General features: G+C 39.7%; 1 non-coding gene across 1 annotated transcript; it reads right to left on the bottom strand.

Moving 5' to 3' along the window:
• Positions 1–6332: 6332 nt before the first annotated feature.
• Positions 6333–6439, bottom strand: LOC133793306 (small nucleolar RNA R71). Its single transcript, XR_009874756.1, has one exon. It is a non-coding gene; the product is annotated as a small nucleolar RNA R71 (small nucleolar RNA).
• Between the last annotated feature and the right edge of the window lie 137740 nt (positions 6440–144179).

Here is a 144179-nt window from a genome sequence, read left to right as displayed (position 1 = left end):
GCCTGTACCTTGCAATCTTCTCATTATCGCAGGATGTCTCAAGGTCCACCTCAATATGCTAGATCTTCTAGCGGGCTTGCTCCAATTCCCTAAAGGTGGCATCCATGATCTACTAGCTCTAGTCCTTGATCTCTTCCAACTCCTTCATAGATCGCTCTGCATCAGCAAGAGCAGAGCAGATCCTATCTCCAGCTCAGATCTGAGAAAATTATGATTGCCATAAAACAAAACCAAAGGATTAGATCATGGAAAATATGGAATAGACCTCAAGAAAATAGAATAAATAAACTTATAGTCAGCAGCATCCCAAGGGCATAATTCATCACGACCTCAGTGATCTCTCACTCAATCTTCTCCATCTCCCTAACAGAGAGCTGATTAAGATGCCCAACTACATGGCTAGTCAGTGTTTGGAAAAGAGCTTGGAGGTGGTCAGAAAATCTGTCCACCTCGACATAAGGAGTTGGGACAGTGACAGGAGGAGTTGGTTATGTGGTCTGAGAAGCTGTTTAATCAGTCATCCAAGGAGCTGGGGGAGGAGCTTCTTTGGTCAACACTATAGTAGCTCGTGGATGGGAAGAAGTGATCTTCTTGGCCTTAGTCTAAGTTCTTGTGGAAGCTCCTGATCTGGAAGCACCCTTCTCCACAACTCGTTGTCTATTGACAGTTGGACCATAACCTGATAGGGCATTGGTGAGGATTCTGCAAAATGTTCAAGAGAGGACTAGAAATATTCCAATTACACTTAAAAAAACAACAAGTAAAAGAAAAAAAATCCTACCCTCCGAGCTCGAGGATGACACTACAATAATTAGTTCCAGATTGGGGATCAGGCTAGCTACTTAGGGAACCTCTAACTCTTGAATGAAAAGAGGTGGGGGAGACTCTAACAAAATAATGCGAGACACTCTTTGAGATTCGAGCTCTTCATCCGAGCTCAGAACATACTCCGGCTGCCTAGTGACTTCAAAAAAGGTGCCTAAACTAGAGGATACCCAGGTCTGATGTTCATCCTATATTGTTCAAAAAATGTATGCCTAATTTGCAAAGTTTAATCTATAACTATGGTCATTTTGGGAATGCTAAAATCGTGGAGAGGGACTAGGAGGTCGATACATTGTTGAAGTGCGATGTCCTTATTTGGGTCCTCATGATTTCTAGTCACATCCTTCCTTGGATCGTGGAGAACTAACATATAGCTGGCAGCACCTAGTTTAATATCATTGTCATTGTTACCTTGGCCAGAGGTGCCAGTTGTTGCCCCCGACTCTGCTCGACCTGGGTCACTATTTAGACAACTCTGAGAAGGGCATTTGCGCACCAATTGTGCTACCTCATCTTCTTCCTCGACCTCTTCAATGATGGCCAGTGTCCTATTCCTATGAGGACCTGGAGCTCATAGTGTCAAAGATTGTCCTTCCTTTATCAACATGCATGCCAACATATTGGCATCGGTTATTACTACTCGCCACTCTTTTTCTACAGCGGGAATGGAAGCGAGGGCCAACTATTAGTTCTGGCGAGCGATGGAGGTCGCGGACCTCTTATAAATCCTTGCACAAAAAAAGTAATGTGATCAGAATAAGCAAATACTATAAAGTAGATAAACTTTAAAAAAAGCTAAGAAAAAAGACACTTATGAGGTTGTTTGAAATAACGTACTTGTAGATCCTGAATATGTTTGACCTAAAGAATTGATCCTTATAGTCATTTGGATGGTTGGGGAGATCAATGATGCTGGCGGTATTTGAGAATCTGGTGAGGTAGCAGAAACCATCACCTCCGATTTCGGCATCCAGATTGGCCTTTAGGCAAAAGAAGTACAGGATGTCTTCAGGAGTGGGGTCTTCCTACTCATTCTTAAAGAACAAATATTTAAGAACTGCAAGGAGGAAATAGGTATTGGGGGGAAGTTGAAACAAGATGACTTCCCAAAATTAAGGAAGTCAGTAAAATACGAACTCAACGGGAGAAAAGCGCCTACCTTCAAGTGCTTGTCGCTCTATGACCCAAAGTCATCCTCCAGTGGAGTGCAGCTCCGCTCGCCATCAAGCACAGGTCGCACATAGAATTTTGAGTCTGTCTGGATCCCATGGCCCCTTATTATCTTATTTACTTGAGGCATCGACGTTATTTGAGAGAGTATTCTCTTGGCCTCATGAAAACTAATTGCGTTAGCCTCGAGCTCCCTCTCCACCACTAGTCCAAAGTAGGGGAGTGAGGTTTCCGCGATCTAGTGGCTCTGAAAAGAAGAGCCTACTATGTTCTTGTTTTTTTGGTTGCTCTTTTTTTTAATTAATTAAGTTCGCTTGGGTACAAAACAGGGCTAACTGTTAGAAGCGACCTAAGGATGTAACCTATGGACAAGGATCATATAAGTCAGGGGAGCTGGTTATTGATAACTCCATTTTAGTGTCATTTTAGAATGTGTTTGTGGTAATCTTGAGTCTTTATGTTTGTTTTGTGCAAGATTACGCTTGTGTTTGTCTTTGTTGTAGGTCGGTACTTTGGATCTTGAGCTAAAAGTGAAAAGAAAAAATGGTGGAAAATGGAACTTTTGGAAGTTGTTCAACACAAATTGGTGCTAAGAATGAATTATAATAATTTTTTGATGAAGGAAGGATATCAAAAGGTTAAAATCTAGAAAAAAAATAGAATTAGAGTCGCGACATGGGCTTAAGGGCCGCGACTCTAGAAAAGTCAAAGGCTGAAGGTTTGCTGGAAGGAATTAGAGTCGCGACTTGGTCAATAGAGTCGTGGCGCTAGAAGAAGTCAGAGGCGAATCTAGGAGGTCCATGGAGAGGCGGCCATGACCTGGGTTTCTTATTTCTATTTCTTCTTCAAGTCTTTGAATTTTATGTTTCTAAATAATTATTTTGTTGTTTTAGTCATGTCTGATATGACCTAAACACATCTATCTAGGGGTTAATGTAGTCGCTTGGATTTCTATTTAATGTTATTATGATGTTCTGGTGATTCTTCTTCTTTATTCTAATCTATATAATGTTTCCTTAATGCTAGTAAATATCTGATCAATATTTGATTGATTTATGATTTTGATTCAAAATTCGAAATATGAGAATTGAATATGCTATCGTTATATAGACATAGGTTACATATTAGATGAAAGTACCTGTATGGCTTGTGTAGTAATTACGTTTCTATGCTTAATGTCTACTATATGTTTAAGTTTATCACAGAGATGTAGAAAACTTGCATATAGGTTGAGATCTTATATCATGAAAAAAAATTGGAATCGATTTATGTTAACCTGCTATTAGAATAAGAAGAAAGATATTTAGAACTAATTAATAAAATTAATATAATGAAAAGTTGATGAAGTTAATACCCTAGGTATTTTTATTATTTATTTTTATCCTTTGATTAATTGTTTAGTTTTTAGTTATTGAAATTGAGCTTATAGTTGGATCTATTCATCTTGATTTTACTTGCCAAATACAAAGTAAAGAACAATTATTGGTAATTGGTCAATAGTCTCTGTGGGACGATATCCACACTTCCAGAATTTATTACTTGACACGACCACATACACTTGCGTGCATATTTTACCGTTCAAATTTTTTGGCACCGTTGTCGGGGACTTAATATTCAATATCAAAATTAATTGTTTTTTTTTCTAATTTGGTTTTCATATTTTATACTCATTTGGATCAAGGTTGTATTGCGTTTTCAGGAATTATTGGTATATGTGGGGAAGTAGACAAAAGGAGTTCATACCGGTAGATCTTGAAATTGAATGAACGTGCAGACAGAATCGAAAGATAAAGAAAATGCTGGATTTTGCCATGGCTGAGAATCAAGGAATGCAGCAAACAATGGTGCTAATGTTAACAATATATTAAATATTGCAGAAGTCTCAGTGGAGCGAGGAGCAAGGACGCTTAGAGACTATTACTTCCTACTATCACAAGAGTGCATTCATGCATTAGACACCCCACTATTGCTGCAAATAAGTTCGAGATTAAGCCAATGTAGTGTCCCAGAATATTGACTTAGCTAGCTAGATAGTAGTATTAGTTAGTATTAGTTTATAGTATGTTAGATTTTCGTGGATTTTGGTTCAAGTCGGGACTTAGTTGGACACTCATAACTATAGTTATGGATTTTATAAGTTTAACCTATAGTATAAGAATATTAATTATAACATGAGGTTTGATTAATATCGTTGCTTCTAGAAATATATTTATTATAACCTAAGGTTTAGATAGAACCATTAAGAGCATGCCACTTGTCATAATCATGTTTATTAAGGATTTAAGTATTTTTGATGAATAGTTTAATTAAAAGAAAGATCTAGAAGCTCTAGAACCTTCCAAAAACTATTAGGATCGTATTATGACTCAGTCAAAGTTGTTTACTCAATTCAAAATATGCTGAAAAAGTGCAAATACATGTTTGATATATCAATGTATGCTGATATATCGCAGCTATAGGAGCCGATATATCGCTTACGGAAGATACGGAAAACACGTCGACTTTGCACGAACGTTCGAACAGGGCTCGGGAAAATGGACCAGCCAATATATCGCCCAAGGTAGGTGATATATCGCCCCTGGTGCTTTAATTTTTGAAAGTTTGGATTTAAATATTTTAAAAATAGTCTTAACCACTTGGACTTGCCTTTGAACGATTTTGACTGAGTTTTGGGCGTCTGTTGAACGAAAATTCAAATTTTTTTCATTTTCTATTCATTTATTTATTCAAATTAAAAAGGGGTTAGTTTCACTCCTTGAACTCTATAAATAGGACCTAGTACTCAGCCATTTTCTTCATTCTTCAAGCAATAGATTAGAGCCTCCAAGTTGCTAGTGCTACTATAGAGAGAAACACTTGGGTTTGGGGATAAAAGCTTCATCATTCTAAGCTTTTCTAAACACTTGGGAAGTGAGATATAGTGAGATTTCGATATCGAGGTTTAGATTAATTCATAAGATCATTCAAGGTATTCTTATCCTTAAGTTCAGTTCTTTATGGTTCTTTAGTTTTCTTTATTGTCTTTCTTTCAGATCCTAACTCTTGTTGTGATTCTTGGTTAGGTGTTTAAGTTTCTTGAAACTTAAGGTTCTTCTTGGTAAGTTTGTTCTTGACGATTTAGTTCTCTTTTCATCTTTATTCTTTAGAGATACTCACCATTCTTACTGTTGGTTTTTAGGGGTGTTCTAATCTCGTTCTTGTCCTCAAATATCCCGATTTTCAGTAAGGAAAATAGGATAGATTATATGTGCTTATATGTTTATGTTATGATATGTTTTATGCTATGATATGTATATGTATAATTATGTTTTGTAGTCCTTGGGCATATGACTTGCTTAGATAGCAAGCCCAAGAATATGTTTTATAGTTGCTTGGGCATATGACTTGCTTAGATAGCAAGCCCCGATAATTTTTATCATTTTCATGGTTTAGAGTTATGGTTTACCCTACCTCGATTAGTAGACAGAGGAACTAGATGGGTTATCATATACTACCATGTGATCTAACCTACCTCGATTAGTAGACAGAGGACCTAGATGGATTATCACATGCCATTAATATTGTAGTCCTATATGTTTTTATAGTCATATGTTTTATAGTATATGTATATGATATAGTCTTATGTTTATGATTTATGTTGTTAATAGATTTTCCTTGCTGGGCATTAGGCTCATTCCTTTATTTTTAGCTTGATACAGAGAAATGATTATGGAAGGAGGAAAGATTCATGGTAGCTTGGCTTGTGTGTTAAGGATGAATGGATTGAATGGACTACATGACAATCAAAATCAAGGATGACGTTGTTTTTAAGTCTTTTTATTTATGTCTTTATGTATTTCCGCATTTAGTATTTAAGCAATTAAAGTTTATGTTTTATGTTTTATAAACAATGGGATCCCATACCATATCACATTTTATTTTATATTTTTACCTTATTTTGTATTGGTACAATATTTTGGGTTTTAAATAAAGTTATGTTATTTATGATGTATGTTTCCCAAAATAGTAGTTATGTCTATTAGTTGTAATGGTCCAAGGTCTTAGAAATAGTTGGGTCATTACAGCCAACAATATTACAAATGGTGCGGTCAATTGTTTAGTTTGGGGGGTTTCCCACGGAAGATCCTAACTTGCACATAGCCAATTTCCTTGATCTATGTGCAACATTTATGATGAATAGGGTGAGTGACAATGCAATTAGACTTAGATTATTCCTATTTTCTCTACGAGACCGGGCAAAGAGTTGGCTAATTTCACTGCAAGATAATTCTATCACAACATGGGAGGAGTTAGCCCAGAAGTTCTTAGCAAAAATTTTCCCTCCAGCAAAAGCTGCAAAGTTGAGAGGGGAAATCAATAATATCTACCAGACAGAAGGGGAATCGTTGTGTGATGCATGGGAAAGATTTAAAGAATTTTTAAGGAAGTGCCCACATCATGGTATAGAGAAGTGGTTCTTGGTCCATAATTTTTATAATGGGTTGAATGGTACTACTCCTACCATAATAGATGCTGTGGCAGGAGGTGCGTTCATGAGCAAGAGTGCTAATGAGGCATATGAATTGCTAGAGAAGATGTCAATGAATAAATACCAGTGACCAACTGGAAGGGGACAAACCAAAAATGTGGCTTGTATGATTGAATTAGATGCCATTACAATGCTTACAACGCAAGTGGCAGCTTTAACGAAGCAGTTACAACAGAGCAACCTGTCATCCCAAACCATGCAAGTTCATAGTTTATGTGGGGCATGTGGGAGTGCTCATCCATTAAACCACTGTCATGCCATTGATATGAATAATATACCTATAGAACAAGTCCAAGCTATAGGAAATGTTCAAAGACCAACCAACAACCCCTTTCCGGTGTCATATAACCAAGGGTGGAGGAATCATCCTAACTTTTCTTGGACAAATAATCAAGCTACACAATAGCCTTTCCCTCAAAGTCAGTAACAATTCCCACCTCCACAGCCACAACCACATCAGCCAACACATATGAAACAACCTGAAGTACAGCCCGATGTACTGAACCAGTTCATCACAGAAACTAGGGCATCTATTAGGAGTTTGGAGACTCAAATGGGACAGTTGACTACTTTGATGACAAACCGTGCTCAAGGAAATTTACCAAGCACTACTAAGGTAAACCCAAAATAACAGTGCAATGCAATATCCTTGAAGAGTGACAAGAAGTTAAAAGAGCCAAAAGTAGCTGATAAGGAGAAGGAAGTGAGTGGGTCTAATGTTGCTGAGAATTTAGAGAAGCAGCTAGAAATAAGTATAGATCACCATATAAAGATCCCATATCCTCCGAGGCTTCAAAAGAATAAGCTTGATAAGCAACTTTCTAAATTTTTGGATATCTTTTGAAAGCTACAAATTAATATCCTGTTTGCTTAGGTGCTGGAACAAATGCCAAGTTATGTGAAGTTTATGAAAGAAATTTTGTCAAAGAAAAGGAAACTAGAGGATTATGAGACAGTGGCACTTACTGAGGAGTGTAGTGCGATACTTCAAAAGAAGCTACCTCCCAAGCTTAAAGATCCTGGCAATTTCAATATTCCATGCTCTATAGGGGGTTCAATAAAAACAAAGGCTTTATGTGATTTAGGGGCCAGTGTGAATTTAATGCCTCTATCAATCTTTTGAAAGTTGAATTTGGGAGAAGCTCGACCTACTACTGTGTCTTTGCATATGGCATATCGATCAGTCAAACATCCTCGTGCAGTGATTGTGGATGTATTGGTGAAAGTGGATAAATTCATCTTTCATGCGAACTTTATTATTCTAGATATGGAGGAAGGTGACAATATTCTAATAATACTTGGAAGACCATTCTTGGCTATTGGTAGGGCTTTAATCGATGTACAAAAGGGTGAGTTAAAGCTACAAGTGCAAAAAGAGGAGGTAATATTTAATGTTTTTGCAGCAACGGAAAGTCCAACTTGTTGTAAAGTTTAAGCGGTAAAAGAAGGAGAGAACAAGTTGGAAATCTCTAAGGAAAGATCCATGGTTTAATTTGGTGTTCGAACAGTTCGTCATCGTGGGAAAGCTCAAATGTTACATGAGCGGTGGAAAGTTCCAGCAATCTATAATAACAAGAAATGAGGGCTAACTCATGACATTATGGCTCTTAAGGATGTGAGGGTAGGACTTGATCCAAGTTGAAAATGAAAAAAAAAAAACAAGCATCTGGCTAAATGACGTTAACGACAGCGCATTTGGAGGCATTCCAATCTTTTATTTGCATTTGTTTTTATTAGTTTTATTTAAGTTTTGGAATATTAACATTTTAATTTTAGTATTTTGTTTATTTATTTTTATTTTATTTTAACTTCTCTTAAATATGAGAATACTTTGAGTTGCAACACTACTTTGGGCTCCAGCATAATGAATTATGGGCTAACCAAAAACTTTTCTTTCCTCATTTTCGATCCATATCATTTTAAGCAGTCTGAGGTGTCAAGAAAGTTTCTTTTTCCTTAGCTTTTTTTTATACATTGGGGACAATTTTTAGGTTAAGTTTGGGGGGAGGGATTTATTGTTCTGTGTATATTTTATTAATCGTGTTGTGTAGTGTTTGTTATGTTTTGTCTAGGTTGATTAGAGTGTTAGTTGAATCAAGTTGACAATGATTAGCTAATGATGATATGATTGAATGATGTGCTGTATAAATTGAATGGGAATGAAGCTATAAAAATCTGCGTCCTTGGTTGAATAGTTATTTCCATTTTTACTTTGTCTACTTAAATAATTGAGAGCTTAATCATGATTTTTAATAAATGTTGTGCAATTGAATATTATTTACGCTTGCTGAATTTTGAAAATTAAAATAAATTATGAAAATGTTGTTATTCTAAAACTTGTTTTATTGCTATTTGAGACGAGATCCTAGATGATGCGTGCTTGGGAAGATGATTTAGGCAATTCTTTGAATCGATTGAGCCTTTCAAGCTAACCTTGATTTATTAAATCCCTCGTTACCAAATTTTGAGCCTAATTTGATTCTTTTTGTTTGACACTTATTTTGAGCTCATTTGAAACATTGTTATTTTTTCTTCCCTTTGATATACAATGAGCATATGAAAAGTGAGTGGGGGATGGTTTGTAATGGGGTTTATATTTAGAAATTTTGTCAATAGAAGAAAAAAAATTGAGAGAGAAAAAAAGTATATTGAAAATAAACTACACTCCAATTGAAAATACAAAGAAATAGGTTTGGAGGAGTGTAGTATCATTCAAATAAATGAAATGAAAGAAAAATTAGTTTATGAATTCTCTCTGAAAATAAGAAATATTGGGAAATTTGGGATTGGATTTTGGGTTTTTGAGTGGATAAAGGTTGAATTCTTTAGTTGAGTGCTTATGGTATATTTGAGCCTAAATGATTTTTTTAATCTACCTTTACCTAAGTCATTCAATTATAAGTTGTGAAAGTCCTATTGATTTCTGAGCATGGGTTTTCTACATTAGTGGAGATTAGTAAGTATAGCAAACATATGGGATAATGATATTATTTGATTGTAATGAAAAAAAATTGGTGAGCATGAATTGATTCGAATACATGTGTATTTATTAATCATGATTTTTAGAGCTTTTATTTTTGTTTGGACTTGAGTGAATTGGAAGAATGTTTTGACTGAAATTCTGGATTGTAAGTTGATTTTCCTGAAGATTATATAAGTGTGTTAGTAATCATAGCTTGGGGCATGAATTGTTGTTGTCAGCTTGATTCGAGTGTATTTGTTGTTTAGGTTTTCAGCCGAGTCTGTTTATTATTATGTTCTTTACTCGAGGGAGAGTAAAGAGTAAGTTTGGGGGAGTTTGAAGGTTTGCAGAAAGGAATTAGAGCCGCGACTTGGTCAATAGAGACGCGATGCTAGAAGAAGTCAGAGGCGAATCCAGGAGGTTTGCAGAAAGGGAGAGAGAGAGAGAGAGAGGGAGAGCAAGACACTCCTACTCTCTCTGCTGAAGGACGCGGGCCACGGCATGATCCCTTAGGGCCGCGACACCTGGGCAAACCAGAGACCTCTCAGCCTCTTCAAACATGGGAGCCGCGGCACCTGAAGAACAGGGTTGCGGCTTGGGCCTCCGAAACTCAATAATCCACCCTTTCTCTGTGTTTTTCCACGAGCCCAAACCATTAAATCACACCCCAAACAACCACCAAACCTAGAATCAAGTATAGAATCCCCATCCACACAACCTAAGTACCACAACAACTCCATAAATTACTCTACAAGCTCATCAAAACTCAAAACCAAATCTCAGAATTTCAACCCTCATGCAAGCTTATGGATTACAGTAGAATTCAACAAAACAACAACTTTAAACCATTACCTTACTTATAATTTCGACTTTGGCTAATTCCATTCTGTTCAAACTTTAGATTTCCCTAAGATTTAGCCTCAATTCAGAGCTTCTCCACAAGAATTTCCAAAAATTTCCCCAAGTCTCCAAAGAAGAAGACGAAGAAGAAGAAGAAGAAGAGAGAGAGAGAGAGAGAGAGAGAGAGGGAGAGCAAGAGATGGTTGAGTTATGGTTTGTTTCTTCTGATTTTCTGGTTTATTCTACAGGGTCCCCATGGCCTGAGCTTAGTCTATCCTAAAGTATCAAAAGGCAAGAATACCCCCAAGTCTGTCCTAAATACTTTAATGCCACTAAGGGTAATCCCATCATTTGCCACATCCCGCTAATTCCTCAAGTGTTCCTACAAATCCCCATTTAATCCTAACATACCCAAATAATTACTAATAATTACTCGTTACTCGGTAAACCCCAAGCACATGCCAAGTTCTCAAAATACCCCTAGGCTCACCTCGAGCTGGGCATTTGACCCTGTGGTGACTATTCCTCTAATTCGCTTCCTGGATCGTCTCGGACCACACATCTCAAATATATCCCCATAACACTGGGGTCTCACTTATAACACATGCCTAATTACATTTATGCTTTCAACTGACCAAAATTACAAACACGCCCCTATTCATAGAAATGGGCCCACATGCATATTTAATACACACAAACATTCATGTCTAATCACATTACCACATAATTCATTTATAACACATCATCATGCATATGAATCGAATTAGGCCATCCAGGCACAGTAATCAAGGCACTTAGCCTTAATATCAAATTCAGGACGTTACAAAAATCGGGTAGCTTAATGGTCACGCTTCTTCAGCAGTGTTGCCAACCAGATTTCTGATGCATAATTTCCGAGGTGACAGTACTTTTCAATATTAGAGCGCGGGACTTAGGGGCACTCGTGGATCCACATATGTGGATACTGAATCCGATTTTTCCTGTGGAACCTAGCCTTTTAAGTTTCAGGTCGAGTTTTCCCTGGATCTTCCTATGGTTACTAACCATAACTGATCAGTAAAATATGCACGCAAGTGTACGTGGTCGTGTCAAGTAATAAATTTTGGAAGCACAAATATCGTCCCACAAAGACTATTGACTAATTACCAATAATCGTTCTTTAATTTCTATTTGGCAAGTAAAATCAAGATGAATAGATCTAACTATAAACACAATTTCAATAACTAAAAACAAAACAATTAATCAAAGGATAAAAATAAATAAGAAAAAGACCAAGGGTATTAACTTCATCAACTTTTGATTCTATTAATTTAATTAATAAGTTCTAAATTTCTTTCTTCCTATTCTAATAGCAGGTTAACATAAATCGATTCTTATTCTCTTTCAATATATGAGATCTCAACGTATATGCAGGTTTTCTACATCTCTGTGATAAACTTAAACATATAGCAGACTTTAAGCATAGAAACCTAATTACTACACAAGTTATACAGGTACTTTCATCTAATATGTAACCTATGTCTATGTAAGGATAACATATTTAATTCTAATCTTTCCAATTTTGAATCAAAATCATAAATCAAGAAAATATTGATCAGATATTTACTAGAATTAAGCAAACATTATATAGATTAGAATAAAGAAGAAGAATCAATAGAATATCATAATAACATTAAATAGAAATCCAAACGACTACATTAACCCATAGATAGAGGTGTTTAGTTCATATCAAACATGACTAAAACAACAAAATAATTATTCAGAAACATAAAATTCAAAGACTTGAAGAAGAAATAGAAATATGAAAGTGCATAAAAAATTGTCTCACAATCAAATTTACTCTCTAAATTCGTAATTAAAAACTGACCTAACCCTAATTAAACCCTAAAGTCTGAATTTATACTAACAAAACACGAATTCCTCTTTTTCTTTTATAGGCGGGCCACGACTTGGCCTTTCCTAGGTCGTGACCCGTGTCTTTTTAAAGCTCTTCAAAATATGGTTATCCCTCCAGGCATCGTGGCCCTCTAAACCCAGGTTGCAGCCCGCCTCTCCATGGACCTCCTGGATTCGCCTCTGACTTCTTCTAGCATCGCGACTCTATTGACCAAGTCGCGGCTCTAATTCCTTTCTGCAAACCTTCAAACACTCCTAAATAGTTTAACACTATTTAAAATGCACAACGTAATGGTCTTTGGGTAGTAGGGCATTACACAAACTGTAGCCCTCTGGCCTAACCCTATTAGGATCTCATAAACATATGTCAACTCTAGAGTCAAACTCCTTTTTCCTTCCCGAACCATCATATCATTGTTAGTTCATAATACTTGGAGAATACAAGGTCCTCAATCCTGGAAATCCACGTTACCATATATAGACTTGCAAATTCTCATGTCTTTGTAATAACGTAGACACTCCTACCCTCAACGTTTTTAATAATTTGCAGAAAGGAATTAAATGTTATTTATTATACGTTGTGACTAGGTCACAACTACTACCCGGTTTAGTAGAATTCGAGGTCCCGGAGGCTAGTATGTTATTTCAAAGACTTTTAATTGATTTAGATCATGATGGTTATTTATTATACGTTGTGACTAGGTCTTATTGCTCAGGCTCGGGATTAGGAGTCGTGCTCGGGATCGCTTTGGATTGTCAACTCGGAACACCAAGTAAGAGAATTGTTTGTACCCATAGAGCTATGTGATGTATAGCATTGCATTCATTGTTTATAGTTGTTATGACATACATGTGATTATGATTGATCGGCAAGAGCCGGATGCGGCAGGAGCCAGAAGTGGCAGAAGCCGGAAACAGCAAGGGACTGAGATCGGTGTTAAGCATGCTGAATGTAGGGCGCCAGGGTGAGACCCTCAAGGGTGCTATACACACCCATTCGGCTGGGACCGCAAACTTGGTTCCTAGTAACGCACCCCGATCGGCGAAGGCCGCTGTTGTGGTATTGAGCTGTCGTGATATTGTGTTGTCGTGTTGTTCTACTGCTGTGTTATTGTATTACTGTACTATTAGGCTGTTATGCCATTGTGCTATTGAGCTATTCTACTTGGTTATGTTAGAAGCACAACGTGAATAGTAACTTCATTAATAGTACCAAGGCTAGGGAAGCAGGATTACAAGGTAAGATTCCAAGAGGAACAAGTTCTGATTTCTCCAAAGGACATTCAAGGTCATACTATGGGAGATAATGGAATCATGTATGAGGTAATCAAGACAGAAATCGTAAGGAATTTTCCAAAGGAACGCCTTAGGGGCGAGAAGCACAGTGAAACTAGTGGGACACATCGGTTACTACTTGAGGCATCTTCGAGGAAATCCATACTTTGATTGAAGTAACATGAGAACATAAAGTTTGTCTGAATGGATGGTTGCATACCGGATCTTCAGAAGTTATAATGAAGATTGATTCACATGTCATGGTATTAGAATTTGTATGGGTCTGGTACAAGAGAATGATGCGAGAGACATCGTCCTTGCTTGGAATGTGGAATTACAGCGCAATATGTTATAAATTAGGGTGCGCCCGTGTGTATATTGGAAACAGAAGTTATTCATGCTTCATGATGGAAAGAGGAATAAGAACATAGGTGCTCGGCATAGAAATCAGATGTTCTACATTGGATGTTGAGTTGATAGTAATGCCAGTTAGCCACGACTAGAATGAAGTAATGACCGGGATTGGTTTGGAACCCGTGATTGATAATTAGCGGATATATTCCTATGAATGAACTGTGAAACACAAGAAGAAGATCTTGTAGGAAAGGTTAAGAATCCTACCACCCTAGAATATATGGGTTAAGATATGTAGATCGGATGGGTGTTCTGAAGGTACTGGCATTGAGGGGTAGATGCGGGATGAACCTTAAATCACCTTTTACGGTTATTGCATCCAGGAAGTTTGAATGGATTATGAGACTACAATTTGTATATTGGAATGCGCACGGCCTAACCGTTTAGTAAACAAGAGATGATAATCGGAGGCCAGAAGGGCTATTATGACTCTAGTGTGTCTTGGAGTTAGTAAAAAGTAATATGAGATGAACCCTAGGGGTGGACCACCTTGGGTTACAGATGAGGTGAGTGAATGCAAAATTTGTGATTTAACCTATTGGATTGGCACACCATGGTTAGTGTGAGTGAGGTATCAAAAGAGGGAGTGGGTACAAAAGGAGACCATACATCTCCATTGGACACCGAGGTTGATAGTGTCATATTGGGACCCATGGACTCTCAGGTTCTGGAAAAAGGGGTCGTAGAGTGACTTTGAGTAGAATAATATGAAACAAGGAATGAGAAGTACTTACTCCAGAAAGTGAACCTAGGGAAGGGAAGTACCCTGATTCAGAAATGGCTCAAAGGGCTGGTGAAATTATTAAAAACGTTGAGGGTAGGAGTGTCTACGTTATTACAAAGACATGAGAATTTGCAAGTCTATATATGGTAACGTGGATTTCCAGGATTGAGGACCTTGTATTCTCCAAGTATTATGAACTAACAATGATATGATGGTTCGGGAAGGAAAAAGGAGTTTGACTCTCGAGTTGACATATGTTTATGAGATCCTAATAGGGTTAGGCCAGAGGGCTACAGTTTGTGTAATGCCCTACTACCCAAAGACCATTATGTTGTGCATTTTAAATAGTGTTAAACTCGCTAACCGAGTCATTTCGCCTTAATCGTGTAACTAAATGTGATTAACGGTTTAGGGTTGAAATTTTTGGTTAAAGATACAACGTTTCACTAAAACGTTTACTGTATACATTGGGATCCCAAAAATATATTTTAAAGGTTAATTGCAATAGCCGACCTAAGTGGCAAAATAGGGTTTAACCCAAGCTCCTCTTTAAACCATCGGTCGTGGTGGTCGAGCAGTCGCATATGTACACATCGTCACCTAAGCTCTCAACCTCAAGGATGGTCTAGCTTTCTTTTGCCTTTACCTGCACCACATAGCCAAGACTTAGCAAGAAAACTAAATATTCTCATGAACAAGTAATAACATGTCACTCAATCATAATAGCATGCCTAGCAGTAATAACCCTATTCATGCATGCAAGCAAGTCCAAGTACTTGATACAAGATAAGTGACTAATGAGTCACAAACTTTGGTTTCACCCTAACCAGATGAGTGACTAGTGAGTCACGAACTTGGGTTCCATACCCTAACCAGATAAGTGACTAATGAGTCACGAACTTGAACTAGATAAGTGACTAATGAGTCACGAACTTGAACCAGATAAGTAACTAATGAGTCACGAACTTGAATCAGATAAGTGACTAATGAGTCATGAACTTGATAGGTGACTAATGAGTCTTACACTTGGGCTCTGCACCCTAATCAGATAAGTGACTAATGAGTCACGAACTTTGGCTACGCACCCTATGCCATGTGACATTACACTCACCTGAGCCTTTTGGCCCTGGCTCTGTGTAACTAGCCTTTAGACTAGACAAGCACTTTAATTTTCATCGAACTAGAGGTCGGTCAAGCATTTAATGCTTATGTATATTAGATTTAATCATTTCGGCTCTGTGTTCAATATGCTTATGCCGCTCTTGACTCATAGGTCAATTCCATACAACTCGTGCCATTTCTGACTAATGAGTCAGTACCACTCACAAATAAGCAATGCACCCAGGCATATATCATATGTCAAATATCTAAATATAAGGCATTCAGCAAGCTTAGTCAACATTCACTAGCATAATTATGATCATGCACATTTACAAAGACTCAAGCTCTGATCAATCTCATATTCAACAATCATGCCATGCCCTAATCACATGTTTCTTATGCATCACATGCACCACATACTGGGTGCAGTTTTCTTACCTTCGGTCCAAGCACGGGTTATCAATGAACAGCCCTCGAGAATGATCCTATCCCGAGCCCAAACGGTAACCTAGTCATAACCATAAAATAATAACCTCATAAGATTTAATCCTTAAAAACAAACTCTGAGACCATTCACGTGCCCTTGGGACTTCCAATCCACCCAACGGGGTGGTGGAACCATCCCTTGAGCCCCCAAAGTCCTCCCAACCCCTAAAAATAGGTCTTCTTGAAACAGACGTAGCACTGGGGCACTGCCCCAAGTCAGAGAGCACCCATGCTCTCCCTTGCCTAGCGCTAGGGCGCCAATTCGACAGACCAGAAATTTCTGGTTTTCTCCCCTGTGTTTTCCCCTTAATTCCAAACTTCAAAACCAACCTAAACACCATCCAAACTTATAATATAACCCCAAAACCTCATCAATACCTCAACCCCAAACCCAGTCCAAACACAATCAAAACACCATTAAAACTCAAAATCACTACTTGAGTTTTGAAACTCAAGAACATCCCAATAACACCACCAGAAAATAATGAATCAAAGTGGGGTTAAAGCTTACCTCAGTGATGGATAACTTCCTTCTACTGAATTCATAGCTTGAACCTTCAATTCCCTAGCTTCAATTCTCCCAACAATCCAAGCTTTTAATCAAAGTCTTCAAGAGATAGAGAGAGAGTATAAACCGAGAGAGAGAAAAAGAATACTCTATTTTACCCTGTAATTCCACAACCTTCCCTTGGCAAAAGCATATCCCATGGTCAAAAGACCAAAATTCCCCTAGGGCCTTAACACTCTCCCAAACCCCTGCAAGGGTAGTTTCGTCATTTGCCACTTACCCCGTTAATCATAATTAACGTCTTACAATTCCTGCTAATTCCAATATCCTCAACTAATTACCAAATAATTTCCCCCATTACCCGATCCCGGTAATGTACTAAATTACCAAATTACCCCTAGGCTCGCCCCGAGCCCGGTATTTGATCCTGTTATGACCAAACCGCTAACTTGCTTCCTAGGATCGTCTCGTACTGAGTAACCCATGCATAACCAAATAATAATGAAGCACCACACACATACCACATTTATGCCAAAAACGGGCCAAATTATGAAAATTACCCAATTAAACAGAAATGGGTCCACATGCATATTTAATACACCTAAACATGCATATCAATTCATATTATGATATAACTCACATAATCACATAATGATACACATAAATATCACATAATCATATAATTCCAAAATTCTCCATCCTGGCCCCCTAATCAAGGCCCTAAGACTTATTAGGATATTTGGATCGTTACAACTATCCCCTCCTTATAGAAATTTCGTCCTCGAAATTTATCTGAACAGCCCAGAATATCAATCCTGCATATCTGATTCCATTTCCCAGGTCACTCCCTCGACCTCACTGCTTTTGTCTAATACCTTAATCAAAGGTACAACTTTGTTCCTTAGAACCTTGTTCTTTCTGTCTCATATCTGAGCTGGCTATTCCTCACAAGATAACTTAGCCTCTAATTTCAGATCCTCATAACTCAACACATGAGTCGCATCCAACACATGTTTCCTCAACATGGAAATATCAAATGCACTGTATACGGCCGGCAGTGCCGAAGATAAGGTCAATCCTAGACAACATGACCAATCCTATCTAGGATTTCAAATAGTCCTTACTAATCTAGGGCTCAACCTGACCTTATTTCCTCACCCCTTTCCATGGTGACTTTCTAAGGAAGATACAGTCCTCCATTTGGAATTCCATGTTCTTGCATTTTTTATCGACATAACTTTTTCATTTACTCTGAGAAGCGAGCATCTGAGCTCTAACCTTTTCAATAGCATCAATGATCTATAAAATCCCTCAAGATCCAAACATAACCTCTTACTCATCTCATTCCAATGAATGGGTGATATACATTCCCTGCCATACAACATGTCATAAGGTACCTCTCCAATAATTGGATAACTCTCTCTCTGATTTACCATCAGTCTGAGGATAATAAACTGTACCAAACTCCAACTGTATACTCATCGCCTTCTGCAACCTTCCCCAAGAATTGGAAGTAAAAATAGAGTCCTCATTTGATAAGATAGACCTCGAATTCCATGAAGACGTACTATCTCTTTCACATAGAGATGTGCATACTGATCACCTGTGTTACTTGTCCTTACTGATATAAGTGAGCTGACTTTGTATGCTAGTCCATAATGACCCGAGCCAAATCATGCTGAACCACTATCCTGGGCAGCCACACCGCGAAACCTATCGTGATGTATTACTGTACTATTAGGTTGTTATGCCATTGTGCTATTGAGCTATTCTACTTCGACTATGTTGTGCATTCCAATGGAAATGTGTAATTACTTGCTGTCTATTATTAAGTATGTATTTGTTGAAGTACATGATGGTATGATGTGCTTGAAGTTCTCTTGATGGGCCTTGGCTCACGGGTGCTATGTGGTGCAGGTAACCATGAGTTGGAGGGCGTGGAGCAATGTGTACATGTTTCGTCTACCTGGCCACCACAGCTCGGGTTGTTTTAAGGAACATGTTGTGAATGTTCGCTTCTGTTGCCTAGGTCGAATGTACCAACTCTTTGGATTGTAAATTTATTTAAAAACAGTATTTTGGGATCCTACTGTAACATTTTTATGAATTTTAATGAATGACCAACTCTTTTTACTTAATATTTTTAAATGAGTTTTAATTTTGATTTAATCATACCCTTTTAACCAAAAAATCTCGATTAGCGAGCTAATGGCACATTTATAAATCACATGGTAACGACTCTAAGGAAGTAGGGCGTTACAGTTTTAAGGTTAGAAACATGTAATTATGGCCTAAATTGCACTTCATACAAACCTCAAAACCTAGAAAATGCCCTAAAATCTGCTTATTTTTTGCAATTCTCTCACACACTTTCGCCCAAATAAAAGTATACTACCCATTCTTCCTTCACGAAACGAGGGTGTACAGACTCAACCAAAGCCATTTACAGGGCCACAATGGAAAATGACATAAAAAAATTCACAAGCGTAAAAAAACGTGTAAAATAAGTTTGAGAAAAATTACTTACAGTTATGGTCGAAGAAGGCTTGAAGAATAGAGAGGATTTAGGAACATCAAGGAGATGATTCAGGAAGAAATCCCCAGAAACCTTGAAGGTTTCGGAGAAGAACAAAAAAATGGAAACTTTCATAATGCAAAGGTGGTGAGGATCAAATTCCATGACCCTATATAAAGACCAGATCTGAGAAAGAATTAGAGTCGTACGATCATGGTAGTTTGAGATCGAAGGGTTAGAAAAGAATAGACAAAAAGACGACCAAAAAATTGACAAGAACTCGAAACCCGAACAGACACCTGTAAAAATCAAACATGTGGCATGTACTCGATTGGGTAGGTGGGCACGTTCACCATGGCAGAAGTAGAAAATCCCCTACTGTGTGTGTCAGGTATAGGATGTTGGTAACTGGTTTACCATATGCGCAGCAGAAAGCATGGGGTGATGGGCCTTGAGATTTCAATAAAAAAATTATTTAAATAATCTTTAAATAACTGATCCATTAATATGCAAAACATTAATTAAATAGAAAGAAAAAGAAAAAAATAAGGATTTACCAGTTGTAGAACAATCAAGAATCATTGTTAGTTTTTAGCAACTCCAACGAACATCCAATCCAAAGCAGTCTTGTGCGTACTCAGACCAAGATCTTCCAAGATGTATCGCTACACCTCAATATGTGCGTGGGCATGTAGAGTAAACGTGGGAATATTTATGATTCACAAGATCTACTCAACTCATGAGATTTTGAAATATTAGGTCTGAGACAGTTTTCAAGGATAATGAAAAATAATACTGTATATTTTTCTTTATGTGATAAGCTTAGAATTTTTTTTCTCTAGAATATTCTCTCTATTAAGTGTATTATAAAACTATTTCCATCTGATATATTTATAAAAGAATTATTTAAATTTTAAAATTATAAATTCAAATTATAAATTAATTATTAAATAAATAAATAAAAGAAATATCGAAGACTCATTCTTGGACCTTGTTACACGCCAACTACAGTCATGCACTGTAGTTGGCGTGTAACACATCCCTAATTTCAGGGATGTGTTCCAACCACTTGCTTTTAATTATTATTTAATAATTATTTATTCAAAAATATCTAAACCTGATAACTTATCTTATGAGATTATTTAAAGAAAAATTATCATTTCAAATTCAAATCCAATTTGAATTATCAAAAATATCTTTCCACATTCATTTAAATAAATAAAATCAATTAATTCAAAATTAATTATCCTAATTATTTAAATGTCATTTTCGAAATTGCCATTTTATTTAAAAAAATTCCTTTAATTAAAATACCAATTTCTAAAGTTGCTATATTAATTAAATAATTTGTGTCAGTTACATTTTTTGACCCTGAAGAACAAATTTCTTCCAAATATGTCTTTTTCTTGATTTTTCCCAATTTCCACTATTACCTTGAATCGTGTTGATAGAACCATCTCGGTGACATATGGGCCTATAATTTCAAGCTCTAATAAATTTAGATTATTAATTAAAACTCTTTAATATAATAACCTTAATTTATAAATCCCAATATTATTCCACTAAAAATATGAGATTGCATTCTTGTTGTTGACGCAATTTTTCATCAACTTAAAATGTAGAGAAATTAAACAATAAGAACTATGGCCCACACGAATAATATGGTAGAACAACAAGAATTTTACGTGGTTCAGCAATTAACTCTGCCTAGTCCACGAGTCTATTTTATTAAGACTTGGAGTTTTCTGGAAATCCTTCAGGGATGAATTCTCCAGAATTTCTCTCAGTATATCAAAAGATCCCTCCTCTACAAATGTTCATGAACTCTCTATTTAATGAGAGTTTTCAGAGTTCATTCCCACATATTTCGGGAAGATACTTCTGCTTATTAATAAAAATAATGATTTAAATACTGTAACTCCTATAAACAAGGAAACGTCCCCTGAGGACCAGGGGAAAATAACAGACTTGTTAATATCCCTTTAATGTTGGGATGTTACAACAATAAATATCTTTAAATGCATGGAACGCGTTACATCAGACGACCCATTAAATCTTTCGAGGTCGGCAATTAGCATCATGTCGGTCCAGGTCTATAGATAAGTTACGAACTAGCCGCCTTACTCCAAGACCAGCTTGGAGCAGGTAGATACCAGTGAGGCTGTTACATTCCGAGCTTGTACTCCTGCTAAGCTCGATCTACTTGATCCGAAGACACCCGACAATGGATATACCCCGAGCTAAATTCTTTCGAGATCATAAAGAACTTCGAGGTTAAATGTATTCGAGGTTGTCGTCTTGATCCGAGGGTTTGACATCTGGGCCATGATCATGCGTTTCAGATATCTCGAGCTCACATTTGACGAGTCCAGCTTTCGAGGTCACAATCTCGGGTCTCAAAATCTGGGTGAAACATTTTGCCCCCTCAAAAGTATCAGTTCGAATCCTATGAGAAGAAAACTTTTGAACTACTTTCTTCGGGAACCGTTCCGTCACACACTCGAGTATGGACACGCGTCAGTTGGGTATTTCTCACTCTAGGTACTTGAGTGCCTTGAAACTCTGCCCATGTCTATCCGCCTGCCCTCCTTTTGGGTACTATCATTTCACTAGCCCCTGGCCGTTAGATCTGATACGAAATCTGGCCAATGGCCAAGATTGGTTCAACTTTTAACATGCCCGTGGGCCTATAAATAAGTTTTCGGTTGTTTTCTCCATTTTTCCTTCACATTCTTCCAGAAAGAAAAAAATAGAGCCTTTCTTGTCCAGTTCTTGCATGTTCTCCAAGCCGAGAAGACAATTTGACTCAGTGAGATCGCACTTGCAACCGCTCATTCAATCAACCATTTCTTTGTTTCCACCAATCACATTGTGTAAGATTTCGGTTCATGGCTTCTTTGTGTTATATATACATTTTTTTAGTTACTTTTTCTCGTCCTTGGGTAGCTCCCCAAGGTTATGAGGTTGAAACTATTGTGTTGGAAGATACTCCAGCCTAGATCTCAACTTAACACAAAGTGGGTTATGCTCCAACTTACTGTCGAGTAATTTTAGCTGGTTTGTTCCAAACCTATTAAGGTCGCGTTAGGTTTGTAATCCATACACTTATATTCTTTTCTCTTGATAATTTGATTATGTTCAAACTTTCTCATCTTGCACATTTGGTTATGTCCAAACACTTGTATGTGTTATGATAGTTTGGTTATATCCAAACTACCTTAGCTCACGCATTTGGTTATATCCAAAAACTTGTATGTTTTTGATAGTTTGGTTATATCCAAACTATCTTAGCTCGCGCATTTGGTTATATCCAAACGCTTGTACGTTTTTCGTATATGATTTTTATTTTTTCAAGCTGATGGTATATGTACCACTAATGCCCCCTTAATATCCTATGAATGCGACCATAGGTTATTAAATTAAGAGAGATTGCAAAAAATACAGCATATTAAAATGAAATCAAATTTTATTTGATAAATCCAAAAATATAAAAACAGTACAGATAAACAAGCATGGTTATAGGCAACATCCTTCCTATACTATTGATAGTAAGGTCGTAGGTGCTCGCCATTCCATGCTCGTGGTACCAGACTTCCATCCAATCTTGCCAACTTGTACATGCCGGGTCGGATGACTGATTCTATCTGATAGGGTCCCTCCCAATTTGGCCCGAGTATGCCAGCTGCTGGATCCCGCGTTGCCAAGAATACACGCCTCAGCACCAAATCTCCTACGCCGAATTTTCTATCTCGAACTATTTTGTTGAAGTACCGGGTAGCTCCCTGTTGGTATGCAACATTTTTTAATTGAGCATCGTTCCTTCTTTCTTCGATCAAGTCCAGAGATTCTTTTAGCTGAGAGTGGTTCGAGGTTTGATCATAAGCGAGGGCTCGAATTGTCGGAATATCGACCTTGATTGGCAACATAGCTTCGCATCCATACGCCAAAGAGAATGGTGGTGGGCTAGTTAGCTAATATTACCCTGCAGTCGACCCTACTAAAGAGGATTAAGGAGGGACAATTGGTGGATGCGTAGTTGCAGGAAATTAGACAGCATGTTTTAGCGGGGACAGCTAAGGATTATTTCATCTCTGAGACTGGTATGCTTCGATATCAGGGGCAGATTTGTGTTCCAGTAGATGAGGGGATCAGATGAGAGATAATGGATGAGTCTCACACTATGCCATACTCGCTTCATCCGGGTACCATGAAGATGTATCAGGACCTGCGGGCCTTATACTGGTGGCCCGGGATGAAGAAGGGTGTGGTAGAGTATGTGTCTAGATGTTTGACATGTCAGCAGGTAAAAGCTGAGCATCAGCGACCAGTGGGATTACTTCAGCCTTTGGGTATCCCAGAATGGAAGTGGGAGGACATCACGATAGATTTTGTGGGAGGTTTACCCAAGACAGTGGGACTTTGTGACTCGGTATGGGTGATAGTAGACAGATACACCAAGTCAGCTCATTTTCTACCAGTGAAGTCGACCTATACAGTGGAACAGTATGCAAACTTGTATGTGAGGGAGATAGTTTGTCTCCATGGGGTTTCAAAGTCTATTGTGTCTGATCGAGATCCTATCTTCACCTCTAAGTTTTGGGGAGCTCTGCAGAGAGCTATGGGGACCCAGCTGAAGTTTAGCACATCTTTTCATCCTCAGACTGATGGACAGTCTGAGAGGACGATTCAGGTGTTAGAGGACATGCTTAGGGCATGTGTAATTGATTTCGAGGGATCTTGGGGTAAGTACCTACCATTGATTGAGTTCTTGTATAACAACAGTTATCAATCCACGACTGGAGTGGCTCCTTATGAAATGCTAAATGGGAGGAAATGTAGATCACCCATTCATTGGGATGATATGGGTGAGAAAAAGTACTTAGGGCCAGATATAGTTCAGAAGGCTAATGAGGCTATTGAGAAGATTCGAGTCAGAATGCTTGCTTCACAGAGTAGACACAAAAGCTACATTGATCCCAAGCGTAGGAATGTGGAGTTTCAGGTTGGAGACCACGTGTTTTTGCAAGTGTCACCATTGAGAGGAGTAAGAAGATTTGGAGTAAAGGGCAAGCTGAGCCCTCGGTTTGTTGGACCTTTCGAGACTTTAGAAAGGATTAGACAGGTGGCTTATAGATTGGCGTTGCCACCGTCATTGTCAGGGGTTCACGATGTATTCCATGTCTCCATGTTGTGGAAGTATGTTTCAGATACAACGCATGTGCTGAAGTATGAGGACTTAGAGTTACAGAGAGATTTGTCCTATGAGGAGCGACCAGTTCAGATTCTGTATCGGAAGGACAAAGTTTTACGAAATAAGACAATTCTGTTAGTTAAGGTGTTGTCGAGAAATAGAAAGTTCGAGGAAGTGACCTGGGAGTTAGAGTCAACGATGTGGGATCAATATCCTAAGCTATTCAGGTAAATTTCGAGGACGAAATTCTCAGTAGGAGGGGATAGTTGACCCAAAAGCACTAATGCAGCTTAAGGGCCCTGATTAGTGTGCCGGGAAGGCATAATTGACTTATGAGTGAATTTATTGATTTAATGCATGCTTGTATGAATATTTGAATGTAAATGCGGTTAAATGTTATATCTGTGAGAACCACATTATTATGTGGATAGATTAGCAGTGAGCAACTTAAGGCGATCCTAGGGAGCCAGATAGCGGGAAAAGTCGCAACGAGGCTTAATAATATTTGCCTTTGGTTAAGTCAGGGGTATTTTAGGTATCGGGTAGTTATTTAGACTATTGGGTTATGGAAATAAATATATGGAGATATATTTGAGGTTAGAAAGCTTAGGCAGGAATATTGGGGAAATTTACCATTTTGCCCTCGGGGACGTTTCTGGTACCCCGAGCCTCGGGATTGATTTAATTGGCTAAGATTAAACTAAGCTGATGGAAAGTAGTAGAACAATAATATAAACCGACCTCAGCTTTTCTTCTCTCTTCTCTTCTCTTTCTTCTCTCTTCTCTCTCAAGGAAAACAAAGAAAATTCAAGGGAAGTCAGCTAGGAATCTTGTGATTTGTGCTGGAACTTGTAGGTTAAATCTAGTGCTCAGCTAAGGGAACTTAACCAAGATTGAGGTAAGGGCTGAATCATGTCTCTGAGCATTTGAATTTTTAGGTTTGACTGGGTATTAAGGAAGTTTATGGTTTTGATTTTTAAGGGTTGAATTAAGTTGAGAAGTTTGGATTTAAGCTTAGGAATTCGTCAAGAAGGTGTTTCAGCAAAAGAGATAAGCTTCAATTCGTAATTCATAGGTTAAAATTTGAGTTTTGCATGTCTGCTTTTGGTGTTTAGAGTTGTTGGGTTTCAGAGAATCAAAATGGAGTTCTAGTAGGTTTTTAGGCTGAACTCCTGTTGGATTATGTTGTTAGAGTCGTGATAAAAGTTTTGTGATTAATGGATTTTGAGTTAGGGTGCTTTGGAATGGTTTTGGATGGGGTTAGGATGCTAGAAATGGTGGTTTTTTTGGGCACGAAGGGAAAGGCCACAACTCTGTTCTAGAGCGCTGCGGCCCTACGAAGCAAGAGAGCCAGGGAGGCTCGGCCAGGGGAGAGAGTCGCGGTGCGTGTCTGCTTGCTGGGGACCTTGGGCTCTGTTTTGGATGCGGGTCGCGGCTAGGCTTCAAGGGCCGCAGCCCGTAGGTGCATCATTGAACATTTGGGGATTTTAGGCGCGGGAGTCTAGCCTAGGGTGCTCGGGATCGATTTCCCCACCGTGCTTGGTGGAATTCAATGTCCTGGAAGCTAGTATTGTATTCGGAAACGCTTATTTGAATTTTAATGGAATCCAATACCTTGGTTGTGACTAGGTGCTAAGGCTAGGGCTCGGGAACGAATCGTGTTCGAGGAGCGTCACTCGTAATCAGTGAACGCAGAAACTAAAGGTAAGAAAACTGCACCTAGTTGTATATCTGTAATGGGACTAAGGGTTCCCTAACGTGTATGCTTGAAAGGATGGTAATATGCCATGTAAATAGTGAACCAACGGCCTAAGAGTGCCAAGGGTTACACCAGCGCACAGGGCGCGGCTTGGCCACTGGTAGCCGAGGACAGCTTATTATGCACTGAGCTGGGTTTAAGCGGGCCGGAGTCAGTGAGGCAAACAGAGGGTGCGGCCTAAGTTGTCAGCCCTGACTAATATGTGACCTGATTATTATGAGACCTGAATGTTATTTGTTATTAGTTGCATCTTTGATTCTGAGTATGTGCTGAATGGATAATGTGGAATATTTAATAATTGATCATGCTTAAAGAATTAACTTTCTGTTATTGTTGTTTGTGTTGCACATTATGTTTTCTTGCTGGGCCTCGGCTCACGGGTGCTTCGTGGTGCAGGTAAAGGTAAGGGCAAGCTTGATCAGCCCTGACTAGAAAAGCTCTGCGAGCTGAATGTACATGACCAGCTGCTTAGCCGCCACGGTTGGGGTTTAGGCAGGGACGCGAGAACCAGAAATGTTTATTTTGCCTTAGTACGGCTGATAGTTGTCTGTATTTTGGAGATTCTGTAAATCAACTTTTAAACCCTACTTCTTTTTGGGATCCCATGTATAAAACTGTTTAATTACTTGAAGTAAAAAAATTTAGACCAAAACCCTTTTAACCCTAGCTCTTACATGTTTAGTGACACGTTTTTAAATTAATGACTTGATTAGCAAGTCCTGCACCTTTATAAGTACACAGTGTAGCGGTCTTGGCTATCCAGGGCATTACAACTTGGTATCAGAACGTCCTAGGTTTATGGGTTCCTGAAGACCGGCTGGACATGTACATTCGCTGCTAGAGACAAGCTCAATTTAGGATTTGGTAACGTGTATATGTGCTTATACGTTCATATGCCTGAAATGAGTTATGAATGTTGTTATTTATTGGATTAATAGGAAGCATGAGACACTGATAGGGCCTGGCCCTTGACAGTTGTGTGAAAATATTAAGGCATGCTTATCAGCATCGCAGTGCATGTAAATGAATATTTGAATGATTAACTATATAGTGTGTATTGGTGAATGCTCTTATCTTAGTTGTGGTGTGGTAATGTTGGGGCATGCTTATTAGCAGCCGGTGCATGTGGGTGGATGCCTATATTTTGAATGTTTGCGATTGGTTATGTTCCTTTGATGGGTTTTGGAGAAGTTTTTACCCTGTCATCATGGTCTGACTGCCGAGTCGTTGATTGCAGATTGACTTGGATAGCTATGCGTCTAAGAAAATCTATGCGACTAGCCGGCACTAGGTCTGGGACCGGGGGCGATGACCAGGGCCAGATTCCCCCGCCAGTCCCTGAGAACTGGCAGCAACTCATGGCTGATATGCAGGCTCGATTACAGAGCCAGGATGAGCAGATTCGCCTATTGCGATAGCAGGCTCCATCAGGGAGCGCTGCCCCTATTGTACCACCTGCAGTGGTACCAGCTGTATAGTCTGGGAGGTTGGGAATAGGTGGGAGCCGTTATATGAGCGGTTCAGGAAGCATCAGACTCCAATCTTTGAAGGGGGACCTGATCCACTAAAGGCCGAGCAATGGCTGACTATGATTACTACTATCCTGGATTTCATGAGGATAAAGGGGCATGACAGAGTGGCTTGTACCACATATATGTTGAGGGAGGATGCCCGCATCTGGTGGGAAATGGCATCGTAGACCAGGGATGTTACCGCTTTGAGTTGGGAAGGCTTCAGAGACTTGTTCAGTCAAAAATACTACAATGTTGCTGTCAGGGCAGCAAAAGTTAATGAGTTTGTGCGTTTGGTGCAGGGCAATATGACTGTTACAGAGTATGCCCTAAAATTTGATAGGCTTGCGAAGTTTGCACTAGATCTTATGCCTACTGATGCTGCTAGGCAAGATAGATTCATCAAGGGGCTTAATTCTATGATAGCCCAAGATGTCAGGATTACGACGGTACCTGGAGGAACAACTTATGCTCAGGCTGTTGAGAAGGCTCTTACCGCTGAGGAAGCGGAGAACAAGATTTGGAGGGAAAGTGCGATGAGGTGCAAGGGCCGTAGAGTGGTTCCTCCTTATTCAGGGAAAGGTAGGGGTGGAAGCCCCAGTGACTTCAAGAGAAAGACTCTTGACACTTCGACCGCTATTGGTCCTGATTGGAGGGGTCGGGGTGGACAGGGTGGCCATCAGGGTGGCAGTGAGGCATGGCGGACCTATCTAGAGTGCCCGAGGTGTTGAAGGTGTCACCTGGGTAAATTTTGGGCCAAAGCTTGTTTTGTGTGCGAAACAGTGGGGCATCTCAGGAAAGACTACCCAACAGTGAAGAAAGGTGAAGCTGGGAAAGTGGATAGCTTGACTCCAGCTCAAGTGTTCACTTTGACGCAGGCGGAGGCCGAGGCTAGTCCCTTGGTAGTGACAGGTCAGCTTTCTAGCGCTAGCTCTCCTTTTACTGTATTGATTGATTCTGGTGCTACACACCTTTGTTTCTAGTAAAGTGATTGAAAGATTGTGTAGTCCTAGTGAATAGCAGACCGTGGGGTTTGGGACTTTGTTGCCTACAGGGAAACTGGTAATCTCTAGGAGATGGATTAGGGCACCCCCAGTGATGGTTGATAGTAGGGAACTTTTGGTGGACTTGATCGAGTTAGACATGGAGGATTTTGATATGATTCTGGGGATGGACTGGTTGGTCAGATATGGGGCTACTGTTGACTACAGGAAGAAGATGGTGACTTTTGAGCCTGAGGGTGAGGATCCTTTTATTTTTGTGGGTGCGGTATGTGGACCCCGCGTACCCATGATTTCAGAGTTGAAAGCCAGAGACTTGCTGTAGGGAGGATGCATAGGTTTTCTGGCCAATTTTGTGGATACTACTAGGGTTATGCCGGCAGGGCCGGGAGAGACCAGATTGGTATGTGAGTTTTTGGACGTATTTCCTGAGGATCTACCAGGGTTACTGTCGCGCAGGGAGATTTAGTTTGAGATTGAGTTAGCACCGGGGACAGAACCAATATCACGGGCACCATATAGGATGGCACCAACTGAGTTGTAGGAATTAAAGATACAGCTGCAGGAGCTTCTGGATCTGGGTTTCATCAGACCTAGTTACGCACCATGCGGTGCTCCAGTGTTATTTGTTAAGAAGAAGGACGGGACGTTGAGGATGTGTATAGACTATAGAGAGTTGAACAAGTTGACTATCAAGAATAAGTACCCTCTACCAAGAATTGATGACTTGTTTGATCAGCTGCAGGGAAAGATGGTGTTCTCAAAGATTGATCTGCAATCTGGTTATCACCAGTTGAGGATCAAAGATGAGGATATACCGAAGATGGCCTTCCGGACGTGGTATGGGCACTATGAGTTCTTGGTCATGTCTTTTGGTTTGACCAATGCCCCCACAGCTTTTATGGATTTAATGAACAGGGTGTTCAAGGACTTCTTGGATCAGTTCGCCATTGTCTTCATCGACGACATCTTGCACCTTTATAAGTACATAATGTAGCGATCTTGGCTATCTAGGGTGTTACAGAACTTCTCTCGTAACGGGTTTTGACAAGACGGAGGGTTCTGCGAGGTGCTTCTTGAGCTCTTGAAAGGCCAACTCGCACTCCTCCGTCCATTCAAATTTCTTGCCTCCCCTCAAAAGGTTGAAAAATGGAAGACATCGATCTGTAGATTTTGAGATAAACCTACTTAATGTCACCATCCTGCCAGTCAAACTTTGGACATCCATATGTTTTTGAGGTGAAGGCATGTCGATCAGAGCCTGGATTTTTTCTGGATTATCTTCTATTCCTCGAGCGTTTACAATGAAACCCAGGAACCTGAAGATACTCTGAAAGAGTACTTCTGAGGGTTAAGTTTCATGTTATATCTCTGTAACATGGCAAAACATTCTTCGAGGTCATCCACATGGTTATTGTTAAGTTGAGATTTAACTAACATATCGTCAACATAAACTTCCATGTTATTCCCTATTTGTTTGGAGAAGATCATGTTCACGAGCCACTGGTAAGTGGCTCCAGCATTCTTGAGCCCGAATGGCATGACGTTATAACAATACAACCCTTTGTCAGTTATGAAGCTCGTATGCTCTTAGTCGGGGGCATGCATGGCTATCTGGTTATATCTAGAATAGGCATCCATGAATGACATGAGTCCATGCCCTGCCGTGGAATCCACGAGCTGACCGATCCGTGGTAAAGGGAAGCAGTCCTTAGGACAGGCCTTATTGAAGTCCGAGTAGTCAATGCAGGTTCGCCACATCCCGTTAGGCTTCGGGACCAGCATCGGGTTGGCTACCCAATCGGGGTAAAAAGAATCCCTAATGAATAGGCTTGCTTTTAACCTATCGACTTCCTCTTTAAGGGCCTTCTTCCTATCGTCATCCAGTAGTCTTCATTTTTGCTGCTTTGGCGGGAAGCTTTTGTCAATATTTAACGCATGGCTCACTACATTTGGACTTATCCCTATCATGTCCGAATGTGACCATGCGAAGACATCCTGGTTCTTCTTCAAAAAGAAAATTAATTGCTATTTGGTTTTTTCGTGGAGGTTTTTCCTGACCTTTACCGTTTTCGGGGGGTCTGCTTCTTCGAGCCTGATTTCTTCGAGCTCTTCCAATAGTTTGAGATCAACTCTTTCCTCCACTCTTGGATCGATCTCTTCTTCTATCTCCAAGACTATCCCGTCCTTAGTTTGAACAACGATGAGCACTTGTGCGCTCGCCTACTTCTTTCCTCTTATGGAAATGCTATAGCATTCCCTTCTGGCTAACTGGTCTCCCTTCAGCGTCCTGATGCCACTAGAAGTTAGGAACTTGATGGCCAAATGACTTACAGATGAGACTTCCCCCAGCCCTACTAGGGTGGGTCTCCCGAGCAGCACGTTGTAGGCCGATGGCAGGTCCACTACTACAAACTCCATCATCTTGGTTGCTGAGACTGGGTAGTCTCCCAAGGTCACAGGGAGTTCAATGGATCCCATACATGCAATCCCTTCTTCTGAAAAACCGTACAGCGTCGTTGCATAAGCTTTTAGGTCACGAAGTGTGAGTCCCATCTTTTCTAAGGTGGCCTTATAGAGAATGTTCACTGAGCTCCCATTATCAATGAGAACTCGGTGAACTCTCTTGTTTGCGAGCTGGAGAGTGATGACCAATGGGTCATTGTGAGGAAACTGAACATGGGACGCATCATCCTCAGTAAAGGTTATAGAATGAGATTCAACCTTTTGGTACTTTGGAGCTCTAGGTTCGGGTTCATAAGGGGACATGTCCCCATTTTTCAGCTCGTTCACGTATCGCTTCTAGGCGTTATTTCCCGATCCTGCGAGGTGAGGCCCGCCTGAGATGGTTACCACATCTTCTCCATCAATCGAAGGGGGTCTCTCTTCTTCCCTAGCTCGGGAATTGTTGTTTTGAGTAGGAAGCGGGGCAGCTATCCTCTGGCTGGTAGAAGCCTAATTATTGTTCTGGTTCCTGACATACTGCCTGACGTATCCTCTCGAGACCAGTCCTTTGATCTCGTCCTTCAGTTGCCTGCATTTATCAGTAGTGTGCCCAGTATCTCTGTGCAATCGACAGTATTTACTAGAGTCTCTCTTGGACTTTTGATTTCTCATGGGGTCTGGACGCCTAAAAGGGACCTGGTTTTCATTAGCCAGGTAAATATTCTCCCAAGACTCGTTGAGCTCGGTGTACACCTTGTACACGGAGAAGTATCTTTCCCCCTTCTTCCTTGGGGTTACTTCCTTCATTTTTCTTTCTTTTGGAAGGATTTTCGGCAGAGGGTTTCGAGGCTGACGGATCTGCCGAGGTCGAGGCAGAGTTTACATTTATCGTTGTAGTTATGGGCTGAGAGGTTATATTCAGTGTTGACCTTGCCTCTTCTACATTGACAGACCTCTGAGCTCGTCGATTAAACTCAGTTAAGGACCTCACAGGCTTCCTTTGCATTTCTCTATCCAGTGGGGACTTCCCGGCATTACCCCAACTTGGACGGAAATTAAATGACCGCTGTCGCCTACATCCCGAGCTCGGGCGACTTCCAAATTGAATCTTGTAAGGTAGCTCTTCAACGTTTCATTTGGTTGTTGCTAGACGTTGGTCAGGGTCGATGCCTCGGGTCTTACCCTGATCATGGCTCTAAACTGCTTCTTGAAATCTTTTGACAACTGATCCCAAGAAGTGATTGAATGTCTCTTATATTTTTCGAACTAGTTTTTTGCTAGTCCTGTAAGTGATGCTGGAAATAACATGCATCTGAGCTCGTATCCCACATTACTTGATCTCATTATAGTGTTAAATGTACTCAAATGACTATACGGGTCGGATTTCCTTCAAAAGGTGGGACATGAGGAATCCGGAACCCTTGAGGAAACGGAGTGTTGGAAATGTGGGGAGCGAATGGTTCAAGCTCCTCATCAAAATCTCCGTCCCGATTCCGACCTTGCTCATTCTATAAGAGCCTAAATGCTCTTTCCAGTTGATCAATTCTATCCTGAACTGGGTCCACAGGGGGTCTCGCCTGAAATCGGTTATCATTGACCACAATTCCAGGCTCGCGCCTTCGCAGGGATCCTTGCACCCATTTAGGCGATCTCTCATATCTGGGTTCGAGGGATTACCACTACCCCGATTATGATTAAGGTGTTCCCGCAAGTTAGGGTGGTTCCTTTGGCTCCCTGCGTTTCTGCATCCTTGATCATACATACTGATTGATCTGGTGTCCCCTGAGTCGCCACTGGCGAGGCTCGTCACATGATTCTTTCGAGATGGGTTCCTTTCAGGCTACCTCGTCTCTGCAATGTGAGACAGAGACCTTTGGCTTCTCGTGGGTTGGGCGCCTCTCCGTTCTCTAGATGCTTCTCCATTCCCTTGCTTCCATCAAACCCGCCTTTCCCTATCACCCTGGGTCGGTTGTGTGTTCCTCTGAGGTGGTGAGGGATATCTTATTAGTGATAGAGGGAACCGTATGGGTGACAGTGGCTGCCACCCATTTCGGGGTCTAGATGGTCCCGAGTTTGCCTGTGCCGGCTCGATATCATTCTGCCTGTTACCAGGATTCTGAGTTCGAGCCTCTGCAGGGGCTCAGTTATTCCCAGTTTCAGCTGGTAACTCAGCAGTTGAGTTAACCAGAGCTCTAGCCCAGGTGTTTCTTCGGGGCCTCGAGGGAGCAGGTTGCTCTGCCAATGGCAGAGGTTGCTTCGTTCTTCTTGTGGCAGCATTTCCGTGAGGTCACCCACGAGGCCAGCGGGGAGGAACATGAACGTCCCGCAGAGGTGGGGCTTGGTTCTCAGGCGGAGGTTGAGGCTGAGCAGCCTGCACCTCCGCAGCTAACCTGGCCAGCTCCTCGTTCCGCTTTTTGGCCTCAGCCAACTGTTTTCTTAACTATCGATTCTCGAGTTCCACAATGGGGACATACCGCTCGGGATTATAATGCATGTCCTCATTGTCCCCGGGAGCCAGAGGTGCCCGAGAATCGGAGGACTCACTTCTTTCTTCTGGTTCTGGATTCATCATTGGCTGCTTCCCAGAGCATTGTGGATAGTTTTCTTCAGGAATAATCTGATCATTTGCAACCATAGCTAATCGGGGATTGTCTACTTAAGGCTCTCAATGAAAGCACCAAACTGTTGACACCGTTTTTTGTCAACTTAAAATGTAGAGCAATTAAACAATAAGAACTATGGCACAGACGAATAATATGGTAGAACAACAAGAATTTTACGTGGTTCAGCAGTTAACTCTGCCTAGTCCACGAGTCTATTTTATTAAGATGTGGAGTTTTCTGGAAATCCTTCAGGGATGAATTCTCCAGAATTTCTCTCAGTATATCAAAAGATCCCTCCTCTACAAATGTTCACGAACTCTCTATTTATAGAGAGTTTTCAGAGTTCATTCCCACATATTTCGAAAAGATACTTCTGCTTATTAATTAAATTAATGATTTAAATATTGTAACTTCTATATACAAGGAAACGTCCCCTAAAGACCAAGGGCGAATAACAGACTTGTTAATATCCCTTTAATGTTGGGATGTTACAACAATAAATATCTTTAAATGCATGGAACGCGTTACATCAGACGACCCATTAAATCTTTTGAGGTCGGCAATCAGCATCATGTCGGTCCAAGTCTATAGATAAGTTACGAACTAGCCGCCTTACTCCAAGACCAGCTCGGAGCGGGTAGATACCAGCGAGGCTATTACATTCCGAGCTTGTACTTCTTCTAAGCTCGGTCTACTTGATCCGAAGACACCCGATAACGGATATACCCCAAGCTAAATTCTTTCAAGCTCATAAAGAAGTTCGAGGTTAAATGTATTTGAGGTTTCCATCTTGATCCAAGGGTTTGACATCTGGGCCATGATCATGCGTTTTAGATATCTTGAGCTCACATTTGACGAGTCCAGCTTTCGAGGTCACAATCTCGGGTCTCGAAATCTGGGTGTAACACTTGTAATTATAGACATTTATTTATTGAGTACTTTTATGTATATAAAAGTGTTAATCGATTTAATCACTACATACAATTAAATCCTCTATTAATGGTTCATAATTAAAGTAGGAATTAATTAATGTTTAGCCTCTTTAATTATATCTTGTTTCCTTAAGTATCATTAACTGTACTAGTGAAGGTTAATTCATAAACAGATTTATGAATTTGAGCTCAATAACATTTCAATTCAAAAGTCAACCCTTAAGAGAACCATTGTTCAATTCCTCTAAAAAAATGTATAGATTTCATATCTGTATATTATGTTCACAACTGTTTACATCAATGTGTTCCCAAAACAAAAGTTTTCAGCCTGATCATTATGACAAACCATAATGAGTGAATCAAAGAACTCATATGACATAAACACGAGTTCATAATAACTTCAAGATTAAGATCAATTTGTATATGATAATCTTATTGATATGTTAAATTAATACTTATAGAGTAAACGATATTATTAAGTATTAATAACATATCGAGTCCTGTTCATGTATAACCACTTTATACAAAGTACCTCCACTAAGATGTCCTACTACATCATTAATCCGAATCTAGATTACATGTATTCATAATACTAATGAACCGTACTTACAGTATTTTATCCAAAGATTCCATACAACTTTGTACTACTGTGCACTATTTAAATTTGTTCCCTACAATCTTAATTCTCTCGTACCAATACAAGATTGTAGTCACAAAAACGAATTTGAGAATTTTATGATATTAATATAATATTATTCTAATAATAATAATAAACAATAAATATATGCACAAAATCATTCAAATTATTTATTTCATAAAACATTGTTCAATGCATATGCTTTAAAGGACACTAATCCTAACATAGGAATGACATCATACCTGAGTAGAAACATGGAGGACAAATGTTGTACCTAAAAAATACGAGCTGACAAGCACTTAATAAGGTTATCCATATTTCGAGAACGCGGTACAAGTTCTAAAATGGGTAGCCCGAGTCAACCGTAGGTTGACAAGATATCAAGGAGATCGTCTAGCCATATCTTCAGGTACTACAAGCATAGCTCGAGCGTTTCAACTCTTAGATTGATTTAGCTCAGAAACCTCTATCTTGCATGTTGTTCATTCAGCTCGATGCTGACGCATGGAATATACTGGCTTGAATTCATGAAGACTCGGAGACTTTATATGCGTATTTAATATATTGTAAGCCTTGCTGATAAATGTGTAATATCAGGCAATCAATGTATTTATTTGTACGTTTGGGAATTACACATTCTTGTAAGTTACCCAATATTGAATGTCACCCGAATATGTCCAATGAACCCCTATAAATAGAGAGGGAATAGACTGATAAAGGGACCAAATTTGGTATGCAATAACTCTGCCAAAATTGTCTTAAATACTTTTTCCAGAGATCCTAAATAGAATAACATAGAATCATGGATTAGGTGAATTTTAATCACTGATCCACATAAAAGTTCTTGTGTGACATTTACTTACGGTTTCATGAAAAGCCTAATTAAATATTTCAGACTTCTTAGTCTACAGTTGTCGAAAAACCGCATCAACAACACCAAATCTAATCTATAATATGTACAAAAGTAAAAAAAAAAAATTAATGCACACATTTAAATAAAATTATTATTTCAATAAAAAAGAAATAATTATGTCGAACTCATATGCCTCAAACTATCAATTTATTCTCTTAAATGTAAGTTGTGCTTGACGATCTATCACAAATACAAACTCGTCTATAATTGATTTACTACTAAATTTTGCAACTCAAACAACTCTAAGATTTAAAAAAGTGTTAAGAACAAACAACTCTATTGAATGTTTATTAAATCTACAATTTAATTCTTGCAATTGATAATCAAGTGTAGTAATAAAGAAATCAACTCAATAATAATGTTCCACGCTAATATTATCTTCTTATTGTCAAAATTTTCCACACCTTGCAACATATTGAGCATCAATATCAAAGATAACAATTTTATGTTGCTCATAAAATATTTTTACCTTCATAAAGAATCCATTCTATCCCGAATCTAAAAAATTCTTAAGTAGCATTTTTGTGCTGGTAACAAGAAATATAGCATTCAAAACATCTTGTGATTGTCATTGTAAGGCTACACAACGAGTAGGATTTGCAATATGACCCATGGTACGGGTACCCATGGTTATTCGATCCGAATGGGGCGAGGAAAAATCGTTCAATCGGGGAAAATGACCGAGATATGGAATAATCGCCCCACATATATACGAGCACAGTCTTAGCATAATTTGTCTCATACCTGTCGGGATTACTCAAAATGTATATACTATGCTAACAAAATTATATACTACCATTAAATTGTATATACCATATATAAAATTATATACTACCATTATGTATAATAAGATAGAAACTAAATATCATAAAAAAAATTGATATATCATACCATAAAAAACATATACACTAGTTGGAAAATAATGTACCAACAACTCTTAAAAAACTTTAAAAATCAATATTCTTGACCATGATTTTGGTCAACGACACGGAGTCTAGGAAACGACAAGGAAATGATATAGGGCTTGAAAATAATCTAATGGAAAGATAAAGAACACAGGGATTTATAGTGGTTCGGCCCCAGTGATTGGTAATGACCTACGTCCACTTGATACTATTATTAATATTGAACTCCCAAGGTGTGATCAAAGAACAAGGGTTCCTGAGTTTCACGGACCTTAGAAGCAGAAAACAATACAACGATGGATAATAGTAATATAATTCTCTTAAGCAAAAAAGATCGATCCCTTTCCTTGAGCTATCTCTTGTATATTTATAGGCTCAGGAAGAGTTACATGAATTAAGAAATAATATCTATCCTTAATGATCGGATCTGCAGGTCATAATGAAGAGATATTCTCGGATATCATCACAATTCTACAGATATTTACATAAATGAGCGAATATACGACCAGGCTGGTCGTATATAGGACTTGATCTCTTCGTGCAGAAATAATGCTGGTCGATAGGCGAGCCGTATCTCTGCTACGTGTCCGCCACATGTCAAAAATCCTTGCCACGTCATCAGCAACTGATTTATGGATAAACATTTGCCCCCCAAGTTTATTTATTGCGACCAACAATAAGTAAACTTAGGAAAATAACTTTTCGTATGCCCCACGAAATCTGTCAAAACTCTCGTGCGTTCTTGAAAATAGTGACCTAATCACGTCCAATCATGCCTTTTCAGTTTTGAAGAAATCATTCCGACGGCTATTACACTCCCCCATGCCTTGAAAAAGGTAACCCATGATTACCCCTTTTCGGCACACCTCAGTTCTATAAATAATCCCCACATTCTCCTTTTAACTCTTTACACGCCATCCTTTTCCCAAGAACTCTCAAGAAATATATTCCAGAGCCCGGGACTTCAAAATTTTCAGACGCTTCGTCGAGGATCTCTCGCTTGCCAACTCAAGGTCCCTCCTTTTCAAGATCTCCAATCTTCACTCAGGTAAACTTTCTTCGACGTTTAACCCTTTGAGATGCCATGCATGCTACTTCTGTGCTTTGAAACTTTTTGTGTTCTTGGGTAGAAATTTGTGAAGATTTTGCATATACCGTTTGATGCTTGATTGGGTAGTGTACTTTTGCTCTATATAAGTTAGGAATCAGTTTGATAGTCAAGATCACGGGTTTAGGGCGTAAAATTGAAGTAAAAATTCGATTTTTAGGCTAGCTGAAAAACTAGGTTTTTCCCGCCCCTTTGGAGTTGAAAAAGCTTTTTTCAGAAAAAACTTTTTACTTTCACTTTTTGGTCCGTTTTCAAACTGCTCGCATAAAACTTAGTGTTTCGGTTAGAATGTTGCTGGTCGATAGACGCGAGCAACGTTATTCCAATTTTCAACATAAGCTCCCAGGTTGTGCGTCTTATCTCCCCCTTTGTCTGTTTGCAGTTTATATGCAAGACTCGTGGGGAGGAGAAAGACCCATTAACGACGATCTGTTGGCTCAACTGCTCGAGGACGAAGAACAACCCTCGATATTGATACCCGATATTCCTTTTTCTCGTATTAATCCAAACACTTCCCCAGTCCTAACCCGAAACATGGCTCGCACCAAAACTAAGGCCCAGAAAAGAAAAACCTCCAACACTTCTCATCAGCCTCCAACCCCAAAATTCCGACACAAATGACCTTTCAAAAGATGATGCTCAAATCCTTCCTTCCATCCCAAAAGCTCCTTTTCCAAAAAGATTAAGTCCACTCAAGAAAGGCAACCAATATAGTGACATATTAGAAGTTTTCAAACAAGTAAGCATCAACATTCCTTTCTTAGATGCCATTAAACAAATTCCTGCCTATTCTAAATTCTTAAAAGACCTTTGCACTGTTAAAAGAAACACAAATGTTCCAAAAAAGGCGTTTTTAACTGAACAAGTTAGCTCCATAATTGAATATAAAAGCCTTGTGAAATATAAAGATCCCGGTTGTCCAACAATTTCATACATCATTGGCGATCATTTTATTAACAAAGCCTTACTTGATTTAGGAGCTAGTGTGAATTTACTGCCTTATTCTGTGTATAAGCAACTTGGTCTAGGAGAATTAAAATCAACTTCTATAACACTTCAATTAGCCGATCTTTCAGTGAAAATCCCTAGAGGTATTGTAGAAGATGTTTTAATTAAAGTTGATAAATTCTATTTCCCTGTGGACTTTATTGTTCTTGACACTCAACCTGTTGAAAATGCTCATGCTCAAATACCCATCATTCTGGGTAGACCATTTTTAGCTACATCTAATGCAATTATCAACTGTCGTAATGGTGTATTGAAATTATCTTTTGGAAACATGACTGTTGAATTAAATGTTTTTAATGTTGCTAAATCTGTTGAGTGTGAGGAAGTGCATGGAGTTAACATGATAGAGAGTATGTGTGAAGATGATGGAAATGACTTACTTGATTTTTGTGAAAAATACTTTGGTATGAACTTGCATATTGATGATTTTAATGATGATGTGAATTCTTTGTTAGAGTCTATACCCTTAAATGAAACCAAAGTTGAACCCTTTTCACCCTTAGATCATGTTCAATCAATTTCCGAGTCTCCAAAGTTAGACCTTAAACCTTTGCCAGAAATTTAAAATATGCTTTTCTAGGACAGTCTGAAACCTTGCCTGTTATCATAGCATCTGCTTTAGATAAAGAACAAGAAGATAAATTGTTAAATGTCCTTAGAAAACATAAGGAAGCCATAGGTTGGACTATTGGAGACATCAAGGGAATTAGCCCATCCATATGCATGCATAGAATCCATCTAGAAGAAAATGCTAAAACCTCTCGGGAATGTCAAAGAAAGTTAAATCCAAATATGAAAGAGGTCGTTAGGGAAGAAGTACTTAAACTGTTACATGTAGGTATCATTTACCCTATTTCTGATAGTCAATGGGTTAGTCCAGTCCAAGTAGTGCCTAAAAAGTCTAGGATCACAGTTATTGAAAATGAGAAAAATGAATTAATCCCTACTCGAGTACAAACGGGGTGGAGAGTGTGTATAGACTATAGAAAGCTAAATAATGTTACTAGAAAAGACCACTTTCATTTACCCTTTATTGATCAAATGCTTGAACGTTTAGCTGGCCATGCATATTATTGTTTTCTCTATGGCTATTCGGGATATAACCAAATCCCCATCGCCCCTGAAGATCAAGAAAAGACTACCTTCACTTGCCCTTTTGGAACCTTTGCATATCGTCGCATGCCTTTTGGTCTTTGTAATGCTCCTACAACTTTTCAAAGATGTATGACTGCAATATTTTCTGATATGGTTGAAAGAAATCTTGAAGTGTTTATGGATGATTTTGATGTGTTTGGAAATTCTTTTGATGACTGTTTGCACCATCTTTCTCTTATTTTAATTCGTTGCAAAGAAAAGAATTTAGTTCTTAATTGGGAAAAATGTCATTTTATGGTTAAAAAAAGGAATTTTTTTAGGTCATGTAATCTCATCTGAGGGAATAGAAGTTGATAAAGCAAAAGTTGACCTTATTTCAAAACTTCCCCCACCTAAAACAATAAAAGAAATTAGATCATTCTTAGGCCATGCCGGTTTTTATAGAAGATTCATAAAAGACTTTAGCAAAATTTCACGCCCATTATGTCATTTGATGGGAAAAGAAAATGCTTTTGTCTTTGATAATGATTGCCATGTTGCCTTTGAAAGATTGAAATCCCTTTTGACTAGTGCACGTATTATTCGCCCTCCTGATTGGAATATTCCTTTTGAAATAATGTGTGATGCTTCTAATTATGCTATTGGTGCTATTCTAGGACAAAGAATTAACAAGTTACCTCATGTAATCTACTATGCTAGCAAAACTTTGAATGATGCTCAATTAAATTATTCTACAACTGAAAAAGAATTGCTTGTTGTTGTGTTTGCATTGGAGAAATTTAGGTCTTATTTGTTAGGATCTAAAATAATTGTCTTTTCTGATCATGCTGCATTGAAATATCTCTTGTCGAAAAAAAGATGCTAAATCTCGCTTAATTCGTTGGATCTTGCTTTTACAAGAATTTGATTTAGAGACACGAGATAAAAAAAGGTTCTGAAAATGTTGTTGCTGATCATTTGTCTAGAATTGTTGTTGAGGCTAATAATGACTCCACCACTATAACTGAAACTTTTCCTGATGAACAACTCATGCATATATCTTCTTTGCCTTGGTATGCTGACATTGTAAATTATTTGGTCACTGGTGAATTTCCTTCTCATTGGTCTAAGCATGACAAATCTAAATTTTATTCTGAAGTGAAAAATTTCATGTGGGATGATCCTTATTTGTTTAAATATTGCCCTGATCAAATAATAAGGAGATGCATTCCAAATTGTGATCAAACTAAAATCATATCTTTTTGTCATGATCATGCATGTGGTGGACATTTTAGTGGTAAGAGAACTGCTTTGAAAATTTTACAATGTGGATTTTATTGGCCTACTATTTTTCATGACACTTATGTTTATTGCAAATCTTGCGAACGTTGTCAAAAGTTAGGAAGTGTAACCAGAAGAAACATGATGCCTTTTAATCCTATCCTTATTGTTGAAATATTTGGTGTTTGGGGCATTGATTTTATGGGTCCATTTCCTAACTCTTTTGGTAACTTGTACATTCTTGTTGGTGTTGATTATGTGTCTAAATGGGTTGAAGTTGTTGCATGCCACACAAATGACCATAAAGTTGTGCTTAAGTTTTTGAAAGAAAATATTTTCTCCCCTTTTGGCTCACCACGTGCTATCATTAGTGATAACGGTACACACTTTTGTAATAGATCTTTTGAGCATTTAATGAAACAATATGGTATTACACATAAAGTCACTACACCTTATCACCCACAAACTAGTGGTCAAGTTGAAATATCAAATAGGGAAATTAAGCACATCTTAGAGAAAACTGTCAATCCAACTAGGAAAGATTGGTCCTTAAGACTCATTGATGCACTATGGTAATATCGAACTGCATACAAAACACCCATTGGAATGTCTCCCTATAGACTTGGGTATGGAAAGGCATGTCACTTACCCGTTGAGCTAGAACATAGAGCTTATTGGGCAATTAAGCAATTGAATTTTTCCTTAGACAAAGCGGGTGAGAGAAGAAAGCTTCAATTAAATGAGTTAGAAGAGCTTAGGCATGATGCATATGACTATTCCAAAAAATATAAGGATCGAATGAAGATTTACCATGACAAAACATTTTGCGAAAAGATTTCTCTCCCGGTCAAAAAGTCCTTTTATACAATTCTCGTTTGCATCTCTTCCCGGGGAAGTTACGCTCTAGGTGGGTAGGTCCATCCATTGTTCGCACTATTTTTCCACATGGAACCATTGAAATTGAAAATCCTAATAATGGTAATGTATTCAAAGTGAATGTACAAAAATTGAAAACTGCTAAAGTGGATGAAATCCTTCTTGAGGATCCTATTTACCATGGTCCTTGATCGTTCTCATCAATTATTGGTAAATGTGTGTTTTATTTATGTTTTAGGTTAACTTCTTGTTTTGATTTTTGTTTCCTTTTTGTTGCACTCTTGACAATGTTCCATGATGAGGTACGACCATTCTAAACTCTAAACTCTTTTACGCTTCAATTTATATTTGTATTTTGCTACATTGAGGACAATGCATAAATTAAGTTTGGGGGTAGTGGGTTTATATGGTTACTTCTTTAATGTGTTTGAAAATGGTAGAATTTTTTTTTTTTTTTTTAAAACAGAAAAATTGATTGGTAGAGTATCTATTTTATATTTTAATTATAAAAAAAATTAAAAAAAGAAAAAAGAAAAAACCCCTTTGGTGATATCTGTTTTTCCTATGATAATACCCTTGATTGAGTTTGATTTTACTTTTAAAAAATATATGAATCTTTCTTAAGCTTTGTGTTTAATTCTTGGGTCAATTTTGCTTAAAAAAATGAATTTTTGAAAAAAAAAATTATTCATCATAATATGTGAAATAAATAGTTTATTACAAAAAAATTTCCAGAATTCACATAATAACTTGATAAATAGTTTTGGACTTCTAATTTAAAATATATTTTCAAAGCAAGATTGACTATAGAATTAATTACATAAGGTTAATTTTGATTCATATTTTTTATAAATTATTTTCAATGTGCAATCTTTGAGGACATTTTTGATATCACCAAATAAAAAAATATGTGTTTTTTATTTTTCTTTTGCTCAAGGACTAGCAAAATATTAAGTTTGGGGTGTGATAACTCTACAAAATAGAGTTATTTTATCACTTTTTATGTGCTAATTGTTGCTTAATTCTTGAGTTTTTAATTGATTTATTAAGTTTTTAAGTAATTTTGCATTTATTAGTCTCATTGTAATTTTCTAGATTTTTATATGTTTTTTTTATATTTTATTGTTTTATGTTGTAATTTAATTAGTTGAAATTAGTGTTGTTAGTTGGATGCTAAAAATGTGTTGTATTATTGAAATTAAATGTTAAATATAAATTAAGTTATAATTAATATTTTCAAAAAATTTAAATTGATGTATTTTATAGTTGAAAATATTTTATTATGATTTAGTTTATGTTTATTTTGTAGGGAAGTTATTGCAATTTTTGGCTTTGAAAAGTAAGGAAAAGAAAGAAGAAAATTGGTATTTTTGAAATTAAATTCAGCAGGCCCAAAGCCCTCCTGCCCAGGCCCAAATTGGGCCCATCTCCTCCCAGGCGTTACCTTCAGCTTCCTGCCTTGCCTCCTCCGCCAGCTGTCAACCGCTGATGCATCCCAGCTGCATCAATCATGCTTCCAGCCTTCATTCAGCCGAGTGATCCCTGCCCAGCCGAGCATCACATATGCACATCAACAAACCAGCCGTGCCTCCCCAGCCTGCTCCATCCTGGGCCCACCCAAACTCAGCCAGGCCCAACACCAACTCAGCCAACCACAACGCCCAGCTGACCATTTCCTTCTCCCCAGTCGTGGCCCAATTCATCCCTCCAAGCCCAATCGAAAGGCTAGCCAACTGCCTCCTCTTGCCCAGCCCGAAGCATCTCATCACACAGCCACCAAAAGGCCAAAACTCACATTTTTATTTCCAATGTTTTTCACTCAAATATCAATTCACTCTTCCCTATTTTTCTTACCTCAATAAATATTCCTAATTCATTTTTTCACTCTAGTTTTTCACTAATCTTCCATCCAACCAAACATTTCATCTTTCCAATACCCTTACACTTACTCTTTTTATCCTACCACTTCCCAACACAATTAAATTAATCAATTTATTTATTTTAATTTGATTAATTTAATCTCCATATTTTGCCTATAAATAGAGTCTTGTAAGACCATTTGGGGAGCTCTTCTTCATCTTTTCAACCTCTTCTACACTTCATACTTTTCTCTCTTCTTTTCACTATTTTCTCTCTACCATTTTCATCTTTTGAAGAGCATGTCAAGTATGTTATTTTGTAATTTTTATTTCAATCTAGTTATGAGCTTCTAATCTTTTTCAAGATTATTAAGATGATGATGAAGCAAAATGTAACTAGATAGTATATTTTATTGTATGTTGATTTCTCATTTGTGCAACATTGTTTATGGATTTTTCTATCAAAGATATGCCTTTTTCATCTATTATTGATTTTTAAAGCATATTATACTTAGTTCTTCATTATGCAAAAATATGATATTCTTTTATTAAATGTTTTTCATTAAATTGTTCACATCTAATTCTTAGAACATAAGTATCATATTTTTCCTAAACATAATCTCTTTAATTTTTTGTAGTTTCATTAGGTTGTAACACAACTAATGCTTAGAAATTATATCTTATATAAGTGAAGAAAAATTCTACCTTTTTGAAAGGAACTTGTGCTTGAATAGAAAATGTATTTTGAAAAAAATATAGTGTGATTTATTTCAACTATATCTAAACTTGGGAATCAATATACTTATAAATATTATTGAACTTGCATTTTGTGGATTCTAATGTCTTAATAATCTTATTTTACATATCTCATTTGAAAACCATTTTTCTATTTAATCATTAATCTTTTTATTAGTTGTCTTTTATTTTTCTAAAACAAAATCTCATCAAATATTTGGAACTAGGTTAGAATCTTCTTGCTTTGTTTGAAATAGTTTCTTTTGATGTTAGTCAACTTTCATGGGTTCGACCTCGTACTTACATGAACATTATATTCCGAAACGATTCATGCACTTGCGAGTATAATTATTAAAACACCCTCTTTTGGGCTCAACAGCCTGGTCGCGATTTCATGTTGAGGCAGGGGCCACCTTGCCTCTTCATCCATTCTTTCAGGGGGTGGCCAACTATTTTGGAGTTGCCCCCTTCCAAATTACCCCAAACGGATATAGGATGCTTGTTGCACTCTATATCTTGTACAGCCAGAAAAAATGGCCCGTGCCATCGCCACATGATGTCAACTATCTGTTCGACCTCAAATCTAACCCCAACCATGAAGGCACGGGGTTCTTCCATCTTTGCCATCAGGAAAATGGACGCACTTTCCTGACTAACATGACCCACATCTCAAACGTGGGGAGCTACTACCAAGAGTACTTCCTTACGCCTGACCTGGTCGCGGACAACCTGGCTTTCGCACGAGGAGGTAAAACTTTCGTATCACTGGCTGACTTCTTCACTTAGTGTTTTCCTCCACAATGTCTTAAACTTTTGATGTCTTCCAGGCCCGTGGCTGCAACCAAACCCAACTCCGAGAATTGAGTCAAGATCGCCACTCTTAGCCAGCATGCCAGATGTTGAGAAGAGTGTCAAGAATCTGGTTACATAGGCTAACCTTAGGTTGGCTGGACTCTGGGCCCCTTAATCAAATACGAGGGGGCCTTCGGCAGGGAGTGTTCGCGCCGAAGAGGAACCCGAGCAGCAACCTCAAGCGTCTCCTCCGCGGAGGAGACTGACTGGGGTCACGATTAGGGAACCTGCTAGCACTCCTCGAGCAGAGAGGGCCTCGGCCCCCTTGGGGAAAGGAAAGCAGAAGGCCATCGAGCCTGTCGAACTCTCTGACGACTCATCAGATGACAACGGTATAGTAATTTTGCTTTTAAACAATTTGCCAATTCCCTGTCATCTATTTGACGGGGATGGCAATTTTAAATATGATCCACACATAGGGCCAGACTTCTTCGTGTCAAAGAATGAGTGTAAGACTAGTAGAGTCTGTAGTGTAGTGACCAGTAATAATAGCTCGAGTATTGGACTTTGCAATCCTTTTTTGTTTCTTTTTCTGATGTGATGTGTTTGGCTATTCATGCTATCTCATGGTTCGACTTTGTTCTTGCTTTTTAGGTATGGACTCCACCAATGCATTCAACCTTTATAGCACCCCAAAGGCTGCTGCTGCCCTTCCAAGCAAGAAGAAAGCTAGTAAGAGACATACTGGGGAGAGCAGCAACGCGCCTCAGGCGAAGAAGGCCCAGAATGAAGGCCCTTCAGAGGACAGGCCCTCTGCCACCGCGACTCCGCCTTCCCCTCGCGAACAGCAAACTCCATCTGCTACGGCCGAGTCAACCCCTTCTCCTGCCGCCTCATCTGACCAAACCCAGCAGGAAATTCCTGCTTCAACCGGGAACCTGATGGTTTGTCGTTCCTTTAGATTGATCAAGGAGAGGCCTACCAAAATTTCCAAGCACGATCGTTGCTGAGCGGCAATGGCGGCTACGAAGACGATGGGTGTTGACCCAATTCTAAACCGAGCCCTGAATGAGTTCACCAGTGTAAGTTGTCTCCTTTGTGAAATCAGGTCTTCGGTAATTTACTATTTGTTTAATATTTGTTCTGAATGCAGGCCTTGCTAACCCTTACTGCCGGCCGCATCCACCTAGGTGTTGTAACCGAGGAGGCCAGGACCTCGGATCAATGGCACGAGGACGAACTCAAAGTTGCTGAGGCCAGACATGCTGATCAGCTGGCGGTGGTGACTGTGGAAAAGGCCCAACTGGCTAAGGAGTTGGAGGAGAAGCAGAATTCTCTGGAAAAAGTCCACGAGCAAAGGGACCAATACAAGGAGTCCAACCGCTCTAACTTCAAAGTGGCTAAGCAGCTTGAGCTAGACTTGATCGAGAGTAGGCAAGAAACCAGAGATTTGGAGGATCGGGATGAGGAATTGGAGAAGACCAATGCCGCCAACTTGGAGAGGTACAAAAATGCCACCTTGAGGTGCTTCTACGATTTCTGGAAGCACAATGAGGGTGCCAATTTTGATTATCTTCCTGAGAACGCAAGGGAAGCTGAGCTGGCTCGTTGCGCGGCTCAACTGGCTGAAGAAGAGGGATCGAGGGTCCCTGCTTCCCCCGAAATCTCGCTGGCCGCCGGGATGGAGGGTGCAGATACTAAAGCTGTCGACCAGAACCCTCCCCAGGATCCTCCATCTCCTCAAACTCCTTAATTTTTTCCTTTTATATTTCTTTTTTAATTACACGACCTACGGGTCGTGATGTAAAGACAGTATAATTTTTTGGTTTGCTGCGCGGGCAGCTTTTACTTTTATTTTAAACAATTACATCCAAGCAGTTACTGCTTGTGGTATAAAAGGATCGCTTTGATATTACAATATATTTGCATATTATTATAACATATAATTGTTCGCATGACCAAACTTAGCATAGCACTTTGGTTTTATTTAACAAAATATCAAAATTTTGAAAAATACTCTAAGTGCCCTAGCATGCTTTCACTTATTTTGCTCATGTGTTTGCATACCTTTTAACGATATTCTTTGCTTACTTGTACCTTGTATGCCCCCCAAGTGATCGGGGAGCTTTAGGTCCATGGTCTTGCCTTAACTAGAACCTGCCCGAACGTTACTGCTCGTAGCTATGCGATTAGAATTATAATACAGCAAAACAACACACGTAATGAGAAAATACTTGTAATAAATACAATAGTTGGCAAGAAATGACTGGCTGAGCACAGTCCCTTTTATTCTCGTAGTAAATGGACTGAACATGTCTTTACGAGTGATCAATAAGATCTTACACAAAACTTGTAAAAAGTAAAATTTATACAAGCCAATTCTTTAAGAAGAATTGTTCATTGATAATACTCGCGCAGGTGTTCTCCATTCCAATATCGAGGAACGAGATCTCCATTTAAGCGGGAAAATTTATAAGTGTCTGGGTGAAGGACTTCATCAATCTGGTAAGGCCTTTCCCAATTTGGCCCAAGTACTCCAGCAGCTTGGTCGCGGGTGTTAAGAAAAACTTTTCAGAGCATAAGGTCTCCGACATTGAACTTTCTTTCTCGAACTTTGGAGTTGAAATACTGGGCGACCTTCTGCTAGTATGCAGCTACTCGGAGCTGGGCTTGTTCTCGCCTTTCATCAATCGAGTCCAAGGATTCCATGAGTAACTGGTTGTTAGAATCTAAGTCGTATGTTAAATCTGTAGTGAGAGGGCGGATCCAACTCAACAGGCAACATGGCCTCATACCCGTATGCCAAGGAAAATGGGGTATGACCTGTTGCTGTTCAGTGGGACGTTCTGTACGACCAGAGGACTTCAGGTAACTGTTCTGGCCATGCTACCTTAGTTTCTTCAAGTCTTTTCTTCAGTGTATCCTTCAGCATTTTGTTGACTGCCTCGACATGTCCATTTGCCTGGGGATGAGCAACTGAAGAAAAGCTTATAATAATGTCGTGGTGTTTGCAGAAGTCTGTGAATATATCACTGTCGAACTGGGTGCCATTATCTGAGACTATCTTTTTTGGCAATCCATAGCGACAGATGATGTTTTTGACCACGAACTCAAGCACTTTCTTCGTCGTTATGGTCGCGAGTGGCTCAGCTTCGGCCCATTTGGTGAAGTAGTCGATGGCAACCACTGCGTACTTTACACCACCTTTCCCGGTAGGCAAATATCTGATTAGATCTATTCCCCAAACCACAAAGGGCCATGGACTCTGCATCTGCTTTAACTCATTAGGAGCTGCTCGCGGGATCTTGGAAAACCTTTGACACTTTTCACAATTTCGTACGAACTCTATGTAGTCTTCATTCATTATTGGCCAAAAATATCCTTGCCTTAGGATCTTTTTCGACAGGCTTTGCCCCACAGAATGGTCCCCGCAAAAACCTTCGTGTACCTCCTTCATCAACTATTTGGCTTTCTCCTTCGTAATACACCTGAGAAGTGGCAGTGAGTATCCCATTCGGTACAGAATTCCATCGACCAGGATATACCTAGCAGCCTGTTGCTGAAGGGTCCTAGCTTTGTTTCTGTTATCCAGATTTCCGGATAGCGTTTAGATGGATATCCTCGGGGAAGCAGAATTATCAACGTCTTTCACGGTAGGTGACCAGAGCTCGTGGATGGACAGAAAGGCTTCGCCTCTCCCGTTTAGTTTCTGGATTACTCTTTCAAGCAAACGCGACACGGAAGCTCGTCAACTCTCCCGGAGCTCCCGAAGGGGTATCCTTCGGGGAAGCTCCTTCCAGGAGAAGCTCTTCAAGTGGTCTTCGCGGAAACAGTTCCGTGCCTCGCACGGAACAAGACCAGGCGGTCGAGTCGTGGAGGAGGCATATTTGGAATGATATCCACCTGACACAGGATCCCGCCTGACACGCCCGACAAGTCAAAGCCGCACACATCCCAGCACGCCTAAGGGTACCTTTTCGCCTACTGTTCTGCTGACAACTTGGAAAAGACGGCTGACTTTGTGTATTCCCCATACTTTCACGTAAATATACCCCTCTTGTAGCCATGCTACTACAGTAATTGTATCCCCTATTTATGGCTGGTGTAATTAAGACTCATGGACGTAGAGAAAAACCCTAATCCAAGACCCTAGCTATAAAGACCCCCTCATTTTACAATAGGAGGGACGGCCAACAAATCACATAGCAAGAACTCTACTAAAATCTCTCTAGCTTCATCTTCTTCAAGAGAACCCTAGAGAAACACTGTGAGTGTGTGAAGTTCTTGTACACCAGCCATTTTACTGTAATTCTTTACAAGGATAATTACATCGACTCATGGACTAGGGCTTGTTAACGCCTGAACCACGTAAAAATACTGTTTGTTTAGTTACATTTCTGCACTTCTACAGTTCTTATCTTTTTATTATTCTGTTTGTATTCGTTTCCGAAAAACTCGGTAAACATTTTGGTGCTTTCATTGAGAGCTGTAGGAAGTTGTTAGTCAGCTCTTTTTCTGTGTACATTTTTTGTATTCACTTCGTGCTAAAGAGATGGTGACTACGAGAAAATCTGCGGTTGACAAAAATGCTAGGGTCAACCCCGATACTGTGATGGAAGATGCGGTGCAAAATGAACCCTTGGACTACCAAGGTGAAGACCCGGCATCCCGCCAGGATCGGGTCAGTACCGAAGATACGACATACTTAGAAGACGAAGAAGAGTATGTCCAAGACGGTTATTACAAGGACGGCTGCTACTATGAGAAGGACCCAGAACTGGTCCAAGTAGCCGAAGAACTGGAGGTCACCAAAGCCAAGCTTGCTGAGCAGGAGCGCCTCTCCGAAAAAATGCAACGCATGATGGAGCGCCTCCAAAGCAAGTTCGGAGACCTAGGCGACTCAGACGAGGACGCCTCTGTTTTAGGTGGTGCTGATGCCGCTATGCCGGATCCAGCCGCTGCTGGACCATCCAAAGCCGCCCCTAACAAGGGAAAAGAAAAAGTTGGAGAGCCTGTACGCGCTGACGCCCCTGCACCTCCTAAAGGCGTGAATCACCAGGCCAACTGCCCCCCCCCCCCCCCCCGCGCAGAAGGTCTCTGGCGCTCCTAAGCCCAGACATCCTTCAGCCCCAAGGGGGCACTCCGTGCCTAAAGGGCCCGGTGCTAAGGCACCCAGGCCTAGGGGAAGGAACAACCGCCCCAGTGATTTCGTCAACCAGGACGGTCGGGCTGCGAACTCGCACTCCGAAGATAGCTGGTCCACGGTGGACCTAAGAAGAAGGTTGGAGGCCAAGTATGAAAAGTACAAAGGAGAAAAGGCCCGGCCTCGCGGAGATGACCTCCGAAATCATATTAATGACAAGCTCCGGGGACGTGACCTCCCGGAGAGTGATACGAAGAGGCTCGAGGAACAGATTGCTGCCTTGACCAAGCTGGTCCGGAAGCAAAGTGGGGCCCTGTCAGACTCTGAGGAGGAAGACCCGGAACCATGTATTCGGAGGATCGCGGAAACGTCCCTCCCGGATAACTTCAAAATGCCTCACATAGAATTATATGATGGGAGGACAGACCCGCGTACCCACCTAGCTAAATACAACAAAATGATGCAAGTGGCGCGTGTCAGTGAGGACGCCAAATGCATGTGCTTCTCACTCACCCTTACCAAGTTCGCGGAGGACTAGTGGAAAAGATTAGCTCCCGGATCAATCCACAGTTGGAAGGAGCTACAGTCCCCATTCAGGAGGCAGTTCATTGCTGCCCGCGACCACGACATGGAGGTGGGTTCCTTAACCAACATCAAGCAGCAACCCAATGAGAACCTCAAAGCTTTCATTCAGAGAATGATGGAAGCTGCTGCAAAGACCAAGGTCAGCGATGACATGAAGCTGATCGCCCTTCAATCGGGCCTTACTGTCGGCTCCCTGCTATGGGGAGAAATGCAAAGGAGACGGGCAGAAACGCTGTCCGAATTCATGTCAAAATCTCAGGGAATCATCAACCTTGAGGATGCCTACCAGCAGGCCTTTGGAGTTCCCCCAGCTCCAACGTCTTCCGTGACTGCGCCGAGCTTTGCTTCGCAAGCTCCCGCACCAGCTCTCAAGCTTCCAGGAGCCCAATTCACTCCAAGTGTGTATGGGCCTTCCGCGTCTGCTCAGACGCCGAGTCAAACCCATTTCTCTGGGTACGGAGCTGTACAAACCGGATGTAGTATCGCTCCTGGCATGCCGCAGCCGCAAGCGGAAGCCCCAGAATGAAATTTGAGCCAATCGCGGAGCAAACGAAGCGGAAGAAACTCCAACCGGGGAGACCATTCAAAGAAACCCCGGAAGGACTATGAGCCCAAGTTCACGGAGTATACCAGTTTGATAGACTCGTGAGAGAATGTCTATCGGGCGACCTGTAATATGGTCAACTACAGGAAGCCCCCGAAAGTGTCTCACGGAGGGAGGCGTCCGCGAGACTCCAATAAGAGGTGTGAGTTCCACGGAGACGTGGGGCACACCACGAACGAGTGCCTTCAGCTGAAGGATGAGATCGAGTCCCTGGCAAAAGCGGGACACCTCGGTCAGTTGGTGAGGATACCCATTATCTATCCCGGACAGGGAGTAGTTCACGGAGCTGCATATTCCCCGGGACAGAGGGGGACCGCTAGCGCTCCTGGAGCCGGTCACCCCCAAGCTCCCGGGTCTCAGTTCTCAGCGCTTCCTGCTCCAACCGCTCCGGCACCCATTGCCTTGTTGGCTCCAGGACCTGGCAACCCATATCCGCCCGGCCTTGCTCCGCCACCCGTTGACGGACACGTAGCCACCATTTCCGGAGGACCGCACCTTGCCGGAAGCTCCCGCAACTCCCAGAAGAGGTACTTGAGGGAGTTAGAACACACCGAGGAGATGTGCGCCTTGGTTCAATCACCTGCTCAACGTCCTCGAATGATGGATCTTCCCATCACCTTCACGGAGGACGATGCTCGACATGTGCACTTCCCCCACAACGATCCCCTCGTGGTAGAAGCCCAGATTGCCAATAAGAAGGTCTCACGGATCTTGGTCGATAACGGAAGCTCCGTAAACATCCTCTTCAAAGCGGCCTTCCACACAATCGGATTAACCGAGACAGACCTGACCCCATGCCCCATCCAGCTTCAAGGGTTCAATGGGGATGCACTCATGCCGTTAGGCAAAATTCAACTTCCAGTCACCCTCAGAGGAGAAAGCGACGCTTGTGCCTTCAAGCACAGCACATTCGTGGTGGTCGACTGCCCCACGGCGTATAATGCCATCCTAGGCCGACCGGTCCTAATAGATTGTGGGGCCATAACCTCGATACGCCACTTATGCTTGAAGTTTCCATGCGACGATGGGCGTATCGGCACCCTCCGAGGAGACCAACGAAGTGCACGAAGCTGTTATAACGTCTCCGTCCGATCCGTCTACACGGTCCAGGAGACGGTTGCTGCCATCCCTTTGGCGGAAGAATTACCAGAAACTGGGGGTGCTCAAGAGGCATACTTTGACGAACTCGACCCAAGAGTGGGAATCGAGAAAGCAATAGAGCCGATGGAGGAAGTCGAAGAGGTGATCCTCAACCCGGGAGATCCCACCAAAGTCATTCAGGTGGGGAAAAACCTGCCGTCGGCCATTCGAGATAAGATCGTGGCCACTGTGAAGAATAATCAGGATATCCTGGCATGGTGCCACGCGGATATGATGGGGATTAATCCTAATGTTGCGTGCCACGCACTCAACATAGACCCATCTGCAACTCCAGTTCGCCAAAAGAGGAGGCCGTTAGACCCAGTGAGGGCCGAAGCCGTCAAAGCTGAAGTGGACAAGCTGATGTCCATAGGCTTTCTCCAGGAGTCACACTATCCCGTGTGGTTGGCCAACCCAGTTCTGGTCCCGAAACCCGATGGGTCCTGGAGAATGTGCATTGACTTCACGGACCTAAACAAAGCCTGCCCGAAAGATTGTTTCCCTCTTCCGCGAATCGATCAGATGGTAGACGCTACTTCCGGGTACGAACTCTTATCCTTCATGGATGCGTACTCCGGATACAACCAGATCAAGATGCATGTCGTGGACCAGGAACACACCAGCTTCCTCACGGACAAGGGTGTCTACTGTTACGTGGTCATGCCTTTCGGTTTGAAGAATGCTGGGGCGACGTACCAGCGTCTAGTAAACAGGATGTTCAAGGACCAACTGGGGAGGAACATGGAGGTGTACGTGGACGACATGTTGGTAAAATCCAAGACCTCCTGGGACCACAGTGACGACCTTGAGGAAGCTTTCGCCGTGATCCGAAAGTATGGAATGAAACTGAATCCAAAGAAATGTACTTTCGGGGTCTCGTCTGGGAAGTTCCTCGGTTTCATTGTCAGCTCCTGCGGAGTGGAAGCCAACCCTAAGAAAATTAAGGCGTTCATGGATATGCCTTCCCCCCGGAAGCATAAAGATGTCCAGAGCGTTACCGGAAGGATAGCTGCTCTCAGCCGCTTCGTATCCAAGGCCACTGACAAGTGTATCCCCTTCTTCAATGTGTTGCGAGGAAACAAGAAGTTCGAGTGGACCCCCGAATGCGAAGCAGCCTTCCAACACCTCAAGGAACATTTAACCCGGGCTCCCATTCTGTCCAAACCTGTCGAAGGAGAGGCGTTGTTCTTATACTTAGCTGTGACAGAGCACGCAGTGAGTGCCGCTCTCGTCCGGGAAGACGGCCGTATCCAGCTCCCTGTGTATTACGTAAGCAAGAGGTTACTGGACGCCGAGTCCAGATATTCAATGATCGAAAAACTCTCCCTCTGCTTGCTAATTGCTTCGCGGAAGCTAAGGCCATATTTCCAGGCGCACACCATCAAAGTACTCACCAACCACCCTCTCCGACAAGTCTTGCAGAAACCAGAGTCTTCTGGCAGATTGCTTAAGTGGGCCATGGAACTGAGCCAGTTCGACATCCACTACCAACCACGTGTTTCCATAAAAGGACAAGCTCTCGCGGACTTTATTGTGGAATGCTCGGGAATGAATGACCTCCCGGAAGATCCTGTCCCGGAACTTCCCACATGGAAGGTCTATGTAGACGGAGCCTCAAACGAAAAAGGAGCTGGAGCAGGGGTCATCCTAATATCTCCCCAAGGGCATCAGCTCCAGAGCGCCATCCGTTTCGCGTTCCCAGCATCCAACAACGAGTCAGAGCACGAAGCCATGTTAGCTGGATTACGACTGGCCAGAGAGGTCGGAGCCCAAAAAATCGAAGTATACAGCGACTCCCTACTTGTGGTAAACCAAATATCCGGGGAATACCAGACGAAAGGCGAAAAAATGGCTGCCTACGTGTCTCTCTCCCGCGGCCTACTGCAGCATTTCAAAGGCTACCAAATCCGCCAGGTCCCCCGGGACCAGAACTCACTCGCGGACACGCTGGCCAAGCTTGCAACAGACCCGGAGATTGAACAATATGGCCTGGTGCCCATCGGGCACTTAGAAGCACCCACTACCGAGACACAGAGGGTAAATGCCATCATCGACCATTCCCATTCCTGGATAGGACCCATCCTCAGATTTCTCACCACCGGAGAGCTCCCCACTGATAAAGCTGACGCAAGAAAGCTCCAGTATCAAGCTCCCCGATACGTGGTTATGGATGGAAAGCTTTACCGTAGGGGGTTGTCCATACCCTTCCTTAGGTGTGTTACCGGAACCGAAGTCAGCGCCATCATCCATGAGGTTCACGGAGGCTTCTGTGGCGACCATACCTCCGGGCCGAGCCTCTCCAAAAAGATCCTTCGACAAGGATACTTCTTGCCCACCATGAAGAAGGATTGTGTAGATTATGTCAGAAGGTGTGAGCAGTGCCAGAGGTACGCCAAGGTTCTGCGAGCGCCGCCTACAGAAATTACCTTAATGACCAGCCCCTGGCCGTTCGCCGTTTGGGGCATTGACCTAGTAGGTTCCCTCCCAACTGGAAAGGGTGGAGTGAAGTATGCCATAGTCGCGGTAGACTACTTCACCAAATGGGCTGAGGCTGAACCTATGAACACGGTCACATCTAAAAAAGCACTGGACTTTGTCATCAGGAATATAGTGTGTCGTTTTGGGCTTCCACGAAAAATTGTGTCCGACAACGGGAAGCAATTTGACAGTGAACACTTCACGAACTTCTGTGCTTCGCATGGAATTATCAAAAGCTTTTCCGCAGTCGCCAGACCCCAGGCTAATGGGCAAGTGGAGGCTGTAAACAAAATATTAAAGACCACGTTGAAGAAAAAACTCCAAGCCTGCAAGGCTCACTGGCCGGAAGAACTTCCGCGAGTACTTTGGGCCTATCGCACAACAGAGAGAACTTCGACGGGGCACACGCCTTATTCCATGACCTTCGGTTGCGAGGCCGTCATCCCAGTAGAAACTATGATCCCCTCTCACAGGCAGGATACCTACGACCCTACCCGGAACCACGCCCTTCTCCAGGAGTCCCTGGACATGATCGAAGAGCTCCGGGAGCAGTCGCAGGTCCAACTAAAAATGTACCAAGGCAAGATAGCCCGACACTTTAACACGAGAGTCAAGAGCCGTACATTCGAAGTTGGGGATCTTGTCCTACGGAGAGTATTTCCTGCTACGCAGGATCCGGGAGTGGGAGTCCTCGGACCCAACTGGGAAGGCCCCTACGAAGTCCAAGAAAAAGTGGGCCATGGGACGTATCACTTAAAGAGACTCGACGGATCTAAAGTCCCACGCGCCTGGAACGCGGAGCACCTCTGCCGTTACTACCAGTAAGCCCCGGACGATCTAGTCGGAAGTCCTTGGTGAAATTAGCAAAAGTGAAAAATGTGGAAATAATCCTCCCTGTTGTAAAACACGTGCCTAGCAGGCTAATTTAATGAAACACGGAGGGATTCACTCCACTTTTACTGCACTTTTTATCCCTGTGTTCAAAGCTGCGTTTTAACAAGTGACCACGCGGTCCGGAGACGTCCGGACCCCACGCTCACTTGGGGGGGTATACATGGCTAAGGCATAGCCATACGCCCCTTGAACAAAACATACATAGAACATAACTTATGTGCTAGCATTGTGTTTGAAATTTTTAAATTGTTAAGCTTAGGTTAATTTGTTGCCATGAACATGTTTGCATTACGTGAATTATGTGTTTATGTGAAAATTTCCATTGAAATGCCTGCCATTATGCATCATGAAAATTATCTCCTGTGTAGCACAGCGATGAACAGGACTGGGGGGTGGGGCACATTCAGAGAGCTACGCCGAAACACCCCCAACTCCCTGACAAGTCCTTTGCAGACATATTCCGCGATCGCTGTAGAGCTTTGCTTCGCAAGCTCCAGCTCCGGGTCCCGTAAGGCGAAAGATGGCGAGATCCGCGACCGTTGTAAGCCGTGCTTCGCAGGCTTCAGCTCCGGATCTCAAAAAATAATGCATGGCGAGCTCCTCGACCACTGCAAGTTTCTGCTCCAGGAGCAAACATGGTCGATCCCCCACTCACAGCAGGCCTTGCTTCGCAAAGCCCCTGCTCCGGGATCGCACCTGGTAGGCGTGGCAATTTCCCCGACAGCAACGAGCCTTGCTTCGCAGGGCTCCGTGCCAGGTCCCTGAAGCCAGCCACCATGAGGTTCGCAACGACAGTTAGTTTTGCTTCGCAAAGATCTAACCTTAAGTCTAGCGACGCTCACCAAAAGAACTCCCGTTCCGAACCATGGAACGGCTCACCTTAGCAATCCCAGCGAACAGTATAACTATAAGTCCCGGGCTTGGCTATTTGCCTTAGGAAAGCTAAAATACGGTGAAAGGAGTCTGGCCATTGGAACCAGGAAACCTTCGTAACCTAGAAACTACGTGGGAAAAGACATCAGCCGTTAGAGCCTCAAGTGGGAAGTGCATAGGCTCTGGCCGTTGGAACCAAAACCTCATGCGCCCCTACAACAGTTTCTACCGTATAAAAGTCTACCCTAAACGCAAAGTTAAATAAAGAACTCGGCAAAAAAGAAAGGAGAATGCTATAATTATGGCAAATATGTCTGCAATGAAAAACTCAAATGAAAAGCAATTAAAGATAAAACCCCTTCAAGTATTGGGGGTGGCTGCAGCTTCCACGACCGCGGCCTCGGGGACATCGGCTTCAACTGAGGCTGGCGGAGTCGGCTCATTGGAAGGCGGAACTTTGTCACGGGAAGGTTCAGAGGTCCCCGCCTCTCCGGGATCTCCCGCCTCAGGGGCTCCAGCACGTTCGTCAATGTTGTAAGTTTGGACGTACGCCTCTGGGCCTTGATCCCACACGAGTAGCTTCTCCCTCATGGCATCGGCATCCTCTCCCAGATAGCCTAGTACCTCCGGGTTCACTTTCCAGAGTTGATGCATGAGGACCACATGCGATATATTAATCGTCCTGTTCAGTATCACCTCAGCATCCTCCTTCTCCTTCAAGCGCTCTGCCTCGGAGGTTGCCAGCTGTGCCTCCGCGACAGCTAATTGAGCCCTTAGTTTGTCCATCTCGGCCTTGGAGGCATCCCGCTCTCCCTTAAGAGAATCAATCTCCCTGCGCTGCTCCCTATTTTGGTTCAGCACGGATTGCTTCTCGGTCACATGCCCCCTGGCAGTGATATGCAAGGCTCCGATCTCTTTATCCTTCTCGGCGAGCCCCAACTGCAGCATAGACACAAGATCCATGCTCCTCTTATGGAGTTGCTCCTCCTCGTGCAGCTTACTCTGAAGAGTGGAATATTCCTCTTGCTGCTTAAGGAGGAGATCATTTTTTGATTGCAAGCGGGCTTCCAAGGTATCCTTCTCCACCCTGGCTTAGGACAGCTCTTCCCGGAGCTTGGAGTTTTCGGCCTTCATCTCATTCGACCGCTGTCTGAACTCATTCTCTGCGTTGGCCCGGTACTCTTGATATTTGGCAAGATATTTCTTGTCCGCCTCTTCCTCAGCCGTGCGCCGGGCCTGTTCAATCTTCTCCGAAGCCCCCAAGGCCTGTTGGGTAAGTTTCTGCTTCTCCACCTCCAAGGCCTGGCGAGCCACCTGGCTCTCCTCCAGCTGAACCAGAACTGCACCCACCTCCCGGAACGAACGTTCCGCGATCAGAGAGGCCTGCATGGAAAGACAACGCAATGAGTTAAGCAGAACCAAATGTGCTAAGACAGATGATCCCAAAGCTTAACTGACGGCTTACCCCGGACAATTGTTGCTTCACGGCATGTGTTAGCAGCAGCGGATCCTTACTGCTACTGATGGCCCATTTCTCAGAATTGAGCTCGCACAAGCTCAGGGCCATGTCCTCCATCATCTCCGCTCCGAACGGCGCCAATGCACGTCCAAGCCTAGGCACCAGCCTCTTCTCCAAGGCTGGGCCATCCAAAACCGCACCAGCCGGGTGAAGAGACCTCACCCCCTCGGCCAACTCAGCTCTCTTCACGGCAGACAAGTTGTCTGCCCTTCCCTGAGTAATGGCCTTCTCAGCCTCCAACCGCCTCTTCAAAAAATTATCGGCCCGTCTTACACCCTCCAGGAGGGCAGCGGGGAAACGGGTTGGTTTCTGCGGGAAGTGGAACTTCAGGCCAGGCAGAGGAAGGTTTGTTTGTTGAGAAGAAGGAGACCCCGAAAGGGTGGACTCCCTTTGGGCTGGAGGAGGAGGCAGACGGGGTACTAAGGCCCCGGTCTGTTGTTTTTGCTGCTGCGGTGGCGGAGGTGACTGCCTTTGTTGTTGTTGTTGCCTTTGCTGCTGCGGCAGCGGAAGTAATTACCTTTGTTGCTGCTGCTGGTTTGGATGTTGTTGCTGCTGTCGCTGTGGCGTTGGTGATTGTCTCTGTTGTTCTTGTTGCTGCTGTTATTGTAGTTGTGGTTGTTGTCGTTGCTGTTGTTGTTGCCTTCGACCAGGAGAAGAGTGTCTAAGTTGTTTCTTCTCGGCGCCCTCAGCATCCCCTCCGGGATGCTTGCTCACCCCAGTCGTCTTCACGGGGAACACAAGCCCTTCCCCGTCGCTGCTGCTACTCGAGACCATCATAGTCTCGGAAGGCCCGTCGGCAGGAGACTTCTCTACCCCCGGAGACGCTTGCGCCTCGCCACTTGTCCTCTTGGGGGTGGCAGCTTTACCTCCCCTACCAGCCTGGGCCTTCCGTCCTTTCCCCTTGGACGGGTCTTGGCTGGTGGAAGCCTTCTTAATGAGCAAGGTGACTCTCCCCAACATCTTGGCTTCTGGGTACTCTGCAAGAAACATACGGATCAAGGTTAACGAACTAACAAGCAGTGAAAAAGAAGATAAGTAGAAGACAAGACAATCAACAACATAAAAGCACAAGCGAGTCCGCCAGCAGGGAACAAGAAACAAGAAAAAGAAAAGTTTGAAAGGGACGACCATGCACGAAAAACGTGGATGGCCTTCCCCGAGCAAAACAAAACACTGCTTCCTGCTCCAGGAAGCTCCCGTACTCCTTGAAGTCCGGGAATGACATGCTGAGGGAAGAAGGGTCAACCATGATGACACCTTCTGGCAGACTACCGTCACTCAGACACCCGAGGAGCTCATCTACCCTATCGCAATATCTGTCAAAGGGTATCCTACGCGGATCTAGCCTAAGGAAGCGAGGATCGAACCCCATCTGAGAGGTCCGGGAAACCTCAGACAGGCTGGGGGTGTGGATCAATCGAAAACTAGTCTTACCTCTCCCGGAGGTACCAGCCCCCGGAGTCCCTTCGTTAGGGTAAGCCGCGGCGTGGCGAGCCTCGATCTCCTCTTCCTCCGGCTGAGGGTCGGGGAACCTCTCCGCCCAACTAGGGGATAAAGTATTCTCGTCCCGGGCTGCTTGGTTGATCACCTTGGACAGCTCCAGGGCAATCTGCTCCCGGATGTCAGCTGACACCTGACTTTGCCCCCTGCCACTCACTGGCTCAATGTTTTGGAAAGAGGCGAGTAGCCCATACTCCCTCAAAGATTCGGAGGTCACAAGCCCCTCTACTTTCAACTCTTCCTCCGAGAGCCCTTCGTAGAACTTGGACCTCCTTATCATCTCCGCACAGTGAGGTGTCCGCGGAACGACTTCTGCAAAATTCAAATACAAGCATTAGAGATCCTCCCGAAAGGCAAAGCAAAAGCAGAGAAACAAAGTTGAAAAGGAGAGGAAGGAGCACTTACCAGGGATTTTGAAGTCCAAAGATAGGGCTGGCACCCTCTTCAGTGGGAAGCCAGTCGTCAGGAACCAGTACTCCCGGAGGTCTGGAACCCTCACGGTATGACAGGTGGGACACATCACATCCGGGTGCCTCTCCAGCCTGTAAAATCCCACCTTTTCTGAATGACCCCTCATGGGCTGAGACTTCAACCCGTAGAAGTACAGCACCTCCTCCGGGGTAGGAGCTTCCAGTTTCCGGGACTTGCAAAAGATGAACCACCCCGCTAGGAGCTTGTAGCTGGGGGGAATCAACTGGAAGGGGGCAATCCCCGCCTTCACACAGGAATTGGCAAAGTAACTTCTTAGGGGCAAGTGCGCCCCACACACTATGTGCGCCCAGCTCCAGGCACCAAAACCCTCGTGGCTCTGACTAGCCGACTCGCCCAGCACCGACAGACGGTGCCACATCAGGCCTGGGATGTTCTTCAGGCCTGCCTCTGAGGAGTACAGCTCCAGCATGCCGTAGTTCCTGAACAGGTTCGGCTTCTGGTCCATCTCCCAGATTGAACTATTGGTAGTTGGTGGGCTAGCCACGACCACTTTTGTCTTTCCTTTCCCCTTTGCGCCGGCGACAGGGGAACCCTTCTCCTGGGCAGAATCAGCCTCCGCCACAACGAGGAGTTGTTCCTTTGAGATGTTCGTCACTGAACAAAAGAAACAAAGAAGAAAACACTCTAAGCAGTCAGCACCCTTGTCATACCCTAGTGGTATCAAAGGCGTCGGGGAGACCCTCCCCGAAAACTGCTTGGAGAGGCTCCCACCGAGCTTGCCGAAGGGTTGGCACCATGCCACCCGAAGGACAGCAAGGAGCCAAACTCAGACTCCGAGCCTAAGCCCGCCGAGAGAAGTGTTTCTCCAGAGAAAGACACCCTAAAGGCGTTCATGCTTATGCCCTAAAACAGCAAACCAGAACAACGCAAGCAAGACAAGAAACGACTTTCCAAACGCAAATCATCAAAGCATGCAAAAGAGACTACTTATCGACTCACATCAATCGCATGCCTATCGAAGCCCTATTCACGCATGCACATAGGCGATAATGGCAGAAACCTCAACTCTAACAACTACCAACAACCTATGGTTTGGGAGGAAAGAGCAAAGTAGAAATACTTACTGGTATTCGGGTAGTTGAAGGTTGAAGGAGTAACCAGATCACTGCACAGCACGACGCGAGAAGTAAAACCTGCAAAGACAAACGGCGATTCAAACCCTGAACTTCGGCAAATAAACCCACTGCCAAATCAAAAGAAAAGTTTCTAGATCCCTTACCAAAAGAAGTGGCAAGTTCGAAGGAATGGAAGCTTGGAAGCCTGAGAGTTCGAAGGTTTGGGAATCTGAAAATCCGAAAGATAGAGAATTTGAAAGCGTAAAGAGGAAGAAAGGTCCGTTCCCTCGTTTTTATAGCAGGGAAGAAGTCGTTTCGAATTCTTCAAATGAACGGTCCCAATCTTCCCATTCCGTGTGCATCAGATCCAACGGCTGGAGATGAAGCGACGATCCTATTTATGACTCCTCGGATGGGAATAAAGTATTTATTTCCCATCATTATACCACCTCGGGCCCGGAGTACCATTAAAAACCGTCAAATCATTACTCAGATGCCTGACGCACGCATACTCAGCCAGTCACCTCACGCACACGTCTTGGTCGCAGAACCATTCCTGGCATGACGCGTGGCCCTTGCCGCACTTGAGTACTTGAGTTCAAACAGAAAAAATTCCCTTCCTTTTTCATACTAACACTCAGGCGGGAAAAAGGAACACTTCCGGGAACACAGAAGGTGGCCCCTCGCCTAATCTAAGAAACCGGAATACCCGGAGGACTGTACAAGCTCCCGGATCTCTCAAAGCTCCGTGACCTTGGGGGGTAAATGTTATCCAGATTTCCGGATAGCGTTTAGATGGATATCCTCGGGGAAGCAGAATTATCAACGTCTTTCACGGTAGGTGACCAGAGCTCGCGGATGGACAGAAAGGCTTCGCCTCTCCCGTTTAGTGTCCGGATTACTCTTTCAAGCAAACACGACACGGAAGCTCGTCAACTCTCCCGGAGCTCCCGAAGGGGTATCCTTCGGGGAAGCTCCTTCCAGGAGAAGCTCTTCAAGTGGTCTTCGCGGAAACAGTTCCGTGCCTCGCACGGAACAAGACCAGGCGGTCGAGTCGTGGAGGAGGCATATTTGGAATGATATCCACCTGGACAGGATCCCGCCTGACACGCCCGACAGGTCAAAGCCGCACACATCCCAGCACGCCTAAGGGTACCTTTTCGCCTACTGTTCCGCTGACAACTTGGAAAAGATGGCTGACTTTGTGTATTCCCCATACTTTCACGTAAATATACCCCTCTTGTAGCCATGCTACTACAGTAATTGTATCCCCTATTTATGGCTGGTGTAATTAAGACTCATGGACGTAGAGAAAAACCCTAATCCAAGACCCTAGCTATAAAGACCCCCTCATTTTACAATAGGAGGGACGGCCAACAAATCACATAGCAAGAACTCTACTAAAATCTCTCTAGCTTCATCTTCTTCAAGAGAACCCGAGAGAAACACTGTGAGTGTGTGAAGTTCTTGTACACCAGCCATTTTACTGTAATTCTTTACAAGGATAATTACATCGACTCGTGGACTAGGGCTTGTTAACGCCTGAACCACGTAAAAATATTGTTTGTTTAGTTACATTTCTGCACTTCTACAGTTCTTATCTTTTTATTATTCTGTTTGTATTCGTTTCCGAAAAACTCGGTAAACAGTTTCTGTCCACTAGTAGCACACTGCTTGATAGATACTCTACATATGGCGCCATCCATGTATCTGCCATTTCGATGACTAGAGAGGTTTCTGTTGCTTGGATGCTGGGTGCGGGCAGTCACTAGACTGGCACTATGTTCAGAGTATCAGCATCTTTTTCACTTGCCAACTTTGCCAAAGCATCTGCATTGTAATTCTGATCACGAGGCACTTGCTGTAGAGTGTATCTGCCGAACAGGGCTAACAGATCATTTGCTTTGTTCAGATAAGCGACCATTTTTAATCTTCGCACTTGATACTCTCCCAAGATCTGATTCACAACTAGCTGAGAATCACTATAAATGTCAAGCGCTTTTATGTTCATGTCCTTGGCTAACCATAGTCAGCGAGCAGTGCTTCATATTCAGCCTCATTGTTAGAGGCAATGAAGTCAAATCTTATTGTACAGTGAAATCGATGCCCTTCCGGCGTTATCAATATCACTCATACTCCTGCGTGGGATTCGTTAGATGATCCGTCGGTGAATAATTTCCACGAGGGTGCTTGTGTTTGACATTCAGGATCGCTAGGCTCCTCGATCTGCTCACCACCCGCGGGCTCTGTAAACTCGGCAATGAAGTCAGCTAAGGCTTGTCCCTTTATTGCTGCTCGTGGCAGGTAAGATATGTCGAACTGCCCGAGTTCGACTGCCCACTTTAGTAATCTTCCGGCAGCCTCTGGCTTTTGCAGAACTTGCTGATGAGGTTGGTCGGTCAATACCGTAATCGAATGGGCTTGGAAATAAGGCTGCAGCTTCTTAGAGGCCAATACTAAGCAGTAGGCTAACCTTTCAATGGGGGGATATCTTAATTCTGCTCCGATCAGCCTTTTGCTTATGTAATAGACAACCTTCTGCACACCTTCTTCTTCTCTCACCAGAACAGCACTAGCAGAGTAATATGTGATTGCCAGGTAGATGAACAAAGTCTCTTTATCTACTGGCTTCGACAGGATGGGCGGCTGTGCCATATGCGCCTTCAGTGCTTGAAAGGCCTGTTCGCACTCATCTGTCCATTCAGATTTCTTGCTACCTCTGAGTAGATTGAAAAATGGGACACACTTGTCCATTGATTTTGAAATAAATCTACTAAGGGCGGCAATTCTCCCAGTCAGACTTTGGACATCCTTAATCTTCACTGGTGACTTCATCTCAATCAGGGCTTTTATCTTCTCGGGATTAGCTTTAATTCCTCTTGAGTTAACTATGAATCCCAAGAACTTCCCTGATCCAACTCCGAAGGAACATTTGAGGGGATTCAGCTTCATCCTATATTTATTAAGGAAGTTGAAGCATTCCTGCAAATTCCTTACATGTCCTTCTGCCTTCTTCGACTTAACCAGCATGTCGTCGACGTAAACCTCCATGTTTGCCCTGATCAGCTCCTTAAACATGTGGTTGACGAGTCTCTGGTAAGTCGCACCAGCGTTTTTCAAACCAAAGGGCATCACCTTGTAACAGTAGAGCCCTGTATCAGTTCGAAAGCTAGTGTGATCCTCATCAGGGGGATGCATACTAATCTGGTTATGCCCAGAGTATGCATCCATAAATGAGAGGATCTCGTGTCCTGCAGTGGCATCGACCAGCCGGTCGATCCTCGGGAGTGGGAAACAATCTTTAGGGCAAGCTTTATTAAGGTCTGTAAAATCCACGCACGTACGCCACTTGCCATTCGGCTGGGGCACGAGTACGGGTTTGGAGACCCATGATCGATAAAATACCACCCTGATGAACCCATTCTCCTTCAGCTTCTCGACTTCTTCCTTCAAAGATTTCGATCAGTCTTTGTCGAGCAGCCTCCTTTTCTGCTGCACAAGTGGGAAGTTTTTGTCAATGTTCAGGACATGACTGATGATTGCAGGATCTATCCCAACCATGTCTTTATGCGACCAGGCAAAGACGTCCTGGTTCCTTTTTAAGAATTCCACCAGTGCTTGTTTTGTTGTTGTTCTAAGTTTTTACCGACTTTCACAACTCTGGTCGGGTTTCCCTCATCGAGTTAGACTTCTTTAAGGTCCTCGACGGGGCCTACTTCTTCTTCGAAATCCCCAAAGCGAGGATCTAAGTCTTTATCCTCACTTTGGGCAACACCCTATTTGGTGAGATTATGACCTGAGTGGGCTTGAACATCAGATGCCATTTGCAACTCTTTTCCGGCGGCATCCCTCGATACACCCTTTTTTGCCTTGGTGATCGAGGCGTTGTAGCACTCTCTTGCTTCTCACTGGTTTCCCAGTACGCATCCTACTCTTGCGTCTATAGGGAATTTCATGGCGAGGTGCCATACAGAAGTGACGGCTCGAAGGTCAACCAGAATAGGTCTCCCTATCACGGCATTATATGTGAAAGGACAATCAACCACTATAAAAGTGGTGAGTAATGTCCTGTTAGCAGGCGCGGTACCTGCTGTGACTGGGAGTCTAATTGACCGTACTGAGGCGAGCCCTTCTCCGGAAAAACCATAAATGGTTTGGTTGTATGGCTCTAGGTCCTTGATGGACAGTTTCATCCTTTCCAGCGAGGACTTATATAGGATGTTGACCGAACTTCCTGTATCGACCAACACCCTTTTCACCATCATATTTGCGATTTAGACATCCATGACCAGCGGATCGGAGTGTGGGAATCGCACATGTTGGGCGTTGTCATCAGAGAAGGTGATCGGTTCCTCCTCTGTTCGAGCCTTTTTGGCTGCACAATCCTCAACACTCATCATCTCGATGTCCTGGTCGTGGCGTAGGGTTCGAGCGTATCGTTCCCTCGCTTTTCCACTATCTCCTGCGAGATGTGGGCCTCCGCAGATGGTGGGTAGGGTACCTGCCACGGGAGCTGGCTGTAAAGGTGGCGAACGCAGGCGCCGACTCGTTGCCACCTTGAGCCTCTCGGTGTTAACCTCCCGCAGCTCGTACATATCTTCTTAAGTGTCCCTGTCTTATCAGGAACTCAATCTCGTCCTTCAATTGGTTACACTCATTGGTGTCGTGCCCGTAGTCGTTATGATAACGACAGAACTTTGTCGAATCTCTCTTGGAGATATCCTTTCTTATAGGCGCGGGTCGTCTGTAGGGCATGCTCGAGCTAGTCGCTTGGAACACCTCGGATCGGCTTTCGACAAGGGCGGTGTAATTGGTGAATTTCGGTTCATACCGATTATTTTTGGGGCGTTTACTCTCAGAGGTCGAGGGTTCGCCATTCGCCCACTTTCCACCATTTTTACCGTTGCCATTCCCATTGCATTTGCCGTTGCCATTGGGCTTAGACCCGTTTGCGGATTTGGCGGGTTCTTCCTTGGGCCCCCTTGTCCTTTGCTGGCGATTTGCCTTCGTTGGCAATCGCGTCCTCGAGCTTGATGTACCGATCAGCTCGATCTAAAAACTCCTGGGTAGTGTTAACCCCATGCTTCCTAAGGCTACTCCAGAGAGGAGAATGGCGCCTAACCCCAGCGGTTAGGGCCATAATCTTGCCTTCATCGCCCACAATCTTGGCTCCTACTGCGGCTCGCATGAAGCGCTGAACATACTCTTTCAAAGGCTCCCCTTTTTTCTGGCGTATCTCGACCAGTTGGTTTGCCTTAGTGGGGTGCACACGACCTGCATATAATTGTCCATAAAACTCATTTACGAACATTTCCCAGGATATTATACTTGCAGGAGGGAACTTAAAGAACCACTCCTGAGCGGCATCAGAAAGGGTCGCTGGGAAGATCCTGCAGCGAGCGTCTTCAAAGACTTTCTGAATGTCCATTTGTATCTCAAATTTGTTTACATGAGATACCGGATCTCCGTACCCGTCAAAGTTTGGCAGAGTCGGTATCTTGAACTTATTGGGGGTTTCTGCCACAGCAATCCTTTGTATGAAAGGGGTACCTCTCCTCCGATAGTACTCGATATGCGATGTCCGCCCCCCGACTAGCTGTTGCACAGCCTGGTTCAGGGCAACAATTTGAGCTTGAACGGCTTCAGGAATTGCTGGGGCCTCTAGTGCCGGGGGAATGTACTCGTCGTGCCTTTCTCGCGCGGTCGTTGAGTACATCCCTCAAGTCATCGTCTCTTCGTCGTTGCTCCCTAGCTCCGAGCCAGCTAAAGACGTTGTTTTGTCTGGGCTGCCCCCCAGCATTATGTCCTGCTTGTCGGTCTTCTCTAGGTGGTGGGCTTCTGCCTCCACCTCTCTCCTCGTTTCTCTGACCAGCATTCCCTCTACCTGAGTCGGCCTCATTGTAGCCTTGGCCATCTCTGAACCTTGAATGGCTATGGTGGGACCGAATGTTTCCTCTGTTGCCTCCTTGGGCCAGAATTTTCCGAGCGTTAAGGGGAGGCCTGCGCTGGTCAGTGGGTCCTCGTGCATTGTCATGCCGTGGAGGGCCCCTGACCACAGAGCCTGTCTCTGAATTCCTTCTGTTGGCAGAAGGACGTTGCCCCCTACTCGGTGGGTGCGGCTCTTCACCCCCTGGGCGTCTAGGGCTTCGGGGCTGTTGCCCGACCCTATTCTACCTGGGACGAGGGGGATTACCTCGACCAGCCTGGGATGGAGGCTGCGTCTCAGGGTCCCTAGGTGGGACATCATCCTGAGGCATTGGTGGCTGCTCCGGCCTTTGAGGGCTTGTCGGCTGGAAGGGCTAGGATTGGAACCTCTCTGAGGTGGTCCACTCGGGGGTTGATCAAGCTGCGAGGCAGGTGCAGCCTGATTCCTAGCCAATTGGAGGGCTTCTTTGAGGGCTTCCATGGCATCCCTATGACGACGGTCCATCTCCGCCTGTCTCTCGCTCAGCTCTTGGCGCTGGCACTCTATCTCCCTCTGCTGTGATGCCATTATCTCGGCGGCACTCTCTTGATTGGCCCTCAGAGCGGCCAGTTCATCTTGCAACACCCCCAGTGTTGTCTTCAGGGCCTCAGAATCTACTTCCTCCTCATCGAACTCCAAATGAGGTTCGTCTTCAGCTATTTTTGGTGGAGGAGGCTGGGATGGAGCGGCAGCAGCCTGTCCAGTTTTCTTGGTAGTCTTTGCCATTAGTTTTTCTCGGATTCAAGTCTCTCAATGAAAGCACCAGAATGTTGACCCTGATTTCGGTCAACGACACAGAGTCTAGGAAACGACAAGGAAATTATATAGAGCTTGAAAATAATCTAATGGAAAGATAAAGAACACAGGGATTTATAGTGGTTCGGCCCCAGTGATTGGTAATGACCTACGTCCACTTGATACTATTATTAATATTGAACTCCCAAGGTGTGATCAAAGAACAAGGGTTCCTGAGTTTCACGGACCTTAGAAGCAGAAAACAATACAACGATGGATAATAGTAATATAATTCTCTTAAGCAAAAAAGATCGATCCCTTTCCTTGAGCAATCTCTTGTATATTTATAGGCTCAGGAAGAGTTACATGAATTAGGAAATAATATATATCCTTAATGATCGGATCTGCAGGTCATAATGAAGAGATATTCTCGGATATCATCACAACTTTACAGTTTTTTACATAAATGAGCGAATATACGACCAGGCTAGTCGTATATAGGACTTGATCTCTTCGTGCAGAAATAATGCTGGTCGATAAGCGAGCCGTATCTCTGCTATATGTCCGCCACGTGTCAAAAATCATTGCCATGTCATCAGCAACTGATTTATGGATAAACAAATTTAACTTTAAAATAAAAGCTAATATACATATATCACTATATTAAAGTTATACGCTCCTTAATAAATAAAAAATATATAAAAAATGACAATTTAGATAATCAATAATGTAAAATTTTATTTTTTTATAATTTTAATAATAAAGACATTAGCTTCTCGATGCTATTGTAACGAGTAATTTACTATATTTTCTGGTAAATAAATCATGTGTTACCACTTCAAAAAAAAAAACCACAATTAATATAAAAATATATATTATCACCATGACATGGCATAGAAAACCGTGTGGGGTCTATGGTATATCCATTTTATAATATTATTATTTGTAATGTAATTAAAGGTATGATGGGCATCCCAAAGCCCACAACCACAATCAATCATAACCCTGAAAACCGACTGGACCCTTCAAATTTATATCTATGATAATCTCTGTTTTGGACCAAATTGATCACAGAATCATATTTCACCTGCAATTACTTTTTTGTAAAAAATTTTAATTACTAGAAAACAATAATAAAAAAGTACTTATAAAAAGGGTAAAGGTAGGATGGGCTTGCTAGTCCCGTGAGCGGGGTGGGGATCATACATGATGGGATCCACAAATCCCAAAACACAAAACTGAGATCTTTTCTCATCAGAACAAAGTGATAGCATTGGTCCACGTGGCACATGTTTAACGAAGCATACGAGTGTGAAGTGAGGCTCACATGCAAGGGTTGGGCATAACGACAAATAGGCCGTCATTTTGTTAGATAGATTTCGAGACCTTAAAACCGCGTGAGATCACGGACGGACTTTTTTTTAGATTTTTGTTGGATTTCTTGTTTTTTTTTATTTTTTTATTGATCATTCATTTTCTTATTAAAAAATTTGCGATATTAATCATACTAAAAAGAAAATCCACAATGATAATGAATTATTGTATATTCTATGTTGGACTAGTATCGTACACATAATTACTTTGAAAAAAAAAAAGTCGGAATATAAAATTACTGTTAATTTTATTCTTTTGATGAGGGTGACATTAAAACGCGTAAAACTCTTTTCAATATTTAGTCTATCAGGTTAGAGAAAAACAAAATACCATAAGCTGTCGATAATATTACTGTCATATTAAAACTATAGTTTAACATGAAATAAGTAACACCAACACAATTAAAACGATCAAGTTCTTGATTGTGTAAAAATTTATATATCCTTGTTAATATCGAGTTTATCTATGTATTATGACAAATTTCATAATTATCCAATATGTTTAGCCAAATGAACATATATACTTTAAGAATTCTTGATTTGCTAAAACTCAGGGCATTTTTTTTTCGTGTTTCCATGGAATAATTATATAAATTATAGTATGCCAAGTGTAAATATACGAGTATGATAGGATGAAATTGGCACCGAATATTATAAATAGATTTATATAAATATAAGAACTTTAACTTTTATGGTATAACGACCGCTTGGGATTCCAAAGATCTCCAAAATAAACATGATATGATTAGTGGAATTGACGACCCACCTAAAGATAAAAAAGAAGGTATCTATTGACCCAATTTTTCTTATTAATTAATCTTTTTAAGTATTAATTGAAAGAAAGAAAAAATGTATTATTTAAGAATATATATATATTTATAGGGAAGATGGATGAATTAATGGAGCCCACGCGGTTAAACAAAAGTTGGCATCCATGATGGTATGATTTTGGAGGTAGCTAGGGTTTCACCCGACAGGTATTAGCCGTTAGGACCCCACTCATGGCGACTTAGAGCCTACTACTACAACTACGCCTAGTAGAACTATCTCCACCTGGATTATGAATCAATGACTTTGTCTTCTTTATATATACTATCACTCATATCCAATTCAAACTGAATCCTCCTTCGTATATTCCTATAACTCTCTCTTTTAACCCAATTATTTCTCAAATATAATCTGCTTATTATTATTATTATTATCCTCTTTTTTCCTTTTACTATATATATATATCCAATGCAGGTTTATTACCACCAATGAATATATTTTTATATATATATTAAACAAAACCCATATATTAACTATATGCATGAATAATGATACATATAATAATAAGTGAAGTGACATTTCAGTGCGCATAAAATAATGGAAATTTAGAAGTTTAGCTCCAGAAAAACTTCCTTTGAAAACATTCTATACTATACTACCGTCATTTATAATAAATTATAGAATTTGGCTGCAACTTAAGAAAGTAGTGAGGTCCCAAGAGATAAGTAAGCACTTGCATGCATAACCTCGATCCTGTTAATGTTGTATGGATATGTATAATTTTAATTTCAATCATTTGATCAATTTTAAATAATGATATATAATTTATCATAATGTAAAAAGCTAGTGTGTTTTACTTTTATCGATAAAACATTAATCCCCCCAAAAATATTAAATATAATTTTACTTACAAAAAAATTTCCCCCGATAGAAAAAAAATAAGAATTTATTATTATTATTATTATTATTATTATTATTATTATTATTATTATTATTATTATTATTATTATTATTATTATTATTATTTTGTAGCAATGAATATTTCATTAAAATTAATCAAAATGTAATACATCCAAAAGAAAATAAGAAACATTCTCTAACCATACATGTGTTTCATCCATTATATAAGAGCATGCATTGTTAATATATGAGTAGAAAAATTCATATTAAATTAGCTATCTACTTACTTTTATACTCAAATATATATAAATAAAAATTAAATTTATTGAGTAAGAACTTATTTGATCAAATCGTACACATGTGCCTTGATGGTTTCTAATGCTAGCCCTTGTGACTTTAATTGTATTATTTCCTTTGTTTTTTGTTTGATTAGCTGCCTCTGAACTTGTAGCTTTTTTTTTGTAATTTTTTTATTTTCATTTTTGCATCATGTCATTTCTCCTAATTCTTATTTCTTTCAAAAAAAAAAAAAAACAAGAAAGAACATCTTCATAGCAATAAAGCCTTATTACTTATACTTGTGCTCATGAAGAAAACTTATAGAAAAAGAAATTATCCAAAGTCCAAAATAAAAAAAACGTTAACTTCCGTGTGATGCAAGGATTAAGCAGCTTTGCCTTTCTTATCAAAAAAAGAGGGTAAAAAATGGTTCTGTCTTAATTACAAGAGTCTTTTGGTAGCCTTTGGTTTGCCTTTTGATACACATATATAGGTTCCTTAACTGTCCCAAAAGAAATTCGTTACTTCTTTTCAGTAACCTCAATGCTTCTTTACTAATTTTTTTACTTATACTTTAGAATCACTTTGATTCAATATGCATGTACTATAATGATGCTTTAAATTATAAATAAATAAACTAGTTTTCTTTAATTATTCATTTAGTATTTTTTTTTAAATACTAGAACCTCCGATATTCGATTACTGAATATATAAGAATACACACTAGCTACTTTTTAAAGCAATAAGCTAAAAATGCTGGGCAATAGGGGGAAAAGGCCGGATAATAAAAACCTATATTTGAACCAATATGTCATTTCACGTGTTCAAGTTCTTGAAGTGCTACAAAAATTAAAAGGAAAAAACAAAACCAAAAATTGAAGCTAATATATATATATATATGGTACTACTAGCTTCTCTTGAAGTGGAACTTCTTGTTTATACCAAAAAGTAATATATGGAACCTTGTAATAATTAATAATTTCCAAGTGGGGAATCTTTCAAATTTGGTTTTTTGGTTCCAAAATTGAAAGCACATTGCATGCCCATGTAGGCTTAATATGGTATCAAATTCATTAGTAGCCACTGGAAGCCATACAATGGTGATCTCCATAATGCCAACCGGATCATAAATAAAAACCTTTTTCTTGTGACTTAAAATATGCATGTTTGAAGAATAGATAGGATAATGTGGGCCCCACTTCTAATATTTGGAATAATAAGGGTCCCACTCAAACAATTTCGTATGTTCTATTTGTTAGTCACTGCTCATACATACATACCAATCTTTAAGAAGATTTTTATGTGTATATATATATATATATATATATATATATAGTAATTTCGGCTTCACTTTAAGTCCTATCGATAGGGCTCTCAGTATTTATAACTTGTGAACAGTTTTTGTGTGACTTTTTTTATGACAGTGTGTATTGTAGCTATTTAGAGCCTTCTGCAAATTTTCAGAAAATTCCGAATAGTATTTAGTACCGAAAACTAGGTTCAAACATATTGTTGCACGCGTGACTAATTTTTTTATGCGCGTGAAAAATAACATGTTTGAACCTAGTTTTCGATACTGTAAACTATTCGGAATTTTATGAAAATTTGCAGGATGCTCTAAATAGCTACAATATACACGGTCATAAAAAAGTCGCGCCGAAAACTATTTACAGGTCAAAAAACACTGAAAGTTCTACCAATAGGACTTTAAGTGAAGTCACTATAAAAAAATTATCTTATGTATTAAAAATATATAAAATAATATTCATTTGCTATAGTAGTATAAATGCATGGTTATATACTTATATATATGTTGGTAAAAGTGATATCGTAATGATACATCTTGTCTCTTCTTTTTGTCTGTGAGGAACAATTTGCTGAAGATTTTCTACATTTTTGCAGGTGGTGCAAAAAGGATTCATTGATAATATTCTATTGTATCGGTGATAATATATTATAATATTATATATCAATTAGTTATAGAATAATAATTATGTTGATTATTAGAATGATTATGGATGGTTTAGTCTTATCATTATCATTATTATTTCACAACATGCCTGAGGGACAGAAAAGCAACACCGGGATAGGTTGTGTTGAGGCTTTTTTTTTTTTTTTTTTTACCTTATTAGTTAAGAAAATTAATGTTAAGCTGAAGATGACCATTTCATTGCTATTTAAATCATTGTAACCATCAACTCTATAATTTGGCTTTCTTTAAATGAATATATTATATGCATCACAACTTTGAAAGACTTATTAGAATATTATTATAATTTATTGCCCTTATATTCTTGTTCAAGCTAGCCAATGCACGATAGGAGGAAGTTAAAAGAAAGTTACCCCTTATAATCCACCTCCAAAATCATAGCTGCTTTAATAAATATATAAATATATGCGAGCTTAGAGATTAATCATAACTGTATTCTTTGTTAATGAATATATTAATGAATCAAACTTATAACAGTCACTAACGGTCTACTTTACTTGCTTAGATATTAATCCAAAAGACTAAAAGTACATATGAGCATATTATATATATATACATGCAATTATATCGTTCTCTCTCGAGGTGATCTTTTTTTTTAAATATTTAAGGGTTTATACTTTTTTAGACTCTGTGTTTTTTTTTTCATTATTTGTTTGGATCCTGTGTTTTGACAAATTATTTTTTGGACCGTATGTTTTGTAAAATGGTTAAAATAGAACCCTAAATCCGATTTTTATCAATGTTTTCTCAACTAAAATCACAAAGGGAAATCTACAAAAATGCACTAAAAGTTAAAAAAAATCTGAAAAATACGGTACATTACAAAAATACGGAATTTTTGGATAAAAACACGGAATGGCAAAATTGTAAATACGGAGTGACAAAATCATATATAAAAGCTGTAAAATACAATTTCTTGTGATCAACGTTTACAAACTAGTAAATATATGTTACGAACTTGTAAATATCTGTTACGTGTTTGTAAATAATATTTACAAAATCAGTTATAGAATTGTAGATTTTTTTTTTTTTTTTAGATAAAACTTACAAACAAATTTGTAACTAAAATTTTTATTTTTGTAACAATAGTTTACAAGTCTAGTTTTACAACTAAGAAAGATATTTTTGTAACTAATATTTACGAAAATATTTTATAGTTAAGAAATCATAAACAAAATATACATAAAATTATTATACTTTTTCATATTGTTACAATATTGTACCAAAAAATTACATGAACCATCATATTTATGCTATACAACTTAAAAATATAAATTTAAGATATTCATTATTTATAAAACACTTTATTGAATATAGTTGTGAAATACAATATTTTTTTAAAAACAAGTTTTACATTTTTGTAACAACAATTTACAAAACTAATTTCACAACTAAAAAATTTATTTTTGCAACTCACATTTACATAAATATTTATAAATTTATTTAACATGATTATTACAAAGATTTACAAAACTAATTTTTTAACTTTAAATATATTTTTGTAACAAAACTTGAAACTTGGATTAGATTATGATTTTGGTTTAACATTGAGTGTTGAGACTTGACTAGTTATGATTTAAAATATATATATAATATTTTTATAAAGAATAATAATATTGTGATTATCTTTAACTATATATTATAACATATAGTTATTAATATTAGTTTTAATTAACAGCATATTGTAATTTGTATAAATATTTATTTATTTTTTGAGTAATTGTATAAATATTAACTTTAATATTAATAAATATATTTATTTTAAATAAAAATAAATTAATCTACTTTATTTTATTGAAGGTAGTAATTATAATTATTATTACTTTTATTATTATATTAATTGATATGCTTAAATTCTTATTAAAAATTAAGACAAAAAAAATAAAACAAAGGTAAATATATATATATACACAGTGGGTGGGGAGAGCCGTATATTTGGAATTTATGGATGGGAAAGCCGTATTTTTGTAATTTATTAAAACTACCGTATAAAACAAATTTTTTTTTAAATTACCGTACGAGATGTAATTATCCCAATCACAAATAATTTACCAAACTAACAATTCAGAACAAAAATAAAATTATTCTGCTTAAAAATTGTGTTATTATATTCAATTTTTTCTTCAACAAAATTGAGTTTAGGATTCTATTTTAACAATTTTACAAAACATAGGGTCCAAAAAGTAATTTGTCAAAACACAGGATCCAAACAGGTAATGGAAAAAAATACAAAGTCTAAAAAAGTATAAACCCAATATTTAATAACATCTGCTCTCGAAAAGGTCAAAAATTAATAATAATAATAATAATAATAATAATAATAATAATAATAATATTCTTATTATTATTAAAAAAAAAGATTTATATTAGCGGCATTCTTTTTTTTTATCAAAATTATAATTAAATTCATTATATTTTTCATATAATAAAAATGAATTCCGCTACATATATGGTGCCGCCATAGATTTACGACTGTAATTATTAATACTGCCTCCTGTGCTGATCGCTTTCTAATTAATTTCATTGATTATAAAAAATAATAAAATCTAATTTTGCAAATAAGGTAAGCAATGAAATTAATCTTAAAATGATAAAAATTGTGGCAAAATATTTTTGAATAAATTCAAGCAAATTTAAATGAAAGACTCATATTTGGTTAACTTCATATAACAAGGTAAAAGAAATTCAAATATATTACGTGCTTCATCAAAATAGATAGATCAAGAACCTTGTTTTATTTTCTTTAAAAGTTGAAAACATCACATATATATAAAGGGGGCTTCTTAAGTAGGGTGTGACTTTTGCTTCTACTAGTAGGGATGGTTTCTGTTTTTAGCACGTGGAGAAATTATAACTCAAATGTTTTTTTTATATGAAAATGTAAATTATAGTTATAACAGACATCTCACTAATTTACAAAGAAATTTTGAATAATTTACCATGTTGAAAACAGAGTTCAAACTGTCAGTTGCACGCATGCCACCAACAATTGAAAATTTCAAATTACACATAATGGTCTGAAGCCCAACGGGTGGAGTCGAGACTCGGCAACGGGCCTAGTACACTGCCTACCCTTGTGTCGTGGGCCCATCCCGACTTAAGTGATGTGGTACTTGCCTTTGATTTCCCAGCTTATGCAGTTATATTAAAGTGTAGAACACTCTGAAAACTTAATATGGCATGAGACTCGGCGAGTGAAAGACGGAAAACTTCGACATCCTACTTATTCACAAGCCTGGAAAAAAGTAAATTACTAGAATCCAGAATTTAAAACTGAACAAAGACATCTTCTTCAAGGTTTATCTACCGATGGAGTAAACATACATAGATCTCTGAGCAGTTAGCATAGTTCGTGGCCTATCTTCCTTGTTATGTACAATCTTCCTCTATGGTTAGTCATGAAAAGAAAGTTTATGATGCTTTCGTTAATGATTTCAGGTCCAAAACAACCAGGACACGATATTGATGTTTATTTGGCACCATTAATTGATGATTTGAAAGAGTTGTATGAAAATGGTGTTGAGGCATGTGATTGATTTTAAAAAATAATTCTTTAATTTGAAAGTCATTGTAATGCCCCAAAATCCCTAATAAGGTTTAGGACCTTTATTAGGAGGCCAGGATGACCATAATTGATTTATTATGTTATTAAATGATTATATGCATGTTTATGTGAATTATATTATAATATGATGATAAATGCATGCATATGGGTTCATTTTTAATTATAAGGGCATTTTGGTAATTTGGCCCGTTGAGGACGTAATTGTGTATTTTTATGCATGTGGGTGAATTATAAATAATACCACATTATATGTGGATTGATTCGAGCCATTCGGCATGAGATGATCATGGAATGCAAGTTTTCGGTCTGGTCATAATAGGATTAATTTCGGGGCTCGAGGTGAGTCTCGGGGTGATTTAAGGATTAGAACATTACCGGGAATTAAAGGGTAATTGGATATGGTTTATTAATATTTGAGAATATTGGAAGTATCGGGAATTGGAGGGTGTTAATTATAAATAACGAGATAGGCGGGAAAGGACGGTTTTTCCCTTGGTGGCTATTTAGAGTTTTAGTTAAGCTTGGGGGCATTTTTGTCTTTTGACCCTAAAGGATTTATATCAACCATTAAGGCTGTAGAAGCTTATCAAAAACAGAGCACAATTTCCTTTTCTCCCATACATCGTTTCTCTCCCTTTCTCTTTGGATTTTCGAGCTTCTTTTGAGGAACCAAGCCAGGGAACCAAGTCTTGCTAATCTAGGGTTGTGTTCTACCATAGAAGAGGGTGTGTTGTTGAGATTGAGGTGAGTTTTTAACCATAAATTCTCTTGTTCTTTCTCTGTTTTCAATTGAAGTTTCAGTTTGGTTTTTGAGTTGGAAAGTTGGGAATTTGATGGAAGTTTTGGCTAAGGTTACTTGGGTTGTGATGCCTAGGATATGTGTAGATGATATTTGGGTTCATTTGGGGGTTTAAATTGTGTTTGGGAGCTTGATTTTCAGGGTTAAAATGGTGGAGTCGAAGGGAAAAGGTTTAGGGGCATTTTCTGTCTGGGGGTAGCGCTACTCAGGTGGAGTTTTGCTGACTTGACCACTGGGGCACTAGTGGGGTAGCGTTAGGGCACTACCCTATTCCATCAGATTCCCATTTTTGGCATTTTTAAGGGTTTTTGACTCAGGGTTTCAATCATTAAGGCTCGGGATCGAATCTACTCACCGTTTGGGTACAATTCGAGGTCCCGAGAGTGAGGTTTAGGTCAAGACCCTATTATTGTTGATTTCATTAATTGGAGGTTGTATTTGGTTATGACTAGGTGATCGCTAAGGGATTAAAGAATTGATCGTTCTCAAGGGTCGTTCAATTGTCATTTCTCGCTCGAACCAGAGGTAAGAAAACTGCACCCGGTATGATATGCATGTGATGCACGAGAAACATGTGGTTAGGACATGCCATGAATGTTGAATATGAGATTGTTTAGAGCTTGAGTCTCTGTGTTTGTGCATGATCCTAATTATTCTAGCAATTGTTAAGTAAGCATGATGAATGCCCTACTCTTGGATGTTTGACATATGATATATGCCTAGTAGCATTGCTTACTTGTGCATGGCACTGACTTACTAGTCAGAATCGGCAATGGTGTCAGATCCGTCTGTTAAGTTGTGACTTACTAGTCAAGTTCAACAACGGTATTGAGCACTGGTCGTGTGTTACTGACCTAAGAGTCAGGAGCGGCATAAGCGCCATGAACGCAGAGCCGATAAAAGATTAGATCTAATCGACATCTGGATTGAATGAGTCTTTATGAGCATTAATGCCGGACCGACCCTAAGTTCGATGAAAACTAAAAGCGCTTGCCTAGTTCTATGACTAGTTACTTAGAGCCAGGGCTAGAAGGTTCAGGTGACCCTATCGTCACATGGCTAAGGGAACAGAACCCACAGTTGTGACTCTATAGTCACTCCCTTGGTTTACATTAGTGATTTGCCTATCAGTCACTTATCCTGTATAAGCTAGTGACTTGATCACGTATTTGTTAAGGGAACGGAACCCACCTTAGTGACTTTTACAATTGTCACTATTCTATTTAGGGCTAAAAGTCCTGGATGATCATTATGATCATTGTTTGATATTATATTCTGGCTATATTGAGTTTTCTTGCTGGGTTTTGGCTCACGAGTGCTATGTGGTCCAAGTAAAGGAAAAAAAAAACTGGACCATCCTTGAGTTGGAGAGCTTAGGTAACGATGTGTACATATGCGGCTGCTCGACCGCCACGGCCGAGTGTTGAAAGAGGAACTAGGGTGGAACCCTATTTTGCCGCTTAGATCGGCTGGTTGTAAATATTTTCTTGTAGTTAACCCTTAAATTTTATTTTTGGGATCCCAATGTATACAGTAAACGTTTTAGTGAAACACTATATCTTAACCAAAAATTTTAATCCTTAAATCGCTAATCATACTTAGTTACACGATTATGGCCAAATGACTCGATTAGCGAGTTTAGCAATGTTTAAAAGGCACACCGTAACGGTCCCTGGAGATTAGGGCCTTACAGCCATGTTGTTGTGGACTGTTAGTGATTTCCCAACATTATGGTAATTTATCAAGGTTGAGCACACAAGGTTACAAAGGTTTTCCAATGTGCTGCACCAACACATGGGCTCATCGCCTACCAAATGGACACAAAATGTGTTATATGGGTCATAGACAATACTTGCCTCTAAGTCATCTTGATAGAAATAAAAAAGAAAGCATTTGATAGTACTAAAGAACGAGATGTTGCTTCTTTACCACTATTAGGGGAACAAATTCTTGATCAAGTAAAAAAAATAGACTTTAAGTATGGAAAGACGCAAAAAAAATAAGAAAGTTAATGGATGATTTCAAAGAAAATCAATTTTTTTTCGTCTTCCATACTGGAAAGATTTATTGGTTCGACACTGCTTGGATGTCATGCGCATAGAAAAAAAAAAATATGTGTGAAAGTATTATCGATACCTTACTTGATATCCCTAACAAAATTATGGATGGTTTGGCTAGTCTTTAGATCTTGTTGAGATGGGCATAAGACATCGTTTGGCACCTGAAGAGAAAGGGAAACCCACATATTTACCTCTGGCTTGTTTTACGTTGTCTAGAGAAGAGAATGAAATCTCACGATTTCCATATGTTGATGCAACAATTACTTATGATTTCTATTCAATTAGTCTTACCAAAAAGAATTCGGGATTGTATGACAAATGTTTGCATCTTTTTTAATCAATTATGCAGAAAAGAATTAGAAATGAAGAATTTTGATACATTGCATGATGAGATAGTCGTTACTTTATGCAACCTTGAAAGATATTTCCTGGCATCTTATTTGACATCATGATACATTTTATGGTTCATCTAGTGAGAGACGTGAAATTGTGTGGGCCAGTTTGGGCGAGATTTGATGTATCCATTTGAAAGGAATATGAAGGTGCTGAAAGGTTATGTGCGTAATCACCATCGTCCAAAAGCTAGTATGGTTGAGTGTTATATTTCAAAAGAGGTAGTCAAATTTTATTCAAAGTACATAGTTGGAGTCGAGGAAATTGGAATCAGCAAACCACGAAATAACACAGAGATTGATAAAGGATTACAAGGGAAAGGAACAGTGGTGACCGCATCTTAGACAGAATTAATCAAGCTCAATTAGTTGTACTAGACAACAATCCAGAGGTTCAACCATTTACAGCCTAAGTCATATATTTCAATGGCTTCTTCAATCTCATTTTTATGTATTGTTTAAATTTTAAACCATTAATGTTTATTTGTAGTGAGCACGCTGAGTTATTACAATTAGTGGTTCCAAACAAGGATAAAAAATAAACAGAAATGAGTTATAGATGAACATCGTAAAACATTTATTAGGTTGTTGAAGAATACCATTCTAACGAAGTTGGGAGAACAAAATCATGGAGTGTCCGATGCATTGAATCACATATCTTTTGGAGTAAGCATTGAAGTAATAAAGCATCATGCTTAAATTGTTGGGGAAAAACGATTTCATACAAAGTCAATAGATGATGCTCTAACTGTTCAAAATAGTGGAGTAAGTATTTTCGCAGAAGCAATGCATTTTGCAAGTGCAAAAGACAATAACTCAGTTTCAGGTATCATGACATTATGAGGTTGTTGAAGAATATGGGAACTTGATTATTCATTGTTTTGAATTCCCCTTCTTAAATGTTCTTGGGTAGACAACAATGTTGGAATTAGAACAGATGAGCTTTGTTGACGTGGCTTTTCATCAATAGTGTATTACATGATTAGCTATGATAGATTAGTGCTTCATGATAAACCGTAATAAGGAAAATGACACTTAGAAATGCCAGGAAAGATATGTCAAGAACATTCGTTCCTTTTTTACGTGGTTTGGAGGCTAAAATCCCCCTAGTCCACGAGTCCGTATTATTATTATATCTCTCTATATTTTGACAGAGTATTTGCATTACAGAGAAAAGACCCAACCCCTTTCCATATCCAAGGTCATGGTATTTATAGAAGAACCATCCCAGGATGGGTGTTGGGGTTATCACGTGAATACAAATCCTTCCTGTGGCCTATCTTGCACAAATGATGAATATTACAATTTACATTCAGGTATGGTCTAATCATTAGGTAAAAATGATCATGGGTCGGCTAGCATAATCAGACATGTGATGTCTGATCATGCACGTTTATGTTATGTATCTAGGTTTATAAAGGTCCCTGGAAATGGAAGATCTTTAGTGTACCTCGACCTGAATATAACGCCAGTTCGTGTCTCGGATGTTGTGCTTCATATGCGTCTCCAGCTCGTGTCTTATTGCTTCGTATTCATCAGCTCGTGTTATTTACTTGGGGAGTCACACTGCCTTCGCAGAGGAAATATGAACTCATGGACCATCTAGTATTGTTCTTGGCTAGCCAGCTGTACTCGAGCTGCCTAAAAGACCTGGGCTAAAATATTAGGATATACAAGCTTGGATTCACTTTGGTTGATTTAAGTAAGAAAGAAAGTAAGAACGATCCTTTATCACGACTACACATGCAAAACTTGTGTTTTATATAACTGATCCAATTGATGCTAAATGGTATGTTATTTTAACAGTCCCAGAGAGGAAGTTTTCAGAGAATGAAGATGATGAGCAAAATGATGATTTATGTCATGATTGTTCCATTGTTGGACAACCGACACATGAACAAGTTTAGGAAATTCATGATTGTTCAGAAGACGATGATGGTGAATGCATTAGAAATGACTTGAAAAAGGAATATGGGTCGATTGTCAATCGTCCAAAAAGAAAAGAAAATGTGTTTAGTGAATAATATGTGTTTATTTATGTCTTAATTATGTGTATGTTTTTTGTAATATCCGCTTCCATTAGTAAGGGGTATTTTGATAATCTGGCTTGGGTCAAGGTATTATGGTAATTTGTATATTTTTTATGTGCTAAATGATATGAGCTATCTTATGCATAATTGTTATGCATGTTTTGTTTTATGAATATGTCAGTCGTGCACACATGTGTTTCTTCAAGTATTATGGGCCAAAAAGTGATTGTAGAAGAGTTATGGGGGTCAAATAAGAAATATGAGTTTTATGGTAGAAAGTATAATTAAGTAAAGTCAAAACTATTAGCTTAAGTAAAAAGTACAAAAATGGGCTTAAGTAACCACATGAGAAAATTAAAGATTGGGGATATTATTGTAATTATGCTTTCCACGATTAATTTTCAAAAAATAAAAATTGGAATTAGGTTTAGACTTCGTGCGATTGTCAGACTTCCTATTTATGATACATGATAGAGTAACAGATGAAGAATACTTCTTTCATTCTTGATTTGGATATTTTAGGCTTAGGAATTTGAAGGAGGACGTGGAGATAGAAGTTTTACGGACTAAGGATCACACAAAGGAGCAAGGATTGGGAGATTTGTGGTTGAGATATTGATTGGTAAGTTCTTAAAATTTTACTTTTTAGGTCTGTGTTAACGCGGTTCTTCAGCAACAGATAATTAATAGAATAAAGAGCGGGATTAGTGCTAAATAATGAACCGTAATAGATGAATGATCTCAAAATAAAATAATAACACGAATAATTTTTTAGGTGGTTCAAAGGTTAAAATCTTTCTAGTCCACCATCCAATATTATTGATATCTTTTTGATATTCTTTACAAGGTATTTCTTTGCAGATTAGAATCCAACCCTTTGCAACTCCCAGGGTCTCCATATTTATAGGGAGAGGGCACGTGGGGGTTGGCAAGGGAGGTCATCCCGTGACCTTCTTACCCATCATGTCACTTCTGTGACATTCATGATTAATTCCTAAAACCTGACAATGAAGTGTGGTCTAATCAATAGGTAAGGGGGATAATGGGCTGCACGGCCCAACCCAGTCGTGGGTGCCTGAACACGCACGTTTATGCTGCGTGTCCGAGAATTCAGGGATGGATCAGACACGTGATGTCTGATATATGCACGTTTACATTGCGTGGTTGACTTTATAAGGGGTCAGAGGTGCCAACTCAAGCTCGCACCTCGAGCTTGATGTACTCTCAGCTCGTGGTGTCCATACTTCTAACCCGACTCCTTAGTAATCTCATTAAGCCTTTGGTTACCTCGAGCTAAAGAGGTAAGGCCTGGTAACAGCAGCTCCGGGTACGTGGCATCCACATGGTTGATATAATTATGCCCTGTCTCAGCTTGCTAATAGCCCGTGCATATTTAGGGCGTAAATTTTCCCCCCAAGCCCCTGCTCGTGGCACACGACGTCACCTGGGGTCACAATGGGGGCTTTTAGGCTTCTTTGTGCACTCTTCACATTCTGCCCATTACGCTGGTATCGAATACGTGGAGCATCATGGTTGGTGACGGTCCGTCTTCCGAGAACCGCATTAAATGGCCTAGCCTATATTCGGCCGTCGTTTTTCCTTTCGAGTAATGATCCTCGTATCCTACATCAAGGCGATCCAACGGTCCTCCTCCTTTGGCCTTTTATGTATATAAAAGGGCTAGCCACCTTTCGCATGAACTACCCGTTCATTTGAAAATTTTCTCATTTTCTCTTCTTCTTCTTTCTTCTTAGTCTCAAAATCCTTCCTTTCTTCCAGCCACTGTTCCCAACGTTCCAGAAATTCAGACACGAGAGCTCCTTCGAGACTCCGGTACCAGCGATCCCAACAAGATTCCAACCCAGACGACCCTTTTAGTCTCACCACAGCAAATCATTTCTGTAAGTCCTCCGTTTATGCATGTTTTAAATGTTTTCCTTCGCTGTTGCTTATGTAAACTTTCTCTTTAATCGCATGCAGTAGGTTGCTTGTTTTTTGCTGGTATTTTATGCGTAGGTTTTTATCCTAGGGGCATCGACCATAGGAAAAACCATTTAGGCGCATGACTCATAGGGTACACTTTCTAGGGTGATTTTCTGGGTAAAATTTTTCTATGCCTGTTTGGAATAGCCAGTTCTTAGGGTGCAAAAACCGGGTAGCTTAGGGGACACGCTTCACAGGCGGTTTTGCCTACTGTTGCCTACTGAAACTTTCCTTCCAAGGCAAACTTTTACTCTGACCCTCCTGACACACAGATTCCAAGTAATCGGGGACCCGTTGGGAGCACATGCGCGTGTTCATAGAACCGCGTGGTCTCACTCGCCACGGGCTGAGATTACCTCAGCCCATGTAAAGGAAACACTTCGCACTAGATTCTTTCTTATACTTAGGTCGCCTTTTCTAAATTTTCTTCTTTGTTCGTTAGGCGATCATATGGGACCTAAGAAGAGCGCACCCAAGAAGAGTGTGGGCAGCTTGTCTTCCCAGCAATCCAACAAAGGAAAGGAGGTGGTCACGGACTCCCCGATCCCTAACTTCGGTCCAACCGTGGAGAAGGAGGTCGAGGTGGGGCTCGACGCCTTTTTCGAGGCCGAGAGGATCGCCTCAAAGGTCACCACCCAAGGGAAAGTCAACAAAATCTTGCTTTCCCATAATATTGAGATAGGGAGGGGGGCCCTGGATGCCCGACCTCCCCTTGAATGCGAGCGGAGCTGCGCCGCTTGATGAGGAGTACGTCGCCTGGAGCGACGAGCATCTTAAGGCTGGGGCCTTCCTCCCACTGGACCAGTACTTCGCGGATTTTTTAAATTACGTGAAGCTGGCTCCCTTCCAGCTCCCCCCTAACTCATATCATTTGTTAGCAGGGTTGAAGTATCTATTCCTGAAGCAGGAATGGGAGGTCCCCACGCCGACGGACATCCTCTACTTCTTCTGCCTCAAAGCCAGCCCGAAGCAGCGGGGGCGAGGCGACGGGTTCTACTACCTGATCCGTTTTCCAAATTCGGCTGCGGTCATCGAGCTGCCCAGCCACCCCAACAAATTTAAGGACCAGTTCTTTATGTCAAAGGGGTTCACAACTGCGAGCACCATTATTTCAACCGTCCTCGTAAGTACCTTCTACCCTCAGCTCGTAAGTTGATTGCTGACTAGTCTCTTTTTATTCGTTCCTGACTTAGAAACTATCATGCAGCTATTTTTGCAAGGACGGCCAAGTCAGTGACCCTTGGGGGTCAATATGAGACCTTGGCGGGGCTCCCCCCAAGTGAAAAGGATTATCGCCAGCTCGTGTCCGACGAGACGATGCTGGCGTGCAAGTTAATCTCTCCGGGCCAGACTTTGGCCTTGAGGAGACCGCGGGCAAGGATGAGGACGAGGAGAACGAGGTGCCCCTCGTGCGGCGGAAGCGGGCTTTGGAGGTTGCCCAAGAAGTAAACATGCAGAGGGCCCAATCAGGGGCAGCAGCCGGCCCCTCCGGCCAAGGTAATCCTTATCTGTTTAGGGATTTAGATAGGGCCACTGCCGACCTACGACTTGCTAGGTTTAACCCCAGCCAACCCGTTCATCACCACCAAAATGACCCAGACCACGACATCACCCTACTCCAATGCGTCGACCAGCTCGTGCTATGTTATGACATGAGCCGCCCTAGGGGTACTATAGTTGTAGATAATACCTTAGCTTTTAGGTCAGCATTTTTCGAGGACTACGGGACCAATCTTAGGTCGTGGCCCTCCCTCTTGGAAGGTGTAGTAGCTCCGGGTCTTAGGCAGTACGTAGAAGAGTACAGTCCCGAGGCAAATTCGGACCCAGAGCCTTTTCTAGCCCGTGAAGTCGTTATCTTAGAATCCCCCGCTGAAGCTCTGGGGCCGGAGGTCGTGACCATATATTCCTCCTCTAGCTCGGAGGGTAGGACCCCGCTCAATACATACTTAAGATATGCTTTCTTTTCTTTTGTTGTTTTGCACAAATATTTTTACATGTATATTAATGCTTTGCTGTCTGTTTCAACAGAAGAGATGTCGTTGCCCGGGAATAATGATTTGCGAGCTATGTTCCCTGGGGGAAACCCTTCCTCCGGGGCTTCCAGGCATATGGTGAAGAGGCTTCAGATGGCGAAGAAAGCCATCGGGACTACCTCCAAGTCTCCTGTGAAGAGGAAAAACCAAGCCCCGGATGCTTAGGAGAAAGTGCCTCCGCCCCCTCCTGCAATGGAGAAGATGCCCCCGCCTCCTCCGCGAGCTCCCGTCTCTATTCAGGAACCGGAGGTGCCCACTAGGACCTTATCAACTACGACCCCCGAGGTGCGCGTCCTGGTCAACCCCCGGGCCTTGGAGAAAATCCCCGATGTCTTCAGGGGGACGGTCTACGAGACCGCAACCTACATGGTGGACCATTGTTACAATGCCAACTCGAGGGATCTATGGGAGATCGAGACAAAGATTCCCAAGAATGTGATGGAGTCTTCATTGGGGATGACCCTCATGGTAAGTTGGCCTTGCCAATGGTACTCCCTGTTTGTTTGTATTATTACTTTTCCTAAGGCACTTGCCTTATTATCTTTTGGTCTTGCAGGGGGCTCTGGCTCTCCACCGGAGCGTATCGCGGTCCTGGGCCAGGATCGAGGAGATCAGGGGCGAGCGCCAGGCTGCTCAGGTCGCTCTCGCGACGGCTCAACAACAGGAAAGGGACGCCAAGGCGGCCCTGGCAACTGCTCGAGAAAACGAGAGGGTCGCCCAGGCCGAGCTGGAGGTAGCCCGGACCAAGCTACAAGAGGTCGATGCCACCAAGGCTGCCCTAGCCACTGCGAAGATCAAGCTCGAGGAGGCCAAGGCAGCCTGGGCTGCACTGGACGCCACGAAGGTTGAGGCCGAAGAGGCTAAGGCTGCCCTAGCAACGGAGAGGGCAGCTTCTAGCTCCTCCATGGAAGCTATGCTGTACCACTGCTGGGTCTTCAACCCGGAAGGTGACTTCTCCTTTCTGGGGCCGGACGCGTGGGAGTCCTTCTCGGAGAAGTTCAAGGCTTGTCTTCAACAAGAGGCGCCCTCCGAGACCAGGGAGACTTCCACTGCCACCGAGCAGGATGGCGAGGGGGCGACTTCATCAGAGCGGTCTGGCGGGGCATAGGACTTTTCTTTTTCTTTTTATCCTTTACACATTTTTTTTTTGTAGCTTTATATTATGAGGTTTTCTAACCTCGAGACAATTGATTTCTTCAACTTTTATTTTAATTGATTTACATATTTTTGCCTATATCTTGTTTCTCTTCTATGAATTTGGTAATAATCTTAGTTTTTGTTGGTGTTGTGATTGGCATCTTATGCTTTTCTAGGAAAAAACATGCTAATCAATCTTGAACCAACTTCTAAGACAAGTCCTGGTTGTATCCAGGACATTAATTTAAAAACTTAGTTCGCGTTAATTTTTTATCGATATCTCGTGCTTTTTAAGATAAACATCAATCAATCAACTTGAGCTAACTTCTAAGTTTTAGGACCTGGTTGAATCCAGGACATTAATTTTGAAAACTTAGTTCGGGAAAATCCTTTATTGATATCTTGTGCTCTTTAGGAAAAACATCGATCAATAAATTTGAACTAACTTCTAAGTTTTAGGACCTGGTTGAATCCAGGACATTAATTTTGAAAACTTAGTTCGCTTTAATTCTTTATTGATATCTCGTGCTCTTTAAGAAAAACATCGATCAATCAATTTGAACTAACTTCTAAGTTTTTAGGACAACCTGATTATATCCAGGATATAACTTAGTTCGCGTTAATCCTTTATCGATATCTCAAGCTTTTTAAGAAAAACACCGATCAATCAATTTGAATTAACTTTTAAGTCTTAAAGATCACCTGGTTATATCCAGGACATATGCCCCCCAAGTAATTAGGAAAGGGTCTTTCATGGTTACTTGACATTACATCCACAAATATACACAATAATGATAAAAGATTTAATTCTCATTACTTAATAAACAAAAGATGGCCTTTCTGATTAAGCCTTGCAAAGGTATCATTGATAATATTTCTTCAAATGGATAGCGTTCCAAGTTCGTGGGACTGCTTCTCCATTAAGCCGAGCTAACATGTAGGTTCCTTCTTTTATGAACTCGGTTATTTGGTAGGGCCCTTCCCAGTTCGGCCCCAATGCTCCGTCTTTGGGATCCTTACTGGCTAAGAAGACTCTTCTAAGGACCAGGTCGCCAATGCCAAAGGCGCGTTTTCTGACCTTTGAGTTGAAATAACAAGTGATCTTTTGCTGATAATGCGCGAGCTATAGCTATGAATCTTCTCGTCTTTCATCAATCAGGTCGAGGGACGCGCAGAGCAATTCATGATTGCGGTCCTGGTCAAATGCCTGGACTCTATGCGAGGCTACCTTTACTTCGACAGGAAGGACTGCCTCACTCTCGAAAGCCAGGGAGAAAGGAGTATAACCCATCGGCGTTCGATGTGAGGTCCGGTATGCCCACAGTACCTGGGGGAGCTACTCTGGGCAGACTCCCTTGGCTTCATCAAGTCTTTTCTTAAGGCTTGCCTTTAGCGTCTTATTAACGGCCTCGACCTGCCCATTCGCCTGGGGATAGGCCACGGAGGAGAAGATTTTTACAATGCCATGCCTCTCACAGAACTCGGTGAAGAGGTCATTGTCGAACTGCGTTCCATTATCTGATACGATCTTCTTTGGCAGCCCAAATCGGCAGATAATTCTTTTGACCACGAAGTCGAGGATTCTTTTTGAAGTGATGGTTGCCAGGGGTTCTGCTTCTGCCTACTTGGTGAAGTAGTCAATAGCCACCACCGCATAACAGACTCCTCCCTTTCCAGTAAGGAGGGCACCAACCAAGTCAATTCCCCAGACCGTGAATGGCCACGGGGACGAAATCATCTTCAGCTCGACCGAGGGAGCTCGGGAAACTGTGGTGAATCGCTGGCATTTGTCACATTTTTTGATGTAGGAGATCGAGTCCTTTGACAGAGTGGGCCAGTAATATCCTTGCCTTAATATCTTCAGGTGTGATCTCCGCTTTGCCCCCCGGTGTGATCTCCGCAAAAACCCTCGTGCACTTCCTGCAAAATGGTCTTTGCTTCGCCTGGCAAAACACATCGTAGGAGAGGTAGAGAGTGTCCACGCCGGTATAATATCCCATCTACCACTGTATACCTTGGAGCCTGGTAAAGTACCCGCCTTGCGTCATTACGCTCTTCAGGTAACTTTCCTACTATGAGATATTTGAGGATGGGGGTCATCCAGGTCGATCTGGCGTCGATCATCTCGACCTCCGCCCCGAATTCCTCTATGCTTGGTTTCTCCAAGAACTCTACCAGCACTAACCCCAGAGTCTCCGCCTCCCTGAAGGTAGCGAGCTTTGCGAGTGCATCCGCGCTGGCATTCTGCTCCCGAGGTATCTGTTCGATTGAGCCACGCTCGAATGCAGACAGCTCGCTCTTTACCTTGGCCAGGTAAGCGGCCATCTTGGTTCCCCGTGCTTGGTATTCACCTAGCACTTGGTTTACCACGAGCTGGGAATCACTGTAACATTGGACGGAGCTGGCCTTCAACTCTTGGGCCACCCTTAGCTCGGCCAGTAAAGCTTCGTATTCAGCCTCGTTGTTGGACGCTTTGAATCTGAATCTCAACGGCGAGTGGAATTGATGTCCTTCTGAGGATATCAAAATGATCCCAACCCCGGAGCCATTCTCATTAGATGAGCCATCTACGAAGAACTTCCATGAGGCCTGGACTAAGGAGGCCTGGGTTGAATCCTCCACAGGATCTTCTCGAAATCCTGTGCATTCTGCCACAAAATCAGCCAGGGCCTGGCTTTTTACTGCAGTTCGCAGTGTGTACAAAATCTCGAACTGGCTGAGCTCAATAGCCCACTTCAACAGACGTCCCGATGCTTCAGGTTTTTGCAAAACCTGCCTTAAAGGTTGATCGGTTATGACATGTATTGAGTGGGACTGGAAATACAGCCTGAGCTTTCGGGAGGCCGTAATGAGACAGAAAGCCATCTTTTCCATCAACGGATACCAGGACTCCACTCCGAGAAGCCTCTTGCTGATGTAATAGACTGGCTTCTGAGACCGGTCTTCTTCTCGGACTAATACGGCACTAGTTGCATCTTCTGTGATAGCTAGCTAAAGGAAAAGAGGCTCTCCTGCCGTTGGTTTGGACAATACGGGTGGCTCGGGTAAATGTTCTTTCAGGTCGAGGAAGGCACACTCGCACTCCTCAGTCCATTCGAACTTCTTATTCCCCCAGAGCAGATTGTAGAGTGGCAAACACTTGTCACTAGATTTAGAGATAAATCGATTAAGGGCTGCCACCCTTCTTGTTAGGCCTTGAACGTCCTTTCGCGACCGAGGTGAGGGCAACTCGAGCAATGACCTGATCTCATCGGGGTTTTCTTCAATTCCTCTTGTATTGAAAATGAAACCCAGGAATTTCCCTGATGCGACCCCGAAAGTGCACTTCTGCGGGTTAAGCCTCATGCCGTATTCTCTCAGTATCTTAAAGCATTCCTCCAGGTCGGAAACATGGTTATCGGCAGTTTTTGACTTGACCAGCATGTCGTCAACGTACACTTCCATGTTCTTCCCGATCTGGTTGGCAAACATCCTGTTTACCAACCTCTGGTATGTAGCTCCGGCGTTCTTCAGCCCAAATGGCATGACCTTGTAACAATAAACATTAGTTGGGGCCATGAAGCTAGTGTGCTCCTGGACCGCTGGATTCATGGCGATCTGATTATATCCCGAATATGCATCCATAAAGGACATGAGCTCGTGCCCCGCCATGGCGTCTACCAATTGGTCGATCCTTGGCAAGGGGAAACAGTCTTTGGGGCAAGCTTTGTTCAGATCAAAAAATTCAATGCAGGTCTGCCATTTCATGTTGGGCTTCGAGACCAACACAGGATTTGCGACCCAGACCGGGAACTTAGCCTCACGGATAAAGCCGCACTTTAATAGCCGGACTACTTCCTCTTCTAGGGCTTCAGCTCGGGTTGTTCCTAGGCGCCTTTGTTTCTGGGATTTCGCAAGCACGCTCTTATCCAAGTGGAGGGTGTGCATGATGATGCTCGGACTGATCCCCACCATGTCCTCATGAGACCATGCGAACACGTCCAGGTTCTCCTGCAGGAACTTAATTAGCTCCGCCTTCCTTTCGTCACATAGATTTTTCCCGAGCTTTACCATCCGTGAGGGATTCTGTGGATTGATATTTACCTTCTCGAGCTCTTCAATAGCTTGGAGCTTGGATTTATCCTCGCCTATTCTGGGGTCGATATCATCACCTAAGATGATATTTTCCCCTTCGGCATTCTGAGGTTTTTCAATCTCAGGACTAGGCACGAGTTCCTGAGATTCCTCATTTCCACCTTGGACGGTCATCGTTAACTGTCCGGGTTTTAGTTTTCCCTTCATAGAAATGTTGTAGCATTCCCTGGCAGCAAGTTGATCGCCACGGACTGTGCATATCCCCGTGGAAGAGGGGAATTTTAGTGTGAGGTGGCGGATGGAGGTAACGTCTTCAAACGCTATTAGTGTAGGTCGACCCAAAATGGCATTGTACGCGGCGCGACAATCGATGACCACAAACTCGAGGAGTTTCGATACTGTCCTAGGTCCCTCTCCCAAGGTGATCACCAGCTCGACCATTCCTATTGTCGCTGATCCTTCTCCAGAGAATCTGTAAAGCATCATGGAGGTGGCTTTCAACTCGGTGACAGACAAACCCATCTTTTCCAACGTGGACCGGAACAGTAGGTTTACCGAGCTCCCATTATCGACCAGAACTCTCCTAACCCTCCGATTAGTGAGCTACACGGCTACAACCAGAGGGTCGTTATGAGGGAACTGGACGTGGCTGGCATCTTCTTCAGTAAATATGATTGGTTGCCTCTCCAATCGTTGCTGCTTCGGTAGATGCTGCTCAGGGACGAACTCCACTCCATTGTGAGCCTTAAGTTCGTTGACATATATTTTTTGGGCACCTCCAGAGATCGTGGAGATCTCTCCTCCTATCACGAGAGGAGGGACTTCCTGATCTACTCGAGATCCGGGCTGACTTATCGGGACTTCCGAAGCAAGATGATCGGTGGGAACTCTATTTCGCGCATACTGAGCCAAGGGTCCGGCTCTGATGGGAGTCTCGATCTCATCCTTCAGGTGCCTACAATCATCGGTATTGTGGCCAATGTCGTTGTGGAACCGAAAAAACTTGGAAGGGTTTCGCTTACCCTTCTGGTGCTTTAACGGTTCCGGCTTCTTCCAAGGGAGGCAAGCAGAATTTGCTAGGAAGATGTTCTCTCTAGAGTGGGTGAGCTCGGTATAAGTCGCGTAGACCGACTTGAATTTTTCTACGGACTTGTTCTTCTTTGGGCCGTACTGATTGCCCTCGCTGCTCCCCTTTCTCTTGCCTCCACCAAACTGGTTATTCTGTGTAACGGTTTGGGTCGCTGTCACGACCTCCGTTCCCACTCCAGCGGGCTGTTCAGGGGCCTGGCTAGTTCCCGCAGCTGATGCTCGCGCCTCCTCTAGGTTTATCCATCCCTGGGCCCTATTTAGGAATTCATTTACGGTGCTGACTCCCTTCCTTTGTATCTCTTCCCAGAGTCCTCCTCCGACGAGGATCCCAGTCCTCAAAGCCATGAGCTTGGAGCTGTCATCTACATCTCTGGCCCGAGCAGCAACGTTCATGAATCTTCTCAGGTAAACCTTCAGAGGCTCATCGGGTTGCTACCTTACATTTGCCAGGGTATCGGCCTTGACGCAGGTAGCATGGGAAGCTCGGAATGCTTTCTTGAAGTCAGCAGAGAAAGCTTTCCACGAGCTGATTGACTGCTTCTTACTCTGTTTGAACCATTGTCTGGCCGGCACAGTCAAGGTGGAAGGAAATATTAGACACCTCAGCTCGGGACCAATGTTGTGGGCCATCATCAAGGTATTGAACATACCCAGATGATCTGACGAATCCCCGTCTCCATTGAATTTGGACAAGTGCGGCATACGGAAACCAGGTGGATATGTCGTTGCTGCTATGCTGGGGGCGAAGAGCTCAAGTTCGTCCCCTAAATCATATTCATTTTTTTCTTTTTCTGATAGGAGCTTCCTCATCAGCTCCTCCATCTGAGCTAGACGCTCAAGGGTTTTGTCCTGACTTCCTTGGTTGTTCCGGGGCTGTTCAACAACTCCAGATCCATTGTGCGCATTTGGCGGATTATTGTCCCTCCTATCTTGAGATAGGTTATATGGGGTGTTCCCGCTGTCACGTAATTCAGACAGGTTTTCCCTTTGGCGAGCGCGGCTGCCGTTTCCAACTAGGTCTCCTCTTCGAGAGTTTAGGCGATCTCGGAGGTCGTCTCTAGGGGAGGCCTGAGGACTTTGCGCCGAGCTCAAGCGCTGGCGCAGGTCTCCACCGGATAGATCACTTCGACGGATTCTGGTCCAATAGCTTCCATTTGAGAAGCTCGGGGCCTGCCGCTGAGGACAAGGATCCAGGACTTCTCTAGGTGCCCGGCTACGATGGGAAGGCCCGGCAGAAGGAGGACTTCTCTTGCTGCTCCCATGAGCCGGAATGTCTCGGACTGGCCTGGGAGGAGACGGGTATCTTATTGGTGAAGGAGGATGCCTGACCGGGGATGCGATCCTAGTCCCATCAGGGCGAATCAAGTTAGGTTGCGGCCGCTCTACTCTACCATCCTCCGCGTCCTGTGCTCGGCAGTCTGAGCGGGGCGCAAGATGGCTGTTCGGGGCGGGCTGTCGCTGTGAGCCCTCTGCGGATCTCCTTCACGAGCTCCCTCGAGCCCTCCTGGGCGCGCTCGAGGGCGGAAGTAAGCTGGGAGTTGAGGTCCGGACCGATCGGCTGTACTGTTGCTCGGCCCTAGGTAGTTCCTCAAAAGTGGTTTCCCAGTGGTGCGATGTGGGAGTGGAATTTGATGTTGGGGGTCTGACCGACCGACTAGGCCTGGACCGATTACCCCGGCGGGACTTATGAGTCTCTCCTTGCCTCTTTTCGACGTTGGCGTCGATTGTAAGAGGGGGTATTCTGGCCAAAACCTCTTGAATCTGTTGGTTAGCTTTCGCTAGCTGACTTCTCAGCTGTGCATTTTCCATTTCCACCACCGTGTAAAAATCTGGGTTCGAATTGGGCGGCTGGGGAGTCGAACTTCCAGTGTCATCTTGGCCTATTGGTTGCTTGCCCGACCGTTGCTGAACCTTAGGGTTTTGATCATCGGACATGGCGGCATGATGGGCCTCCTGCCCATCATGTTGGTCATCCTCGTTACCATGTCTTGAGCGAGTGACTACCATGGTTGGGTATTTGCGATAGCACTAATCTAGCCTCTCAATGAAAGCACCAAACTATTGACGCGGTTCTTCGGCAACAGATAATTAATAGAATAAAGAGTGGGATTAGTGCTAAATAATGAACCGTAATAGATGAATGATCTCAAAATAAAATGATAACACGAATACTTTTTTAGGTGGTTCAAAGGTTAAAATCCTTCTAGTCCACCATCCAATATTATTGATATCTTTTTGATATTCTTTACAGGGTATTTCTTTGCAGATTAGAATCCAACCCTTTGCAACTCCCAGGGTCTCCATATTTATAGGGAGAGGGCACCTGGGGGTTGGCAAGGGAGGTCATCCCGTGACCTTCTTACCCATCATGTCACTTCTATGACATTCATGATTAATTCCTAAAACCTGTCAATGAAGTGTGGTATAATCAATAGGTAAGGGGGATAATGGGCCGCACGGCCCAACCCAGTCGTGGGTGCCTGAACACGCACGTTTATGCTGCGTGTCTGAGAATTCAGGGATGGATCAGACACGTGATGTCTGATATATGCACGTTTACATTGCGTGGTTGACTTTATAAGGGGTCAGAGGTGCCAACTCAAGCTCGCACCTCGAGCTTGATGTACTCTCAGCTCGTGGTGTCCATACTTCTGACCCGACTCCTTAGTAATCTCATTAAGCCTTTGGTTACCTCGAGCTAAAGAGGTAGGACCTGGTAACAGTAGCTCCGGGTACATGGCATCCATGTGGCTGATATAATTATGCCTTTTCTCAGCTCGCTAATAGCCCGTGGATATTTAGAGCGTATAGTCTGATATTAGATTTAGGGTTTGATGATGTTATTGGTTAATTAATTGTGTTAAATACCGAGGGTACCGAGGGCTTTGTTCTGATTTCTTAGGTCGCCCTCAGACCTACCACTATGATGGCTTTCGGTCCAATAACTTCCATTTGCGAAGCTTATAGCTCGCGGTTGGGGCCGAGGATCTGGATTTTCAACACGTGTCCGTGGGATGTAAGTATTAGCTGATGAGGGAGGATTTCTCCAACTGTCTCCATAAGCTGGAATGTCCCGTGTAGGACAAGGTCGCATCGGATGTCTTATAGGTGACAGGCGATGCCTTATTGGTGAGGCAATCCTTGTTCCATCAGGGCAGACTAAATTAGCCCGCCTATGTTCTACTCCATTGTCTCTAGCTCTTTGCACCTAACGATCCAATTGCAACATAGGAGGGTTTGTTGGAACATTTTTTCTTTGTGAGCCTGTCCTAGGCCCTCCTAGTGGATTTCCATAGGCATTTATAGGGACCTGTGAAGGAGGCACCGAACTTGGGGTTACGGTTCAAACCGACCGACTGACATGCTGATGACCCCTATGAGGGCCACTAGGTTGAGCATTCTGACGATCTCGCTCTGTAGGTACAGAACTTCAGGTGGCAATTCTGACTGATCAACTTGATTTGGATTGATTACTTCTGTGGGACTTGTGAGACCCAATTTGCCTCTTTCCGACATTAACGCCGGTTGCAAGAGGGTGTAACCGAGCCAAAACCTCCTCAATCCGCATGTTTGCCTTAGCGAGATGGCTTCTCAATTGCATGTTTTCCAATTCGACTACAGTTAGGTAGTCTCGATTTGGATTCGGTGGCAATGATGCCGAACTCCCAATGTTTCCATGACCCGCCGATTGTTTTCCCGAACACTGTTGAATCTCAGGGCGATGTTCATTCGAAACAGCGGTATGATAGGCCTCCTGCCCACCACGCTATTCTATCTCATTATCGTGCACTGAACGAGTGAGCACCATGATGAGAATCAACTGAGATTTTGATGAAGCACTAATTTTCTCTCAATGAAAGCACCAAACTGTTGACGCGATTTTTCACCAACGTTGTATTAAGAAATAATAAGGCAGATTAGTGCTTAATAGTAAACTGTAATGAATAATAATATGAATTCACTCAAGAACACAGAACTTTTACGTGGTTCATTGGTTAAAGTTCACCTAGTCCATTAGTCAATATTATTGTTGTTTCTCTCTTTATTTTGACAGAGTTTTGGTATTACAGAATCATGGTCCCTTTTCCTGTCCAATATTCCCAATATTTATAAGGGAATTCCATGGGCAGGTTTGGGTAACCGCGGGAGTAATTCATGCATTTACATAATAATTACATTTAATACAAATAATTCCCATTTATCTTGGGATATGATTTGATAATAGAATAAACAGGTTCCCGCTATCTCGAATAATTAATATGACGGTCTGGTCATAAATAAATGTATAAAGGGATCCTTAAGTCTCTGGCGATCCACGGGTATGCAATATACTAGAATTACCACGAGCTGGATATCTCCTCCAAGCTCATGCTTCGACAGCTATTCAAATTATGAGCTCGCACTTCCCAGCCATTGCATCCTTAGTTCGGGATAAACTCAGGACGTTACACCACGTATGACCACTATGAATCTCAAGTTGTCCACGTGGATAAAGGTAGATTTCATTATCGGCTATTTCTCTGTATATTTATTTGCCAGCTGTACCCGAGCTGAGTTCATGGACTTGTGCTAAAATCATGGTACAATAGCAGGTTATTACAAACGATTTGTGGAAGGATTCTCGAAGATTGTTGCACCGATGACAGAATTGACACGGAAGAATTTTAAGTTTGTTTGGTCAGACAAGTGTGAGAATAGCTTTAAGGAATTGAAGTGACGGCTGATTACTGCTCCGGCATTGAGTCTTCCTTTGGAGGGAGGGAAGTTTGTGGTATTCAGTGATGCATCGAGGTTGGGCTTAGGATGCGTGTTGATACAGAAGGTTATTACTTATGCTTCACGGCAACTGAAGGAGTATGAGCAACGGATCTTACCCATGATCTGGAATTGGCAGCAGTGGTATTTACACTAAAAGTTTGGTGACACTATCTGTATGGGGAGAAGTGAGAGATATACATCGATCATAAGAGTTTGAAGTACTTCTTCACCCAGAAGGACCTAAATATGAGGCAGAGACGTTGGCTGGAGTTGGTAAAGGACTATGATTGTGATATCCTTTACCACCCATGGAAAGCCAACGTAGTGGCAGATGCGTTGATTCAGAGGGGACCGGGACAATTGTTTAGCTCAGCACAGATATCGAGAGAGTTGGCAGAGGAGATGTCTAGAGCGGAAATAGAGCTAGTTGTTGACCGATTGGTCAACATCACTTTACAGTTGACCCTTCTGGAGGGGGTAAGAGGGGGTCAGATGGTTGATTCATCATTGTAGGAGGTTAGAGGGAATGTCTTAGTTGGAGTGGCTAAGGACTATTCCATTTCCGAGACTAGTTTGCTATGGTATAAGTGTCGGATTTGTGTCCCGACAGATGTGGGTATTAGACGAGAGATATTGGATGAATCCCATACTACACCGTACTCACTCCATCTGGCACCACAAAAATGTATCAAGATCTATGAACATTATATTGGTGGCCTGGGATGAAGAAGGATGTGGTGGAGTATGTGGCCAAGTGTTTAACCTGTCAGCAGGTGAAGGCTAAGCATCAGCGACCAGCAGGGTTGCTACAGCCTTTAGGTATTCCTGAGTGGAAATGGGAGGATAGTACCATGGATTTTGTGGGAGGTTTACCCAGGACAGTGGGGCTGCATGACTCGGTGTGGGTGATAGTGGACAGATACACCAAGTCAGCTCACTTTCCGCCAGTGAAGATGACCTATACTATGGATCAGTACGCGGAGCTATATGTGAGGGAGATTGCACGTCGCCATGGGGTTCCTAAGTCTATAGTGTCAGATCGGGATCCTATATTTACCTCCAAGTTTTGGGGTAGTTTGCAGAAGGATATAGGGACTCTGCTGAAATTCAGTATGACCTTCATTCCTCAGACTGATAGACAATCTGAGAGAACGATTCAGGTGTTGGAAGACATGCTCAGGGTGTGTGTGATAGACTTTGAAGGGTCTTGGAGTAATTACCTCTCGTTGATTGAGTTTTCGTACAATAACAATTATCAATCAATGATTGGAGTGGCTCCATATGAGATGTTATATGGAAGGAGGTGTAGATCACCCATTCGTTGGGATGAGATGGGTGAGAGGAAGTATTTGGGTCCGGAGATGGTTCAGAAGACTAATGAGACGATCGAGAAGATCCAAGCTTGAATGCTCGCTTCGTAGAGCAGACAGAAAAGCTACGCTAATCCTAAGTGTTGGGACATGGAGTTCCATGTAGGGGACCACGTGTTTCTATGAGTCTCACCACTACGAGGGGTGAGAAGGTTTGGGAAAAAGGGCAAGCTGAATCCTAGATTCATAGGACCATTTGAGATCCTGGAGACAATCGGGCAGGTGGCCTACAAATTGGCCATTGTGACTAGGTTTATCGCCAAGGTTCAGGACTAAGGATCGTGCTCGGGACCGTTCGGTATCCTCAGCTCGGAATTCAAGGTAAGAAAACTGCACCCTTGTGTGGTTGTGAACGGGATGGAGATTTCCCAATTATAGATTGTCTGTACTATGTGTTGGTAAGATTTATGTGATATACATGAATGACCGGCCTAAGGGAGCCAAGGCTGACGGTAAGTGTACTGAGCGCAGCCCAGCCTAAGCGAGTTGGGGCCAGCTAGATCAGTAGGGGCTCAGCCTAAGTGTGCCAACCCTAATTATTTGAGAACTTGAGATTTTGTGTTGTCATTGATTAATTGAATATTTGTACTCTATTCTATGTTTAAATGAGATAAGCTTGATTGAGTGTTCTAACTGTTACATGTGTTTGCTATTCTTGGTTTTCTTGCTGGGCCTTGGCTCATGGGTGCTACGTGGTGCAGGTACAGGCAAAGGGAAACTGTACCAACCCTGAGTTGGAGAGCTCTGGGAGCGGAGTGTACATAGTCAGCTGCTCGATCGCTACAGTCGAGGAAAAGTACAAGTACAGAGGCCTAAAACTTGTATCTTGCCATTAGAGTGGCTGTTTTTTGTTTTAAAACTATTGAGAATTTGCATCTATCACTTGTACCCTGTTTTTGGGATCCCATGTCTTAAACATCCGTTCTAATGAAAATTAACAGTTTATGTTCTAAATCTTGTAACCCTAATCTGATGGTTGACCTTAGGATAAGTTTTTATTCAAACGACTTGATTAGCAAGTCTTGCACTATTTCAAGTACACAGTATAACGATATTGGTTATCTAGGGCATTACACTGGGCCTTGGCTCATGGGTACTCTGTGCTACAGGTAAAGGCAAGGAAGTGGTTATAGGGCAATGAGTTGGAAAGTTTTAGCAAAGGGCATACATGTCAAGGATTTAACGACCATAAGGGGTCGGGCCTACTTGGGGATTTATTTATTGTCCAAGTTTTTAAAGACATGGTTTGTTAGAGTCCATGAATTTAAATGATGGTTTAAATTTTATTATTGGTTACAAATGGTTGTTTTTATTTAACGATAACTATGAAACTTCGAAGTTTCTTTTCTTTTTAAACATTTGGGTTGTTATTTACGTTTGTGTTTCTTTATAATAAATGGTGTTTTATTTCAAGTTCTTTTATTACATGGGTCAATTAACACCTCAAGAAATTGGGGTGTTACATTTTATTAATGTATAAATGGACACTAATAATTGTTCAATTGATGTTTATATTGTAGATAATAGACCCATGAGATGAGAATAGGCCAAATAGGCAAGGTCCTACAAAGATGGGTCATGTAAATCAACAAAAAGATAAAGGAATTAAGGTAAACCTTGAGTACAATGATAAGGGAGAACCTTTCTGAGATGCATATTAGAGATGACTTCATACCTTGGAGTTAGATGTAGAAAGTCAATCTATCTTAATTATGTTGATTGGAGGCGTGTTCCAAGAAAAAATTCATCGCAGGCTGCAGCCAATGAAAAGGTGGTCGCGGCCAGAACCCAAAAAATTTAAGGAAAAATTTATCGCAGGTCGCAGCCAGATCCCAAAAAAAAATTTCAATAAAATTTTGTGTAATTTTTCAATCCAAAAATGTTTTCTAAATAACTTTTACCATGTTTTATATCAAATAAATCATTTATAAAAATTAATCGCATAGAAAACACAACAAAATAACCCAAATTTGCTAATAATCACATAAGAATTAATGTCCAATTATTCAACACATCAAATAATTCAATTTTTACTATGTTCATGCATGAAAATAAAGATTACCAAAGACTCTAAGACCAGTTGTTGGGAAAACTTATACAGGATCCTAATTATTTTCATGTAAATCATATATTAAACACATTATTATAAGACAACCTAGAACATGTTTCTACAATTGAATTTAAACAGAGATAATGATAAGAACACTTACATTATACTCAACGGAATGTATTAGTCCTTCCTTCAATTTCTCTAACCCTTGAATCCTTTCTGTTGCAGGATATCACCAAGAAACTGAACCGATCTTCAAATTTCTTCACATTCTTCCAAGGTATCCTTAGAATCACCTAGACTAGATTGGGCAATTCTCAACACATGAGACAGATACAAAGAGAAGAAGAATAGAAGATAATATTGAGGCTTAGAAAATGACTTATGTTGTAGAGAGAACCTAAAACCTAGAGCATCAAGAATAGATCTTCTGATCTTCTCAAAACATGTAATTCAAAAATCTTATTTCAACTCTCACTTAGCATTAATTTTATAGGCTCAATTAGGACATTTATTTAAAATAAAAAATCAATAAAATAATAAATAATATCAGCCATTAGGTTGAAATTCTCATGGGCATTAGGCCCGTGAAATTTCTTATTTAATTATAAGCCCGCTGGACTAAAAATCAAGACATGTATTATTTTCTGTTTATTAATTAATTATTTAAATCTTTTATCAAATTAATTATTTATAATTTGAACCTTGATTTAAACTTATTTATTACTTTAGGCACCAATTTATCTTAAGTAATAAATCTGGCCTAAAATCTCTTTTCTTCTCTAAATTGCATAACTCTGTGCAACTATCCAAAATTGACCTGGTCAACTTTGATAATTCTAATTGATAATTAAATCAATTAATTGAAACTGTCTAGATGATTTTATCCAAGGTGCAGTGGGGACCATAGACCTATGAAACCAAGCTCCAATAAGTTATCATAAATTGAACAAATAAATTTACTAACTTATTAATCCATCCTGACTCCACTAAAGACTCAGAATTGCACTTTTGAATTCATAGAACGCTCTATAAGCAATATAGATATGTTATTAGTTATCTATTATTACAACCATAATTATCACTCAATGCTCTATAGACGTTCTACAATGAGATGAGACTAAAAATACTGTTTTACCCCTCATTGTATTTTATCCTTAAAACACTTAGTTCCTTGTAAATGATATTTCAGTAAACTATAATACTAATTATTGAAATAAGATATCTATCATTTAGCACCTTGAACCAAACTAAAAGGAAACCATCATGTTACTTCTTCATCAGAAGCTATAGATGTTCATATCTATGATTAACACTCTCACTCAATTATACTACCGAGTTCCCAAGATGTAAGTATGGGCTAGTCCGTAGGGTAAGCTGGTAACGAGCAAGTCAAATAACTCAAATAATACAATTAGTTAGAATACTAACCACTCAGAATTGAGATTGAATTGACCTTTGGTCAACTATATGATATGACTAGAATAGATAATAACGGTATGTTTACTTATTCTATCTATTGTCAATATCGGTCATGTCCAATGTAACAAATACATTCGATCTTATCTACTTTGCTAATGCTCTGGAAATAACATAACACTACAATGTGTAAGTAGATCATATCGTAGATTGGCTAGTCAGTGTAAATCACGTGCACTGATTAATCTTAGGAATAACTTATTTTTAACATATAATCATATTTATATTGCACTGTGATTACGTCACTATAAATATGACTAGCTATATGCTCGGTAGTTAATAGAAGTTTATATTAAACAAATAATCATGAAAATAAAACATGTGAGCAAAGTGATTGACCAAATTAAAAAATAATTTCTATTCTTTTATTGATAATTAAAATGAGATTACAAATAAATTTGATTTTAATTAGAGCATAAAACCCCAACATGAACAAGTAGAACACATGTTTTATGAGTGGGTTTAAGGGTTGTTCTTATCTATTATATATTTTGTTTATAATTTATGAATGTGATGAGCGAAATTGATTGTTAAATATATGATTCTCTTTGTTTTTGGTTTTGTTCTTATTTATGAATTACATTTTATGTACACTCATTTTGTTTTGTTGGGTATATGTTTTTTTGTAATTCTTTAAATTTATAGTTTTGTTCTTATTTAAATTTATGTTATTGAATGAGATGTTATTCAATACTATTAAATACTATAAGATCATTTTGGGATCGATTGCATTAATGGGTATTGTAATCGTTTAAATAAAATAAAAAATATACAAGTCACGGCAATATGCCGTGAGTTTTAAATATGCAATAAAAAATCACATGGGTGCCGTTAGTGATGATTAAGTTTTGATCGATTGTGAATTGATCGATTGTGTGGCAGCCGCGGCTGCTCTTTAGAGCACAAAATTGGAGAAATCATCCGTGAGTCATATTTTGTGTAACTAATCAAATGACCCTTGACTAAGAAACCATGCAAATTGATCACTGCAATGATGAATCAATTTTTTTTTAAATGGTCTTGTCGTGAGTTATATAGTACAAAAACGAGATTGATTTAATTATTAAATTAATTATGATAAACTATTTAATTTAAATTTAAATATATATACAGCTGCCACAGTAATTTAAAAAAAAATCACTTTTTACGATAAATTAAAATAATTATACATTTTACTGTAAAATTTGTTCTTAGGAGCCAGATAACACATCTTTTTTTTCAAAATTTATTTGACCAATCCTCAAACTAATATATTATCTATATATAAATAGTGTCTATATATTTATATAATAGCTATAACTAAATAATTTTTGTTTAATAACTGGCTCCTTATAAACTTTAAAATAAATAATATATATTTATACATATATATATATGATAATATCCCACTTATCTCACTCTTTTTTTTTTCATTTTTTACACTACTGTTTTTTTTCTTTTGTCTTTTTCTCATTCTTAATTTTAGTTCATCCAAACTTTTTGTATGTTAATAATAATAATTATAAATTTATTTATTTTACTTATAAATATTTAAAATGAATATAATTATTAATATTAAATAAATATTTATGCTTACATAAATTATTATATATTTAAAAAATATAATTTTCTTTATTAGTAGTTACAATTTTAAAAAAAATATATGATACTTATTTAATACAATTTAATATTTTTGTATATATTAATTTCAAAAATAAAATTGTATTGGTTTTATATATTTTTGTTACAAATGTGTTAACTAAATTCACAACTTATTTTTATAAATATTAAAATTAGTTCGGTAAACTTTTGTTACACAAAAAAAACAAATAATTATTTTATAAATGTTATTTACAAAAATATAAAACTTGTTTACAAATTTGTAAAACTTTGTTATATATTTGTAAATGTTGTTTACAAAAATATTTTTTTTACAAATTTCTAACCCATGTTTACGAATATGTAACAACTGTTAACAAAAAAAAATTATATTTTACTGTCAGCCCTTCATTGTTTTTCATAAAAATTCCATATTTTTGTAGACTACCGTATTTTTAATGTTAATGTATTTAGGAAAAATTACACACATTGTATCTCTATCTTATCCTAATCCTCTCTCTCTCTCTCTGTAACTTTAGTTATCACTCTTGAGGAGCAGAGCACTAGTAGTCGTGCGCCTGTCCGTAATTGATTACACTTTGGTTTCGAGTTGAAGTAGTAGTACTTCAAAGCTCAAAGGTGGCTTAATTCAAACTTTGGTCTTTGATCGATGAAAAAAAAATAGAGTGATTTACCATCTATTTATCCCCACGTAGATCAAGTGGTTAGATGATAAGTGTACATGTGTTCATCACCTACTCCTAAGTCGATTACTAATGCCCTCACTGAAGCTAACAGACTTTCTATTTCTGATGCTGATGGTGCCGTATATTTATAATTAATTTCAATTATCGTATTTTTAGACTTTTTTTATTAACTTGTGGTATATATGAAAATTTCCCTTTTAATATTTGATGTTAAGATATTTATTAGAATAGTTGGGTTATTAAGTGTTGACTCAAGAATAATCTCCTCCCTTAGAATAAGGAAGTTGGTGAAAGTTACCGGATTCAAATTTGAATCAATTAATTAAATTTAAAATTTGAAAAATTAATTTAATTGTTTAATTAATTAATGTATTACTAAATAAATTGTTAGTTTTTGGAAACAAGACATTTATGTCTTAATTCAAAATTAAAAAAGTGAATAAACTAAGAAAGTGAATTGTTGAATTTTCTTATTTTTATTATTAGGAACATTTTACTATTAAATTAGTCAAATACATTGTTTATCAAACAAGATTATTAGTATTCATTTTTTAAATGAAAAATATTTATTTTATTTAAATCAAATATTGGTTTAAGAAACTACTAATAAAATTAATAATTAATTTTCATTTAGAGAAATAGAAATTTCGTACATCTTAATTAGAGTCAAAGTTTAGTTTATAGAAACTAATTAACCATTAATTAAATATAATTTGAGTAATTATAATCCCAATAATTGTAAAATTTGATAATAGTTTTGGAAACTATTAGTTCTTAATTAATAATTGTTGTACCCTAAAAATTAGCACGGGTTTAACTACTCAGCTAGGGTACAATTGGCAGATGAATATATGGAAAAAACACGCGAGTAGAACATCAAGCTAATGATAATGTGAGCAGCTCGAGTTAGGATTTGGCAGTACGACATTCAGATAATTATCAGGTCGCCTCTTAGGATGACGGTCCAGTTTAAGACATGTAGTGGACAGATCCCCTTTAGGGCGCTCTGAACTTAATCCGGACTAAGGTTTTCATTCCCTTCGATCCCCAGTTCAATGAAGATGTTCAACTCATGAAAACTTGGTCATGACGGATAGTGAAGGATCCCGAGAGACTCGGAGGCACTCTATACGCTCATTAATGTCCAGGCTGTATTGCACATTTATTGTCCGAGATAACAGGAGTAATTTCTGTTATGCAATCATATCCCTATGTAAATGAGAATTATCTTTATTAAATGTTTACCATATTTATACACAGGTTACCCAAACATGTCCAGGTAATTCCACTATAAGTATCAGGGATAATAAACAGGAAAGGGGACTGTTTTTTTGTAATACGGAAACTCTACAGAAATCGGGAGAGAGTAATAATATTGTCTCGTGAACTAGGTGGATTTTAACCAATGAACCACATAAAATCGTGTGTGTGAGAAATTGCTCCTATAAGTTCATTACGATTTACAAATAAGCACTAATATCCTTATTAGGTTTTAAAATCTACTGTTGGCGAAAATCTGCGTCAATAATAATCTATAAGTTATTATTTAATAAATGGTAACCACTTTCCATTAATTATTAATTAATAATTTATGAAATTATTGTTAGTTTACAAACTTTTGATAAATCATAATTTTGGAAATTAGGTCATCTCATTTAGAACCTTGGGTTAAGGTTTGAGTGTGCAAGGAATGCCTTGGTATATTTTTGTAGTTTCGTTTAACAAAGAGAGCTCGATCAATACCCTAAAGTTTAATTATATTGCATGATTTGTAACATGTTGATATGATCACTTCACATGTCATATAGATTAGGAACGCCCACTCATTGCATCATTTAAATGGCATGCTATGTATGAATGTTAATTTTTATTAACATGTCTCCTAGGATAGAAAAGTAGTATAGTTCTTTTTCTACCATAAATGGACACAAATAATGTGTATTAGATTTAAGTAGTTAAATTGGGTAATGTCACATTAATAACATGTCTAGATTACCTTAATTTGTTTTAGGGTTATTAATGAGTTTAATATCTAAGAAAAACATAGTTTAGAATTAATTAGTAATTGTTAGTAATTATTCAAAATTTTGTATTCTTAGAATTTTAAGAGACAAAATTTGGATTGCATAAGCGATTTAGATTTAATAGTTAAATTTTGGTAATAATATGAGATAATTTAATAGAAAGACTTTTATTTCTAAAATAGTGAGTGAGAGAAAGTTATAAGGCACTATAACCTACGGTTTCTACTATTGGTTGAAAAACATTGGCTCTAGTCATGACCCCGAGACGACTTTGCTTTCGTCCTCCCTATCGAAAGGTGTTTTGGCTTGTTTACTGCAAAATAATTGTTATACCTGGACAGTTGATTCATAAGCCACTAATCATGTTTTTTCTTATTTGCAAATGCTTAGCTCTTGGAGAGATCTCTAAGAAGGGGAGTTCATGCAGAGAGTGGGGACATGGGCTTTTGTTTCAACCACAGCAGTGGGAGAAGCGAAATTTTTTTTTACTGAAAATAAATTTTTATCTCTGGCAGAGATCTATTTTATTCCTGATTTCAAAAGGAATTAATTTTTGTTTCAAAATATTTAGAACAATGATATTTGTAACACCCTGGTTACCCCAGAACAGTTACGGTGAACCGAAAATTTGACCCGCTACCCAAGTCCTTTGGTTAAAAACGTGATTTAAGTGTTATTATCAGGTTAAGGTGAAAAACCAGTAAAAAAGAAAGGATATATTTCATTAAAGATATAAACTGCTCATGAACCGTTCAAAACGTTTACAAGTTGTTTATAGTACAAAATGGTCGCTATTGTTTCAAATTTACAATCCCCGCCGACCTAAGCGGCAAAAATAGGGTAAACCCCCTAGTCCCTCTGAGAACTCCTTGACCGTGGTGGTCAAGCGGCCGAATATGTACACAACACCACCTAAGCTTTCCACTCAAGGTTGGGTGAGCTTCTCTTTCCCTTTACCTGCACCACATAGCACCCATGAGCCAAGGCCCAGAAAGAAAATACAATATAACATGATATAATATCAACAATGATCGTAACAATTACTCAAGACTTTCATCTCAAACGAATAGGTGACAGTCGCAAAAGTCACAAATATGGGAACAGCTCCCTTTAGCCATGTGACGATAGGATCACCAGGGCTAAATAGATAAGTGAACATTTCACTAGCTTTAACAGGATAGGTGCATGGTGATTAGTCACCAACATAACCTTCCTCATGACTCTAGAGTCATAACTACGGAACATTGTTGCCTAGCCATGTGACAAGCAGTCACCTGGGCCTTATGCCCTGGCTCTCAGTAACTAGTCTTAGACTATCCAAGTGCTTATAAGTTCATTGACCTTAGGGTCGGTCCAACATTAATGCCATAGAGCCATTCAATGTTGATATCGATTAGATCTTATCTTCATTTGGCTCGACGTTCATGACGCTATGCCATTTCTGACTCTTAGTTTAGTGTCCCTGACTAGTCAGTGACATAAACAAGTAAGCAACATTCTCTAGCATTTAATATGCAACCCATGTCCACATTTACCAACCAACGTGCCTCAATAACAAATCACACATGTCATATACATACACAGGGTGCAACTGTATTCATACACTGTTTTCTTACCTCTGGTTCGAGTGAAAATTAATATAAGAACGACCCCTGAGAACGATCAATCTTTTAATTCCTTGACGGCCACCTGGTCATAACCAAAATATAGAATTCATCAATGAAAATGAATAACAGAAGGTCCCAAACCAAAACCTAGCCTCCGAGACATCGAATCCTACTAAACCAGGTAGTAGGATTGATCCCGAGGCCTAAGGCTCGAATCCCCAAGCTAAAAACTCATTTCAGGCCAAAAATGCCTCTGTGGGCCGCGACTCACCATAGCCGTGTCGCGACCCTTTACGCAAAACAACAAGCAACAACTTTTCTTCCCCTGCATTTTTCCTCGAAACCAAACCTTCATACCAGTCCCAAACATCATTCAAACACTCAATCCAACCCCCAAACATCATCTATATCAAACCCTCATCAAAACCCAAGTTGAACATCAATCAAAACTTCCATTAATCCAAACTATCCTCAACACAATCATAAACTGAAAATTAAAAGAAAAACAGGGTATGGCTCAAAATTCAGGTTCAATTCCTTACCTTAAGCTGGTTTGAATCCTTCCCAATGGCTGAACTAAGTCTATAATACTCAAGCTTTGATTCCCTAGCTTGTTTCTTCAATTTGGAACCAAAAACCTCCAAGGGTAAGAAGAGGAGATGATGCACGGGTGAGAAAGATGTAAGGGCTCTATTTTTGTTCTGTATTTTCTACAGCCTTCAAAGTCAATATAAATCCAAACCAAATGGCCTAAATGCCCCTAGGTCATTAAAAGTTTCTAAAGCCTTCCCAAGGGCAAAATTGTCCTTTCCAACCTATACCGTTAATTATAATTAACGCTCTCCAATTCCCGCTAATCTCGCTAATCTCAAACACCAATAATTCATATCCCTTTACCCTATAATTCCCGGTAACGTTTTAATCATTAAAATCACCCCGAGACTCACCCCGAGCCCCAAGCTTAAGCCTGTTATGACCAAACCGATCATTTATATTTAAAGATCGTCTCATGCCAAATAACTCGAACCATTCCACATTATAATGTGGCCTCACAATATATCATTGACATGCAAACAAATATACAATTATGCCCTCAACGGGCCAAATTACCAAAATACCCCTATAAACAAATGTGGACCCACATGCAGGCATTTAACATCATATTATAATATAATTCTCATAAACATGCATAAATTCATTTAATGGCATAATTAAGCAGTCATGGCCCTCCCGGCCTACCAATCCAGCCATTAAACCATATTAGAGATTTCGGGGCATTACAATATTCTATTTCTTTTAATAATAATTATGTTATTATTTCAAGAAATGATTTGCATATTTGTAATGAAAATCTAGAGGAAAATCTGTATGTGATAAGATTTGAAATGTCTTCACTACTCAATACTGAAATGTTCAAATCTGAACAACCAAAGCCAAAACGACAAAGAGTACCTCAAGACGATATGTATCTTGGGCACCAAATACTAGGTTAAATTAACTTAGATAGGTTTTTAAAGACTAGTTAAGGACGAGCCTCTAAGTGAGTTAAAGATCGGAACTCTACCGGTTTGCGAATCTTGTTTAGAAGGAAAAATGACCAAAAGACATTTCTCCTCTAAAGGTGTTAGAGCCAAAGGACCTCTCGAGTTAATTCACATAGACGTTTGCAATCCAATGAATGTACAAGCATGATTTGGTTATGAGTATTATGTCACATTCATTGATGACTACTCAAGATACGGTTACGTATACCTGATGCAAAGGAAATGAGAAACATTTGAAAAGTTCAAAGAATTTCGAGACGTAGATAAAAATAAATTAGGCAAAACCCTTAAAATGCTACGATTAGTTCGAGGCAGGGAATACCTTGACATGGAATTCGAAGATTTCTTGATAGAGCATGGAATTGTTTTGCAACTCACTGCACCAGGTACAAAGCAAAAAAAATGGTGTTGCATAAAGGATAAATAGGACTTTGTTAGACATGATGAGATCAATGTTCAGTTATTCATCGTTGCCCCTATTATTTTTAGGATATTCTTTAATTACAGCTGCATACATATTAAACCTAGTTCCATCTAAGTCTGTAGCTAAGACACCCTCAAAATTGTGGACAGGTCACAAACCTAGTCTGGGGCATGTGCATATATGGGGATGTACTACACATTTGCTAAAAGCTAAGACCAAGAAGTTGGAACCTAGATCTGAAGTATGTTTATTTGTTGGATACCCCAGAGGCACTAAAGGAGGTTACTTCTATAGTCTGACAAAAAAGAAAATATTTGTATCGACAAATGCTACTTTTCTGGAAGAAGACTAAATGAGGGATTTCAAACCTCGGAGTAAGTATATACTCAAGGACTTACTTTGTAATAAGATCACAACAAAATTAGAAGTTTGAACAGAACAGAACACACTTCCAAGCCAGGTTACTATAGTAGTTCGTCTTAGTGGGAGGGTTGTAAGACAACCCATTCATTACACTAGATTCGAAAAAGCACAAGTTGCAATATCTGATGACAATGTTGATGTTCTGTTGACTTATAGTCAAGCGATGAATGATCCTAATAAGGAAAATGGATTGAAGCTATGAAACTCGAGATGGAGTCGATGTATTTCAACTCAGTCTAGAAACTTGTATATCCACCTCAAGATATAAAACCCATTGGGTGCAAATGGATATACAAGAGAAAGATAGGAGTTGATGGGAAAATAGAGACTTTCAAAGTGAGGCTAGTAGCTAAAGGCTACACACAGAAAGGTGTGGATTATGAAGAAGCCTTTTTTCTTGTGGCCATGCTAAAATCCATCCGGATCCTCTTATCCATTGCCAATAATTTTGACTACGATATTTGGAAAATGGATGTCAAAATGGATTTTCTGAATGGCCACCTTGATGAAAGTATCTTTATGGTACAACTAGAGGGTTTCATAGAATAAGGCAAAGAACAAAAGGTTTTCAAACTGCAAAGGTCTATTTATGGACTTAAGCTATCATCGAGATTATGAAACATAAGATTTGACCAAGTTGTTAAATCTTATGATTTTGATCAAAATATCGATGAGCCTTGTATACAAGAAAATCGACAAGGACAAAGTGGTATTTCTAGTTTTGTATGTAGATGATATATTACTCATTGGGAATGATGTGAATAAATTATCTGACGTAAAAGTCTGGCTAGCCAACCAATTCGAAATGAAATATTTGGGAGAGGCAAGCTACGTTCTTGGGATATGATTAATTTGTGACCGGAAGAAGAAGTTGTTGGAACTATCTCATATATAGAAAAAATACTTGTGAAGTATGCGATGCAGAACTCCAAGAAGGGAAACCTCCCATTGCGTCATGGTGTTCATCTCTCCAAGAACTAATGTCCTATGACACCCCAAGAGGAAGAGGAAATGAGATGGATATCATATGCCTCTACAGTGGGAAGCATAATGTATGCAATGTTATGTACCAGATCTGACATTTGCTATGATGTGGGTATAGTCAGTAGGTACCAAACAAATCCAGGATTTGATCACTAAACATCAATCAAACACATTCTCAAGTATCTAAGGAGATCGAGAGACTATATGCTAGTAAATTTCGGAGAGAATTTGATACCAATCAGATATACAGATTCTAATTTCCACTCCGACAAAGATTTTTGGAAATCTAAGTCTAGATCAATTTTCACACTTAGGGATGGAAAAATTATATGGAGGAGTATAAAGCAAGCTTGCATTGCTGACTCCACCATGGAAGCGGAATATGTACCAGCAAGTGAAGCAACTAAGGAGGTTGTAGGGCTTAGGAAGTTTTTGGGTGTTCAAGAAATTAATCCAAACATAGATAAACCAATTGTACTCTACTGTGACAACAGTGGAGCGGTTGCAAACTTAAGAGAACAGAAAAGTCATAAGAGAGCCATGCATATAGAGTGTAAGTACCACCTCATAAGAGAGATGGTACACAAAGGGGATGTAATCATTCAGAAGATTAAATCAACAAACAAAAATGATGATCCCTTTACGAAGACGCTGCCTGCTATGAGTTTTTATAGTAATTTCTTAGATTTAGGATTACGCGACATGTCTCATTTGCTTTAGGTCAAGTGGTAGATTGTTGGGATTTGTGCCCTTAAAGTGTATTTCTGTATGAGCAATTACTGTTAATTAAATAAAGTTAATATGTTGCACTCATATTTGTATTTAATTATACATGCCATTTGTCATGAAAATCCAATATTATTGATGTGGTCTTGAATTAAGTATATGTATAATAATATATATACAAGAGGATTTAATTCAAGATAATAATATAAAAAATTGTCTGTAATTGCTAAATATAGTGGGAGCTTCATTTAATAAAGATTATGAGTACGGTCTATCTTATGTTAAAGACAGAAGCATTTATCCAAACTGTTAAGTGTAGCGATACAAAGAGATAGAGGTGTCGTATATAATATAGATTGTATTGGACTGGGACAAGATGAAAGAAAGAACTTCTGATCATCTCAGTTAATATATAGAAGCTCAACATTCATCAATCAATGGTTGTTTAAGACTTGACCTCAATCCTGAAGTGAGTAATGAACTCTTATTTGTGCTTTTATGACTTTTGACTTATCGGGTAAGATTCAATATTCCTATGACCGAATTACTAATATCTTGGAGTCATAGAACTACAAGTGGCTGGGAACATACTTCACAGATATGGAATCTGCTCCTTACTTAAATGAAAGCAGATTATTTGCTCCTTTTAGTGTTGATTTATAGCTTGAACATAAAGCACTCAATTTTTGGAGAACATAAATTTCATTACATAATTAAATTTATATAATATTGTTCATTAGATGATCAATAGAACTAATTGATAAAGACATAATTAGAGAGATTAATAGACATTAACGCTTAGCTTTAATTATGAACAACTAGCACATGGTCATAGCTTTTAGAACAGCTAAATCAACGGACAACTTTATAGTTATAGCTTCTACTAATATAAGATTGTAATTTTAAGAGTTCAACTATGAATTTCTAGTGGAATAATTCATAGTTAATAAATTAATTAATAGAACTAAGAGTTATTAAAATTAATTTAATCATTGGAGCTCAGAACTACAGGTCCATATTGTCCTCGTACTAGCTCGATAACACAGATGTAGGATTTTGGTATTAAAAGAAAATAATTAAAAATAATAAAGTGTTATTTTTAATCTCAAAAATTAATATTATTTGTGAAATAATATTTATTGTCAAATAAAATTATATTGTTAATTTTTTTAAATTAAACTTTTATTTAAAAAATTAATTTAATCATATTTAATTTTGTGGTATAATTGTATACTACATAAAATAATTTGATAAATTCCCAATAAATAGCATTTTATAGAGATAAAATACCACACGACCCAAAACCATGTAGTTGGCGCCAACCATAGTCCAAATGGACTGTGGCCCACGCATAGGCCCAATGATATTAGGGCTAGGTCTTCTTTTGATTGCTATATTAATAGAACATAAAATCATGAAAGATGACATCACATGTAATTTCATGATATCTTTTTTTTTTTTTTTGCTCAAGAAGAAAAGACTTTATTAATCACTTCCAGCCAACACAAACAACCTGTTAAAAAGCAAACAACCAAATCACCTACATCCGAGCCACAAACTCAAGCACTGCTTGCTCTCTATTGTTTAGAGAATGAGAATGAAATAATAAGACTCTGGCCTTAATGGCTTTTCTAATCATAGAATCAACATAAAGCACAGTAAAACATTTGTTCTAAAAAATACATAGATTCCTATTAGTCCATAAGTAATAAATCGTAGCTGCTCACACTGCAGAAATAATATCTTGGAGGACTCCCTTAGGCCTATCTTCAAACCAAGCAATCCATGCTAAGAAATGCACCGACCACTTTGTGTAACCCAACCAACATTAAACCTTCTGAATCACCTTGAATGAGAAAGCACATTCAAAGAATAAATGATGATGACTCTCCACTTGAAGCTCACACACCGGACACAACAGGGTCTTAATAGGAATCTTGCATCTCAAAAGGTTGTCTCTTGTTAGGAGATGCTCATTGATAGCTTGCCACATAATAAAATTATTTTTAGGCAAAGATAAACGACACCAAAACAACCTTTAAGTAATGAACCTTTTCACATTGCAGTAAAGAGTTATAGAATTTCCTCACCTTAAACCTCCTTATACTACCAGCTGCCAATACATGCTCCTTCACAAAATAGATTCAGAGTCTAACTAGCTTCTTATGGTACCATCTGATATCATGTTTCAATGAGAACAACCATAAATATTGATCTCTTAGATACACATTGTTCACCCATTTAACCCAAAGACAATCCTGCTTAGTGGAGATAGCCCACAAATATTTAGCAAGAAGAGCCTTATTCCACTTATTCCCTTCCCTAAAACCAATACCTCCATGATCCTTTGGTAAATAAACTTGCTCCCAGGAGGTAAGATGTAATTTGCATCTGTTCTCCTTATTTCCCCACGGAAACATTCGACACATCTTATCTATTTTAGAAATTACTTTTTGAGGCAAAAGGAAGATGCTCGTCCAGTAACTTCTTATACCAATTACGACCGAATGGATAAGCTAGGCTCTTCCAACAAAGGAAAGATACCTGCTAGCCCAAGTATGAAGTTTTAACTGAATCTTCCTAATAATAGGACCATAGTCAAAAGCTGAATCCCAAGATATTTGATAGGAAACGATCATTCTTCAATGTTAACAACCTCCAACATACGATGCTTACTAGCCTCATCAACTCCACCAAAGTAACTATGAGACTTGCTCTTATTGGCAAACAAACTTGAAGCATCACTGAACTCCTGAAAAGTTGATTGCTTAACCCTCACTGAAGCAGAACCCTTACAAAAGATAACTAAATCATCAGGAAAATAGAGATTTACCAATTTAAGGCTCTTACACATAAGGTGGAACTTAAACTGATTATCTTGAGAAGCAAGTTGAAGAAGACGGGTCAAATAATCCATAACCAAAACAAAAAATGGAGGGGAAATAGGATCTTCTTGTCTAAGACGTTTTTCTCCCTTAAATCTACCATGAATCCTCCCATTCATCATAAAAGAGTAAGTCGTACCTTGGAGACACACCATAATCCAGTTGATGAACTTAGAAGGGAAACAAAGAGTTTTAAGCAAGTCTTCCCAAAAAATCCCGGTCAATAGTATCATATGCCTTGGTAAGATCCATCTTCAAGATACACCTTGAAGAAGTATGCTTCCTAGTGTAACCTTTAAGGAGGTCTTGAAAGATGAGAACATTATGAGCTATAAATCTCCTCTTGATGAATGCTCCTTGATTTTGATGAACCAATTCTGGAAGCACCTTTGCCAAGTGAGAACAAAGCATTTTAGAAATGCACTTATACAACTTGTTGGAGCAAGCTATAGGCCTATAGTCAACTGCTGTAGTTGGACTTTCCATTTTGGGCACCAATGATATCACAACATTGTTGAGCTCATTTGGGATTTGTCCTATGAGAAAAAACTTAAGCACTGCATCAGAAACTTCATCCCCAATCTCATGCCACATAACTTTAAAGAAATTTGAACCATACCATTAGGCCCCGGGTTTTTTATCGAATGAATGCTGAAGAGAGCTTTCTTGACATCACCCCTCGAGAAATTCTTAACCAAAGCCAACTGACTATCCAAATCAAGTTTGTTGCCTAACCCTGTATAGTCCAACTGAATACTAGAAGTAGCACAACTAGCACTTCCCATAAAACTTCTAAAATGACTCATAAAGTGATCAACCACCATATCATATTTATCTATAACAACCCCTTGTTTATCTATATATGCAGTGATTCGATTTTCTTCCCTCCTTTTCTTAAGGCTAGCATGGAAATAAGAATAATTTTCATCCTCAAATTGGAGCCAAATGATCTTACTTCTTTGTCTTAGAAAACTCTCATAGAGATGGGCAAGGTACTTGTAAACCACTTGAGCTTCACTCTCAGCTTCTTGAAGAGACCTCACCCAAGGACTATTTTCAAGATTAACTTGAGCTATAATAACAACCTACTTAGCCGCTTGAAAGTTAGCTTGAACATCACCTATTTCCTTCTTATTAAACCTTTTAAAAACATGTTTCAATCGAAAAAGTTTCCTCATTATACCATCTAAACCTCCTCCAGAGACGGGCTTCTCCTAATTGTTTTTAAAAGTTTCTTGGAAACAATGAAGCTTAGACCAAAAATTGACGTACCAAAAAGGTTTAATCCCAAGATTTTCAATCTCCAAATTTTTAATAAGACAGTAGCAATGATCCGAACAAGCTTCCCATTGAAACTAAGCTTCAATATTAGGGAAAGTATCCACTCAGACTTCATTTTTGAACATCCTGTCAAGCTCAGAATTGATTCTCGCAATCCTCTCTTGCTTATTAGTCCAAGTAAAAAACGAACCTGGACTTTTCATCTCATCAACTAACCATAAGGCTAACCAATTTTGAGAGTCCTCCATCTCTGTCTCAGTAACAAGTCTTCCACCAATACGATCCCCATGAGAAAATACTGCATTAAAGTCTCCCACAACCAGCCAAGCCTTGACCGGAAATTTCAAGTTAGCCAGCTGATGCCACATTGTCTTCCTTTCCTCCAAGATATTGCTACCATAAACCATAGTCAAGCAAAAGTCTACAACAGCTCCAAACACTTTCACCCTACAATGCACCAGTTGATCATACTCCTCAAGAACCAAGACATTCACATACTTCTTTTGCCAAACTAATAAAATTCTCCCTTCAATTATTGGACTAGTATAGTAATCCCAATTATGGAAAACAACTTCCATCATCTTACTTATATTATCACCTCTCAATTTAGTCTCATAAAAAGCACCAAGATCCACTTTATTATTCCTACAGAAATCAGATATAGATCCTTGCTTATTCCTTTTATTTATCCCTCTAGTGTTCCATCCTTGCATGTTGCAAAACTCCATCAACAATATCTGTAGAAGTAGGATTCTCCCTTGCCCTCTCCTTAGGCTCTTGTACCACTGCATATGAATTATGTATTAAGGATCCAGCTTCTAAATCATCCTTTTTGTTAGTCTGAACCTTTTTTGGTGTAATCCAATCCTTTTATGTATCTACACTATTGGAAATAACCACTTTATCCATCGGTTTAATAGCCTTGTCAACTCCCTGAGACGGTGCTTCAGCTCCCACATCCTTAGCCTTCTTCACCCAAATATGTTATGTGCCTTTTTTACAGTCAGCAACTCCATGGCCATAACACAAGCAATGACTAAATCAATGGACGACTTGATAGTTATAGCCTCTAATAATGTAACACTGTAGTTTTGAGGGTTCAACTATGAATTTCTAGTGGAATAATTCATAGTTAATAAATTAATTAATGGAACTGAGAGTTAGTAAAATTAATTAAATTATTGGAGCTTAGAACTATGGGTCCATATTGTCCCCGTAGTAGCTCAATAACATAGAGGTAGGATTTTTGTAATAAAAGGAAATAATTAAAAATAATAAAGTATTATTTTTTATCTCACAAATTAATATTATTTGTAAAATAATATTTAATGGAAAATAAAATTATATTGATACTTTTGTAAATTTTATTTTTTCATTGAAAATTAATTTAATCATATTTTATTTTGTGGTATAATTTTCTACTACATAAAATAATATGATAAAGGCCCATCAAACAACATTTTATAGAGATAAAATACCATAGGGCCAACAACCTTGTAGTTGGCGCCATCCACAGTTCAAATGGACTGTGGCCCACGCATAGGCCCAATGAGATTAGGGATAGGTATTATTTCTATTGTTATATAAATAGAATATAAAACCAAGAAAAAAGAATAAGAAAACAAATGCATTTAATGTTATTTTCCAAGAGAGAAAAATAGAGAACTTTCTTCTCTCTGAATTGTGAGAAAAACACTCTGTCATGTGTTGAGATTCAAAAGTGTGTCTTGTGTATCCTACCAAATAGCATAGACATCCATGTGTCTCATTCTCTTTGTGTGAACCATAGTATGAAAGATGGTGGGTTAGTAGGCTAAGATGCTATTTGATCTACACATGTTCTACATCTACGAAAATGAATTCATATTTTTCTTTTTATTCAGATTTATGTCGCATGAGAAAGATCACATCCTAGTTATGATTTCTAGAATGATTCGTTCTTATGTTTTAATAATTTTATTATTCCATTAAAACATTTAAATGCTTCGGCTGCATTATCAGTCACATGATCAAAAACCAACACTCAACACATGAGATCTTGTGATAGGTTTAGATATATTCAGGTTTCCTTAGAGGAAAAAATAATACGATATATTTTTCTATCTGTGAGATGCTTAGATTCATAAGCTTGAGTGTCTTTCTAAGCTAGAAAATAACATCTACTTATATTATTATTCTAGGTTTTGTTAATTATCTTTGTTATCCCTCAAAATTCAAGAGATGATGTGGCGAATGAGAAAGCACCATGTGGCATGACAAGTCATGGAAAAATGACAAAGTATTGAAAAAAGACGATGAACAAAAATGGATAGGTTCAGGACCTATAGGGCAGTCGACCAGGCCTAAACCTCCTTGGAGTGGTCGACCTAACCCCAACCCCTAGGGGTGGTTGTTCTAGCATGATTAAGAACTACATGGGGTGGTCGACCTAAACTCCCAAATACATTGCGCTGGATAAAGTTCACACTTGTTCAAGCTGAAATCAACAGGCCTTGCACCTAGAAGATCAACAGGCCTAACACCCAAAAGATCAACGGACCTAGCACCCATGCTCTAAAGGGCCATAGAGCTTAGCACCTAAGTCTCAAAGACCAATCAAGACTTAGCATTTTCCCAAAGGTTTCAATCGTGCATCGTCAACCGAGATCCAGAGAAACGACGAGAAGACCCACGATCTCATAATCATGGGGAGGTGGACACGTATCTCCACTCCCAAGGATCGTGTGCCAAACCATGATCCCCAGTCTTGCTGATCATATAACAGCCCCTGTGTACTATAATTAAAGGACCCAGGGCTTCATAAAAGAGGAGGAATTTTTTTGGGACAGAGTTTTTTTGGAGGAGAAACTCTGGGCAAATTTTTGACGACTAAACTCTTCAGTTCAACTTTGTAATTGTCAATCTAGTGATTCAATATTAAAGACTAAGTGGATTAGGTTATTACTGTTCATCAGAACAACGCTGAACCACTATAAATTTCTGTGTGTTTTGTTTAGATATTTGTGCTCTGTCGTATATTTACATCTATATTGTTTAAAAGATGTCATATATCGTACATATGACCATTGGCCAATTTCACAGGTCAACATTTTGGTGCTTTCATTGAGAGTACGAAATAAAAGAAAAACAACTTCATTAGTTTTACGATGCCTCCAAAACCCAGTCAAACAAAGAAGATGGCTCCCAGGGATTCCACCACTCAGGTTCCCATCGATCCCATTAATGAACCTCGGGTGGAGGTTGGAGGTCAACCTGATGCGGAGAATCCACAAGACACTCACCAGAAGGAGATGGCGTAATTTCTGGCGAGGCAGAAGGCCTTTGTTGCAGAAATTTCCCTCCAGAGGGTGACTATGGAACGAAAATGGTGGGAGATAGATGAGCAGGTCCATAGGATGATCCAGATGGAGCAGGAAGCTGACTGGAGGCACCATGAGGCTGTTGTAGCCCTCAAGGCGGCTACCCAGTTAGCCCGAGCTAACGCTGAAGCTGCTGCTCAAGCGATGAGGAGGCTTAGGACAAAGTAGCAGGGATGCATGACAACAGTAACAGGGAGCCCAGGGGAGGAGTCGAACCCCAAGGATGCTCTCAAAGCCACTTTCCCAGAGACAAGATGAAGAGGCACAGTCCAAGACCGCCTCCTCCATGACTAAGAAGAATAACACTTCCTCTCGGAGTAAGAGTGTTACCAACCCGAAGGCCCCCTCCCAAAAGAATAGAAAAAATGGCATAGGAGAGGAAGGTCAGACATCTGAGAGGTGTGTCAGGAATGGAAATGGTCGCTCAAAGTCTCAGAGTCATGTAGGAGGAGAAGCTCAGGGGCAAGATTGCACCGGCAAGAGCAAGGCGGACCTACCACCCCTACACCCTCAGTCTCGCAATGGAAAGGAACTGATGAACAATACCAATATCGTGTTCAATAGGCTCGGGAAAGATGCACAACCTCAGGATCTGAGGGAAGTCATCAACAAGAGAGCCAGCGCTCAGAGGGAGTACCGAGAACGTCTACCCCACTTGGAGCAGCGATCCCACTAGCAGTGCACGCTCAGGTAGATGCACTCACCACGACGGTTCAGGGCCTTACAAAGAAACCTTCCGATATCAAGCTGGCTCATAGAAGTGGGAGTCTCTTCAGTGCCAAGATCCAAACTGCTCAACCACCATCGAAGTACAAGTCCCCGAAACTTCCAACATACACTGGGAAGGAGGACCCAGTGCGACACATTAGAAAGTTCGAGGATCTGATGGAGTTACTCGGTGTGGAACATGATTATAGGTGCATGGTATTCCCTACCACGCTCTCTGACTCAACTCATGAATGGTATTAGAAATTCAAACCTTGATCCATCACTTCCTATGAGCAATTCAGGAAGAAATTTTGCAAGGTCTTCAGTGTCGAACGAATTCAACCAGTTTAAGCCAATCAACTAGCTGACATCAAGCAAGGGAGGGATGAATCCCTGAAGGACTACATCCAAAGATTCATGAGAGAAGAAAACCAAGCATCCACAGTAGGAGATGAAGGGAAGTTCATTGCCATCTTGGCAGGAATCATTTATCGTAGTCCCTTGTGGTATAGCATCCACAGGAATCCCATCAACACCTTGCAGGAGTTCTTGGACCGAGCAGACAAATATATGAAGCTAGGATGCTATCATGAAGGAATAAAAAGGCATAAACCATTCGACCACTATCAAGGCAAGCAAGAAAGGCGCAAACCCTTAAGGCAGCAATGGGGGCAACGGTAAGAAGAGGAGTACCTCAGGGGCCGAGCAGAGTGGAGAAAAGAAGGCTAAGTCAGGACCAACTGACAAATAGCCTAAACACCAGCCCTACCAACCAAGGTTCACCAACTATACTATCTTGGCTGCAACAAGGGCTGAGATTTACTTGGCAACATACCAGGATGTACCATACCAAAAGCCACCACCCTTGCGCTCATAAGGAAAGAGAGATAATAACAAGTTTTGTCGGTTCCATAATGATTATGGGTGTGAATCAAACGAGTGCAAACAACTAAAGGTTGAGATAGATTTTCTCCTCCGATCAGGAAAACTCTCGAGGTACCGAGTAAAGACCGAAACCCCGAGCAGGAATCCAGAGTTCTGAAGGTAAATGAGTCCACCACTGGAGCCAGCGACCGTGGACTTCACATTGGACACCATATAGGGGGGGGGGGCACATAGCAGGCAATAGTAACAATGCTCATGAGCGATATGCAAGGACCCTAAGACATGAGGTAGGGGAGTCTTCCCAGTGCATGGTATTCAAGGAGCGGTCTCCGAAAAAATCTGAAGTATAAAGGTGAAACTCTTACTTTCACGGAGGATGACACCAAGCATGTGAGGTACCCCCACAATGACCCTCTGGTCCTTAACATTCAAATCACCAATGCCTGAGTGAAGAGATGCTTGGTGGATACGAGAAGCTCAATAGATATCATCTAAAAATCATCCCTCGATAAGATGAAGCTTGCGGTCAAGTACCTGACACCGTATTCCCAAGTGATATATGGGTTCACAGGGAATGCCTAGCACCAACATGAACTATTAAGCTATCGGTCACAATAGGGGATGCCCCTAGGCACGAGACTGTGATGACAGAGTTCCTGGTGGTAGATTGCTCATCGGCTTACAACGTAGTGATCGGGAGACCCCTCCTGATGGCATTACACGCCGCAGTGTCTAGTGAATAGACCAACTGGAGGCATGTGTGGACTTCACAGATCTGAACAAGGCCTACCCCAAAGGCTACTTCCCACTACCCAGAATAGACCAACTGGTCGATGCGACTGCAGGACATGAAATACTCTCATTCATGGATGCATATTCTATGTATAATCAGATAAGTATGTACCCTCCCGATGAGGAACATACCAACTTCCAGACAGACAAGGGATTGTACTGTTATAAGGTAATGCCATTCGGCTTGAAGAACGCAGGAGCCACCTAGTAACATTTAGTGAATGGCATGTTCCGAGACTTGATCGGCAAAAATATGGAGGTATATGTCGATGACATGTTGGTCAATTCCAAAGAAGCTAGAGGGCATGTTCAAGACGTGGAGGTATACTTTGTGATGCTTAGAAAGTATCGCATGAAGTTAAATCCTCTCAAGTGATCGTTTGGAGTTTGCTTTGGTAAGTTTCTCAGATACATAGTCAATTCATGTGGAATCGAGGCTAACCCCGAGAAGATCAAAGCATTGATTAACATGAAGTCACCTACCACAATCAAAGAAGTGCAAAGCTTAACAGGGAGAGTAGCTACACTTAGTAGGTTCATATAGAAGTCTACAGACAAGTGTGTCCCCTTCTTTAACTTACTTAGGGGCAGTAAGAAGATCCAATGGATCGAGGAGTGTGAGAAAGCTTTCCAAGCCTTGAAGGAACATCTTGCTCAACCTCCCATCCTAGCAAAGCCAATAGATGGTGAGGTGTTATTCATCTATTTGGCAATCACCGAGCATGCAATCAGCACTGCTTTGGTGAAAGAAGAGAGCATGGTACATCACCCTGTTTACTATATCAGTAAAAGGCTAGTAGGTGCGGAGTCTAGGTATGCCCCTCTTGAAAAGCTAGCCTATTGTTTAGTAATTACCTCTCGGAAGCTACGTCCATACTTCCAAGCTCACTCGATCTAAGTCCTAACCGATCAACCGCTACGACAAGTTCTTCAGAACCCAGAGGCCTAGGGACGGTTACTCAAATGGGCGGTGGAGTTAGGATAGTTTGATATCACTTATCATTTGAGGACGGTGATAAAAGGACAAGCATTGGCAGACTTCATAGCCGAGGGCACCGACCTTGAAGACCCTTCCTACCAATCGAGAATGGAGATATCAAGAAGGAAGGAGATAGTCCCGTATGGAAGCTATATGTTGATGGAGAATCCAATAAGCACAACTCAGGCGCAGGAATCATACTGATCACTCCAGAGAATCATCGAATCCAGTGCACTCTCAGATTCAGATTCAACGCTTCAAACAACGAGGTTGAGTATGAGGCATTACTAGTAGGATTACACTTATCTCGGGATATGCATGCACAATCCCTGGAGATATTCAGTGATTCATAACTATTAGTGTACCAGGTATTGGGGGAGTATCAAGCCAAGGGACTTAGGATGGTGCAATACCTAAACAAGGTGAAGGACTTGTTGGTATAGTTCAAGAGATACTGGTTTACCAAGTCACGAGAGAGCCGAATGCCAATGCTGATGCCTTAGCCAAGCTTTCCAGTGCCAAAGACGCAGACACCCTGAATGTTGTTCCCGTCAAATACTTGGCAGAAAGAAGCGTAGTTGAGCAGGAGGCAAATGTATTATTTTTGAATTATCTATGTAATAGCCATTGTGCTTCAATGTATGAATGAATTTAATTTCTTAAGTTTCACTTAAATCTTTAAATTTCTTTCAACGAGAGACTGGTCACTTTAGACCTGTCAACCCTATTGGATCATGTTCGATTCTGGCCCTTCAGGGACCTATTGACCCATAAGATCCAAACAAGAGATTGGTCTGAGGACCTATCGCCATTATGGATCATGTTCTATCATGGTCCTTGAGGAATCTATCAACCCATAAGATCCAAACAAGAGACTGGTCTGAGGACCTGTCGCCATTATGGATCATGTTCGATCTTGGTTGTTGAGGAACCTATCGACCCATACGATCCAAAAGAGACTGGTCCAAGGACCAGTCACCATTATTTGATCACGTTCGATCCTGGTTTTTGAGGAACCTATTGACACATACGATAAAAAAAAAGACTGGTCCGAAGACCAGTCACCATCATCGGATCATAATTGACTCTAGTCCTTGATGTTATATTATTTTATAATATAATGTTTTAGATTAAATAAATGTGACAAAGAGTGTCACATATTGTAGCATATAATAGAGAGTTACAATATTTAGATATATGAGAAATATCCAAACATGTAACATATTTGGTGTTACAAATTCAGCTACAAATTTGTAACTTCCAAATATTACCCTTTATTGTATAAATTTGTTGTTACACAATATTGAGATGAATTTCTTAAAGACATATGTAAAATGGTTGTTAGAGATATGATTTTATATTGAGATGAATTTCTTAAAGACATATGTAAAATGGTTGTTAGAGATATGATTTTAACCCCAATAATGTGTTGTGGAGGTTACAAAATCAATTGGGAGGGTGTTGGAACCGTTTAGAAAAACAACACAGTTTAGTGTGCTGAAAATGGTCAGTGGTCGCGGCCACAAAATGTTGGTGGCCGTGGCCTGTGGGACAGAGAGCAGTGGTCGTGGCCACTAATGTCCCTGGCCGCGGCCACATGTGTTTTCTGACCATTTTTTCAGTTTTTTCCAATTTTGTTGAATGGCTCCAAAAACCCAAATAACTCCCAAATCTCACTTTTAATTCCATAAACATCCAATTAATCATTGGTATTAGCCATGGGGGTTGGTGGAATTAAAAATACAAAGGGTGTCTCTAAACTCTATAAATAGGAGTCTATTGGTCACTTGAAAGACACAATGTTTCTATCAACTAGAGCACTTGGCTAAAAACACCTAGAGGCTTGATTATTCTAGAAAGCATTTTCAAAATCTGTGAGAGATCCCTTAGTGCTTGAGTTAGGAGGAAATAAGCTTTTGGGCAAAGGTTTCAAACCTTGTTGAAGTTGGTGATCCCCAACACTCTTCACTTTGGTTGTGTGAGTGAGAGTTCTTTGTTGATTGTTCTTGTTCTTATTCTTTTGTTCTATTGTTTTTTCATTTCTTCTATTATTCTCCTCTTCTCTTTTATTTGTATCTTTTTTTTTAGAGTTGTAATCTCATCTATATCTTTCATTCTACTATTTCTAGTTTATTTGTATCTTTTTGTCATAGAGTTGTACTTTCTATTTCTATCATCTTCCACCTCTTTATCTATATTTACATGTATCTTTTGTTATAAAGTTGTAACTTTATTTAATCAATCTTTATTTATTTGTAATATTTCATCTAGTGTTGTAATATTCTTACCAATTTCCATTGAGGAAAATATAATTTTCTTAACATTCAAAAGCTCACCCTTTGTTTATTTCAATGGAAGGTGAGACCATCAAGATTATGAATCAAGACCTAGTGAGGTTGGATAGGTTTGATGGGTCCAATTTCACTAGATGGCAAGACAAGGTGAGATTCCTTTTGACCACTCTCAAAATCGCCTACATTCTAGAGTCCACTCTAGAACCTCTCCCAACGCCATCTAACAAGGACACTGCCGAGGAGGTGGAGAAAAGAAAGAAGAGGGAGGAGGACAATCTCCTTTGTAGGGGTCATATCCTCAACGTGCTTTCCGAAAGGCTCTATGACCTTTACACCGAGACCAAATCAGCATAGGAGATATGGGACGCACTTGAGACAAAGTTCAAGGCGGAAGAGGGAGGTACCAAAATTTTTTTGATATCTCAATACTTTGATTCCAATTTTTTTGGTAATAAACCTATTCTTCCTCAAATACATGAATTGCAAATAATTGTTGACAAATTGAAAGTGTTAAAGATTGAGATTCCTGAGGCCTTTCAAGTTGGTGCTATAGTGGTTAAATTACCACCAACTTGGAAGAGCTATAGGAAAATAATCATTCATAAAAATGAGGATTATTCTTTGGAGGAAATCCAAAAACATATTTGAATCGAGGAGGAATCGATTTGTAAAGATAAACTTGTGGAGGGGTCTAATGGAGAGACTTCCAAAGCAAATGCGGTATCACAACCAAAACATCCCAAAAACAAAGGGAAAAGGGTAATGAGAAATCCTTGGGTCCAAGAACCAACCCAAACAAGTGTAAGGGCGAGAAAGGTCATTGATTTGGGTGTGGGAAAAAAGGTCACTATGCTAGAGAGTGTAGGCATAGAAAAGACCAACAAGGACCTAAGGTGAACACAACTCAAGAGGAAATCATAGTTGTTACCCTTAGTGAGGTGAATCCGGTCCAAGGCAAGGTGAAAGGGTGGTGGTATGATACATGTACCACTGTCCATGTCACCTATGACAAATCATTGTTCATGACCTTTGAAGAGTCAAAGGGCAACCATGAAATTCAAATGGGCAATGAGGGCAAATCCAAGGTACTTGGCAAAGGTAACATTGAAGTCTTTTTCACCTCCGGCAAGAAAGTTACATTAGTGAATGTACTTTATGTTCCCGAAATGAGTAGAATTTGGTAAATGGTAATTTGCTTGGCAAGCCCGGCATTAAAGCCGTTTTTTAGTCCGGTAAACTTATTCTTACCAAATCAAATGTATTTTTGGGAAAGGGGTACTCTTGTGAGGGTATGGTTAAATTGTGCACCAATGATGTAACTTTCAATGTTATCAATAAAAATGTTAATTCCGCCTATATAGTTTAGTATGATTCTTTATTTTTGTGGCATCTTAGACTATCTCACATAGGTTTTTCAACCATGAAAAGAGTATTAAAATAAGGTATGATTGCATGCAATATTAAAAACTATGGTAAATGTGAAACGTGTGTTAAGGCAAAAATGCTTAAGAAACCATTTCCTAGTGTAGAAAGATCATCTAATTTACTAGATTTTATCCATTGTGATCTTTGTGAATTAAATGATGTTTTAACTAGAGGTGGTAAAAGATATTTTCTTACTTTTATAAATGATTTTATTAGATATACCTAGGTGTTTCTTTTAAAGCATAAAGATGAAACTTTTGATGCTTTTAAATTATATAAATTAGAAGTTGAAAATCAACTTAATAAAAAGATTAAGGTGCTAAGAAGTGATAGAGGAGGAGAGTACTTCTCTAATGAATTCAATACATTTTGTGAATAAAATTGTATAATTCATGAATGCACCGCACCTTATACACCACAACACAATGGTGTTGCCGAAAGGAAAAATAGGACTTATCTAGAGATGATAAATTCTATGTTGGTGTTTTCTAAGTTGAATTTCAACTTATAGGGTGAAGCGTTATTAACCGCTTGTCACATTCTTAATCGAATACCAATGAAGAAAAATGAGATATATCTATATGAGTTATGGAAAGGAAGAAAACCCAACATAGGGTACTTCAAAGTGTGAGGGTGTCTTGCATATTGCAAGAAAAATGAACTTAATAGAACAAAGTTAGATTCAAGAGCCATAAAGTGTGCTTTTGTTAGTTATGCCAACACTAGTGAAGCTTATAGGCTATTAGACTTAAAGTCTAATATTGTGATTGAATCTAGAGAAGTTGAATTTTTCAAGAACATGTTATGTAACAACAATTCTCAAGCTTCAACATCTCTAAAGGAGAATTTGTTATATTAGAACAATTCTCAAGCTTCTACATCCAAAGTTGATTCTCAAGAGAATGTAAAGCAACCCTTTGAACTTAGAAGAAGTCAAAGGCTTAAAAATGAGAAAAGTCTAGTGGTGGGTGAGATAGATTCTCAACGAATTTCATTCTACATGGTAGAAGGAAATAGAGAGAAAGACATTAGGAAAATTCCTATTGTACTTCTCGTTGAAGATGATCCTAAGACTTATAGAGAAGCTATGCAATCAAGAGATAGTGCATTTTGGAAAGAAGCCATCAATGATGAGATGGATTCCATTCTTTCCAACAACTTGGGAATTGGTAGATCTCCCATCGGGGTCTAAGCCAATTGGGTGTAAGTAGGTATTTAGGAGAAAATACCACACTAGCGGCACTATCCAAACCTTTAAAGCGAGATTAGTAGCTAAAGGATTTAGGCAAAAAGAGGGTATCGATTATTTCGATACCTATGCGCCTGTTGCAAGAACAACTTCTATAAGAATTTTGTTCGCTTTAGCTTCTATACACAACTTGTATGTTCATCAAATGGATGTCAAAATGACATTCCTTAATGGTGACCTCAATGAGGAGGTCAATATGGAACAACCCGAAGGTTTTTCCTACCAAAATATGAACATAAAGTATGTAGACTTGTAAAATCCTTATATGGATTGAAACAAGCTCCTAAGCAATGGCATGGGAAATTTTATCAAGCCATCGTGTCTAATGGGTTTAGACATAACAATGGAGACAAGTGTTTGTATTCCAAAACTTGTAAGGGATATGTGATCATTGTTTGCTTATATGTGGATGACATGTGTATTCTAAGTGATAGCATGAAAAGGATAGAAGAAACAAAGAGGTTTCTATCATCAACTTTCAAGATGAAATATCTTGGAGAAGTTGGCACCATACTTGGTATCAAAATAAAGAAACATAGTGGGGGTTTTGCGTTAGGGCAAGTCCACTACATTGAGAAAGTATTGAACAAATTTAACCATCTCAAGGTTAAAGATGCCAATACTCCATTCGATCATAGGGTAAAGAATTGGTTAGCTGAACAACTCCAAATGAAAGATTTGGGAGAAGCCAAATATGTTCTGGGCATTAAGATTCTTAGAGATAGACAGAACAAAAACTTTGGCACTGTCTCAAGCAACTTATATTGATAAGTTGCTAAAACGCTTTAATATGAAAAACTCCAAAAATGGTGATATGCCAACCCATTCTTGAGTATTCCTTTCCAAGGAGCAGTGTCCCAAAACACCTCAGGAAGAGGAAGACATGAGACCGTATCCCTATGCCTCAGCAGTAGGCAGTCTGATGTACGCTAAGTAGTGTACAAGACCTGACATTTATTATGCAGTAGGGATAGTCAGTCGTTATCAATCCAATCCTGGATTGAGTCATTGGATTGCAATGAAGAATATTCTCAAGTATCTTAGAAATACTAGAGATTATATGCTTGTATATTTAGGTGGAGACCTGAACCCCACTGGTTACACTGATTCTGATTTTCAATCAAACAGAGATAGTCAGAAATCGACTTCTGGATCAGTGTTTATTCTTGGAGGAGGAGCATTAGTCTAGCAAAGTATTAAACAAACCAGCATTATAGACTACACCATGGAAGCCGAGTATACAGCGGCTTGTGAAACAGCTAAGGAGCCGGTTTGGCTAAAAAATTTCTACACAGATCTGGAAGTGGTTCCAGAAGTGGAGAAACCACTTGTTCTTTACTGTGACAACAGTGGAGCAATGGCTAATTATAAAGAACCAAGAAGCCACAAGAGGAGAAAGCATATAGAGCACAAATACCACTTAGTCAGAGAAATCGTACATAGAGGAGATGTGTCCACCTGAAAATTGCATCAGAACACAACCTGGCAGACTCGTTTACGAAGACACTTCCTGCAAAGCAATTCGAGGGTCATGTACATAATATGGGATCGAGACAAATGCCTTACTTTCTTTAAGTACAAGTGGGAGATTGTTAGGAGTATGTCCTAAAAGCATGTAAAAGACATTTATTATTTCGATGAATAAATAAATACAATGGTCTATTATTGTTATATTTAGATTATTAAATTATTGTTTGAATAATTTTGTAAATATCAGAAAAATTCCATATTTATTATTGAGGATGTGATCTTGTATTAGTACGAGAGAATTAAGATCACATGAATGAATAAAAATAGTCAACAACAATAAATTGAAGTTATGGAATTCTTTAATTGGGGTTGTAAGTACGATTTGCTGAGTATCATGCTGATACAAATAATCTAGATTCGGATTATTGATGTGGTAAGACATCTCGGTAAAAATGCTTTATATAATATGATTATATATGACATGGATCAATATGAATAAAATTATTTATTCAAAAACTATTTAATAATAAAGATTTGTAATTCATATCATAACTGATGATCATTTATAGATCAACTTAAATCATGAGTGTTCATGAACTCATGTTCATGTTTATTAAATCTTTTGATTCATTCGTTAAGGTCTCTTCATAGAATGAGGCTAATGACTTTTGTTTTGGAGATTTAATATAATGGATGGTTGGGAACATGTATCAATAATACGGAATATAATCTTTCCTAATGGATCGTATATTAATTCCCTTAAGGGTTAATTCTGGAACTGAATGATTTTGAGCTCAAATCTATAATTAGGTTATAGATTAATTGTTCACTAGTGAATTAATGGTACTTAAGGAATAAGAAGTAAATTAGAAAGGTAAAATTGTAATTCTTCCATTCTAATTTATGAACTAATTAATTATAGGGTTGAACTATTGTAAGATAGTTCTATCAATGGACAACTTAAAATAAGATTTCTATAAAAGTATATCTATAACATAAAGAGTTCAATTCTGAATTTATAGTGGAGAAATATCAGAATTAATAAATTAACTATTATAATTAAAGAGTTTAATTATTTAGTTTCAATTTATTGGAGCTTAATGTTATAGGTCCATGGTCCCTGAAATGGCTCAAACAACTGACAAAGATAAATACAAAAATGGGCAAAATGACTTATTTGATAAGTAAAATATTTTTCTATGCACTAAACATAATTATTGTATAATTATGTGTAATTAATTAATTATTTGATTTAAAAAAATATAATTAATTTTGAATTAATTTATTTTTGGTATTTTTGGTATTTAAATAATAAGAAAAATTGGGAAAAATCACATGCTTTCCTTGGCATGTGGTACACGTGTAGCACAGTGCACAGTCACTGTGCTACACGCACAAGAAGCATCTAGAAGTTTCTTTATTCCACAATTTTTGTTATTTAAATATTAAATAAATAATGATATATTGTAATATGATTAAAATATTATTATTTAAACAAAATCTTATAACTAATTAGTTATTTTTAAATTGTTTTAAATAACTAATATTTTATTTTTAATATATTGGATATATTAAATATAGAAGATCAGTTTTTTATAGCGATACTTTTCAGTGCTAGAAAATAGATCGTGAAATCTCCCTGAGAAAAAGAGAACAGTGATACAAGCATAGGTCACTGTTCTTCACAAACTTAGGTCCAAACTTTATCAGATCTCATGTGTTGAGAACATCTGATAAATAGATTTTGCCTATTGTTTTGTATAGCGAGCCCACACTCGTTCTTTGAGTGTTGAGAACATTTTGGAAGATCCTGGTGTGAGATTTCAAGGATTTTTGCCGTACAAAAAGATAGCAGCAAGGAAGGACTTGAGGTAATTTTCTATTCATCTCTTTGATTCAATATATATATGTATGTGAAGAAGTAGATCTAGAAATCTTATGGGGTTAAATTAACAAATTTGATTGTTGTTCCGCTGCGTATAATCTCTGATTTGATCTATTAAAACCAATAGTTTCCGCCTGTGGGACAGAGAGCAGTGGCCGCGGCCACTAATGTCCCTGGGCGCGGCCACATGTGTTTTCTGACCATTTTTTCAGTTTTTTTCTAATTATGTTGAACGGCTCCAAAAACCAAAATAACTCCCAAATCTCACTTTTAATTCCATAAACATCCAATTAATCATTGGTAACAACCATGGGGGTTGGTGGAATTTGATATTCAAAGGGTGTCTCTAAACTCTATAAATAGGAGCATATTGCTCACTTGAAAGACACAATTTTTCTATCCACTAGAGCACTTGGCTAGAAACACCTAGAGGCTTGATTATTCTAGAAAGCATTTTCAAAATCTGTGAGAGATCCCTTAGTGCTTGAGTTACGAGGAAATAAGCTTTTGGACAAAGGTTTCAAACCTTGTTCAAGTTGGTGATCCCCAACACTCTTCACTTTGGTTGTGTGAGTGAGAGTTCTTTGTTGATTGTTCTTGTTCTTATTCTTTTGTTCTATTGTTTTTTCATTTCTTCTATTATTCTCTTTTATTTGTATCTTTTGTTTTGGAGTTGTAATCTCATCTATATCTTTCATTCTACTACTTCTAGTTTATTTGTATCTTTTTGTCATAGAGTTGTACTTTCTATTTCTATCATCTTCCTCCTATTTCTCTATATTTACATGTATCTTTTGTTATAGAGTTGTAACTTTATTTAATCAATCATTATTTATTTGTAATATTTTGTCTAGTGTTGTAATATTCTTACCAATTTCCATTGAGGCAAATATAATTATCTTAACACTTGAGGGACCGATCGATAATTTGATCTAAGACTCGTTACAGGTTCGATTAGCCCATTAAGACCCGATTGGTCCAACTTAGACAATTCTGTCTACAATCATTATAACGAGTACACAAGAGATTACGTAGATCGTGATCGACACTTGTTATAGAAATCTGCATCTATGTATAGGTATCATTACTACTGAGTATGAAACCATCACCGGACTACCAATGAGGGACAAACAGTTGTTGCTTGCATCATTGGGTGAAAATGATAGTATTATATGTCTAAACGCTCGAAGCAAGGCATGATCAAGTAGCAAGTGACCAAGGCTTTTAACCCCATGATCACTTGGGAGGCATATAGTACATACCGATTACACAAGCAATGATGATGTGACCTTAAGTACTAAGCAAGCTCAAGTTTTTCTAGGACATTTGTTCAACATATGCTCCGAAAGTGCAAAAAATAAACAAAAAATGCATTGGTGAGGAGACTCCTAGCCAAATCCCTTATAGCCAGATCATGAACCCTATAGGGTGGTCGGTCTATCACCCATGGGGTGGTCGACCTGGCCATTTTGTTCGTGGTACTTGGTGAAGTATCGTACTAATCACATTACCATGGTTGTTAGCATGAAAAACTTAAAGGAATAAGGTTAGTATGGCACGTGAAATACATGTGTTCAGAGTATACTGATACATGAACATATGAGGTTTGTGAGTTGATATACTTAGTAAGCATTGGAAATAAAAACTTTCAATCAATACACTAAGTACTCATAACAAAAAAGGATAAAGGCATAAAATGTCGTATGTAAAAACTGTCAAGTACAAGGTGCCCCACTAATGGCACAAAAGGAAAGACAAAGAATAAAAGACCAATAAAACGCTCCTTAGGGTGAGTAGCCTGGCGATGAGAGCCCTCGATATATTCTCATTGAGAAAAAGAGTTGTAACGCCCTGGTTACTCCAAGACCGTTACGGTGAACTTTGAACCGTGAATTTAACTCGCTGAGTTCTTTGGTTAAAATCATGTTTCTAGGTGTTATTAATAGGTTAAGGTGGAAAACCAATCAAAAGGAAATGATACATTTTATTTTAAGCATAAAACTGTTCATGGGCCCATAAAAACGTTTACAAGTTATTTACAATGCAAAATGGTCATTACAGTTTGAAATTTACAACCCGCCGATCTAAGCGACAAAAATAGGGTAAACCCCCTAGTTCCCTTGAGAACTCCTTGGCCATGGTGGTCAAGTGGCCGCATATGTACATAGCACCACCTAAGCTCTCCCCTCAAGGCTGGGTGAGCTTTTCTTTCCCTTTACCTGCACCACATAGCACCCATGAGTCGAAGCCCAACAAGAAACACAATAATGCAAGTATATAATATCAAATGATGATCATGATGATCATACAAAGCTTATAGCCTTGAACAGATGACTGAATATCACTGTGTGGTTACATTAACCATGAAGGAGCTTAAAAGTCTTAATCAGATGAGTGATTTAACACTTGAGGTTCTGGTAAACCATAATGAGTGACTGAGGAGCAAGTCACTTGCTTAAACAAATGAGTGGCTGATGGGTAAGTCACTAGCTTAAACAGATGAGTGACTGATGGGTAAGTCACTAGCTTAATCATATGAGTGACTGATGGGTAAGTCACTAGTTTAAACAGATGAGTGACTGATGGGTAAGTCACACGGGGCTCGGCACCCATAGCCATGTGACTAAACAGTCACTGGGCTCGCTGGCCCTGGCTCAAAATGACTAGCCTTTGGCTAGACAAGCGCTTTTAAGATTCATCGAACTTGAGGTCGGTCCGGCATTAATGCTCATTCGAGTCATTTAATGCAGATGTCGATTAGATCTAATCTTTGTTGGCTTGCGTTAAACACACTAAGGTCATTCTTGACTTATGATTCAATCCCCTGTGACCAGAGCTCAATACCACTGTCAAACTTGACTAATGAGTCACAGCTTCACAGTTAATACTGACACCATTGCCAATTCTGACTATTCAGTCAGTGCCATACACAAGTGAGCAAGATTTGCTAAGCATTCAATATTCAACCCATGTCCACATTTAAACATTCAACATGCCTCATGAATAACCATGCATGTCACATATGGGGTGCATTTTTCTTACCTCTGATTCGAGTGAGAATTAGTAAAAGAACGACCCTTGAGAACGATCTATCTTTTAGCTCCTTAGCGGCCACCTAGTCATAACCAAATATGGGATTCCATCAATAAAATGAATAACAGAGGTTGTTGAACCAAAACCTAGCCTTTGGGATATCGAATCCCACTAAACCTGGTAGTAGGAACGATCTCGAGGCCTAAAATTGAGTTCTCATGATCAAAGAACCCATTTGGCCTCAAAAACCCTCATGAGTCGCGGCCCCAAAACCCTAAGCCGCGACCCCCAGCCAAGACAGGAGCAAGCGCCGCGGTGCACTATACTCAGTGCCGCGGCCCCACCTGGGAAACCTGCCATAACTCTGATTTCTCACTTTTAAATCCCTCCAAAAAACCTACTTAAACATCTCCAAATCCACAAGTTAAAGTTTCCAAACATCTCAATGATCCAAAATCATCAAATCCCGAGGCTCAAACAATTCAGAAACTCATCGACACACAAAATCCAAATCAAAGCTTAGAAACTCTAAAACTCAAAACTTAAGCTTGGATTACCTTTGATTGGGTTGTTCCTCGCTAAATCCTTCGGTCAAGAAGCTTCCAATCTTTCCTAGGATCGCTATGCCTCGATCCTTGCTTGATTCTGACTCCTAGAACTCAAGATTTCTTCGAAATTGCCACGAATAGTCACAAAGGATAACGGGAGAGAGAGAAAGGTGTTTTAACGTAAGGTTCTTTCTGATAGACTACTATAGGCTTAAGTAACCTCAAATAAAACCTAATGTTCGGGGTACCAAAAATGCCCCCGGGGAAAAAATAGTCAAAACTCCCAATAGATCTTCAAATAAACATTCTCATTATCCCATATCCCAATAATTGACCCCGTTATGACAAAATCGCTAATTTGAAACCTAAGATCGTCTCATGCTGAATAGCTCGAATATATCCACATAATGATGGGATCTCATCCATAAATCACAACATGCACCAAAATACACAAATATACCCTAACGGGCCAAATTACCAAAATGCCCTTATAATCAAATGTGGACCCACATGCATGCATTTAACATCATATTATAATATAATTCACATAAACATGCATATAATCATTTAATGGCATAATAAAACAATTATTGCCCTCCCATCCTACTAATCCAGCCATTAAACTGCATTAGAGATTTTGGGGCATTACAAGAGTGATGGGGAACTCGACTGGTATCCCGATGCGAAGGGCATTACAAGGAGTCTCACTGAACAGACAGACTCCACTGAGAAGAATGACCTCGCTGAGATGTGCCCTGAGAGCCACGAGGAGTACTATGCTGAGAAGAGATTTGAGAAGAGCCAGGCGAAGAGCCCTGAGTGATGTGTCTGGCAATGTGAGGATCACCTTCGAAAGGTTGTCGAGTTCTCTATTTTACTCTCGCCATTGGGCTATACCTTTTTAAGAAATCTTCGTCACTAAATAAATAAAGAGTGGAACGAGGGAGAGTCTTTTTCACCCTTTCCAACAACTCTTGGAGAGTACACTTGCTCCAAGACTTGTCAGACAAAGAAGAGCTGGACATCTGCAACAAAGAAATGGAAAAAAGTAAAATGAGTATATCGACGTAATGAAGCTCCGTACCACGAACCATATAGGCCAGTAGTTGGGGGCATATCCATTACTAAGGAGCAAAAGTGAAGAAATCAAAGGAAAAAAAATTAGGGTCCTGGGTGGTCAGCCAATGACTAAGCCGACCACCCTAGATCTTGGATCCCTGGAAATCGCCTAGGGAGTATGGTGGTCGGCCTATGCTAAGGTTTGGGCCAACCACCCGGGCCTAGGAACCCTAGAAATCTCCCAGGACATGGGAAATGCAGTCTAGACTTGGATTTGTAACCCTGTGAGTCGCCTATGCCTAGATTTGTAACCCTGAAAATCGCCTATGCCTGTATCTAAAAGCCTGGAAATCGCACAGGCAAGGGAAACCCTAAGGGTGGCCATCCTATGATGGGAATTGTAGGCCTGGAAATTGCACAGGCAAGGGAAACCCTAGGGGTGGTCGGCCTATGATGGGAATTATAGGCCTGAAAATCACACAGGCTAGGGAAACCCTAGAGGTGGTCGGCCTATGATGGGGATTGTAGACCATGAAATCGCACAAGTCAAGGAAGCCCTAGGGGTGCTCGACCCATGATGAGATCTACAAGCCTATAAATTCCCCAGGCTAAGGAAGCCCTAGGGGTGCTTGGCCCATAATGAAGTTTACAAGCCTAGAAATTGCCCAGGCTAAAGAAGCCCAAGGGGTGCTCAGCCCATGATGAGATGTGTAGCCCTGGAAATCGCACAAGCCATGGAAACCTAGAGGTGGTCGGCCTATGAGGGATTTGTAGGCCTGAAAATCTTCCAGGCTAAGGAGAAACTAAGGGTTGTCGTCCTACATACCTCTAAACCCTAAAGTATCTCGCAAAAAGAAACAAGGATCAAGCCAATCTTTGATTGAAAACAAGTTTTTTTATTCCAACTAGTCAGTTGTTTTAAATCAAAATAGAGCAAAGCAAGAAAATTCAGACAGATTCATCAAAGTCATAATGATTGGGGGAGAATACTTACCCAAGAGAAGAAACGCAAAGTCAATGAATAATTGGAGGATTCAACAGCTCAGAAATTTCCTGAAGGAGGCGCATGGGTCAGGAGTCTGATGAGTGAGGCCGTACTTATAGCCTCTCAGGCTAACCATTTTTTAGGAACTCAAATTCCTTGAAAAATATTTGGTATTGTTAAAAATTCAAATTCCTTGAAAATATCTTATATTTTTAGGAATTCAGATTCCTTGAAAAATATTTTATATTTTTAGGAATTGATATCCTTGAAAAATATATTATATTTTTAGGACTTCAAAACTCCTTGGAAAATATATCATATTTTTAGGACTTCAAAATTCTTTGAAAAATATACTAGATTTTTAGGAAATTATTTTTCCTTGAAAAATACGTGTTGAGCAAATTATCAATAATTGATAAAAGTACTATGTAATGCCCCGAGACTTTGCTGTTAGAGTATTACTACGATATGTTTCTTGGTCCAGATCAAGTGTACCGTAATGTTGAACACCATATGATAAACTTGAGGGAAAATGTTATCCCTCAAAATTCAAGAGATGATGTGGCGAATGAGAAAGCGACATGTGGCATCACAAGTCATGGAAAAACGACAAAGTATTGAAAAATGACCGATGAACAAAAATGGATAGGTCTAGGACCTATAGGGAAGTCGACCAAGCCTAAACCTCCTAGGGGTGGTCGGCCTAACCCCAACCCTTAGGGGTGGTCGGCCTAGCATGCTTAAGAACCACATGGGGTGGTCAGCCTAAACTCCCAAATACACTGGGCTGGATAAAGTTCACGCTCGTTCAAAGCTGAAATCAACAGGACTAGCACCCAGAAGATCAACAGATCTAGCACCCAAAAGATCAACAGGCCTAGCACCCAAGCTCTAAAGGGTCATCGAGCCTAGCACCTAAGTCTCATAGACCAACCAAGACTTAATGTTTTCCTGAAGGTTTCAATTGTGCATCGCCAACCACGATCCAGAGAAACGACAAGAAGACCCACGATCTCATAATCATGGGGAGTTGGACATGTATCTCCACTCCCAATGATCGTGTGCCAAACCACGATCCCCAATCTTGCTGATCATGTAGCAACCCCTGGGTACTATAAATAAAGGACCCAGGGCTTCATAAAATAGGAGAGATTTTTTTGGGTCAACGATTTTTTGGAGGAGAAACTCTGGGAAAATTTGTGACGAGTGAACTCTTCAGTTCATCTTTATAATTTTCAATTGAGTGATTCAATACTAAAGACTAAATGGATTATGTTACTACTTGTTGACGCAGTTCTTCGCCAACAGGTAATTAAGAAAAGAAGAGAAAATGATTGGTGCTAATGTTGAACAGAAACAGATGTATGATCTTAGAAATGAAAAGGTGACTCATGCGTAGGGTGGCCACCCCTTTTATATACATGAAGGATCATGTAAAGAGGGTCGTTGGATGGCCCTGATGTGGGATCCAAGGCCCTCCACTCGAAATACGAAACGACGGCTGGGCATAGGCTAGGCCATTAAATGCGGTTCTCGGAAGACGTACCGTCACCAACCACGATGTTCCACGTATTAGGCGCCTGCGTCAAATATGGAATGTGCAGGGTTCATGGGGAAGCTTAAAAGCCTCCACTATGGCCTTATACGACGTCGTTTGCCACGAGCAGGGGCTTGGGGGCAGATGTACGCCCTGATTTTCCCACGGGCTGATTAGCGAGCTGAGCTGCGGCCTAATCATGATTATCTCGTGGACATCCCCAAAACCGGAGTTTCCATCATAAGATCTCACCTCCTTAGCTCGAGGTAACCCCAGGGTTCGCTAAGATTGCCTAAGAACTAAGTTCGGACTCCGAAGGCCGAAGGTCGAGTTAAGTATCCAGATTGTGGTACGAGCTAGAGTTGGAGACTATGACCCTTTGTAAAGTCAACACACGCAAGGTAAACGTGCATATATCAGACATCACGTGTATGATCTGCCCCTGACTTCTCGGACACGCAGCAGGAACGTGCGTATTCAGACACCCACGACTGGGTTAGGCCGTGCGGCCCATTATCTCCTTACCTATTGATTTGACCACACTTATGTGTCAGGTTTAGGAATTAATCATGAATGTCACAGAGTTGATACGATAGGTAAGAAGGTCACGGGATGACCTTCTTACCAACTCCCAGGTGCCTTCTCCTATAAATATGGAGACCCTGGGAGTAAACAGAGGTTGGATTCTCTCTTGTAAGGAATACCCTGTAATCAAATATCCAGTATATAGCAATAATACTGACTAGTGGAGTAGAAGGATTTTAACCTTCGAACCACTTAAAAAACGTGTCTTGAGTCACCTTTTCATTTCTAAGATCATATATATGTTTCGGTTCAACATTAGCACTAATCCCTTTCTCTTCTTTTCTTAATTACCTGTTGGCGAAGAACCGCGTCAACACTACTGTTCATCATAACAGAGCTGAACCACTATAAATTTATGTGTGCTTTATTTAGATATTTGTACTTTATCGTATATTTACATCTATATCGTTCAAAAGGTGTCGTATATCGTACATACGACTGTTGGCCAATTTCACAGGTCAACAATCTTCTTATTTTTTAAAATAATTAAATCAAAGTTAATCATTTATCTAATAAAATCATAATTAAATAAATAAAAGAGTCACACATTGAGCCAACACTCAGTGTACACACCAATCACTTTGCAAGCACGATGACTAGCGTGTGACACATGTCACCACGAGGAGGCTTGTGTCCCAACCTCTTTTAAATGTTTATTTAAAAAAATAGTTACCTTAAAATATTTTTTAAAACTTATTTATTCAACCTTTTATTTAAAATAAATGTCTTAATAATTAACAATTCTAATCTAATTAGGATTATCTTTTATTTAATTAATTATTTGAATAATCACAAATCTAAATTAAAATCCACTTTAAACTATCACATTTATATCTCACTTTTAAATAAAGAACTCATTTAACATAAGCAAGAATTCATAGTAACTTTAAGATTTATATTGATATGTATATGATCATCAATTGATATGTTTAATTAATTCTTTATGATAAATAGAATTTAATAAAGTATTGATAACATGTTGGGTCCAATTTTGTATAATCTCATTATACATAGTACTTCCACTAAGATGTCATGCTACATCAGTGATCCGGATCTAGATCACATGTATTCATAATACTAATTGATCATACTAAAAATATTTAATCTAAAAATTCCTTATAAACTTTATTTTACCGTGAAATATTTAAATTTGTTCCTTACAATCTTAATCATCTCGTACCAATACAAAATTGTAGTCACATTAACAAATTTAGGAATTTTATTATATTTATGTAATATTATTCAAACAATAATATAAAACAATCAATATATACAAAAATTCATTTCTTTTATTTATTTCATAAAAACAATATCCACTAGTGGCCATCCAGGACTCAATCTCATTAATCAACATGCATTTTCCCTACCGGTTGATGGTTGGGGCTGGTAGGAATTCAACTGATACGACATTTAGAGTTTTTCCATCTTTGGCATTAGCCAACTTTAACAAAGCGCCAGCAATTGAATTCTGTTTGCAAGGACCTTTTTGATGACGTAGTGGTCAAGCTAAGCCAAAATTTCCTTTGCTTTTGGCAAATACGAAGTCATTTGCATACTTTAAGCCTTGTATTCTCTGAGCACTTAGTTTACTACACGCTGGGAGTCACTATAGATTTTTAACAAACTTGCCTTCAACTCCTTCCCCACTTTCAACCTAACTAATAGTGCTTTATACTCTGCTGTCCTTGTTTTCTCAACTCCTTCACGCAGAGGATGTGCCCTTATTTTTCTCCACATATGGAGACAAAATGCAGGATGTCACAATATGTAATTATTTTAGGGAATAAATATTATTGGTATATTTGTTGTATCATTGTATTTTGTTCTTCTATTTTAACGATATGAATTGTCGCTGCAGTATAATCTTTTTCTTGTAGTGTCTTTCAAAAATTGAAATCTTTGCCATTCACAAAATCAATGTTTTCTCTATTAAAATTACAATGTAGGGTTCTATATTGCCATTCCAATATACAACAACATATGAAGAATTACATGTAAGCTCAAGAAAATAGTAACAACAAAATTGAGAATGATTGAGAATTGATAAAGGTTCATTAACGAAAAAGTTATTGGAGCTTTTGAAAAATTTAAACAATTTATTGATTTCTATTTTTGAAAATAATAATTCGTTTGAAATTTTATAATTTGAAAATATTATTTAAAATTAATATTATGTTTTTTTTTTAAAAAAATTGTCTGACAAGTTAGTTTCTGAATAAAACAAAGATATAATAGAGAAAATGAGAAAATAAATTTTTATTTTTATGAATGATTGTGTTTTTGAAAATGAAGCTTTCACTATTCTCGAAAATCAATTAGTATGTTCCAAATGTTTAATTCATTTTTAGATTTGTAAAATTATTTTTAAATTCTAAACAAATCATGCCTTTAAAGTCGTGCTCTCATTGTAACTCCATCTTTGTTCCGATTTTCTTTTGTCACTATCTAAATCCCAAAATATTGTGGATATTCAACTTCGACGACCATGGCTTTTCCTCCACGACCAAAGTTTATTTTTTATATGAGTAAATTTGATTTTAGTTAAAATGTGTTTTTATTATTTATTTATTAGAAACTATTTCTTTTTCAATTTATGTATTTTTTTAATTAATAAAATCAAGACGAGTTTTATTAAAATAAAAAATAATAATTCGACGAGTTTTGCAATAGCCTCTACTAAAAAACTCAAGTCATTAATAAATACTTGGATCTCCTAAAGAAATCAATGACTAAAACACTCAACAATAGATAAATGAAGGTGTAAAATCCAATCCAGAAACTCAACCTACAAAAATAAATAAAGAAAAATATATATAAGCATATAAGTTTTGAAAAAAATGATTCAACAATAAGATATTTTGTGACATAATAATATGATCAAAATATTTATGTATGATAACAATATATATTATCAAGAATAAAATAATGAGCAAAAAATATATATTTATTTAAAACAATTAACAGTTTATTTGAAAACAACTAACAATTATTATTAAACAGTGGAAGAGATATCAATTCAAATAAAATTTTTAAAAAATTAATGAATACAATAAAAAAGATAAAGAACGAAAAACTTGAGAAAATAATGGGAAAAAAACTTATCTTATCAATGACAATATTTTATAAATGGAGTCCTTCAAGGTTGTGAAAGTTCGATCGACTCCACAAAACAAAACCTAAAAGAACAGGGAAAAAAAACTAAACAAAATAAAACTGGGAGACAATCAATTGAATAATATGATATAAAAAACATCCACTTAAAACACAGAGAAATCAAAACTATATACATATAGATGAGATGAAAAGTGCCACAACAAAGCACTAAATGTTGAAAATGAAAGAAAAAAATCGTCAGTTATGTGATGTCTTTAACATGATGTGAGGATGGCTCCAAAACAAGAGAGAATGGATATATTTCTATATATAAAAAATGTATAGATAACAAAAGTGATTGGTTTTAACGAAATCTTTCATTAATTTTAATGATATATTTCAAATATTGAACATAATACATTTTTAAAATAAATTAAAAATATTTATATTTATTAATTATATTAATATAAATTTAAATTCAAATATTATAACAATATATAATACTATTTAATAATTATATTTATATGTTATAAAATATTATTTTGATAATATTATATAATATATAATTCTAATTTTTTACTAATTATATTAATATAAATTCTAATATTATAAAAATATTATTATTATACTAATATTTAATACATGATTAGATGTTTAATAATTACATTAATATAAATTTAAATATTATGAATTATTATTATTACAATAATATATAATGCATAATCTTAATTTTTATTAAAAAAAAATCATTTATACTAACATGTTATTTTTTTTATTTGATCTAGCTTATATAAATATATATATATATATTGATATTGAATAAAAATAAATATTATAAATATATTATATAAAGGTGTTCTGTGTAAATAAATAGTATGACTATGTACTACATAATAAATTAGAATAACATTTATCTTTTATTAAGAATAAATAAGCTTATTCTTCAACCATTATAGTGTAATTTGAATAATATCACGAATGTTTTGTATCTTAAATATGGTTGTTGTCCGTGTTTTTTTCATCCGACAGGTGGCAATTAGGAGTAATTAGCGATAGGCCATGAAGTCCTTGGGGTGCTAGTTTCTCAATGTAGTCCAGTCCAACTAAGTCAGGGAAATCTCCCG

This window comes from Humulus lupulus, chromosome 7 (genome assembly GCF_963169125.1).
Source record: "Humulus lupulus chromosome 7, drHumLupu1.1, whole genome shotgun sequence".
Taxonomy (NCBI): Eukaryota; Viridiplantae; Streptophyta; class Magnoliopsida; order Rosales; family Cannabaceae; genus Humulus; species Humulus lupulus.
Note: the sequence above shows the minus strand (reverse complement) of the source record. Positions and strands in the feature narration are given on the sequence as shown.